General features: G+C 37.8%; 14 protein-coding genes and 1 pseudogene across 25 annotated transcripts; 10 read left to right on the forward strand and 5 right to left on the reverse strand.

Annotated features, from left to right (window-relative positions):
• The first annotated feature begins 2,750 nt into the window (after positions 1-2,750).
• Positions 2,751-6,291, forward strand: si:ch73-190f16.2 (SOSS complex subunit B1). 3 transcript variants are annotated; one of them, XM_027027978.2, is made up of 7 exons: positions 2,751-2,872; positions 3,296-3,449; positions 4,072-4,210; positions 4,361-4,432; positions 4,636-4,711; positions 4,802-4,859; positions 5,111-6,291. In XM_027027978.2, the coding sequence occupies exons 2-7, from the start codon at positions 3,371-3,373 to the stop codon at positions 5,254-5,256; spliced, it is 570 nt and encodes a 189-aa protein (XP_026883779.1). In that variant the 5' UTR covers positions 2,751-2,872; positions 3,296-3,370; the 3' UTR covers positions 5,257-6,291. The 3 variants fall into 3 exon arrangements, with proteins under 3 accessions (XP_026883779.1, XP_026883780.1, XP_026883781.1); XM_027027979.2 differs by having other exon boundaries at positions 3,328-3,449; XM_027027980.2 differs by having other exon boundaries at positions 2,751-2,865; positions 3,328-3,449.
• Positions 6,292-17,735: 11,444 nt separating this feature from the next.
• Positions 17,736-35,956, reverse strand: LOC113588687 (serine/threonine-protein phosphatase 6 regulatory ankyrin repeat subunit C). The gene is made up of 28 exons (XM_027027976.2): positions 35,815-35,956; positions 33,176-33,259; positions 32,828-32,906; positions 32,530-32,600; positions 32,229-32,429; positions 31,792-31,879; positions 31,041-31,183; positions 30,625-30,837; positions 29,572-29,650; positions 29,107-29,221; positions 27,568-27,650; positions 25,839-25,956; positions 25,615-25,683; positions 25,368-25,508; positions 25,078-25,137; positions 24,874-24,985; positions 24,317-24,388; positions 23,888-24,089; positions 21,935-22,022; positions 21,593-21,710; positions 21,128-21,347; positions 20,494-20,581; positions 20,329-20,412; positions 19,865-20,010; positions 19,674-19,756; positions 19,159-19,241; positions 18,966-19,057; positions 17,736-18,599 (listed from the first exon to the last, which is right to left on the reverse strand). Exons 1-28 carry the CDS (start codon positions 35,839-35,841, stop codon positions 18,355-18,357), a joined length of 3,204 nt encoding a protein of 1,067 aa, XP_026883777.1. The 5' UTR covers positions 35,842-35,956; the 3' UTR covers positions 17,736-18,354.
• A 512-nt stretch (positions 35,957-36,468) lies between these two features.
• On the forward strand, positions 36,469-39,784 carry LOC113588688 (coenzyme Q-binding protein COQ10 homolog A, mitochondrial-like). Its single transcript, XM_027027977.2, has 6 exons — positions 36,469-36,801; positions 36,907-37,042; positions 37,256-37,402; positions 37,775-37,967; positions 38,171-38,272; positions 38,504-39,784. Exons 2-6 carry the CDS (start codon positions 36,930-36,932, stop codon positions 38,669-38,671), a joined length of 723 nt encoding a protein of 240 aa, XP_026883778.1. The 5' UTR covers positions 36,469-36,801; positions 36,907-36,929; the 3' UTR covers positions 38,672-39,784.
• A 2,536-nt stretch (positions 39,785-42,320) lies between these two features.
• cnpy2 (canopy FGF signaling regulator 2) lies at positions 42,321-45,347 on the reverse strand. Its single transcript, XM_035520414.1, has 6 exons — positions 45,266-45,347; positions 44,994-45,113; positions 44,434-44,549; positions 44,123-44,320; positions 43,694-43,790; positions 42,321-43,395 (listed from the first exon to the last, which is right to left on the reverse strand). The coding sequence occupies exons 2-6, from the start codon at positions 45,088-45,090 to the stop codon at positions 43,352-43,354; spliced, it is 552 nt and encodes a 183-aa protein (XP_035376307.1). The 5' UTR covers positions 45,091-45,113; positions 45,266-45,347; the 3' UTR covers positions 42,321-43,351.
• A 1,048-nt stretch (positions 45,348-46,395) lies between these two features.
• On the forward strand, positions 46,396-53,882 carry LOC113588685 (LETM1 domain-containing protein 1-like). The gene is made up of 9 exons (XM_027027973.2): positions 46,396-46,663; positions 47,005-47,138; positions 47,717-47,832; positions 51,307-51,389; positions 51,631-51,817; positions 51,926-52,027; positions 52,216-52,368; positions 52,548-52,644; positions 52,784-53,882. The coding sequence occupies exons 1-9, from the start codon at positions 46,602-46,604 to the stop codon at positions 52,855-52,857; spliced, it is 1,008 nt and encodes a 335-aa protein (XP_026883774.1). The 5' UTR covers positions 46,396-46,601; the 3' UTR covers positions 52,858-53,882.
• Positions 53,883-54,040: 158 nt separating this feature from the next.
• Positions 54,041-56,421, forward strand: zgc:113184 (uncharacterized protein LOC553745 homolog). Of its 3 annotated transcripts, XM_027027974.2 has the most exons (5): positions 54,041-54,162; positions 54,639-54,762; positions 54,893-55,036; positions 55,123-55,340; positions 55,862-56,421. In XM_027027974.2, exons 2-5 carry the CDS (start codon positions 54,651-54,653, stop codon positions 56,033-56,035), a joined length of 648 nt encoding a protein of 215 aa, XP_026883775.1. In that variant the 5' UTR covers positions 54,041-54,162; positions 54,639-54,650; the 3' UTR covers positions 56,036-56,421. The 3 variants fall into 3 exon arrangements, with proteins under 3 accessions (XP_026883775.1, XP_026883776.1, XP_035376104.1); XM_035520211.1 differs by having other exon boundaries at positions 54,046-54,762; XM_027027975.2 differs by lacking the exon at positions 54,893-55,036 and having other exon boundaries at positions 54,045-54,762.
• A 1,686-nt stretch (positions 56,422-58,107) lies between these two features.
• On the reverse strand, positions 58,108-67,256 carry nab2 (NGFI-A binding protein 2 (EGR1 binding protein 2)). Of its 3 annotated transcripts, none has more exons than XM_027027971.2 (7): positions 67,173-67,256; positions 63,519-64,448; positions 62,737-62,870; positions 62,353-62,416; positions 61,863-61,995; positions 61,416-61,601; positions 58,108-58,999 (listed from the first exon to the last, which is right to left on the reverse strand). In XM_027027971.2, the coding sequence occupies exons 2-7, from the start codon at positions 64,434-64,436 to the stop codon at positions 58,914-58,916; spliced, it is 1,521 nt and encodes a 506-aa protein (XP_026883772.2). In that variant the 5' UTR covers positions 64,437-64,448; positions 67,173-67,256; the 3' UTR covers positions 58,108-58,913. The 3 variants fall into 3 exon arrangements, with proteins under 3 accessions (XP_026883772.2, XP_026883771.2, XP_026883770.2); XM_027027970.2 differs by lacking the exon at positions 67,173-67,256 and adding an exon at positions 65,147-65,236; XM_027027969.2 differs by lacking the exon at positions 67,173-67,256 and having other exon boundaries at positions 63,519-65,662.
• Positions 67,257-67,285: 29 nt separating this feature from the next.
• dnajc14 (DnaJ (Hsp40) homolog, subfamily C, member 14) lies at positions 67,286-73,940 on the forward strand. 2 transcript variants are annotated; one of them, XM_027027968.2, is made up of 8 exons: positions 67,286-67,333; positions 68,989-70,437; positions 71,108-71,206; positions 71,594-71,700; positions 71,811-71,930; positions 72,258-72,418; positions 72,546-72,648; positions 73,415-73,940. In XM_027027968.2, the coding sequence occupies exons 2-8, from the start codon at positions 69,262-69,264 to the stop codon at positions 73,716-73,718; spliced, it is 2,070 nt and encodes a 689-aa protein (XP_026883769.2). In that variant the 5' UTR covers positions 67,286-67,333; positions 68,989-69,261; the 3' UTR covers positions 73,719-73,940. The 2 variants fall into 2 exon arrangements, with proteins under 2 accessions (XP_026883769.2, XP_026883768.2); XM_027027967.2 differs by lacking the exon at positions 67,286-67,333 and adding an exon at positions 68,191-68,320.
• A 3,945-nt stretch (positions 73,941-77,885) lies between these two features.
• On the reverse strand, positions 77,886-82,541 carry inpp1 (inositol polyphosphate-1-phosphatase). The gene is made up of 6 exons (XM_027027991.2): positions 82,267-82,541; positions 80,805-81,010; positions 80,639-80,699; positions 80,291-80,491; positions 79,882-80,056; positions 77,886-79,689 (listed from the first exon to the last, which is right to left on the reverse strand). Exons 2-6 carry the CDS (start codon positions 81,006-81,008, stop codon positions 79,188-79,190), a joined length of 1,143 nt encoding a protein of 380 aa, XP_026883792.2. The 5' UTR covers positions 81,009-81,010; positions 82,267-82,541; the 3' UTR covers positions 77,886-79,187.
• A 19,901-nt stretch (positions 82,542-102,442) lies between these two features.
• mcrs1 (microspherule protein 1) lies at positions 102,443-110,329 on the forward strand. 3 transcript variants are annotated; one of them, XM_027027992.2, is made up of 15 exons: positions 102,443-102,576; positions 102,905-103,024; positions 103,343-103,514; positions 104,127-104,265; positions 104,583-104,747; positions 105,014-105,123; positions 105,447-105,555; positions 105,796-105,934; positions 106,069-106,144; positions 106,542-106,570; positions 106,721-106,813; positions 106,979-107,061; positions 107,828-107,915; positions 108,135-108,262; positions 109,090-110,329. In XM_027027992.2, exons 2-15 carry the CDS (start codon positions 103,015-103,017, stop codon positions 109,225-109,227), a joined length of 1,479 nt encoding a protein of 492 aa, XP_026883793.1. In that variant the 5' UTR covers positions 102,443-102,576; positions 102,905-103,014; the 3' UTR covers positions 109,228-110,329. The 3 variants fall into 3 exon arrangements, with proteins under 3 accessions (XP_026883793.1, XP_026883795.1, XP_026883794.1); XM_027027994.2 differs by having other exon boundaries at positions 109,141-110,329; XM_027027993.2 differs by having other exon boundaries at positions 102,910-103,024.
• A 942-nt stretch (positions 110,330-111,271) lies between these two features.
• On the forward strand, positions 111,272-116,726 carry suox (sulfite oxidase). 2 transcript variants are annotated; one of them, XM_027027981.2, is made up of 4 exons: positions 111,272-111,380; positions 112,655-112,725; positions 113,085-113,280; positions 114,208-116,726. In XM_027027981.2, the coding sequence occupies exons 2-4, from the start codon at positions 112,667-112,669 to the stop codon at positions 115,672-115,674; spliced, it is 1,722 nt and encodes a 573-aa protein (XP_026883782.2). In that variant the 5' UTR covers positions 111,272-111,380; positions 112,655-112,666; the 3' UTR covers positions 115,675-116,726. The 2 variants fall into 2 exon arrangements, with proteins under 2 accessions (XP_026883782.2, XP_026883783.2); XM_027027982.2 differs by having other exon boundaries at positions 113,085-113,274.
• A 398-nt stretch (positions 116,727-117,124) lies between these two features.
• LOC113588694 (tubulin alpha-1B chain) lies at positions 117,125-121,497 on the reverse strand. Its single transcript, XM_027027987.2, has 4 exons — positions 121,360-121,497; positions 118,843-119,065; positions 118,585-118,733; positions 117,125-118,491 (listed from the first exon to the last, which is right to left on the reverse strand). Exons 1-4 carry the CDS (start codon positions 121,360-121,362, stop codon positions 117,511-117,513), a joined length of 1,356 nt encoding a protein of 451 aa, XP_026883788.1. The 5' UTR covers positions 121,363-121,497; the 3' UTR covers positions 117,125-117,510.
• Positions 121,498-122,906: 1,409 nt separating this feature from the next.
• On the forward strand, positions 122,907-125,529 carry LOC113588693 (tubulin alpha-1A chain-like). Of its 2 annotated transcripts, XM_027027986.2 has the most exons (4): positions 122,907-123,010; positions 123,747-123,969; positions 124,079-124,227; positions 124,324-125,529. In XM_027027986.2, the coding sequence occupies exons 1-4, from the start codon at positions 123,008-123,010 to the stop codon at positions 125,302-125,304; spliced, it is 1,356 nt and encodes a 451-aa protein (XP_026883787.1). In that variant the 5' UTR covers positions 122,907-123,007; the 3' UTR covers positions 125,305-125,529. The 2 variants fall into 2 exon arrangements, with proteins under 2 accessions (XP_026883787.1, XP_026883785.1); XM_027027984.2 differs by lacking the exon at positions 122,907-123,010 and having other exon boundaries at positions 123,735-123,969.
• Positions 125,530-125,570: 41 nt separating this feature from the next.
• On the forward strand, positions 125,571-128,962 carry LOC113588698 (annotated as a pseudogene).
• A 3,505-nt stretch (positions 128,963-132,467) lies between these two features.
• On the forward strand, positions 132,468-139,007 carry prph (peripherin). Its single transcript, XM_027027983.2, has 9 exons — positions 132,468-133,101; positions 135,627-135,687; positions 137,250-137,345; positions 137,571-137,735; positions 137,834-137,959; positions 138,075-138,295; positions 138,382-138,431; positions 138,574-138,647; positions 138,732-139,007. The coding sequence occupies exons 1-9, from the start codon at positions 132,578-132,580 to the stop codon at positions 138,825-138,827; spliced, it is 1,413 nt and encodes a 470-aa protein (XP_026883784.1). The 5' UTR covers positions 132,468-132,577; the 3' UTR covers positions 138,828-139,007.
• The last annotated feature ends 1,668 nt before the right edge of the window (positions 139,008-140,675 follow it).

The raw sequence follows: 140,675 nt of genomic DNA on the forward strand, positions 1-140,675 counted from the left end.
AACATACCCTTTGTTTTGTTTTACTTCTATGAAATTGTAATTTTTCTAGTGACATGATAATATGCCCCTTATAATTTCAAGTTCAAGTTCAAGTTCAAGTTTGGTTTATTTGTCACATACATAGTCATACACAGTACAACACGCAGTGAAATGGCGGAGAGTGCTCTGTCCAAACTGAGGAAGAGAACCAGGGGTGCATAGAGAAAAAAATATATATACAGATATACAGATATATATATATATATATATATATATATATATATATATATATATATATATATATATATATATATATATATTTTCTCTTAAATTTGTTATTATTATGGTGATTGTTGTTGGCCAAAGGAGGATGGGCCCCCCTTTGAGTCTTGGTTCCTTTCAAGGTTTCTTCCTCATGCTCTAGGATGTTTTTCCTTGCCATAGTCACCCTTGGCTTGGGAGAAGGGTTAAAGACACAAGAGCTCTAACAGAGAGTTTCAGGCAGAGGTTGAAGAGAGATGTACAGCATGAGGAAAATGTTTTTTGTGCACTGAAGCACGTGAATCTATTTTAGTAGACCCCAAAAATTAAATTATGAACATTGAAAATGAGTATAATAGGTCCCCAACCATAGGCCCACTTTTCCCTGGATACTCCGGTGCAGAAATTATGCCTCTTAATGTCAAAGTTAATAAGGAATAACAAGGATTAATCTTTGAAGAATAGTAAATAAATTGGGCTATTCTGACTTACCTTGATATCGAGCAAGTGGTATCCAGAAAAGTGAATAATGTTTATGCCACACTACAGGGGCCTATTCAATCAAAAGGGTTAAAAAAGGTTTTGTGAAAGGAAAGTGACACTTATTGAATGACCATCTGCTGAACAAGACACTATTCAGTAATTATGTTATAGCATCTGGAGGAATGCACTTTTACAGTTTCTTATACACCAAATTATGATTTTTCCCACAATTGGCACAAATAGCATAATCAATTATTTAATATTTATTTATCTGTAATATTTACTTATACTTATTTACTTATATTTATCTGTAATAGCTAGAGGAGTCAGATAAAGTGCTCATGACAGGTCTGTTAAGTAAGTTAAAAGGAATGGATAACTTTCTTTGAACACAGCCTATGTTCAAAATTTCTGATAAACATGCATGGTTTTAAAAAAAGGAAATTTTTAAGCTTTCTCTGTCATCAGGAATTAAATAAATGCTGGCCCCCTTTGTTAAAATGAGCAAAAACATTAATAAAAATAAGTAATACAGCCAATGATTCCTATTTTTCCACAAATGTTTGGAGAAATTGCTAATTATTCATTCAATAAAAATAATTCCTGCAAAACTTATTTTGTTTTTGGAATAGTTAATTCTGTCAAAAACAGAAAATTTGTTGGCTCCCTTGAATAATACTATAAATAAAACCAAGGGAATATGTGTTGTAGGGGAAAATGTTTCTTGATATTGCTTTTAGTGTCAAGGAACTTTATTGTTGTGTATGACATTTTCTGTTTCACCAGGGTATAAATATGAGGTAACACAGAGGTAAAATTTCTTTTTCATCCATCAACATGGGTAAAACCTGAAAGATCTCAGCTCAAATGGCCAAAAAAGCTGTTTAGCTGCATAGATTGGAGAATGTCTACAATAAAATCGGTCAACGGTTGAAAATTTACAGTAAGCACAATCATGGCCATAGTAAAGAAGTTTCAAAGGCATGGAACAGTTGGACATTTGCCAGAAGAGGATGTATTATCATATCGCACCCCCCCCAACTCACTCACACACACACACACACACACACACACACACACACACACACACACACACACACACACACACACACACACACATCTAAGAGCATGCTAAGAGTAGCAAAGAGAAGCCCAAAGTTCAGTTTCTCAATTGCAAAATTTTGTTGCATCTTGGGGTTTCACTGTTTCAAAATCAACACTGAGCTGCCATCACCATGACCAGAAGCTTTTTGGATGTGTTCCATGAAAGAATCCCTTCCTGAGGCTAAGACACAAATCCCAGCATCTGAACTTTGCTGGAATCACTGGAATTGCAACTGACATCCTGTGTTGTAGTCAGATGAGACAAAATTTGAGCGATCTGGCCATGCACACCATCATGTTTGCCAAAAAAGGAAACAAAATACAAAAAAAAAAAGACACCTCATACCCAATATGGTGGTGGCTCTTTGATACTTTGGCATGGTTTTGCTGCCAGTGATACAGGGGCTCTTGTTAAGGTCAGTGGCATAATGAATTCCATTCAATACCAAAACATTTTCACTGTAAATCTGGTTGCCTCTACCAGAAGGCTGATACTGGGCTGTGTCTGGGTCTTCCATAAAGACAATGACCCAAAGCACATGTCAAAATCAACAAAGACATGGTTGCATGTTATGTTACTCCATGTCATGTTATTCCATGTATATTGACCGTTAAGTCACTGTGGGAAAATGACTGACAACATTGTCACATATATTTTTCCTTCTTGGAGAATGAAGAATAATGGTGCAGTACTTAATTGAAGATTTCCTCTTAAAATAATTAAATATGTAATTATATATGACGAAACAAAGTACACTTTAAAACCATAAAGTCTAATGTCGACTTTTGTCTATTTTTGTCCTGCTTTCCAATATTTCTGTTTAACTTACGTGTTAATAAAAACGTGCCGTTATCTGAGTTCTCTTTTCTTACATTTCAAACGCCGTGTACATTTGAACGTAGCCTTAAAACGTCAGCGCGTACGTAAAAACAAACGCAAATCAGTATTTAGCAGGATACTGTTAGCTAGCTAATATAGTTTGTTAGCAAGCTCTTCAACTAACGACAGCTCGCCTAATTAAATATAACTCGTGCGAGGTAACAGGTCAGACATCATTGGTAAACTGAGAAGTTAGTTTGCAGCGTATGTTTACAAGTCTAGTTAAATCGTTCATTAGTATGCTAACAGGTAGTCCACCAAGTAATTGCTGTTAACCTCATTCACTTTGCAGGCTAGCTTGCTAGTAGGATAGCTAGCTTATCTAGCAAACAACTTTCTTTAACGAGACACCTTGGTTGATTTTTAGTTCTAGATTGTGCATGGCATTCTAACATCGTAGAATAAGCAGTCTTGTTCACTAGTTAAGGCAGTGCAAGATATGTCTAAGCATTTCGCTTGCTAGCTAGCTAGATAGGGTAGGTAGTCAAGGCAGATGCAAAACAAACCGCCTTACCCACAGGAAGCTAAGATTAGTTAGCTAGTAAGCCATGGTGTCCTAATGTTGTGCGGTTGATATCCTTTGTACAGCTTACCTATCTGATAAGTTTGTTCTGTGGAAGGGAATTTCAATGAAGAGTACTGTGGAATTATAATACACTGATCATGACAACTGAGACATACGTCAAGGACATCAAGCCTGGGCTCAAGAATTTAAACGTCATCTTTATCGTACTGGAAACAGGTGTCCTCGAATCACGGTTTTATTATACATTTATTCATAAAATATTATTGGACGCAAAGACAGGTGTTAATGTATTTTGAAGTAGGATTGCAGGGTATGGATAACGCAATATACTGCACTTAAATTACATTTGCGAAACAGTGTGCCTTACAACACATTAAACGTTGATGAGCTATAATTATAGCCTGTATGATTTGGACTAAAATTATTTACCGTTACATTTGTGCATCATGTGAATGCCTTAATTCACCAAACACCTACAGAACATTAATTTGGAAACTGGTAAGGATGTTTAGCACATATAAAATGATCAGCATACTGACCTAGCTAATATATATCACTAAAGCCAATATAGCGATTAACAGTATTGCAAAGCCGTTTTGCAGTTCTCTCATAAATGCATAAAATGCTTGAAATGGATTGTAACAATGATATATTATTACATTATAATACTACTAACAGATTAATTTGAGCCACTTTCAACTGTTGTTTAGTAATGAGTCAGGTGGATTAAGGCATCATCAGATAATTGATGTCCTTTCAGTTTACAGTGCTCACCCTTTGACTAATTCATGAAAGCAAATTAATTTGCTGGTTGTGCCTTTCACTATTAATTTTACAGGTAGGGTTACAAAAACCAAGGACGGGCATGAAGTGCGTACCTGCAAAGTTGCCGACAAGACCGGCAGCATTAGCATATCAGTATGGGATGAGGTGGGGGGGCTCATCCAGACCGGCGACATCATCAGACTTACCAAAGGGTGAGACTCTTCAGGGTGCTCTGGTTGGAGAGTGCTAGATTTCAGAATGCAGATTTAATTAACTAAATATTTCAGTGATGTATTGTGTAATTCAGTTTTTAGTATTACTCTGCCCCAGTGAAGAATTTTTGTATTTTTGTGTGCTTCTAGGTATGCTTCAGTTTTCAAAGGTTGTCTCACTTTGTATACAGGGAGAGGTGGCGAACTACAGAAGATTGGAGAGTCAGTATTGCAGTATTGTTCTTCTAATGAAATTTGATACAGTTGAGGACTATAGACAAGAGTGTGCTATGTTTAAAAAAATAAATAAATTATATAAAATTGAATACTTTCAAAGCTCAGATCTAACTGAATCACCATTTGCTTTAATTTTTAAAAGGTAGGGATTGACGTACCCAATTTTGTGCTTTTTTTTTTTTTTTTAGATTCTGCATGGTGTACTCTGAAGTGCCAAATTTTAGTGAGCCAAACCCAGAATATTTGGCCCTGATGAACAAGACGGTATTTTTTATTTTTTTCCTTTAAACATGACAATGAACAGCATGTTGGTACGAAACTCATAATAAATAAATCTGCCTATATCATCTTTAGGGGCTCAGTGACCAAGGAAACAGCATGAGCAGCAACAGCAATGGTTCATCTACTCCTAGTAAGTTTTTATTTTTCATTTTTGCTGGAATTCAAAAGCATTTAAAAACAGCAATGTGCATGACAAGTACAAATCTTATTAATTCTTAAAATCTGCTTTGTCCAGTTGATAAAAGGCAACAATAAAATGTCATTTCACATACTTCAAAAATACAATTAAGTGTCAAAGGGCCTTCTGATTATGATGACTCAAACTATGAACTGATACAACACTCTGAGACTAATTACTGTTTATATTGTACTATTTTCAAGGTAATGATGCCACCAATGGAAATGGAGTAAATTCTCAAACTGCCACCCCCACTGGTGTGCAGCAGGGTGGCAGAGCAAGTAGCAGCAGGGCAGCAGGTGGCACCGTGAGCAATGGGAAGGAGACACGGCGTTCAGCCAAAAGATAATCGCAGCTACCCAACACACTAGATATTCTTTTGAAAAACCACATGGTTCATTGCCTGTCTTGTTGACATTAATTATTGGCATGTAATGTTACAGTGCCCTGTAATCTTGACTTGAACAAACTTGGTAAATGTGTGCCCTGCAAAAATGATTTGGAGCAAGTCAAATATAAATGGGTTATTTCAAATTTTTAACATTTGTAACAGTTGAAGGGCTGTAATTATTGATATTTTAAAAGCCATAATACTAGTCTTTCCTATTTGAAATTAACATGCATCCAAACCATAAATTTGTGAGTAGTCTGAAAGAACCTTATACTTTCATGCTCTGTTCAGGATTAGGGTAGCTTTTTTTTTTTTTTTTTGCTGTAGATTTTTATTGAAGTGTTTTATTGAGCAGGGAGGGGCAATGTTATTAGAAAACTAATTGTCTTTTCTAGTTTCAGAATGTGTGTTTGTTTAAACTTTACCAAGTGACGGTAGGTGCAACTGGCGTTTTCATCTGAAATGTTCAGTCACATAAGATAATAAAAGGGCAAGGGAATACTTTGTACTAAACATACAAACTTAAGTCTAATCTGCAAAACATGGTGATAGTTTTGCTGATGCTAATGTATATTTTTCATTTATATTTTCACCTTTCACACATAAATGAAAAAATATTCTGTATACTTTATGTTAATGTTAGAATAATACTTTGTCACAGCAAGGTCTGCAGGAATGTGTGATGACTTTTTAAGCTGTTTGTCCATGTGTGTGCTCATAATTACACTTCATTGGATATATTGTAATATGATGAAAAATTAATCTTTACTGGTACAACTACATTTTTTAAGCAATAATTTCAGATGAGTTTAAGAAAGACATGCATCCTTTTGTTATACATTAAAGTTAAGAATTGAATTTAGTAGGACACTTGAGACTGTACTGTACCCACAGTTACTCTGCACTGTCCCCATCCCTCAGGGCAAACATGCTTTTTCCCCTGTGTGTGTGTGTGTGGGAGAGAAAGAACAGATGTAGAATTGGAATTTTTCACCCAGGGTTATTTGTACCTTTTTTGTCTAAGACTACATTCACCTATATACACTTCATGGACACTGAGAGGTGAGGCATGAAGACCAACAAAATAAGAATTTTCACACATTTTAAGCAATAGCTCTTTATTTAAACCAATAATAAGCAACAATACATAAGGACATACAGACTGCTGCTTATGTTATAAAACCGAATGCAAATGCCATGTTTAATAAGCTGTTTTGTCCTTTAATCACAGCAGGTTAATATAAATGTATTTAGTTTTTTTCCTCTGAAATCACATTTTAGTTTTTGCACATATATTTAACATTGTGTCAATCATTCACCAGACTCGCTGATCACACAAAGAAGTGTTTCCAAAGATATCACTGTCACAAAAAGGTCCAGAAGGCTTTATAAGAAATTATTTTATGTTTGCGTTAGAGCTTGTGAATGTGGAAGAAAAAAAAAAAAGGTTTCCCAAATTTCTTTGATAATACCAAATTTAACAAATGGAGGATGAATTGTGATTTCCACTGATTTTGCACTATTTCTTGTCATGGTGCTGTATGTGCAATAAGGTTTTAAATTTAAAAAAAAAAAAATTATATATAGATTCTCTAAGTGTATGTGTGCCCACTACGTCCATGTATACATCACCTAAAAGTGATTGAAATTCATGCAGGAATTTCTTGTAGCAGCAATGCCCCCTTTCAAATCAAGCGCAATTTATGACACTGTCATGTCCTCATGCACAAGAGGCAACAGTACATTTTGGTGATCGAATGAGGTTTTTTTTTTTTTTTTTTTTAGTTCTAAGAGAGGAGTTTCTCTTTCTATTTTTTATAACTAGGGTTGGGTACAATTAGGGTTAACCCATAACTGGTCCAGCAAAATTGTGACTGACATGACAAAAAAAAAAAACCTAACTATGTATCATTATCTAACTTACTAGCTGAACACTTGAAAAGAGCACAGGGGGTGCACACACTGAGGTCTGATTGTTCACCCAGACATTTGTCAAAAACATAAGGCTGCTTTCAACACAGTCATTCCAAAACATGAGTGCACAAAGTCCTATAAACTGAGTAAATTACTGAGTAGCAGTAGTAAAAACAATTGCAGAGATCTCAAAATAGCTTTGTGAATTCACAGGCATGATCAAATACTACACTTGCCAAGTATTGCATCTACTGTTAATGCCAAGGAAATCCATTTGTACATATGTGGACAAATTTGGTGAAACAATGCTTCATTTCTTTTGAAGTGTGCTAAAATTAAAACCAATTGTCTCATGTATACCTGCATGCCTTTGGTATGTCGGAGTAAAGCCAAGAAAGTGTGTAAAGAGAAATTATTGCTTATTCTGCAAAGATATTCTGAAATGGCCTGGACAGATTTGTTGGTACCACTGTAGGAGATTATAAAACCTCGATCATAGTAATATTTCCAACTAGGTATTTTCTTTAATCATCATCACATCTTAAATCTTATGATCAATCATTCAGTTTATTTAAACTGAAGGAAATCAAACAAAAGCCTGTTAAAAGTAAATGCTATAAAGAACATCTCCAAGCAACTTGGTGTTCCTGTGACTAGAGTTACAAATATTATAAGGATGTTTAAGGTCCATGGGACTCTAGCCAACCTTCCTGGATGGGGTCGCAAGAGGAAAATTGGCCCCAGATTGAATAGAAGGATAGTGTGAATAGTATTAGTCAAAGAGACCAGGAGAACTTATAAATAAACACAAGCTGAACTCCCTTGGTCATGGTACATCAGTACCATGTATGATCACACCATCTGTCACTTTTTTCCATGGGCTCCATGGAAGAAGACCTAGGACACTACACTGCTGAAAGAAAAACAAAAAGCCAAACTGGAATTTGCTAAAATGTATACCATCAAGTCACAATGGTTCTTGGAGAATGTCCTTTGGACAGATGAGACAAAACTGGAGTTTTTTGGCAAGTCACATTAGCACTATGATCATAAAAGGAAAAAACAAAGCTTTCAAAGAAAAGAAAACCATAGCTACTGTAAAATATGGAGGATTTGCTGCATCTGGCAAGGAGTACTTTGAATATGTACAGGGCACAATGAAATCTCAAGACTAAACAAGGTACTCTGGAGCAAAACATACTTCTGAAAAAACAGCTAAAAGCACCTAAGAATGGCCAAGATCAGAACATTGGATCTGAATCCTATTGCACATCTATGGAAATAGTTGAAACATGCAGTCTAGAGAAGGTACCCTTCAAACCTGACAAAGCTGGAGGTGTTTGCTCAGGAAGGTTGGGTCAAACTACATGTTGACAAGTGCAGACATCTTATTGAGAACTATACTTGGCGAATGCCTCTAAAGGATGTACAACATCCTTAATGGTCCCATCATTTTTCTCCATGCCATTTTCCTTTTTCACATTTAATATTCTTTAGGATCAAAATTCAAAATCAAATTCAGGTTTTTATTAAATATGGAATAAACGATGGAAACCCATTGATTGATGGAAACCCATTGTTTCAAGTTGTTTCAGAGAAAATTGTGGGTTTATTTATTTATTTATTTATTTTTGGAAGTGTTCCAACAATTTTGTCCTCATCTATATGTGGCAATAGCATAATGAAAAATGCAAGGCACAAAAAAAACAATCCATAACAAACATCCATTTGATGCAGTTACATGTGTACATTTGGAAATGAGGATTAGCAAGAAATGCAAGACTTCCTTAAAACAAGATTTACTGCAATTTTGTAAGAAGAAAGTATATACACAATCTAAGGGTCCAAATGTCTTTTTTTTTTTTTTTAAGGAACTTTTGTTAAATGTCCTTCTTTGCCTAGGATCCCTTGATTAATAGGCACTGTCTGCAGTCCACAGGGACATCTGAGTAAACTTTGATGTATACCCTAAAGGTTTTCTAAGTAAAAATGAGATTGTTATTCAACTACGCCTTTTCAACAAGTGAAATTTGATCCTCACAGATCTTGGAAATAAGATCTGAATTAGTAAACAAAAATGTTCACACAGACCCAATAAAAGACAATTTTCCATTAGCATTTAAAATAGAAGAACCAGAAAAGTACTAATGAATTAACATATAGTACTTATAAGCATAGGCAATTCCTAGCATTTAGAAAAATATTAATGGAAGTCACCTTTTTTTTTTCTTTTTTTTTTTGCAGTTTACCTTATAGAAGCCCCTTCCTTAGAGAAACACTCATTTCCAAAGCTAAAATTGTTCAAATAGGACCCAGTTAAATTCCAACATTCACCAAAACATCAATGAGAAGTGTCTTTACTTCAATCCAGATTAAGGAAGCAAATAGCACAAGCATAGATCAGCCTCTATGGCCTTATACATTTCAAGAGGTATTTTTTATATTTTATTTATATTTGTACATTGAAGCGCATATGGTTTAAGTTCCTTTGGCTAAAACCATTTGTTTGGGAATACACTCCCTCTTGTACATATTGTTGGTTTACCAATGACATTGTACGTTTTAGTTTTGCAGTTTGTTGCCAAGGGATGTAGATGTGCAGTGATCTAATGGTCTAAGTTAACAGGAGAACTTTCTTCTTCCATCACTTCTGAACAGTGTAACTGGTGCAATTTTGTCATATCAGGCTGGGCAATGCACAAATTTTAGCATTTTCCCCTCCTCTTTATTTGTGTGCTACACTGATGATACTACTATTCATGCCACATGTTTGACAATCAGTTTAATCTGGCCAACTATCTCATCACACTGCACAGTCTGGATCCAAGGGAATGTACCTCTGATTATGAGAACAGCACTTTCAGTCAATAGAGGCCAAGTCAAACAGTAAAATGCAAAAATAGTATTTAGTCAATATCACCCATTTTATCTGCAACAAACCCCTTAAAATTATCATTATCATAACCTACTGGTGTTAGTGACATAAATACACAAAAAAGCAACCATAGCAAAAATAAGCCCCTTTGATTTTGCATTTGCATTTAGAGGAAATTTAAAACCACTGTTCAATGTGTTCATTGTATCATTTACATGACCAAATGTTATTCTAAGAAGGCCTTAGATGGCAGAATATAAATGATCCACACCTACATATTTAGCATCTTAGTTTTCTCTCAGAAATTAAGTAATCAATTTTAACCTGTACTTCACATTGAGTCAAACTAAAAGGTTTGTTATAGTACAAGACCTAATTAAACAAACATTCTCAATAATACAGCACCTATACTACCATCTTAACCAGCAGTGGTCATCCAAATGAGAAGAGTCATGTTATATTCTTTTGCAAGGAACAATTTTAGCTTTTTATTATCATGCTCCTTTAGAACATTTACTGGGGTTTTGGTCTTATATGATTCCATGTGTCTATGTAATTAAAACTGTTGGAGATTTTCCCTTCTGCCCTTTCTGGAATACTGACATAAATGAGGCTACACAGCACTCTTGTCAAAGCTGAATATCTTGACATTGAATTCTTAAAGTGAAGTCATACATGTAATACATGTATTACATGTAATCTGGTTGAAGCCATTTATTTTTAAGTGTGGCACAGAGATGCAATTTCACTACAAGACCAACAGCAAAACAATTTAAGTCTGGACTATCAACGGATTACCAGCTAGTTCATCACAATATCAGGCATGAAATATTAACAGTGTATGTGAAAGTATGCAAAATTACGTTTTTGTAGATGACTGGGCAATAAGGAAGGAAAAGTGTCTTTCATCACAATATCAGGCATGAAATATTAACAGTGTATGTGAAAGTATGCAAAATTACGTTTTTGTAGATGACTGGGCAATAAGGAAGGAAAAGTGTCTTACACTGATTAGGATAGATAGATAGATAGATAGATAGATAGATAGATAGATAGATAGATAGATAGATAGATAGATAGATAGATAGATAGATAGATAGATAGATAGATAGATAGATAGATAGATAGATAGATAGATAGATAGATAGATAGATAGATAGATAGATAATCTGTGTGTGTGTGTGTGTGTGTGTGTGTGTACGAATGAATGCACGTTCAAGTATCCTTCAACCACTATGTAATCTTTATAAATAATCCACAAATTGAAATTTCCATTTGGGGACATATTTCTCCAAACCTACGTGCAGCAAAAACATTAGTGATCTATAACTTAAGTAGATAAATGTTCTATGGCTGAGGTAACAACTTGGTTATATGCATACGGAAACCAATATTCTTTGGATTTATGCTTGTGGATATTTCATTAAAGTATGACCTGCCAGTGATTTTCATGATGATAAAAAACAGAATAATTTTAATTAAAAATGACTTGAAATCCTTTACCCAAATATACTTCAAGCTTCAAAAGACGTTTCACAAATAAAACACATCAGTTGAAAGAACTTGTATGTACAGATTCCAAAACCCCAATATTCCTTTATTTGCCAAAGCATCTATTACTTCCATATACGTTTTATTTCAAAGCAAAAGTTATGCTGCATAACAATAAATGCACAAGGTCCATTTGAACAACAAAATGCACTCATCGCTACAAATAACAAAATGCCTGCCCTTCAATGATGAGGTAAAGGTTGGTGTGCTTACAGCTAATCAAGTGAAGCACTTGAAAATTATAAGCTCTATGAACCTCTGACACAAAAATACAGGACCAGCCAAAGGATGTATCCATTCACACTTAAAAGCAAATTTATATCATGTTAAGATTCCAGGTTACCTGAAGGACTTTTAATGAAAGATTTTTATTTGAATAAAATAAGATTTAGTGTTTAGTGTTTAATACATAAACATAAACTGTGTCATTATACATTAGATGCAGAACTGGAACTAGAACAGCATTAAGAGACCTGACATAAGCATGCATTTATTTAATATATTTGAGGAAAACATCCTTAATTCTGGACTCGTGTAATGAACTGAATTAGTATGGACAGGACATGCACTTTCTAGTTTCTATTGTATTTGGAAATTAATAAGCAGACAGGGCAGCAAGATCCTCTGTCCATGGCACAAACCTTGGTTTTTCTTTGCACAGTAACAACTACAGCCTCTGGATTTCTTTTGCCACCATGTGTTAAAAAAAACAACTGTTAAATGTCCAACAAGTGCATTACAGGAAAGCACAGGTAGGTAAACTGAAATGGCAAGACAACTCTAAAGCCACAGCATAACCAGAAATACCAAATAACTGGACAGCTCACCTCATATATTTTAAATTGTTCTAATTTTAATATATGTTATGTATATAAGAAAGTTCTACACAGGCATTTAGATTTTTTATAAGCCATGTCTCATGAAAGCATACATTATGTATAGCAGAAGTTCATTTTATGTCCTAAAAGCCAGTCCTTAGTAGTTTTCCCTCACATCAGGTGATCTAAGACTTCCATTGGAACTATCCTTATAGAAAAGGACATTTTGTAATCCTTCTGGCAAAATGCTTTTTTTCTCCTCCTATTACAGAACAACTCTAACCCATGATACACTTCTAGAATGGGATCTAATGAGTACAATCATTCAGAACCATGCAGTTGATAGAACACCACAAAAACTGACCAAAGGTGAATCTGCACATCATACCTAAATCTTCCAGCCACAATCATTACAGTGAACAGTCACACAGTAAACCTATCACCTGTAATTGTCAAGTAGAGCTGTACCTTTAAGGCATATTCCAGGGATTTACTCTAAAATAGAAAATGAGACTTCTATTGCCTTAAACTAATTCTTCAAGTAAAAGAGGGACAGAAATGTCCATGGAGGTAAGTGGGATACTTCCCAAAATAATATGCTGTGGACAGCATCAATCCTGTTACTTACAAATGACAATCCTGACAATGAAACCTTTTAAAATCAAGTACTAAATGGATACATGATAATTTATAATCTTTATCCTATTTGCCAAATCTCAGTAATCTAAATGTACATTGGCATATATTCTATATCAGATGCATTTTAATTTATGAATTTATTTACTTTTAATTGTAGATTTAATTCTCAGTCCTTTCCACGAAGGGTCACTGAGAAACGACTGAGCTACATTTCACCGTCATCCTTGTGTCCTCCCTTTAAAATAATCTTCCTGACAAACAAAAACTACAGAACATTTAATGTCTCCTTCATAACAACCAATTGGCTGGCAAGTTATCCCTTTGACTACTTAAGTGCTCCAAAGCTCTATAACTTGCATTTAACAGAATGCTGACTGCTACTATATTGTGCAATTTTACTAACTGCTATTTTAACAAACTAGCCCAGCTGCCATATTGCTATTTTCACCATCAGCCTACTGTTTGTATTTTGCATACTTCATACAATCACATGCTATTCCAGAGAAAATAATAAATCATTAATTCATTCATTCCTTTTCAGCTTGTTAATGACCTTACCCTCTGCAAATAATTTATTCTGTAAATGTTTCAAGAAATACTGGGAACCCCAAAACCATTTAAGCCACTCCAGGGTGTTAAACAATTTAGACATGACCTTTAGCTCATGGTAAATGCCCAAATATTGGACTACCTTTGCATAAAAGGTTGAACTGTAGTGTTAAAAGGTTGAAGCAGTACAAGGGTCTGGCCTTTACTGTTTAGTCCCCTTTACAGTTTTCACCCAGTGGCTCTACTTGGACTGCATAATGAAAGACTAGCTCTACTGAGCAAACAGTACACAGATTCATATGGCACTTGCAGGTCTTGGTAATGCATGGGGTGTCATTAAGGTCAACCATTTTTGACATGCAAGTGTTTGTACACACACACACACACACACACACACACACACACACACACACACACACACACACACACACACACACACACACTTCCCCCACTTATGGGCAAGAGTTGAGACAGGACACACAAAATACAGAGAATGACAGAAATTAACTGTGAAAGATAACTATAAGGCATTCCCAAAAGCTAATAAACATTTACATTGACCAATAGAGAAGCAGATCTCCTAGGCACTAGAGGAGGCTGTATGTGCAGCCTTTCACCTCTTGCACATGCATTTTAGAACTACAAAACAACAACAAAAAACATCTCCACTTTCAAATACATAACACCCTGCAATGGTTTAAATGATGAGGACTGACAAGAATAAACACACAAAACAAACATCTACAAAAAGGGACTATGATCATGAAAGTCAGGCTTGATCTAGTATTCAAACTATAATGGATGTTTCTGTATACCCCCACCCCACAGTACAGTGCAATTTCAGCTAAAATTCGGTTGAATATTAAAATTTATTTATTTTTATCTGCAAATTTACTTATGAATATGGCTCAGTGGAGATGCCTGTAAATCAACATCGACCTATGAATTTGAAGGCTCTCCATTGCTATAATTTGCTCCTTGCTCCTTTTGGCAACTCATTAAAAGGCAGTGCAAATAGAGTTTTCAGTTTGAAGTGTGTTTTGTGCTACTCACATCTGCACAATGAGGTGTGAGCTTCACTGCTACCCTTAACTGATCCCAAAAGGGAGATTCATTCCCTCTTCATTTACTATTAGTAATAAACACAGATGAGCACGCAGAAACACACACACACACACACACACACACAATTATGAAAACAGATTAAGATCCACCTTTTCTGTAGCCTCAATGTTACAACCCCAAACGATAAAACTACAACAGCAACATGTATGCACACACACACACACACACACACACACACACACACACTATTAAAGGTACAAAAGTGCGTATTCATAAATAAGTGCTTTGGGTCAGTGTAAAGAGGAACTTTTGTCTCAATTTTAAAAAAAAATGTATTGCCCATCTACAGTACAGGGCACTTATTATTCCACAGTCTTGTTTTTTTCATCTCTATTCTTTAGATCAGCACATTCTTGCTTCTCAGGTAACAGTCACTGTCTATGCATATATACATCAGCATGGGGACAGCACCTGCAATGCCATATTTTATCATATGCCTGCCCTTGGCTTGTCATATTTGGACCTATAGACAGTTATCACAGTTCTCAGGAAATGTCCAAAAATCAAAATGAAATCCAACTCAAATGTAGTCCACAAGAGCAATGGCATGCTCCGCAAATGTTTTCCATTTGACAAAAAAAAAGTTCCAATAAATATCCTCTCTTGAACTTCTTAAATTATAATGTTATTGAATGGCTTGTTCAGCATCAGTTTATACCCATACTCTGACATCATATAAAAAGGGCTTATGAAAAAAAACATAAGCAAAGTAGTCCAGGTAGCTTAATACAATCAACTTTTCAGCATGTTAGCGCAAATGTGAGGAACAGAAGGGACATTGTCTCAGGCATTAGCCATTTCCACATTCAGTAAAGGGATGCTGACTATTTTCTAAAAGCTTCAAAATTTCAGTATTGTGGGTAACAGGTACTGGCCACAAAAGGGTGCAATATATGCTTTTTTATTCCTTAAATCATTTTTTTGTAGGTTTGCTCCAACTTTTTTTTCCTAGGTCCTCTCTTGTCCCTGTTTAACTGGAGCCGTCAGGAAATCTATATCTTAAATTCAAAGCTGTTAAAAGTATTAGACTTGTTGACTCTCGTTGCAGAGCCCCCCCCCCAAAAAAATTAAAAACCAAAGAAAAAAAACAAAAACAAATGTGAAACCTCAAATCGGTACTAGTGCTTGATTTTTTTTTTTAATATTCCTATTGTGAATTTGTAGCTGAGGTATAATGACCTGAATATATGCAAGTACATAAACAAAAAGCTGTTCCTCAAAGACACTAAAGAGAAGCTGCTTTTGAAGAAAAACAAACAAAGAAACAAAACAAACAAACAACAACAAACCAACCAACCAATCAAAAAACAAATCAGGCAGTGGTTGGGTCTTTGAGAAGCCCTTTGTAAATTGGTATTATACTTTGCAGGACCATTACTGAAGAACAATGCTGTCTGTCCTTCCCTTTCCTTTACATGAGAGGTAATAGCCAAAGCACACATACTAATCATGAGAAAATATATATAGCATACTTAAAGCTTTGTTTTTTAAATTAAAAGCCCTTAAAATACTGATTGTCAGGTTTTTTTTTAGTTTTTTTTTTAAAAGACATAAAAAGCCAAATTGGGGAAAAGTAATACCTGTGAATATATACTTTTCCACATACATATGTCTCTTAGCAGAACTATTGGGAGAGGTTAAAAAAAGAAAGAAAGTGTTATATATTGTAATTACTACAAAAGTATTAGCAGAACATCTGTGCCACATCAAATGCCAGGGAATTAGGTGTTTTTCACATATGGATAAACAGGTTATTTCAAGTATCTTTCCGAAAAATACTGTAGAATGCCTAAAGCAGATTAAATAAACCTTACATTAAAAATAAATTAAATCTATGTAAGCACGAAATAATTTAACAAGTCATGGTGTTTCTTCCTGACTGGTAAGATTTCATGATCAACTGTTCGGATATCTTCATGATGCCACATTAAAAATGGTCACAGACTCCCTCTAAACTGATGACACACACAACTACAATATACCCCTAACAGGGTCAACTGGATACAGCTATCCAAGCACACAAAGAGACCATTTAGGTGTTGGAGCTCAGTAGCTATGATACATTCCTGAAAGGAGTCTTGTTAATCTGCCTGATTCATAACCAAAGATTTAACTGACCACTGGGCCCACATAATCTTTAAAATAGATGATGTTCATAAAACCTACTGCTCATTAGTTTAAAAATTGAAAGAGAATAGATCTACCCTCAATACCTAAAATAATGTCTGAGAATCCTAACAAGCACTTGCTGAGAGCCTTAAAAATGTGTTTGACTGCTCAAGACACATTATAGATGCAGCCCTCTGAAGAGGTTAGAGCAAAAAAAATGAAAAATATTAACCAACCTGCCATTTTGGAATCAGGGACCTATAAGTGAATGAATGATTTCTGCAATATACAAACATTATACTAGGACAAACCCTGCCCTCTGAGAAAACATTCATATTTTATATTTAGGGCAACTACAGAACCTCTTCTTGCAAAGCAAAGTCAAGGTAATCTGTAATAACTTGAAGGTGGTGTGGTTATTGCTCTCATCAAAAGAAACCAAAACACACAGAAATAAAGACCCGCTTACAAGAAAAAAAAAGCAGCATTACCATAGCAGCTCTCATGAAACAATCATTTCAACTGTTTTTTGATAGGAAAAAAAAAACAAAAAAACAAACACTTATGCAAGCCTTGGCATTAAAATATTTCAGCAAACATGTCTTATCTAAATAAATACATTTTAAATTAATCTCAACCTAATTATGTAACAACAATCTAGTATGTGTGCTTTGATGTTTTCCCTCATTTTACACAAAAATACAATAGTTCAGTAAAAGAACTCATTTCTTTTCTTTTGTGTAGGGAAGAAACAGGTGGTAAGAGGATGTGGGAGACTGGAATGGGGATTAAATCCTCAATGTTACTGTAGTCAGACTAATACAGGCACAATACTGTAAGACACCTGGAAGCATCCAGAGAATTAACCAAATAATTTATGTTTGAGAAACAAACACAAACAGCAAGTAAACAAACACCACACAGTCTTTAAGGTGTTCCGTTTGTAGTAATGTGCAGACAACCCTCATTATTTTCAGCAAAAGAAAGTGGGATTGCTGTGATGAAACAGGATGGTGGTTCGGGGCTGATACATCAATTCCATGTACAGTCAATTCTATGTAAAGGTTTTTCCCTAAAACAGCTGTATTATAGATGCTCTTTGTGTGTAATTTTTTTAAGATATCAAATCTTCTCAAAGGACATTTTGGATTTGAAGGAAACTTAGGAAATATGTCATCATTCTGTTGAGGTGTAGCGGGGACAATAATTGCATATACAACAGGTTTGACTGCACAGTTAAGGAAAATTTAGACAGCACTTATGCATGCGTGTGTGCACACAAAATCTCATACGCACACGCACACAGACACACACACACACAAACAAGTACATTCCTGCCCTTATATAGAGAGTACTGGGTTAAATAAGTGTTAGGCAGATGTAGTTAGAAACGGTACCGGGTTGAACAGTACGGAAAAGGGAATCAGCACATTGTGGTTAGGGGTAGGATGCTGAGGATGCATGTGTGTTTATTTCTCACTCAGTTAGGCAGCTGTCCAGCCCTACAGTGGCGTGACGTTCCTTGGAATAGCTGTGCCGTAAGCTGCCATTGGGCAAAGGATGATGAGTGGCAACAATGCCACAGTGCTTTAACAAACTGAGGCTGTAGTTGGTACCAGCAGTGGGGTCTTTGGGAGGAAAAGGCTTCATAGTTGAGAGGATGAGTGCCAGGCAGTCCGCCACATCTTTATTTGGTGCACACGCCAAAGCCGGGGTGTGACCTAAAGAAAGATTCAATTTATGTGCCAATTCAGACCAATTTCACTATGAACTGATAGTAGGTACAAGATCATTTATAAAGTTAATTAACTGATTAGTAATAAACCAAAAAGATTGTGTGTAAATAAAGAACAGGAAATGCCTCAACAGACAACTTTGATGTACCTCGTGACAGAAAACCTGGGAGAAATAACAAGGCTTTTCTTTTATCAGTCAGTTAATTTCACCTAGGAGCTTATGAAGAAAAAACACTGCTATACCATTTTTCTAAATTTCTGGAAGGTATTTAAGAACTGCAACAGAGCAATTCTGGTTAAAACCTTTTAAACAGAGAAAAATAATTTTTTAGGTCAAGATAAGGAACTCACCTTCCTCATCGACAGCCAGTACTGTGGCGCCTCGACTTAAGAGCACCTCCACCACAGTGGCAAGGCCATTTCGTGCGGCAATATGCAGGGGCCTTGCAATAGAGAGCAATGAACAAATTTAATCAATAAATATAAAATAGCCAAACTAGAACAGCCAGAAAAATGACAGGACAAAGTATTCATGAAACCTTACATTTGTAGAGCATTGTTTGTTGCATTGATGAGGGAAGGGTCATCAATCTCAGCCAAAATCAGTAGGGCACACATTTCATGGCTCTGGAATATTAAAAGAGAAGTTACATCATTATTTATGTTACAGATATGCATGCTGCAGCTAGAGGGTGGCCTTCTCCATAACCCAAATCCAAGTCCTCAAAGGATTAGAAACAGACTTTACAGTCAGCAGTTAGATGGCTAAATGGCTTCTGCTCGAGTTGACAATTTGTTCATAAATGCAATGCAGCGAAATGACTACTTCATACCTGGGTGACACCTATTCACATGACATTTATGCACTTTAGGAGGGATTATTCTCTGTGTATATGTTTTTCTCAATTAATTTCTGTCTGTTTTAGTGTGACTAACTGTCAGTGCCAGTTAACTATAAATTCCCATAGTTCAGACATTAGGGTAGATGGCTCTTTTAAAGGCAACATTGCTAAAAAATTAATGTAACCATGCTGTGGTACAAGGAAATGGGCACATTACTCGACTACAGGCCAAGTGTAGTGCTGTGTTGTTGTTGTTGTCCAGCAGTGATGGGTCTGCTTTGGCCTGATGAAGCAGGATCTCTGCAAAACAGATGTCACCCAGAAGCATGAGACCAGGTCCTGTAATGGGGAGGTCCTGCCACATGTGAAAATGAACAAGAATATATGGAATATGTAATAGGTACACACCGACAGCAGATGTCTGCCCGTTTTCTGCAGCCACCATCAGTGCAGAGCGGCCTGAAGAATCAACACAGTTTACCTCTGAACCCCAGACCAATGCTAGCTGCAACCCAGACACTTTCTCTGCATGAGCAGCTGCATGTAGGGGAGTCCTTTGAACAAAGTGCACAGAAAAACAATCACCACACATATCTAGAAAAGATTTTATAGTAAAAGCAATAAATCCTGAGCCAAATAAATCAGAGCCTCTTGTTACATTTACTGAACAATGAGTGACAGGAAGTGACTGAAAACCCATCTTAATGGTGAAATTCATCATTCCTCAATTATGACTTTTTTATACGACACAATTTGAATTAAAATGAATTATTGCTTCTCTGAAATTTTTCAGCATACATTAGCAGTAGAGTTTTTCCAACACAAGAAAAAAAATTAACAGTTGCACAGGCTGAAGGAAAAAACACCCTCACCTTCCTTTGGCATCTCTGAGGTTAATAATCTTGGTGCCCATTGTTTCCACCAGCAGTTCAGCAGCTGCGTCGTGACCATTCATTCTGCAGGGGAGTACAGGTTTGTTTTGCTTTAATGTCTGTCCCTCTTTGTGGAACTGCTCTAAACAGATGCAACATACTCACAATGCACAGTGCAGTGGAGTGAAGGGATTTCCTTCCTGGATACTTAATGGTTTGTGTTCAAGTAAAACTTCTAAACAGTCCTTGTGCCCTAAGAAGAATGTTCAGAAAATACAAGGTAGAAAATTTTGCAAGAAAATAGAAAAAAACTTACAAAAAATACTACAATAAAAGTTATAATAATATTGTGTATTAATTGTCATTATTATACAATTTATATTAATTAATAATAAGAATGCATTCGGCACAAATCCGGCATTACATTTTTGTTCAAAAGTTATCCTACCAGTTGAGTCACTGAGTTAAACAGCTATTAAAAGGACAGCACGAGACAACTGTCAAACAGCCTAGTGCGACACGCAACGAATATGCTAAGTAAATGGAAGTGTGAAATAAAAGAAAATGTATATGTATTAGATATACTACAGTATCACATATTACAGTGCAATTCAAAATAAATTAATTGTAAATATATGAGCTTTGCAGATTCCAGCAGACATCAAAGTTTGTTCTTTTTTCTGTCATTAAATTCCTCATTAAATCTAATATAGTTAAATTTAATGTTTGAAGGTGATATCAATGCCATTATGTTAATGAAACTGTTTGAACTGACAGCAGAAACTGCACCCCTCCTCACCATGGTAGGCTGCCCAGTGAGCAGGTGTGTAGCTCCTGTAATCCAGCAGGGAGTCCAGAGGGTCATCCTGCACAGCCACCTGCAATAGGAGCCGCAGGCTCTCGAAGTGTCCACCGGTGGCAGCAGAATGCAGCGGGCTCCAGCCGTGGGTGTCCCTGCACAGGGCAGAGGCGCCGTGCTCCAGCAGGGCCGACACACACTCCTCACTGCCCATTGCCGCCTTCGCCAGGGTCAGGACAGAGAACAGAGCAGCCCAGCGCAGAGTCACATGGAGAGGAACATAACACGAGGAAGAAGAAAATGTACGCATTCATACGCAAGCACTGGTGGAAGGACTGATACACATTAAACAGTACATTTCACAGGTTTTTTACAGTCTGCTATGTTGAACACAGCTACACCAAAAGAAATTTCACCTTGGGAACAAATCATCAGCTGGACAGCACCCCCCCCAGCCATGCTCACCGATCTGTGCAGGGCAGTGCGACTCTGCCTGTCCCCTGTGTCAGGCTTAGCCCCCCTCTCAAGAAGCATGTGGACACAGTCCACGTGACTGCCCAGGGTGGCCAACATCAGCGGAGTCCTACACAACACACACCAGCAAGCCTGACAAACTAGCTCAAAATAATCACAAATTGAAATTAACAGCAGAAACATTTCAGACTTTAAATTAAATTCAGAATGCTAATTTTATATTTAGTCAATTTTTTTTAAATAAAAACTGGCCAAAACAGAAAGATGACCAGTTGTAGGATGAATGGTACTTGAAAAGGGGAACAATTTCTAACTGGCAACCATGACACTTACTGGCCCTGTACATCTGCCAGGTCGATGAGGTCAGCTTTTTCAGCACGACTCATCAGCATGTACAAGCAGTCCGTGTGGCCACTGGCAGCTACAAGAGGGAAACATCCAAGAATAAACACGTTAGGGATGTTATTAATGGTAACGCCTCTAATGGTAAGCAGGGTTACACAGACATAGCCATCTGTATAAAGAAGAAATTCTTCTCTTGAAAACAGATTTCTAAAGTAAACATTTGTAGAAAGCGACATTTAGCAGACTTTTAATACTATTTTAATACTATTAGGATAGTGAAATTACAGCTGCTTGTGTACAAGGAAGACAGTGCAATCTGACTAACAAAAGATGAATACATGGAAGGGCAGAGTGTATAAACAATGGAAGAACAGAGCTTTAAGAGAGTAAAATGAAGCATAATCTGTAGCATTTGTTGCACATCCCTTGCACACAGTAATGGCCTTTCATATCAGGCATGACAGTATGAAGACGGTTTCAAAAATAAAAGCAAGTAAACTGGATGTGAACAGAAAATAATTAAAATCAAAATCAAGCATAGAAATCCTTCATAATGAAAAGTCTGGAAAAACACCCACACACCCATCTGCTGGGTTTATTTGGCAGCAGTTAAGGTGGCTGCCTACAATAAGGAGCAGTGAAGCACTGAAATGATAAAAGCAGTCAAACAAAAGCCTGTGGAGAAAACGATACCATAATGGTATAGGAGATAAATGCGAAAGGAATGAGACAAGTATCCTGGATGTCTCCACTCTTGGGTGGAGCAATAAGACATTGAAGTCTAGTAAGGAACTAATGATGGAGAAGCAGAAGCGTAAACAGACGTGGATATAAATTCTTATGCATTTAGTGGATTACCAAAATGGCAGTTTGGGGCAAATATCTATGAAATTTCGGCTTCGTTCAATCATTTGTTATTTTCATATCAGAACCGATGAAATGCAAAAGCAAGATATGTCACTTCAGAAGAGTTTAAATTAATAGCCATTTTCAGCCTCAAGGCTAAGGGGTTATCTAATCTGGAAACGTCTCTAAAAGAAGATGGTAGTCCCTGTTGGGCAATTATTTCTGTGCACGCTTGCAGCACATGGAAGGGCTTGTGTAGTGATGGCTGAGGGCAGTGACCACATTTGTCCTTGAACCTGGGTCCTCCAGGTTACAAATGTGTACTCTGACCATCAGGTATAGTGGGTAGCAATGTTAACTCTCTCATAGAAAACTGGGGTGCAATCCCCAAATGTACCATGTCAGCAAGACTGATAGCGCTGACATTTGCCTACCCCTGTAACATGACTGAAATTGTAAGTCGCTCTGGATAAGATATGTAAGTGACTGACACATCGTAGCGATGCCGTTGAACACGTTCTCTCACACGCACCCACACACACACACACACACACACCCACCAATACCAACACACTGTTCTTGTCTACAACATGCTATCATAGTTCAATAGGAATGTGAATTTTTCCCCATACAGCTTCTCTAAAAGAAGCAGGCTGGTCTCATTCCTGTGTGTAATTTGCATTCCCCATAGTGTGACTAACTCAGTCTGACAGTAGTGAGTTTAGCATAGCAAGTTGCCAACTTGCTGACAACTTGGAGCTTAACATTTCAGGTGGAAGTCATGGCTGTGAAATTTGACTCTGCATTACGTTCACACATAGGTTAATGCGGTTTCTCCATATGACTGCATGCAAGAACCGTCTCATGTGTACTGTGACAGTTCAGGATGAATACACGTACCATTACACCTCTATCTAGAAATGGATCAGATTACAACAAATATGAACTAATAATTTAATGCGTACAGCTATACACCTCTACTGTCTGTATGCATGACATCAAACCAGAATCCAAATAAATAAATTAATACATAATGCTTTCTACAACCTAGATGTTACAGTGGTCATATGAAAGGCCTGCAGTCTAAGGTGGTACCTGCGACATGGAGGGGTGTCCACTTGCGAGCCCGCTCCTTGAGGAAGCAAGAGGCACCGTGAGCCAGGAGCACCTCCACGCAGGAAGCATGACCTCTCTGGGCAGCCAGATAAAGCGCTGTGCGCCCACCACTGTCCCTGCCGTCCAGACTCACCAGAGTCTCAGCCAGCACCCGCAGAGCTTCACAGTGACCATTATATGCCTGGGGGAGATGGAGAAGGGGAGAGAGGATTGGGGGGGAGGGGGGGAAGGAAGGCGAGAGAGAGACTTCAAACCTCAAAATCTGGCATCAGCGGACAACTTTATTCTCCATTCTTGAATATTAACTAATATCTGAAGATTTGTCTACGATGTTAATCTCTATTCATAAGTCACACAGTATATATAGAGTGTTTTCTTTGAATGTACAGAGATGCTTTACATACTCACAGCCAAGTGTAAAGGGCTCAGAGGAAAACTGCTCTCCACATCTCCCAAACAGTTGAAGGACATTTCTAAGAGCTGGCAATAAAAGCAATTCATATAAAGTGTCCCCTTATAAAAGCAAAGGTATACCTATTAAGCCACCTTGAGCACTGCAGCCAAAATCCTGTATACTGGTAAAAGAAACTGATACCACTATTATTTTTCAATAGTGCTACATTGATACATAGTCAATGATTTAAAAAAATAACATTTTTTGCAATGAATATGCATATGCACCAACTTGTTTTTTGCGCATTTGTTGTCTACCACATGCTACTTGCGCAGTATGTACAAAAAGCTTCTGCTCACATAGGAGAGCTGAACATGATTATTTTTGTGAACATGTTTGCTTACATCCTCTCTCTCACTTTCTCTCTCCCTTTTACACACACACTGTTGCATGAATATACATTAATTCCATACTGAACAAGGGAATCATATAATTCAAATGTCAGGTATGATCATTTCAACCCAAAACAGGGGATGTTAAGCTTGAGAGAGCCCAACACATTCAAACCTACCAGTTCCAAGTTCTGCTTGTTGCCATAGGCAGCTGCATAGTGAACAGGGCTGAATCCTTTGCTGTTGCGCAGGCCTGGGTCAGCCCCGTTATCCAGCAGATACTCCAGACATCTGGGCAGAAAGGCAGCAGACGGCACATGAGATCCAGCACAACTGCAATGTGCTACAAGAATGATTTTAGCAGCAGCAAAAACTGTACTTACAGCAGACCTTCCTTATCTCGCTCATTGCTCTGGCGGTTGCCAAAGTGGTGACAGTCCAATCTGAAACAAAGTTGAATTCATAAAAGACACGCAACAAAATCCAGCACTCTATCATCTGCCAATTACAACTCGCTGTGTAATCCGATATTTGGCTGATCATCATTTTAATCAGTTTTACCCTGCAACAAATTTCTGCAAATTACCGCAGAAGCATGGCAACTACAGAATTGATGCTTTCCCTGCCCAGCTGAAGCTGAAGGCGAGCGTCTGAGCGGGTGGGAATACCATACCTGCGGAAGGTCTGGGATGCAGCAGCGTAGTGCAGGGGGCTGCACCCCTTCAGGTCCAGCTCGTTGACCTCGGGTCCGGCACTCACAAGGGCCACCATGCATTGGAAGTTTCCATTTGCTGCTGCATAGTGCAGGGGTGCCCTGAACATTGGGGAAGGAGTGGTGGGAAAGAGCTGATGAGCAACACCAAGCCACAGCATTGAGTGCTAAAAAGAACAAAATCCCTACAAATGAGCAAATAACTTACCTTCCCAGCTTATCCTTTTTCATCAGATCTGCACCACTGCTCAACAGCAAGTTAAGACATTCCACATTTCTGCCAAGAAAAAAGTCAACAGACTATCAGTCAAATGTGTAACCATCAAAGTCTTTAGAATTCTTAAACATCCCAAGTTGTGTTTTTAACTTCCTTTAACCTAAACACATTCAGGATGTGTGCAATCCAGGCATGTCTGGCTCCAGGCATCTTACCCTCCAGAGGCGGCAGCGTGCAGGCAGGTCCTCCCCAGGCTATCTGGGGTGTTTATGTCAAACCCAGCAGACAGCACATGTTCCTTACTCAAAGATGACACAATGCTGTAAAGCTGACCTACAATGGGCAGTACAAAAGCCATTTACTTCAGAGGTAAGTAAATTAAAGTACATTATCAAGACTTAAAAAAGAAAAATAATAAGGATAGAAAACAATCGGGAGTGTATCAGCTGCTAACAGAAGGGTTTCAACGGATTCAATATGTCACCTTTCAGCATTCATACAAATAAATAAATAAAAATCCACTACTGCATTATTTTAAAGAAATAAATGTACTTTCAATTAGTGCATTCTCTAAGAAACTGCCCAGTAGCAATTTTGTTTGTACTAATCTAGGCACTTTGGTGCTAACAAAAGGTGTACTGCTCTTAGAGATGTCATAGCACAACAGAAAAAGGCACAGATGCATACACATTTACCGTCAATGAAATCCAGATTCAATTAATATGCACATTTTATTTAACCACCCAAGCCCTACACATGTCCATCTTGTTCCATTAGAAACCACTGTAATAGCAATACAAAAAAACACTGAAGCCTAACATGTTTGACTTGGATGGGTAGTCGGTGATTTAACAAGGCCAACTGGCAAACATTTCAGAACAGGAAGGTTACTTCTCAACAATATCCACACATCAAGTTAACAAGCCAATAACTAGTTAGCAAGGGACCAAGTAGCTAGTTATTTCCAAGCATGATGCAGGCTTCACTCTCCAGGGTTCAGAACAATAAGTGATTTTGTTCTGAACTTTGCAGTGTGCATAAATTATAAAATTGGGAATGTGGCCACAAACCAGACACATGGTGTGGATCTGATTTTAATCATGAGCAAGTCATGGTGTAAAATATTGCAATCCAGTTTATTATGCGAAATTCAACACATTTGGTGGACTGAAAATGTAAGAGTTTGCTGTTGTAAACAAATCCCAATAAAACTGGTGCTAGATAAACATGTCTGTGCATGTAGTTTACATGCAATCATTTTTGCAGTTTTTACTTAGCTACAATCTCCTGTAATTTGCATGGTTTTCATTTGCATACTGGAACATAACAAGGTCTTACAATTTATGATGCAAGACTTGCCTGTCACATATACAATACTAACTGAGATTTTCAAATGAGCTTTGATCTTAAAAGAACATAAAAGCCACGAAGGACCAATTTATACAATAAAATGATTTCTCCCAATGGATTTAATCATTATAAAAAATGTTTGGCAAAGTTCAGGGGGGCATTAAGAAGCAAGAATGCACTAATAGAAATAACAACCAACCTGGAAGAACTCAGAGGAATATAGTAGTGGATGACAAAAGAATACTTCCTACCAAACCAATTGACAATCATAAAGAGAATACACCAACATAACCTTAGAAGCTGTACCAGAAAGAAACTTTGAGCCTTAAAACCTTAAGACTCAAGAACCAAAAGGTACTTAAAAATTTATTTTTGGTCACATGAGATAAGGACCAACATGCATAGAGTACTGGGAAAATGAGGATGTCATCCTCAAAGTAAAATTGTACTTTAACCTTGTAGTCATGGTTTTATTGAAACAATGTGCTGGCAAACAAAATCAAAATAATAAAAACAGTATTGCCATCTAATAATGTATGAACTGCACTGTATAAGTGGAAAACAGATTATTTCTGTTAATAATATAAACATTACCTGAGGAGAGTAACTTTCGACAACAGTCTGAAAACCCGTAAAGCACCGCCAAGTGCAATGGAAACATCCCATGAATCCCTTGCCTAAGAAGAGGAAGGGGAGGGAGGGAAGCAAATGTGGAAAAGTAAAGGATCCTGTTTCTGGAATTTAAAAAAGGTACATTGAGATAAAGTCAAAGAGAAAAAGGTTGCAGTTTGTTGCAGGGGCATTGTTAGACCTGATTTAGGGGGGGGTTACAGTCCTCCCTTAAATGTTCTTTAGCACCCCCCAAATAAGCAATCCATTAGTTTAAATCGACAGGTCTGATTTATTCAACCATGTTTTTGTTGTCCAAAATTATCTGAAATGAAATCACATTTACATGCTAGTGAAAATACCATTAAGCTAGCAGAGGAAGCCTGATGACTGATGAACAAATGTTAATTTGTTACTCAAAAAGCAAAGTAAAAACTTCTGCATTACACAATTCAACATTTTGGGCCGGTACTAATGGATAGTTTGTTATTTTTCATTTTTGCTATTCTCTTGGAGGGCTTAGACACATTCACAAATCTCTATTGATGCCTCTGCCATTGACTAATCGCTCTCTCTGCATTGCTTTGCCAAAATCTCAACCAGTTGGTCTCACATTATGTCTGTCAGTGCATGTTCCTGAACACTGTGTAACTTCAACACAAAAGCAAAGAAAATACGTAATGTGATGTCTATTACTAATGTCTATTACAAATGTCCGAAATGAAATTGACACATGAACCCTGATGACTGATGAACAAATGCTAATGTAACATTAATGCAAAAGTTATTTTTTTATTTGCCTTTTAGTAAACAATGCAGTATTAGGGGGCATTTTTCATTTTTGCAATTCTCCTGGGGGGATTAAGCCGCCCCTCACCTATTCATATACTTCTAGTGACACCCCTGGTTCATGGTAAAGTAAGGTCCTTGGTAATCACAAGAAAACCACATGATTTAACCCAGCAATTATCAAAGTTATTTTTTAATTAAAGGTTTACCAAACTATGAATATTCCAGAGGGCTCAGAATCAAACAAAAGCAACTGAACAATATCATCCAGTATTTATTTAGTTTGTTCTAATAGTAAGGATAGGGTTGATGAGGGGGGGGGGGGTATATTTTATTTAAAAAATAATAATAATCATATATAAATATTAGCCAAAAAAGAAGCATGTTCCACAATAGTGCATTTATTAAAGCTTCACTGTACATCATCTCAAGACTTTCTAAACCCCAATACCTCTTCCCATTGCTACAATCATGGATCTGTTTAAAAAGAAAGAGAACTGCTGAAGGCTAGTTGGAACTTGACTAATCAACTGAACATGTAATTAACAAATCCCTTGGTTATCAAAGCAACTGCATTTACTGTGCTATTTATGAGTTTTATATTCCAACAGTAATATTTTTACGCTTTTCAGATACATTAAAAAAGTCAGACATTGCCAAGCTGACTGCTAGAGGTTGTCGGTCAGTTTACCAAGGTTACCTGCTGGCAGCCAGGTCAGGTTGTGCAGGGCTTACCTGGCTGTGTCAGCACCATTAGTCATCAGAGTGCTGATGAGCAGTTCGTGGCCATGCCTAGCAGCAATATGAAGAGGAGTATTGCCGTATTTATCCACACAGTCTATCTCCCCACCTTAAAGAGATCAGTAAGAAGGCAACTGAAATAAGGGAGATTTCAAAAGCTCACCTTGTTCGTAGATGTGCACGTGTTGGAAAGCGCTAAATTCAGACGATTTCTCTAATTTAGCATCGTTAAATCATTATTTTTGATTAAACAAACACGCCTTGAGGTTTAGAAATGTTCTTAAACTGCCAAGGTGGCAGTTTTATTAATGGATGCATACATTTCGTCCTCTGTTTTAAAATTATTTTTAAAAGATATTGCAATTTGCTGGAAACCATGAAATAAAAAAATCGAGTTACAAAAACAAACAATACCAAAAAAAATTAATGGAAAAGTGCATTTAGATAAATGTGATGTACCATTTTGAATAAGGATCTGGGAACGGGTGAAGCGCCCATGAATGGCTGCCATGTGCAATGGGCTCTTCCCTTCTTTATTCTGAAGCGAGAAAAATAAAGGATCAAGCTATTTTAGATAATCCAAAAAAATTTTTTTTTTAATTTTCCAGTTAAAGCACTGGAAGAAAAACCTGTAGTTTGAACAAGCATAATCTGATTAGGACAAGTGAAATACCAATCAAGCACTACCTTTACTAACTGTGCACATGATTTGGAATATTATTTCATTTCATAAAAGAATTTCAAACATTTACAGGCCACTTGAACATCAATGGGCTATACCATTGGCTGTCAACTATAAGATGATATACTTTATTTAAAAAAGCTACTGAGAAAAATAGCCATAAAATACGTTGTCAGCAAAGGACTTTAGAGACATTACTGCTAATGTGTGTAGTATGTAAAATATTAACAATATAAATAAATCAGTTGATTAAGTTAGTGTATCAAACACTATCACCGAGTGGAAATATTGTAAATAATTACATAATAATAAATAAGTTTAATGCAAAATATGATAGAAAACATCACTAGAAATTGGTACCAAATATATCAAATGTGATGCATCTTAATTTAATAAGGATTACTGTATGTTATAATTTTGAAACATCTACTTCTTTAAATATAAACTTCCTCCTACAAATTCAGAAGTACTTTGCTTGCTCAGGTGTTGAAGGTCCAAAACACACACATAGTCAAACATTTTCAACCAGCCCTACATACCTCTTGTAACATTGTAACATCATATTCAAATAAATTATATTGATCTTAATAATAAGAGTATGTACGTTTTTACATAATTTTACTCAAATTGATCAAATTTATTATAAAAAGGAAGTGAAAGACTGAGATGAAATATAAAAAAAAAAAAAAAAGTTAGATGTTGCAACATAACCCCATCTAAACCAAGCAACTGAAAAAAAATACATTTTAAAAATCTAAATAAAACCTTTTAAAAGCAACCATTTTAAAATAGTCAAATTCATGTCATTTGACCTAGTGGATCTTACTGACCTGCATGTTGACATCTGCACCATTGTTGACTAGCAGCTCAAGACAAAGGGCCCCATTGGTGGAGACAGCAGCCAGATGCAGGGGTGTGCAGCCTCGTAGGTTGGGCTGGTTCACATTGGCGCCACGGTTCACCAACTCATTGGCTACAGCCTCCTGCCCGTTGTAACAGGCCATGTGCAGGGAAGTGTTCCCGAAGGCATTTGGTTCATCAATCTGATTGAGGAAAACCAGGAAAAGCAAAGATGATTAGTTGTGAGTACATATTTAATAGAGAAGACGGATCTGCTTCACTTCTGCTGTAGTTCCAACTTTCGAATGTTTCAGCTGGCGTCTTACAGAATTCACACTTGGACTAAGGACCCTCAGCTGCAATAAATAAACTTTTTAAAAAGTTGTTTTAGGCATTGTTGCCTCACCTCTGCTCCAAGTCGAAGAAGGTACTTGACTATGTCAATGTGCCCACTAATAGCAGCTACATGCAGAGGAGTGTAACCCCGCTTATCCCTGCAGGCCACGTCAGCGTTGCGAGACACCAAGAGCTTCACAATCTCCAAATGCCCTGGTCAGACAGAAAACCCAATACGATTAAAATAAGGCCACATGTGTTGAAGTTAAATTTGCATGAAAGGATTGGTTGTCACAGTTTTCTGTAATAAGACTCAAAATGAAAAACCAACTACTGTGTAGTTTGAACAACATGGTTCAAACATTGACTTTCCGCTGACACATTGATCGCACTTCTCTAGTGATCAATTATTCATCGCTATATCACACAATTAATCCTAAAGGCCCTAAAGCAGCAGATATTAACCCAGTTCTCAGAATCCCCATCCAGGTGCATAGGTTTTCCACTTAAGGATTAACCAACAAGAAGATCTTGATATGTTGTTACTCCAAAGTAACAAATAAGGCATTTATGACAAATTTATGTGAAAAGGTTGTGCTTAATGGTGCGTTTTTACAAACATGTAAACATGTAAACATGTTTGTAAAAACGCACCATTAAGCACAACCTTTTCACATAAATTTGTCAGTTCACTTACTAAGGACATCAACACAAATGTATATGTATGCATTATTATTACACAATACTGAAATAATTTATTTTTTGAGCTCATGGTAATTGGTTAGTTCATAACCCAAATGGAAAACCAAGAACGGCTTTACCGAGATAAGCAGCCCAGTGAATAGCCTTCCGGTCCTTTTTGTCACTGGCGCTCAGGTTTGCTCCTTTGTTCAGAAGCAAGGTCACCATCTGAGAAAGGGGGGCATATTTTTGCTGTTAAGATTTTATGTACTGTACCAGAACTACAACTAAAATTGGAAATACAACTGAGTCTCAAACTTGGGTTAAAAGTATGCAATACACTTACAGGCAGCTTTCCAAGTTTAGTTTGTAGTAAAACTGCTTTTTCATGGGGTTTCATTAGAAATGTAGATGCTACAAATATTTTAGCCAGAGTAAGATGAAGGAAATCATGCCTCATTGCTGTATACCAGCAACAAACCTCAAAATGATGGAGTAAGCTAACAAATAAGAACAAATCATATACCTTCTCATTCTATTCAGTAATTTGAACTCATTACATTTCATATGGGATTACCTCTGTGTGTCCACTGTAGGCTGCATGGTGCAAGGCTGTTCTACCATTCCTGTCTGCAACATTCAGACTGCTCAACAGGGGCATGAGAGCCTCAGCACACCTCGTGGCCCGGTTAGAGGCAGCCACGTGCAGCGGTGTCTGCCAGAGCCTGTCCCGGGCATTGACCTCTGCACCCTGCCTCAGCAGCAAGCCCACTGCCTTCTGAGAGTGCAGAGCAAGAGAATGAAGTGAATAACAGGAAAAAGATTGCACAGCGTAGGGAAACTACAGGTAAATGAGAAAGGGGGAAAAAACTACTTACTTCATTCCTCGAGGCAGCTGCCCGATGCAGGGGAGTGAGCCATGCTTGGTCCTTAGCAGTAACACTAGCACCTTAGAAGGAACAGAAATGGCTAAAGTCCTTTTTTTTTTTGGCCGGGGCGGGCTACTAACAGATTTGAGCACATTTTGAGGTGTCAAATTTGGAGTTACATTTTTTAAACTTATGTTTTAGAATAACTTTAATGTTAACAGCCCAGTTTAATAAAGTTTCATCATGTTACTCTAAAGCAATTTTGGCTCAGACAGTCAAGGAAGCATATATGCAACTCTACTCATACCCGATTTGATGAGGAGGTCCATGATGCGAACATCACCCAAACAAGCAGCTGCATGCAAAGGGGTACGCCGTTCTTGGTCCTGCAATAACCATCAGCCATCATTCCACATCGTAGTCAGGCGCTCATATTTCTTTAACACCACCAATGTTCAGGGGTTTTGAGAGACAGTCAGTTGTTGCAAATTAAATTTTCACAGGGATTATGAAAAAGGCATGAAAATCTTCACACTAAAAGCTGGCCCTGTTAAAGTGGAATAGATGTGCTCCCCTCCTAGTGACTGCTTCAGTGATTAAAAAGAACTACTGAACAATTTAGCTATTAGGTGGTATAACTGTACACTACACTTACCAGTACATTGACTTCATCTTTCTTGTGCAATAAAAACTTTACCTCTTCTGCATTTCGGCTGAATATTGCCTGGACTAGAGGTGGCTGTAAGAGAAAATGAGCTTTTTCAAATGTATAATACTTGTGCAAAATTTTGAATTTTTTTTTTGCAACAGCAGAGTGTCAACATGTATGTTTTATTAAGTATATTTATCTGTGACATATTAGTATCACCAATATGTTACAAAAATATTGTCACAATTTCTGTCTGCAATGAATTTGAGATGGTTATTCGTTAATAAACCAATGTAAAAAATATGTAACCAAACAAGAGGAAAGAGCATATGAAAACTGATGGGCTATAGGCTAAATCTGCAACTTATACACCTATAAAGGTGCACATACAGGGGAGGCATTTCTAATAAAGTGGGTGGTAAGAGTATAGAATTAATTATGCATCAGATAATGGTTGGTGCCTGTGACCTGACAACCCACTACTATTAACTAATACAAACACGCTACCTCAGAGGTCATATTTCAATTAGCTCAAATTATAAGTGGAACTACAAGAATATATCTATTGAATATATATATTGAATTTCCAAGATACTAAATATGCAAAGGACTAATGAAGACATAGCAAACAGATAAATACCAAATATGAGATTTCTTCTTAGAGTGAAAAAAGCTATGATCACAAACTAAAACACTAAGTTTCATTTCTTGGATCCCGCCTGTCAGAAAAGTCTGTTGGATCCACTGAGATCTAGTGGAAGTTCTCATATGGAGTCAGAAACAACAGGTGCAGCAAGATCTGCTAGCTTTTACTGCCAGCAGTGCCCCAAAGACTGAGCTCCTTTTAATTTCAGTTTTTCTGTCTGTAAACATTTTTGGGCTTATAATTTATATAGGAACCTTTTTATTTAACAGCTTTTATATCCAGTCATTAAAGTAATATTAAATATTAAACAAAAATAGTAAACAAATATATTTGTTTAAAGAATATTTAAGTATCAGTGTTGCTGTGGTACATATCAGCTGGTTGGTCGCAGTTGATGGTCTGTTATAGTCCAGCAGCCTTTCAGGTACTTCACTTGGTCTTGGTGCCCAGCTTAGCTATGATCTTCAGGTCAGCAGCTCTGGTGTTGAGCTTTGGTTCATTGGGTCTTGGTTCCTAATTTGGAGGTGTGAAGATGATAATGATGATGACGCCATCGTCGTCATCTCCCCTCTAACCTGTCGTCCTGGCTCCCCCTTGCCGTAACATGTGTTGCACCTCATCAATCTCTACTTGTGACAGCAGTTGCTGCTTGCGGATGTTGGAAAACTGAGCTAAGGCTACTAGTTGTTTCAGTGTTAGTCTAGATGTGAGGTTTTGAAGCATCCATAGTTCCCACATCCTCTGCATATACTCTCTCGCACTGGGGTTGCTTGTACTGATTGTGCTTAGGGCCTCAAATAATAACTATCCCACTCAAATGTTGACGCTAGCAGGTAATAAGGAATGCACTGCCAGTAACAGCTGGCCTTACTAAGCAATTATAAAAGCCATCTTCCCTTTTTGGTAAAGGAGGGGACAGAAATTGATGATCCAGCTCCACCCACAGACCTCAATCCAGAATAAATTTCATGAATACAGAACAAAATCATGTAATGCAATTTTGTAATTACAGAAACACTTTACAGGACCTATAATGCTAAATAGCAGTTGCAGTAGTGACAGAAAGGTCATCATGAAAACTGAGCTGAGCTGAAGGGGGTGCTTGAGCTGAAATTATACCCAATACAGGAAATGGTTTATGTGCGAGATTCATGTGAAGCCTTACAAGCAAGGCAAAGAAGTCACATTCTTTCAGGATAGAACTGCACAGTAGCTAGGTCTCCGTCTTCTAATGCTAAGGCATTATACACAAAACGTTCTCAGCAAAACTAAAACTGTCTGTTTTTTGTGATACATTTCCTTATTGGGGACTTAATAGCCTAACTCTGGCTAACTTATTTAACAAATTCAGAGTATCCTGATCACAAACTTATTTCTTATAAAGAAGGTTAGTTAGGTAGCCTGATGGGGCTCGGTTAGCAAACACTAACTGTCTGACAGGGCTTATTGCAAATAAATCATGCTAATCATTCTAACGTTAGCTTATGTTCCAGGTTTGCACATCAAACGTCAATTCCATGCAGTCATCTAGCTAAAACATTCCTCCAACAGAAAACTATTTTTGATGCGACAAATTAAAGTTATCTAAAATTACATGTTATCTAGTTACCTAGCTACCTAGATAGCCAGGATAGATTAGCCAATCGTTCCGCTATCGTTAGTTAGCGAACCTCTAGCTAGCATCCTCTAAAGCTTGCTAGGTACCTAGCCAGCTAGCTACGTAATGTTAGCTAGTTGGCTAGCTACCTATAAAGTCGTTATATTGCTAACCCTACGCAAACTAAAATGTATTCGTGGTTTGCGTACACAAACAACTAGCGTTATAACAACGTGTGGCATGTTTCAAATGACATCGAGGACTGAAAAATGCAACCTAATTCACGACCTAGCAGCTGCTAGTTAGCTAACTAGTTAGGTAGCCAAAGGCCGAACCCGCCCCATTTAATAAAGAAAGCACTGGTATTAAAGAAAAATTTGCGGCTCAAAATCTCGAGATTACCTGGTCTGTTATGCTTAGTATTCCCATCTCCCCAAATCAGTCAGGGCGAAGCTCCTTCATCAGGCCATAGAAGAGTGAGGTAATGATATTATTTTTGTTTGATTTGTGATAATTAGTCAAGGAAAGGCTAACTTCATGTCCATGTACGCTCGCCGTTGTTTATTGCTCTGACTAACGGAACAGATAGACAGTATCCACCTACAGGATCGGCGGCACTACAACACCAACTCAGTTGAAATAATAGTGACATCTCGCGGTTTATTCGGAGACGATGTGAAAACTACACTCAGCAATCATTTTATTAGAGACGTCTAGCTACGTTGTATCTAGGCTTACTTGCTTGGTCTAGCATTATATTATTTTATGTGCGTACAATTACAACCCATCTGCTAGCATGGACATTACATGTCACAGTAGTGCGCCGCTCAATACCAGAAACTGACCACCACTCGTGAAGGACTTGCCAAATATACAATCTTTACTGTTAAAAGGTAAAGAACAGTGTGAATGGAATCCATAAAGAATTCCAGAATTAATATATAATTCATATGACATTCATATGGCGTAAGGATTATCAATCGGGTTGCACACTGGCAATGTTTCTATTAATAAATATAGTACGTAACGATGGTGGGAGGAGACATGTGAGTTCGCTGTGAACCGCATGTGTTCTTGGTGTTCTAGTAAATTTTGGAGTCAACCTCATTTCGTTAATATGCTTGTAGTGCATGTTACCAACCTTCCTGGATAAACAACCGTTGAGTTTGACGGGACGTTCGTGTGAAAACACCAACCATTTTAACAGTTAGCACATAGCTAGGTAATTCCGTGCTAGTTCGTTAGCAAGCCCGCTAGCTTGTTAGCATTCACTAGCTCTAGCTATGTAATTTTATTTCTATTTCACATGGCGATTGCACTCGATGACTGTGGCATTGTAGTCGTTGGACATTTTCCGCGATTTAAAACTAAGTCCTGGTGTTTTTAATGGTAATTTATCCTTTATTTTTGTTGTAATAACAAGATTACTACTAATTGAAGGACACTATAACTGTTCTGTCGGTAACATTCTATGGACTTTTTGTTCTTGAAAAGTGGAGGTTTGGATCAGATCTTAAATGGCGTTGTCGATGAGCATGCACCGTTTATCTAAATGCCTCGGAACTGTTACATTTCGTTATCTTCCTCCAAACCCACTCTTTTCCAGAGGTCGACTGGAGCGGCCAATTGGGTGAGCAAATGCATAAACTTATTTCAGGTGACTAAAGTACGCTTGCAAGAGTTGCAACATGTCTTCTCTGGTACGACATGCCATGAAATAACTAATTTTGCCTGTCCGGGTATAATGGTTGGGGCAGTCAGATACGTTTAACGGTGTTGCACTACTTTTGATTTTAAAGTCTACATTTTATCTTCATGACCATATTTTGCATCGTGTTCATAGATACCTTGCAGTATGGCGAGTCCTGATGGCAAAAAGCCCAAAGGGACCATGCTGTCGGAACCAGACAGCAACATGTACACCACCAGCTCGGTACTTCATCAGTCTGGGTAACAAGAGAAAGCAGTATTCTGAACGACGCATCATAGGGTATGGTAGCAATTAGGATCCATCAAAGCCCAGAAATGTTTCAGTTCAAAAACAATCCTGATTGTACCTTGAAATTGGCACATTGTTTTAGAACAGTACTGTAAGAGGATAATTATGTTGCCATTTTAAGTGGATACAATATTTGTTTTCCCCAATAGATTTTCATGATTCTGACTCATCACTGTCTTCTATTACAGTTAATGTAGATTTAGTTACAGTCAGGTCTGTCTGGATATAGATCTGGTAATTATATTGTAACACACACAGTATACACTAGTATTAGCTTTTCTGATTGTCTTAAGGTGCAGTGGTGTGATTTAATGCTGAACAGAATAGATAAATGAGGCTACTCTTAATGCTTTCTTTCACCAGGTATTCCATGCAGGAAATGTACGACGTTGTAGCGAATATAGATGATTATAATTACTTCGTTCCATGGTGCAAAAAATCCCAGACAATACTGAAGAGAGCAGGCTATGCCAAAGCTCAGCTGGAGATTGGTTTTCCGCCAGTGGTGGAGAGGTATACCTCCATGATCACAAATGTTCGTCCTCACCTTGTGAAGGTAAGTGCCAGCAAACACTTCACTTATTTGTTTGAGTAATTGTATAAAGATGCTCTGAATTAATTACTTGGACAGCGTTAGATGAGAGTGGAGCACATTGTGTACTGTATGCATCACTGAAGTGTCACTCATGGCAGAATGGAGAAGAGAGATGGAAGTCGTTCCCTTAAGCAAGCTTTAAGCTGTCATATTTATGTTTTTAGGCTGTGTGCTCAGATGGAAAACTTTTCAACCATTTGGAGACAATATGGCGTTTCAGCCCTGGTATCCCTGGTTATCCACGGACGTGCACGGTTGATTTCTCTGTAAGTGTTTAACTTCAGATATGACCACTTCCTTCAGCTGCCCATAGTTGACCACTGTATCCATACAGATGTAGCAGTGGCTTAGGCTGGGATTCCATGCCAGGAACAAAATGCAGTGAAGACATTCTAAACACTATGCCACTTGCATACTGTGATCATTCAGAAGTCTCTTTTCAAATTCCTTCAACTCTGATTCTTTTTTTCTTTCTTTCTCACCCCTCGTATCCTTAGATATCTTTCGAGTTCCGCTCTTTTCTGCACTCCCAACTGGCCAGAATGTTCTTTGATGAGGTTGTTAAGCAGATGGTAGCTGCCTTTGAGAATCGTGCAGGTGAACTCTATGGCCCGGAGACTCACATCCCTAGAGAACTCATGTTCCATGAAGTACATCAGACGTGAACCTCCAGCACAGCATTGTTCATATTCTTAAGTTTAACCTTATTTGGCTATCACCTTGCTCTGTCACCTTTTGTGATAAGCAGGTCATAAGCAGTATTGACAAGGAGAGAAGAGCTATTTTGACACTATGTTTTTCATTTTATTACCTCTGTTGTGACTCTTATTCAACTTGACAAAACTCCCAAGAAATCAGATATTTATATTTTTAGTCACTATTTGTTGCTGAACCATTCATTGAATGAGGACTGTTTGGACATATGTACATTTGCCTCATATGTTGAGTATCTCTGATGCTTTTATGCTTATGAATGCTGAGGACACCAAGCTTGAGCTAAATAAGCATTAGGCATTGCTTAGGGTAATCAGCTTTTCCAAAATATTAAGATATAAGTCTTAATTTCTTTCCAGTTAAAATGTAGCATGGGTGTTTTTGTCCATAATGAATGGATGAGATTGTCTTATTGAAACTGGGTGAAAAAAAATGGGCGAGCCTTCTATGAAAAGTACAAGAATTACTATATTTCATATGCTATTGTGGATTATTCATAGACCAAGATATTTACACTGTGACCTGCTATAATTACTGTAAAGTGCAATATGTTCACAAGGTGTGTGTGTGTGTGTGTGTGTGTGTGTGTGTGTGTGTGTGTGTGTGTTTGCAAAATAAGAAGATACACTGGAGTTCATGTATTTCAAAAACTGACTAAAAAAATATGTGGAAGAGGTTCATTAACTTGAGAAGTCACCCTTCTGAGACTTTATGATTTGTCATCTGCAAAATACTTACTGTAAATGATGGATTCACATAATATTGTATGCTTTTTGAGCTACTTGGAATGCTTCTCTATAAAAGGACCTTGGTTTTGAAAAGCAGATTCTTAAATATGTTCTGTATGTCTGCATTTTAACAAACTGAAGCACAAAAGGATTCTGTTATAGTACCACTGTTCCAGAATTCAGTTATTCAAGTATTACATTTTAAGATATTCTGTGCCACGTTAATTGGATGGACAACCTACCAAACATGGAATAATTTTCCTTGTTTTTTTTATATACATTGGTGTTTTATAAGTTGCTACTCTGTGAATGAATAAGTGAATTGTTAGAATAAAATGGCAGTTATATTAAGACGGACAGATCTCTTCCTTTGCATGTGTCACTATGAAACAGTTAACATCTCCACATGTGTAAATTAATATGATAATGTGCCTAATCACAGTAGAGAACACAGCTAAATATGGAACTGCCTGCAGTAAATTGCATTTGGACAATATAATTTCATGTTTCATAATTTTGCTATTATTTGATGATCATGTACAATTTAATGGGTGGCATTTAAGAAAATGTGTAGAGCCAAAGTGTTGATCAACTAAACTATTATTTAGCCAAGAACTGCAATAGCACTGAGTATAACTATAAAACAAAAGCTACAACATACCACTTACAGATGCAATGGATATTCACATCATATGTCTCTCATGCTTCACTTTTAATACCCTTTAAGCTCTTTAAATACCAGTGGTATAGGACTAAATTATCCAATGTCGGATCAGATGGGCAGGATTTGAGTATGTCAACCTGGCAGACAATAGGATAATAATAAAAAGAAAGCAATAAACTAGGGCCAGAAATATTTTGAGCCTGTTCAAAGCCTTCTGCACAAATATGCTGTAAAACAACCAAATATGCTCACTTGACAGAATAAGACAAACCCAGTTTAACTTCCAGGTTTAGGGATGCAATCCAACAGGGTATGACTGTCTAGTCATTGTTCCCAGAGAGATAAAAACAAATAACACATCATAAATCAAAAATGGAGATGGTTTATGGTGTTTCACAGATTGAAGACTAATCTGTTCTAGGGCCTTTGCTTGCTTCTTTAGATATGCTACCGCTAGGTGACATTATACGTAAACACTGCTAAAATATCATTTGAGGTGCACTTCAAGTATGACAATTTCGTTGAAGATTAATTCACCCCACATCCGTACTGACTACATTTTCTTGTGCCGGTCTACACCCATGTCCATAATACAGAGCTGATTTGAACCGAGACAGCTTCTCTGCCTTAGCAGACATGCACTGGAGCATACCGGTGTTATGTACAAAGCCCAAGATGCTACAAAAGAATGCATTCATAAACGGTTAATATTTACGTTTCTTGTAAAGAATACAGTACAGCGTAGACAAAATCTATAGGGGACAGTGGGGTAAGATGAGCCGTTTGATGGGCACACTACACGACTTTCAAAGTCGTCAGATCGCTATACTGTTCACACTACACAACTCACTATTTTGTAATCGGGAATCTTGTAGTCGTTGTGTTTGCACATTTATTGGCGGCAGGGAATAACACACTACAAAAGGTTTCACCATCCCGCGAGTCGGCCTGGCATCCAAACTATGTTTTGTCACGAAAATATACGGGAGAAATAACACGGAGAATGACGCAATACCATACGTGAGCTGGATAAAATCTAGCGAGTTAGATCTTTCCTCCCCCAGGTTTCCCCTCACTCCATATATTGAGTTCTCATATTGGTTCCGTATTGACATAGCGCTCACTACCAGTCATATGTTCGCAGCACTTTTCCACACAGTGGGATTTGGACTCGCCGACAGGTCCAGTTATGTAGCATCTCGCATGGTGCCTATGAACAATTCACACGTAGCGAGCGAATGCCGATTTACCGATATGGAGCTTTTCGCGGCGACCTCCATAATCTGTCGGCGAGTGCAAATCTGTGTAGTGCAACAATCATGTAGTGTAAACACGGCATAAATCCAACCAAAAGAATATGTATGCAACACGCGTTCGGTCGATTGAAACCTTAGCAGTGTAACTAACAAAATATGGGGTCCTCAAAAAAGTTGTTTTGTGGCTTAACTTGCCCCGTGTTAGGCATAGGCTGTTTTAGCTGATAGGGTAAATTGAGCCATCAAAGAAAAGTTATTATTGTATTAACCAGATTTTAAAGTATAATTCCAAACATTGTTATTAATAATTAAATCCCGCATTGTACTAATAGTATTGCTGTTCATGAAATAAATATAAAATTACTAATTTGTCTACAGTTCTGAAAGCTGATGATGATAAATTTAATGAAACTTTTTTTTTTGATAATCATTTACCGATTTTCACTTTCAGTGTAGCTTCCCAACTGTATGTTTGATATAATGGCATATTTGCTATAATGGCAACATTTTGAGCCCAATTTTAAAAAAAAATTAGGCCTACTTGGTTATGACAGCAATCAATTAGTGTTGCTCCCTAGGGATGTGGAACCCCTATGTTTTTCAGCTGTTCAGATGAAACACCTAAAATATGAAATGTCAGTTCATTGTTAGGATGCAATACCAATTAAAAGACCAAATATCTTAACTTCATGTAAATCTGAGGGGTTTAGATGGAGCACTGATTCAATTTATCCCCAAGGCTCTGGCTCAGTTTACCCTACAGCCATTTTGGAAAAAGTGTTTAATCTAGCAGCCCATAGGTACACTTCTGAGAATTCAATCATATTAACAGTGCTAGTTATTGATATAATTGTTTATACTGAGAGAAATTACGTTTGATGCAAGATGTGATTATACCTGATATCACTCTGTACAGCTTGTAACAATGTTTGATCATTGAAAAAGTCCTGAATACACAAAATGTATAGTTTATTACACTAAAAAGGCAGAAGAAATGAAGAAAATTGATCAATTCAGGAAGACCATTACAAGTCACTGGAATTGAAAACATGTTCATCTTAAAATATGTGCTAGATATAAAATTTACAAGTAAGAGAAGGTCAATGTTGGAATTTTAACAGGAATTGTATCCTTATTTGAAGAAAAGTGACAAATTCAGACAGGAACGAGTGTTACAAATATTAAGCAACAAAAAGTTACAGAAAGTAAACAGACATTTATCAGTTAACATCTTTCTATGTGATGTGTACATGGAAAGTGATCAATCTGACCATCAGAAAGAAAGAAATATGGTATTACCCTTAGGACGGATAGGTGATTTTCTATGTGGCTCTTGCAGCCACTCAAAAAAAAAAAAAAAAAAAAAAACAAGTAAAAAGTAAACAGTGGGGAAGGTCACAAACAATACTCTAGGCAGTTTTTCAAAATGAACAATGCATACAGTTGTCAACACTGTGAACAGGAATACAAGTTAGATTTCATTTCTGTGTTTCACTGTGGATGAACAAACAAGCAGAAAAATGAGCAGTGTGTCCATAGCACCCAAGGCTTGCTAAAACCAAATTCAGAGAACAGTCAGTCAATCTGTACACAACACATAACCAGAACAAGATTTTTTTTTAATGCACATCTAAAATAAGCAATGATCTGTTGCCAATAGCTTTTAAATTCAATTACATCCTAAATTATGCAATGAAATGAGGCCATTTCAGTATGCAATCGAACCTGAAAAGGTTAGGGCCCCATTTTCCAAAAGCATCAATGTTAAGATCATCTTATGGATCAGAAAGGTTCAGTCTGATACTCACTCTACCATTTAACAATGATCTTTATGCTACAATACTTTTGGAAAACCTGGCTCTGATCAGATTACTTGTTAACTAGTGGCCCCAGACAGTCACTACATGACAAACTTGGATTTGGAGTGAGATTACTGATCCTCTGCTATATCTTTCCATATTAGATAATGTTGTGATGTTATTGTTATAGTTCATCATGAGGTATCTTCAGTGCATGATCACAAAGATCTGTAAGCAGAATTTAAGTTATTTAGACTGTATATTTAAACAATGTGTAAGCTATTAATGTACAATATTTAAGCATTAAAAAACATGGTTCTTTCAAGATCATAATGCTGTTTGTACAACTATCAAAGTAAACTTCCTAAACTTTCCCAAAAGCCTAATATAAAGTAAATAATCAACATTCAAATATATATATAATTGAATGTTACTTTCATCCAAAGGCAATTATTATAAAGAATATAAGGAAAAAGTGCATATTAAAAGACTACAAATGTATTCAAATGTGGATTTAATGCAATACCTGTTCTCTTGCTGCAGAGCTTGTCTTTAACATTGTCTGTCTCATGAGCAAAGAATTCAATTATTTCATCCTCGTTCTGCTCAACAATTGTTTCACACTGTAGGAGCGGGGGGGGGGGGGGGGGGGGGGGGGGGGGGGGAGACTATACTTCAGTTCTATACCAGTACTTCAATTCTGCCAAATTGCTTGTGTTGATGCCTTTCAAATTTGTATCTGCTTTTGAACTGTGACTTTCTCGGTCAATAATTATGACCAAAATATAAATGTCATCAATAGCAGAAATGCTTTTCAATTATTTAAACTCAAGCATGGAATACATCCAATATACATAACTACATTTACTATCACTTTGTTTTAGATTTTATAGATAAAAAAAATCTAGATTTTAATGCAAAACCCAGTATGAAAGTAAAGGAAAATAATTCTTACAGCAAACTTTAAATTGGCGCTGACTCTCGAGTCCAAGGTCACATCGGAGAGGTCCATGGCTGTGCCATCGTGTGACGTGTGTCGCATGTAGATCTTGCGATTAGTCGTCGAATCCACATGCTCCCCGTAATCCTTCATCTTCTCACACACCTCTTCCATCACTTCAAGTAGATGGCCCTCAGAACGGGCTAAAGGAACCTGACCCACAAATGGGAGATGTATATAAAAAATGGGGGGGGGGGGAGCTATAGAAAAAAACTATAAACTGCATCATAGCGATAGCACAAATAAAATAAAATAAAATTTCGTACCTCTTTCACAGACTGGCTTCCATCAGGATTTATCCTGAATGATCCCGTTTGGATCATTTTTTTAGGATCTACCTGAGATATGGCCCATTCCATTTCATCAACTAATGCTCTGCAAGCTGGAATAAGTGTAAACAGTGGGCATACATCATCAAATGTAGTCTTTCCCCCAAAACAGTACAAATGTACACTATTTAAGCCTTTACATCTAGTACATTTACTGTGGTAGTATACGGATAGACAAAACGAAAAATAGCCCATCGTTTAGCTGATACCTTTATCCATGGCAACTTACAATTTTGAGCAACTGAGGGTTAAGGGCCTTGCTCAAGGAGCAAGTGTCACAATGTGGCAGTGCTCAGGCCTGAACTGGCAACCTTCTGATTACTAGTCGAGTACCTTAACCACTGAGCTACCACTATCCCACTACCTTTCTAACTGTGAACCTCAATTAACCCAAATGATTGTGCAAAGAAGCAGAGCAGTGCGTATAAGGGAAATAAACACATGTGTATGAACATTTTTAGAGATTCTGACCAGTTTAATTCAAACACTGACAATACCTCCACACTTGATATCTTGACTCTGCCTTCGTCCTTGTACTAATACGTTAAAAGCCAACATTCCACAGAGAAAGATGATATACTGTTGATTCGCCATCTCTCCTCTTGGCTCAGGAAAACCTAAAAAGAAATGCTTCAACTTCAAACTGTAATAATTTCCTGCAAGCGGTTTTAGCTAACCTATCTAACCAAGTTTTCTGAATAATAGAAACCAGAAATGTAATACTAAAAATATATTTTTAAGAGATCCTACAAAACATCTAAACACGCACCTTTGGCTATGTAATTTTCAGCCACCGCTACAAAGAAATGTCTACTCCACGCTATTCCATAGCAATAGATGAAATTGATGACGTTTACAACTGACTGCTTCCCGGGGACGTCCGAATATTTGCCTGATTCTCCAAAGGACCCCTTGTGATCTAGACTATTGTCTAGATATCTACTTAAATAGAAAAATAGTGCTCTAAATATGTTATTTATATATATTTATTTATATAGTAAATATGTATAATATTACGTTAAGAGCAGTATTAATTGTAACTTTATTTTACCCATTTTCTCTTTTTGTTGTTAATTATTTTTCATTTAATACATCAGGTGAATGCGCATGCTTACTATTCAGATGCCAAAAAAAAAGGATAACTAATTTATACAAATTACACTTACGGGTAAATTTGAGAATAGTTTATTTGCAGTGCTTATGTTCGTCTCTTCGTGTAAATTTCTATGTGAATATTTATGTGTCACGTTAGTGAATTACCGAATTCCCAGAACAGCTAGCTAGCCATTTTACCATTCTTACGATAGGGGACGTTCGGTACCAAGGCATCGAAGCTCGTATCACTATTGCAAACATAGATTACAAAGAACACTGATTCGACACAGTGTACCGAAGCGTGTATCAAAATTACCATTACCACGTGTCTACTGACGGTTGAAGCTTCAAACGTCACCGAAACACTGGGTGGGTGTGGGATTGTTCTATAATTTGCAGACTACAATGAGGGTGTAATATGCCCAGATATCTTTTACTACAAAATTGGAAATATAGAAAATATGGAAGCAAAAAGGGGGAAGAAAGGTTCCAAAGTTTCGGAATATGTCAACCCGTTGACTCCCAGTATAATTTGCCACATTTTAATGTATTACATTTTCACATAGAAAGGGAAACTATTTTAAACACTCAATTGCAGAACGTTAATGGCTAAACGTCATTACTGATCATCATCAGATCTTTTTTTATGAAATTTGAAAACGGTGGAGTGTTGTAGAGTTTGTTGAGATGTGCAGTTTTGAACCTATGACCGTTATAATTTCGGACAACCACCAGGTGTCACTGTTGTAATGATCGTCTTTCAATACTCCAATGCTCAGGATCTTTTACCAGCACAATCAGGAAGAAGCTCTTCACAAGGCATCGTCTGCCCATCACTAATTTCTGGCTTTTCATAAGCAATAGCTGTTTTGCAGGCACTTGATAGAAGAGTTTGCGCAACACAGGTTGAAATTTGTGTTGCTCGAACATCTGCAAGGATTTTAACTCGAATATGCACTTTTGCACCGTCAAACGTCAGTGAAGGGTTTTAATATTTGTGCTCATTTATCATGCTTCGACTCTGTAAGCACGCTGTTTTTATGTATGGAAGATGGACCAACTTCACATTAAGGTACCTACCTGTATAATTTTGCACTAAAACATGCCAGAGAACGATACCCCACACATAAGCTGACTAGCTAGCTAAGCTGTTTCAGTAACATTATCTGGCGAAGCCGGTTTGACGTTAAACTGGATTCGGTGATTTTCGATGTAATATACTTAGCGTTAGTCCTTAGATATGGCCAATAGGATAAGCACATAGTTAACTTCAGATGACACTGTAATTACAATTAAATTTTATGTGAACATGCAGAACCTAAAACCTTGCAAACGTCATAGCAGCAACCGTCAGCAATATGACACTGGCCTTTTCCATAACATAATGCATATATATTTTGTCTTGCACCTAAGGATATTTTCCACTAGCTGTTACTCAACGTCTCCAGCTAGGCTGGGTATACTGAAGAGAGTAACTGAGAAGTATGAGCGAGTATTGGAACAACGATTCCCTCGGTTTTACGTCTTATACCACACCCTAATGAGAGGTATGTATATCCTGATCTACTAGAATTGATTCCTATATACCTGTGCAATTTGATATTACATGCCTGCCGCTTGAAGTCGTTAGCACTTGTCACATAAATAAAATAGGACTGTGAGGAGGGGTGCGGGTGCGGGTGGAGTTCACTGACTCAGAAAAAAGATAAGAATTTTTTATTAATCCTGCAGCTGGAAAATTTGCAATGTGACAGCAGCAAAGGGGATGGTATAATAGCCTCAGAAGCACTGAATGTAAACACAATTGTTTGTATATAAATAAGATTTAAAAATGGAACAGTAGGTGAAAATAAAAATAGATATTATACATATTATTGCAAAGCATCTACACTATCACTATTGGAGTTTGGTGTATCTACACATAGTTGTAAACATAAAGACAATGACTGCACATAGTTAGATGATCAGTTTTAGTGTTCTTGGTATTTGTGGTTGTACTGAGAGCAGTCTTAAAAAGTGAAGGAAAGACCTATGGTATCCTTTACACACCGCATGTGAATCAGTATAACAGCAGTACAGCAGATATGTGAGTTGTCCTTAATGTTTTGAACACAATTTGTTTTAGGATTTCAGCTCCTATTTGAAGATGTAAAAGAAATTAGAAGGATACGGAGGAACATCTGTAGGAACAGCATCCATTACAGACAGCTCCCATACCGAGAAATGGAGAGGCTAATTTTGGTAAGGCTGTGTCTTCAAAATATTTCACATCAGAACCTCTATAAACAATGGGCCAGATTCATAGAACTTGATGTTATCCACTCTGCACCATGCAAAATGTGCTTCATGGTATTTAATTTTAAAGCTGCCTTGGAGATACAGTATCTGACTTTTTTTTCACCCTAGGAGAATAGATCAAAGGGAGAGTAGTAGCAGTTAAAAACCTTTTTCATAAAACTGTTAATCTATTAATTGTATATACATTGTACAAGTTGAGGTTTGTTTGTTATAGCTGCAGGAAGACCCATGAACATTACAGTAGTTGTAAAGTAAAAAAAGCATGGCTCAATTTCTTAAATCATAATCATACAGATGGATGTATGATTGAGAGAGGGTCTCTCTCATGCTATATTCCTTAAATGAGAGAATGCAGTTTTAGTAATATTAGTATGTGGTTTAAAAGTTAAATCATATGCAGGCAATCCACAATTATAAATGAGGACGTATGTTACCATTTTGCTCCTTGCTTTTAATGTCGCATTAAATCTAGCAGTATGTTTTATGAATTTGGCCCAGTGTGTCACTAATAATACACTGTTTAAAAAAAAACAAAAACAAAAAAAAAAACTAACAAATATGATTACAAATTGGTTTATGAGCTGAATGAGTCTGTTGGAGGAGGCACAGTAAAACTGAGGTAGTCTTTACTGGGATTTTACTGCATAAACTGCACCTCTGAGTTGGGGCATTATTGTCAGTGGGTCCTGAGAACAAGCTGAAAACTTGGCTATTATAGTGAACCCATCCAGCAAAATATAAGCCTTAAAGGTGCCATAGTTGACATAGCTGAATAAGTAGAGTTCAGTACATGGAACAGATGTACCGTGAACTTCAAATGCTGTTGTGTACTCCTTCAAATTCAGGCCAATTCCAAAATCCTAAACTGTTACGTAATTCTTGACTGATTCATATTTATGCAGCCAAAATTTGCATACACCTAACATGCAAAACTTATACAGTTCTGCAAGTATTGTGAAAAACAAAATGACAATGGACCACCAACACTGAAAATGGCAGACTGTTCAGAACTGTAACTTTACAGGCTGTGAAGGGGATGTAGGCAATTTTTATTATGTTTGAAGTTTTTGAAAATTGCCTCTGTCGCATCCTGCTATAATCAAAACATTTAAAAGCTTATATGTTTTGTCCTGTGGACATTTTTGTCGAATATCATTGGATACATTTAATTACGAGGTCATCAGTGATCCGAAGTATGAATACACCTGCATGTGAACTAATGCTACTGTGCACTGAATTGATGTAATTAGACTGGCAGCATGTTAATAAATAAATAACACCCAAACCACTATGCTTTACCAGTGTAGTAGTCGAGTGATATAAAGTTCGATTTGAATAGCAGTTTTTATATTATAATGCTGGAATAGTGTATAATTGTTGTAATATTAGTATTGAAATTGTGTTAGGATAATTGAAATAGTATAGTTACATTAATATTGAAATTGTAGTGAACATGATTCTTTTCCAGCTGTAAGTTATTTAAATTGTATTACTATAGTTTTTTTTCACTTCTAGGTTATTTCCATTATTAGGTTTTCACACTAGCCACATTTTTCGTTTAACTAGTTTGTAAAGTTGTTATATTTAGCTATATATATATATATATATATATATATATATATATATATATATATATATATATATATATATATATATATATATATATAAATCATATACATACACACACGCTGTATTTATGCCTGCCTGTGTGTATTATAATTGTATAGTGCATTTTTTACAATGCCATTACATATTTCCATATACAGAATGAAATCAGAAAAAAGGGCTTTCCCTGGTAATGCAGGTTATGATGTAGTTATGTCATCAGCTGATACCAAAATGATAGAACTTTCCCTTCTGCTCATAGAAGCTGACATGACTTCAGTAGTGTACTGAGTAGACTTCTGCTGACAGTGATGTATGATGCATGACTTCAGTGTTCTTCTGAGCAGGCTTTGTTCAGCGATTGACACTAAATAGAGTGGCACTTCCAACCTTATTGGCATCACAACCACAACCTGTAATTATCTAGCTTAGCCATGCTGTGAGATTTTTATCCATTTTTTGTCAGTTGATGCCATATCATCTTAAGATGAGTTTCATAGTGAGCTAGCTAACAAGTTTAATTTACATTGTCATTGTTGAAAATGAAACCAAGTATCTAGTAAGTGCCAAATAATTAGTATGGCTAAATAAATAGTGCCAACTGTCTCTCATTCAAAGAAGTAACCTGTGTTGTCATATAAATATACAATATAAGATGTATCTTTTTTTCTTTGTCAGATTAATTTCTAATTTATATTTCAACAAGACATAATACAGAAGCTTACCTATATCGGCTGCTTAGAGGTATCAATACTATATCCATACCTAGGGTAACTTGCTGAGTTTAATGTTAGCTTCTCCACTACTGAAGTGGACAAAATTATCGATCTTTTAAAATGAGTTTTGTTTTAAAACTGAAATATCCTCTGGAGGCTCAACCATGTAGGGTTGAATGCCTAAACAAGCTTTGGTTCATCTCTCACAGTATTAGTAATTTATTTTAATATTATTATTCATGAGCCCACCAAAAAGCCTCTGACTTCAGTGTCGCCTGGTTCCAGTGCTATGTTGCAAATGAATGCATTCTTGTTAACAGCGCAGTCAGAGGACCCTGCCTGTCCGCATTGCTAAGTCACACCACCTCTGTGTTACGGCACTGAAACACAGCAATATGATTGACATGGAGGTTCAAAATCTCAGTCTTTATCCCAGACTTGGAAATCTTCTGAAAAGAACCCAGGCCTTTTTTGGAAAAGTAAAGTAAGTACACTGTTTAGATGAAAGCATGTTGAGATGCTCTGAAGTAGTGTATCTGTGCCACTGAATTCAAATAAATAGCTGCAGAGTCATGTACTGTTTGTTCTAAGGTTTGGATCTAAGGTTTCTATGTGGTTTACACATTGACATTTATTGAAGGCGCAGAGAGTCACTGGTAATGAATCAGTATATGATTTCCATTTGCAGTAGTAATAACTCAGTTGTTATGTTGTTTCATTATTGGTCTTTTGATCAATGTCAATATTGTGCGGAAAAGAAAAGTGGGGGGGGATATATATATATACGCGCGCACACACACACACACACACACACACACACACACACACACACACACACACACAACTGACAAGGGATTTCCACTGTGAGGTGAAGTCAGGAGTGTTCAAATTCACATTTTAATTCACAATTCACAATTGCTGAATAAACCATATCCAATATATCCATTTAATGTGCCATCTCACCTATCAGCAAATTTTTCAGCCTGCTATGAGAAACATGAGGAGCAGTTTGACATGGGCGTTAGTCCTGAAACTCCCTGCTTGACACTTTCAAGGTCATATTAATTTAGACTTTCTCTTCCTTTCTGTCCTATAGTTTCGAAGGGACATGATAAAAGCCATTCCACTTGCTGTGATCTCTTTGCCTCCATTTGGCATTTGTTTGGTGTTCATCCTAATGTGAGTTTGTATGATTTGGGTAAAACATTTTATATTTCATATACACTATACTTGGTTGCAAATAACTTCTGATGGCAGTTTTACTAATAGTTTAATACTGACTAATAGTTTGTACTTATATCAGAAGGGGTCATTTTCCCTTGATTCCCTTTGTTTAGTTTATAAAAAGTGTCCATTTTTAACCGTGATTTCTGTTGAAGTGTGATGTTAGGGGAAGTGGCCTTTTTCTTATCTTCTTCAGGTGCCTTTTTCCACGGCAGCTGCTGTTTCAACACTTCTGGTCTCCACAGCAGCAAAGGAAGTTCCAGATGATTTCCCATCTAAAGCGCTCTGAACACCAGGCACAGATTCTGAGAAACATTGCCAGCACAGCTCCACATGTCAGCAACTGGTCCCAACGTACTTTGCTCCAGAACCTGTGTGCCAAGGTGCCGTTTCCATGGATGTGTTTAAAATAGTTTTGCAGGGTGGTGTACTGGCAAGGAAAACTGAAGCATCTGCAAATGTCATTGTAGTGACTGCTGTACGCCCCGCAGGTTCAGAGTGGGGCACACCCAGATGTTTCTGAACTCCATGCTGTACGTGAGGTCTTCTCTGGTCCTCTGCTGAGAATGCAGTCATTAAAACCAAGTCACTTGGTCAGTGTCAGTGCCTTCTACAAACAAATATGTTTGCCTGTATATATGTATAAGTGTATGTATACATTGTGCCTGTATATATGTATGTGTATGTATACATTGTGCCAGTGTACCTTCTTTACCCCCCCCCCCCCTTTTTCCCCTTTTTACATCCTCTCCTTTGATTTTTCCTGTTCCCTTTCATCCAGAGATCACTGGGCTCTCAGACCCCTAGAATTGTGTGGTTGCCCAGTTTCCTGGTGCGCAGGCGTCTCACCAAGGAGGCCCTGGACCTGCTGTATCTGGACAGTGCTTTAAACTGTCTAGGCCTAAAACAGCTAACTGATGAAGAAATGAGACGGGTTAGAAATTCTTCGTCATATTTTTCATAAAAAAAAATAAAATAAAAAACATCCTGACTTGGTGCATGTACTTTTATTGATGCCATTGTTTTCAATTCAATGTTTAATTTGTTAATTTGAGAGGCTTCGGGGTCTTATTTTGACTTTGTTCTTTGATGTTCTGCTTCCCTAACCACTAGGCCTGTGATTTTCGAGGGCTGTATTCCAGTCATCTTAGTTCCAGCCAGTGTAGAGAGTGGCTTCATCAGTGGTTGCAGTTCTCATCACAAGTCAACAGTAAGCCGGAATCTGAACCAAAGGAAAATGCCCGCCATTACGCTGTGTTTCAAATATACAAGGAAAATCCTTTACTGCTGCTTTTTCCATTTGTTTCATAATCTGACCTTTCTGATTTTTTTTTCCCCTTGTTCCTCAGAATCAGAAATTTCACTGTTGCTGCACAGCATAACAGTGCTCACTCTCAACTACCCTGAGTCCCAAAGTAAATGAAAAATTGCTGCTCAACAATCAGATCACCTTCCTCCTGTTTGCAGAAGGGTTTCATTTAAATAATTGATTCACTTCTGCTATAGTTTACACACCAGACACACTTCCTTTTTACATTCCATTAGTGAATGCATTTAAATTTTGTTTTATCTGCATTATGGACCAAATCCTAAACTTACCAGTTATGATCAGTAATAATCTCTTGAATATTTATTTTTTGTTTCCATTATGTTTGAAAGGACTGTGAAAATGTTAAATCACTCTTGCACATATGAACCGTATGCGTGCACAGTAGCTGTAGCTTAAAAAGCTACTTGTGCAAGCTGTCTCAAGTAATTCACTGCCGTTTTCTTTATTAAAGCCAAGTCTATCAAGGACATATAATGTGTGGGTCTTTGTATTTAGAAATGGACTAAAAGTAGGAACATCAAATATTTTATGTACAGCCATTTTCTAAGATATACATGTTTCCATGTATCTGTTTACTAATGTTCTTAGTTCAAACCTAAATTGTGTGTGTGTGTGTGTGTTTAAATGCTCAATATCCTTGCAATTGGACTTTTTTAAATCATACGTGTATTTTAATATTTCATTATTCGGTTGTACATAGTTCTTTGCCACAAATCTGTTTACTTCTGGTTCTTTAAAAAAAAGAGCTTGCTGTCTCTCATTGCATAGCTGCTTTCCTTGTTCAGACGATGATTTAATTACTGTTTGACATATTACCATTTTTAGTTATTCTCAGATTACTTCTGTTTAAGGTCTTTTGATTAGTTATTTTTATGTTAAACTGTTCAAATTTTAATATGCATGTTCGAGTTAATTGGAATAGTATTATTATCTAGTCCGGATATGTTGTGTGCTAATTAAATAAATGTATGCCGTAAGGGGTTAGAAAAGGTCAATTACTAATCTTGTCAGTAATCCTCTGATTAAATTGGACCGTAATGATACAGTTGTACAAAAATTTATAGCTACTTGTTTTTTAATTTAGATAACAGCATAAGTAAATATCCTACACCTACGTTTCATATCAGCACCTTTTAAGATGTGACTAACACAAGCTATTAAAGCTACATCCACCGAAAAATTGAAAGAGGCTATTTGGATTACATTTCTAATGCTCCACCACCAGCCGCAAACACACTTCCCTGCTGTGTGGGTGCTACGTGATCCAACGGACGATACAGTAGGCCTGTGGCTTTAGTTCCTGATTCCAGTTGTTTGAGTCTGCGACGGCTGAGAAGAAACTCAAGTTAAAGAGTTACGTTTTTGAATTATGTAGTAGGACATGAGCGCTTGAGTTTGGTATGTACGTAACAGCTTCGTGTTTTACTGTTTTTCTTTACCACGGCTGAAAATTCGGATCTAATCTTCACCGCATTCAGTGTAGTCTTCACGAGTTTGGAATGGTTTATGCTCATAGCTTCTCAGAGAACATTTAACGCTAAAGCGGTTAGTACAGTTTAAAGGTTTTAAACTACGAGCAACTACTGTTAGACCATTTTCTAAATAAAATGTTTGGGTCGGTTAGGTTTGGTTCTATTCTCAGGTGTAGCCCATTTTAAGTACTTTGTAGTGTAAAAACAAAACATCTGACAACCGCTAGTGATTTAACATCGCGGGATTCGAGCTTCCCTTTTTAGTTTGCTCTTTCGTTTGCCGTCTGAACCAGCCAAATGACTCGAGTGACACGAGCAGCAAGCTGCTAACCTGTAGCAATCGCTGAGCAGCAACTTGTAGTACACTGGGAAATAAATACATACAGATATAAATAAAAACAGATCTGGAGCGAGATGGAGGAAGCGTACACAGCCTTGTATCAGGAATTCCTCCGTCTGCAATCCCTATGTCTAAAACAAGCTGCAATGCTGCGACATCTTACCGAGGCACTGAGAAGACAGCAAGGTACTCCCTTGTCCCCGCCACACCACTGATTTTAATAGTGTTATGTTTACCTAATTTATAGATTTGTTATAGTTTCAACCTATCACAATCCATTTAAATTTAGTTTAATGCCAAGATGGTTTGCCCTCAGGTTCAGCCCCTGTTTCGAATGGGGAACTTGATGGCTTAGTTTCTAACCCACTTAAGTGCACACATGATGTGTTGGAGACAGTCGCCTTCCCTGAGCATCAGACCAAATCATCTCAAATACAGAACACTCTACAACACCCCAGAGGTATAGCAGTCATATACAAAGGGGAACAAATTGCAGCCCCATTCATTTTGTATCACACTATCCCCACAGTGCTTAATTCTGCTCAGGTTTGGCTTCAGATGATTCTGAGATAACAGCTGTTGCTGGAGGAATTGATAGATTGCAGTTTGACCCTATGTGGGGAGAAGTAAGACAAGACAGCCATGATGAAGCAACTTCTGTGGGTTTTCCAAGACAACAAGGGTCATCAGAGGCCAGTATCACTGATGAGTTAAGACAGGTTGAGCAGCATTGGCACAGCAGTGAAGCAGCTAAACAGCAAAGGGTAAGTAGTTAACCGTTTCTCTTGTGTTTGCTTTATTTCACTTCCTTATATATATATATATATATATGCTATTTTAGCCTAATTCTGTTTTTTGAAATGTAATGATGTGTACCTTTGGTTTAATGTCCTTATGTCTGTTGTCCTGTGAATCATGTCTGGAAATTTTGTCTTTTAAACATCTGGAAAAAAAAAATGTATTCAACATTTAGTTTATATATATATATATATATATATATATATATATATATATATATATATATATATTTTTTTTTTTTTTTTTTTTTGTTCGTCATTCCTGCCTAAGACTTGAAAATTAACTGCTCTTCCTGATTCTTGTGCATTTGCAGCAATGCTAATGAACACCACAAACCCATTACAAGTTCCCATAAGATTATATAGCAAAAATATTGCTATATTTCTATTGCCATTAAGTATGCTGCAGCATCAGGTTTTCATGTTTATCAGGATTTCATACGGGACATTTCCATGTGCTTAATCCTGTGATGTTTTGTGTGTTTCAGAGACCATGGTCCTCCTCATTCCTGAACAGTGAGTTACTGAGCCAAGCAGGGGGTCTGCTGATGTCAAGGGTCACATTGCAATCCCAGGTGTGTGAATTCTGCCACGCCGTGTTCCCTGGACACACCACAACAAGGGGAGAGTTCCTTCGCCACCTTAATACCCACGTCCCCTGAATGGAAATGGTGTCTTCGGAATTATTAGCAACCTCTACTAGCAACTATTTGGCAGTAACTGCAGCTGACTTTTATAGTGCTTTGTGTCAAGATGGTTAATGATTCATATATTGCTTACATATGTAAAATTTGTTTTGAATCAGCAGTGTAAAGTATAATTGAACTGTATGTATAACATTTAATGTTTACTGAATTTATTGAATGTTTAATTTATTGATCACAATCAAATGTATTAATTTAAAATGCTAAAAAATCAGTATTCTAGTTCAATGGTATCTTGAACTCTAACCTACTGTACTGGTAAGGATATATTTTAGAGTAAATGAGGACAAAGTCTTTTTGTAAGTTGCTCTGGATAAGATACATAAATGTAAAAATAGAGTTGACTCATTGGAGGTGTATTCATTTTTTTTGGCATGAAGTAGTGAATGTTTAAATGCAACTAAACCACATAATTAACTGTCAAAAATAGTGTATTGAAGGTGATGTTAAATCAATGAGCAGTACTTTTTCATCTAAATGCACTTAAACTAGATGTCAAGTGTACAAAAACAATTTGAGGAAAAAGTTCTTTACAAAAATATATAAAGATGATATCTGAGATGATATCTTTATAAGTAGATACACAGGCTCAACAGTAATCAAGATGGACACATCAATATGTCATCCTGTGCTTTACTGCTGTTGGAAAGTGCAAGGTCTTTTTTTTATAGGCAATCTATATGTGTACTTATAGAACTGAGGTCAAAGTGTTTTTCCTACCTTTTCATATTTTCGTCCAGAAATAATTGGGATTGTAGATTAATAGGTCTGATCTTATGCTTGAAATAGTATGTTTCAAATCGAGCGCAGAATTGGCGGATTAACGTTTTGTTTGAAGGCCCGTTGAGTAAAAACAAAAGAAACCTATGTCAACTGGTACGAAGCACAGCGCGATTAATACGCTAAAGTTTCCCACTAGAGGGCAGTAACGCACTACAAACTCGCATAAGATTATATTGTAAAGGTATTTCTATTCATGAATCGGTGAATTAAAACAGAGTAAATTGAACGTAGATGGTACAACCTAAAATCGAAGTTGTTAAGTTTTTGTTTGTTTGTTTTTTGTGTGTGTGGGCAAATTGCACGTATGTCGAAGAGGTAAATCCTGATAGCAAAAACAGAAGGGACTCCATGCAGCCCCCAGGAAAGGCTTCTGTTACATGCAGCATCCAGATGACATGCTATGGTCTTGCATAAAGGATCGCTGTATTGTATGTGTACATTATAAAAATCTATATAAGCTTAAACAAATTTTAATAACTGATATTTAGATCTACGAGGAAGCAAAAATACCGCAGGCCTAATATCACTTATGCAGTTATGCATGGTCATAATAAAGCCTGAATTGTCATGTTCTAGCCACCCGAATATTAATAGTGATAATCATGACTAATGGTGGGCCTATAATAAAAATACTAGATTCATTAATATAATAGCTTCAATCATATATTTATATTATGCACAAAACATTACACTGCCCATTAACAACAGTCTTTCATAGCGTTGGCATTATAATGGAAAGATGAAAGCATAATTACATATTATGTGGAACGACATTAACATCCTCTTGCCCGTGTAACTTTATCATTGTCGTGACGTTATTACAGCCACCCAGTCTACTCTCGGGCGCTTGGCAGCGCTCGCTATATTTAGCTCTGCATCTCCCGGTGAAGCGAGCGAGCGCTGGCTCCAAGAGAGCGCGTCGGTGACGTCGAGGTCGATCAGGTGTGAATCACTGGCATCATCTGTTCGGGATAACCGAATGAAAATGGAAGAAAACACCTGTGGTGGACGTGGGCGGTGGAGCAGTGTGCGAGAAGTGAAAAAGAGGCTGGCAATTTGATAATCTGAAAAATACGCAGACAAAATTTTACACCCAAAACTACTCCATCGGGGGAAAAGTACGGCAGTAGCGTTTTAGAATTCACAGGCCTACCACAGCTAATTTACGTTCAACATATGAAATCATACTGCAGTTACGCATATTTGATTACAATATTGTGTAATCTACATAAGGAATACAAATAAACTCAAGAAACAATAAAATACCATTTATTGAGAATAATAAAAAATAAATTATCTGCTGACAGTATGCTAACAATGATTTCTGTTATGCTGGGGGGAGGGCGTAAGGTCGTACAATCTACTGCATAAAAACGCATAGCCAGATAAACAAATCAGGAACAAATAAGTATTTAAATCTAAATGGGCTTTTACCATTAAATTTGAAAGATAAAATGATATGCCCTATGCATTATCCCATATATGTATAAGAAGTGATGTATACGCTAAGTATATTAGTGTTAAAATCATGTTTTTTTTAACATCCACAATTCCACTTCGTTAAACAGTACTTAGAATCTAGGCAAAAGTGGGCTACTTTTACCATATTACAGTCTAATTCAACACAGTCACTCAAAATTAGCACCGTGTACTGTTATTTACTGTTTTCTGTCATTTACATTAAGTGCCAATCAAGGGACTAAAACAAATCTATGGTTATTGGTTGTTGTTACCGGTGTGAGGGCAACAAAAGTATGCAGTGTATTTACACATGTTCTCTTGGCCTCTTCCTCTGTGCAGTAAGATTTACACCATACATCTTCAGCCATTCACTGAATCTAAATATAAGAGCAGTCTAACACAGGTTCTCTGACGTTCTAATTAGCTGAGGAAATGCACACAGTCGGATGTAGCAGGGCTTACAGTTCTGTTTGCAATCACTTTTGGTCACAACAAATCTTGGGAAAGTGGGTGTGAAAACCTCCAGAGGGTTCCATTCATCTGAGACCTGAGTTGAGCACCATGGCTAATTCTAGTTTCCGCTGGATTCCCGTTATGGGTCATCTTTGGTGCTTGCAGGACTGCTGCTCCTGTGGGAGATGCTCACGCCTCTTCTTTCTGGCACTTTACCCTCCAACTCTGGGAGTAAAACAAGACATCATTATTAGGCTTTTAGGTCATTCTAATATAACTAATCTTTAGTAGATGTTGCATCCATTTGCCATGGCACAAATGATGTAAAGCTTAAATGATAACAGAAAAAAAAGGCTCTTATACAAGAGATAAGGAACAATTCAACCTTCAAAATCAGGATGTTTTGAAAATCTTTTTTTTCCCCTTTCTTTCCAGGCTTTTGAGGTTAAGACACATATGTTGCATATTTTTCCTACACCAGAAGTGACATCACCTTTGGTTGTTTCCCTTCATTTTGAATAAGTTCTAATTATGTTATCCATCCAGGATTCATCGCAGACTATCAACGTCAAACAATTTGCTATTAAAATAGAACTGACAAGCACACTTATTAGGACTCTCAGCAGTTTGTTAATCTCACACTCATTGTGCCTAGCATCATACCAGTGTGAAATATTGATTCATCTAAAGTGATTCAAAATCAGGAGGGGGGAGGCAGCATAGTCAGTGAATACTAATCTTTTGAAGCAATTTCAACATTTTCAGCATGTTTCTATCTTATATCTTTTTTTTATAGAGACAAATTTCTTTGATTACTATTACTTGCATATTGACTGTTCTCTTAACATATTTATCAATAACCTATGAAGAACAAACCACATAAGTTAACATGATACAAAGCACAATGTGAAAGAAGGTGATATGAAGCCTTAGAGGGGCAATAAGGAACATTTTGGCTTGTTGTTTGAAAGTCTCATATTACTGGCTATTGGTAAGATTGCTTAAGGGACTATACTAAAGAAACATATTTTCCCATGTGCACTCATAATGTAAGGAAGAAGCAGTGTTGGGTCTCATGCAATTTAGACAACATGCCAAACAGCTGGGGGAGTAGACTAGGGTGCTGAGGTTGAACACTGCCTTAAAGTGACTCATCAGATTAATGGCCCAAAATTCTTATAGTGCATATACATGTAAAAGCTGAACTACAATACAAATTACTGGTTACGATTCCCATAGTTGGCATTTTGACAAATATTCAAACTTTCAATAAGGTCAAATGCCAACTTGTGTATTTCTAACATGTAACATCCTTGTAACATCCAACACTAACTGAAAAATGTTCCATTTGGGTCTGACAGTCTGGCAGGGGACCCACATGCTAAACGAAATTATTGCTAAACAAACAAACAAAATTATATAATCTAAATATACTCTTTATTTCCTCATAATATAACATATTGTCTGTATTTGCATGAGTTTTTCTTTAATTAATCAAACAGTCATGGCAAAATGTGAGAGAGAATATATTATTGTCAGTCAGGCTTTCTGAGAGCAATCACAGTAAGCACCAAATACTCCTCACTTAGGTTCACACGAAAGTTAGACAAAAGGCAAAAGAGTGAAGGAGGAAGAGGGAGAGAGGTAGGATGAGTGACAGCTGCCTGAAATGTGATGCTCAGTTTTGCTTTCATGTTTAAGTGACTGTGAGAGAACATGCGAGTAAGAGATATGGTGGTACGTAAGGACAAAAGCAAGCAAACTTGAAGATGATTTACCGGGCTAACTTTTCTCTCTCTCTCTCTCTCTCTCTCTCTCTCTCTCTCTCTCTCTCTCTCTCTCTCTCTCTCTCTCTCTCTCTCTCCCTCTCTCTCATTAAGTAGAGAGAGAGAGAGAGAGAGAAATAAAAGAGACTGCACCCTTTCCCTGCCCACTCGTTTTATTTTTATTCTGTCTTTCTATGAGTCAATGCGACGCCCTTCTCACTCCCTCCCACTCGTTCGCCCCCACACTCTCTCAATCCATCCATCCCGCCCTCCACTCACACATTTTCATAAGCTTTGACGTCAGAGAGGGGAGGGGAGTGGGGGGGCTCCAATTTACCACCCCCACAGTGCTTCCTGTGGCCCCATCCACCCATACATCTTTTTTTTTCTCTCTCCCTCCCTCTGTCGCTTCCTCTCTTGCACTATCCCCCATGGTGACAACCTATTACGAAGACGTTTGCTTCTGAAAGGACTTTACAAAACTACAGTTCTATTGTGAGAATGAGAACCCCACTGTCACTCCTCTCTCATCTGCCAGAATGGATATAGGGTATCTTATTATTCCTGGAGATTTGCTTTACATAAACCAGCTATACTGATCACACGCTGAGTCAGGGAATAGCTTATTTGGTATACAATAAGCATTCTTCTCATCAAACTTGCTGCCATACCTTTAATTTCTCACTTAGTGGGGCCTGCCTTTGTTTCCCCTTTGCCTGTGTTGCCTCTATCTACTTCAATCAGTACAATGATTGATCAGATTACATTTTCCAAATGGACCTACTTTTTTTTTTTTTCAAAATCACTACCTACCATCCTTCTTTATTTTATTTGTGAACCAAGTTAGGCTAGTAAAACAGAATTCTAGTATTCACCTGAAGTCTGTCTCTTCTCTGACCCTAGGCTGACTTTGCCCACGTGGTCACGTGACACCATTCTAGCCAAACGCAGGCCCTCATCCATGAGCGTTTGTTGCATGAGCTGGCGACTCCAGTTGACAGGGCCAATGGTGTCCGTGAGGGGGCGGGGGGATGAGGAAGGGTGCAACTGTGGGCCTACATCTATCAAGACAGACACAGTTAGACAAACATGGCGCTTAACCCATCAGAGCAGGTCAGTGGTACATGATTACTCTTCACCACACCAAACAGTGGTACTACATAGCCTGACAATAGCTGTGGTATTTACAGCAAAAGCAACATATAATGCAAGACACTGACATATGAGGGTGCGGTGTTACATACTGTTTTCTTTAATGACACAATAATGAGATATTTACTCCATTCCATTCAACATGATTCTAATGCTTTTTTTTTTTTTACCTTGGCTTAAACTGTCGAGACTTTCTCCTGACAGGCTGTCATCGTCTGCAGCTACTGACCTCAGGCTTCCGTGGGTTATTGCATCAGAGGCTTTAGTTCCACGAACGGGATTAATGCTGTCTGAATCTGTGATCTGAACAGATGATGCTTATGAGATGCCATTGTACTCACTGGCATCCAGCCAGTTCATTTAAAAGGGCTTCAACTTCAGGTGCCAAATTGTTGTCAAATTTATTAAATTAAAACTCTGTGTTCTCTGTTCCCCCCATCAAGTTATTGTTATTATTCAGGCAGGGGTAACGTAGATATAAACTGAATGGAATTCCCCTTTTGTATGTAATGGGCACTGTGTCTCTTATCAAGTCCCATATGTAAAATAAGAGAATTAACCAAGTGGTCTGTTCTGTCTTCTGAAACAGAGCTCTTCCATTTCTTTTGTAGTTAAATCTTTTTTTTCTTTTGCTTTACATAGAATACAATGCATACTAACCTCAAGTTTGATTCGTTTTGAAGCAGTACTGTCAGTAGAAGCAATACAATCCTCAGGGTTGGTCCTAACATGACAGGACAAGAAAACAAATGGTTTACAACATTCAGATAAATGGTTCCTGAGTCAAAAAGGTCTTTGTTGATAAATTCCAAAGCAGACAGAGGTTTGTTCAAGCACTCACAGGGGCATGATAGCACACAGATTTATGCAGAATATTACATCTTAGATAATGAAAAAGGGAGAAACATGGATATCCAAAAAACACAACAATCAATAAGTGCAACACATTAATTGTCCGGAATGTATTATTTTATCACATTTATCAAATTATTAAGGTTTTTTTTTTCCCTTTTTTCTGCAATGTTTGAATAGTATTGTCCTGACCTGCTCTGTTTAAGCGTGGAGGTGTAGGCACATTCTCTCGCAACCTGCCGGGCCAGTGAGAACAGTTCAACTCGTCTTAACAATAGTGCATTGTCACGGATACAGAACTGTGCAGCTGCTTCATTGATGATCATCTAAGCAGCAAGATAAAAGTAGGGCAATTAAGCAGTTCGGTTCAATACCCTTTGCATCTGTCCATAAGAATAACAATATTGAGGTATTAACATAAAATTGCATGTGTAAGAAAACCTCCAAAACCTGAACCTGCTGTTGAGATTTCAAGTAATTTTGGATTATTTCTATTGCTTAGTTTGTTGTGAAATGTTAAACAAAACATAAAGGGCAGCTGATTTTTCTCAAGAAATAAAAACTGATGAAAATTTACTTTGTATAACAGCAGTAATATATACAGGTAATTCATTAAGCATAAATAGATTATAACAAACAGCAATGAATCATTACTTAAGTCAATGGTTGAACTTACTACAGACGCTCATGATGTTTTTAACACAGCTTTTCTACCCCAACCTTGTCAAGTTCATAAAAATGTTGTGAACAAACAACTGGACAGCATGTGTTCATAACAAGACCGAGGTTTGCCTACCCTGTATATATCTGTATATCCTGTATACCTCTGCAAGACACTGTGACATCCCAGCTCTACTCTCATGGGTCCTATGAGATTGCTGCATCATATGTCACACTGGTGGAGCTGAAACGTACGAGCCAGCAAAGTGACACACAGGTGGCAGTTTCCTCTCCACTCATCTCTTTCAGCTTACCTCATGATGTGTGAGCTGTTTGCCCTCCCTCCTCTTGGAGTCGAAACGGCCATAGATCAGGCTGTACTTGCGGATCTCTTCCTCTTTGCTCTTATCATGTGGTTCCAGGTTGAAGATGTGCCCAACTGTTTTGGCCATCTTCTTGTTCAGCCGGAGCAGGGTCTTGACCTCGCCCGGATCAGCCTGCGACATGGTCCGGAGCAACCGCTCCACGCTCTCACCCACTGCCCTCACCGTCTCTGTGTCCAGCTGGCCACCGGGCCAGGGGGAAGCTGTGGCAGTTGAGGAGGAAGATGACGAGGAAGAGGTGGGTGGCGTCGAAGGCCCCATGGGGCGGGAGTGAACCGTGAGTGGTAGAGGAGGACTAGGCTGCTCCTCGTCAGCAGCAGTGCCCCCATCAGGGTCTGGGCTGAGCCAGTGAGGCTCCATAGGTGACAGTTTGTCCCTGTACAGGTGATCTGGAGGAATGGGTGAGGCCTGAGAACAAGGGCTTCTGGGACTGCCGTTGTCTCGCAACGGTGTGAGGCAAGCACCCTGCTCTTCCCTATCACAAGGAGACCCTGGTTGGCCATTGCTTAAAGACTTTCTCGATCCCATGCAAGTGGTTCCTCCTGCACTGCTGTCTATCTTAAATAGCGGGATGCCACCAGGTGCCACATTGGTGGCCAGGGGCTGGCTAAAGACAGCCGGGTTGGCAGCCCAGTCCCGCAGGGCCTTCTGCAAACGACGCACATGCAGGGGCTTCGTTGCCATGCCAACCAGGGCCATGATCTCCAGGAATTCTTCCTCGCCTGCCTCGCACAACTGTTGCACATCATCGCCGCCCTGCTGGATGAACGTGTCGTAGTACATCAGCAGGTTGGCCCTCTGCAAAACCCGGTACAGCTGCAACTCGCCCAGCGTCCGTGGCAGTGACATCCTAGGCTGTGACTGGATGGCAGTCCCGGCCATGAGAACAGACCATAAGCAGTAGCAAAAATAGCGGTAACAGATCAAATTGCAAAAACAAACAAAAAGTCAAGTAAATGCCATCCCAATGACAACCTGATCTGACAAAGAAGCAGAGAGGAGTGGCATTATGTAAAAAGAATAAGATTCATCAAGAGTCACATTATAATGCTTAATATGATTCATCATTATTGGCCACTTTTAAGACTTTTATGCATGAAAATATTGGAGAGTCATTTTCCAATACGCAGATTAACCCTAAATCTGGACAAAACAGATTTCCAATAGTGATTCACCACTGGCACTCTAATTCAAGACAAGCCATGTCTTATCTGATTTTGATTTATATTCTTGTACGAGTGAATGATTCCTGTAAAGATTAAGACTAGCCTACGTTTTTTTTTCCAGTGTAATATTAAATGTAGACTAATAAATAGCGGTTTACACCTGAATTTGTGATCTGTCGAAATATATTACCAGTAGTTGTCGCTAGTTAAAACTAGAATTGAGGGTTAGGATTGGGTTATTCAGAGGGTAGGCTAACAATCCGGTGCATAATAAGCCGAAACGGTATAACAGTAGGTGAAGTTTAGGACTTCATGTCGAGCTAAAATAATGCATTCTGGCTTGGACTTAAACCTTTTAAGTTTGAACTATAGACTGGTGGTTACTCTACTTACCCCGTGGGACTCCTAAAACGAATTCAGGACAGGCAAACACGCTTGAATTTTGAGGCGGTTCCAACAGGCTAGTGCCCCGTTGCAGTTCCGTTCGTAGATCTGTTAGCGTTATTCGGCTGTTTCTTGCGGACTAAGAAAGCCCACTTTAAAAGTGCCCGACTCCTAAGCGTCACAATAGGCTTGTCTATATAGGCTGTTTATATAAAACCTTAAATTTCATTTCCGTTGTTTCTTTTTATGAAAAGCGAATGTGTCCACCCTACAAATAGGTTAACCGTCCCTACTAAATCGTACACTGTGCGACTTAAACATATCCTATTTATAGAAATCCACTTTAACGTAGACAGAGAAAAAAGTCTTGTTTTCCAGCGTCCAAGTGCCTGCTCGCCTGGCTTTGCTGGCAGTTGCTGTATTGTTAATGACAGTCTTTTTGCTGGCTGTGTGGGCGCGAGAAATCTGTGGGCGGATTGCGGCACGCCATCTGACCGAAAAAGAGCTTTCCTCTCCCGGTTAAGGCGGCTCTGAATTGGGGGTGTGGATGGGGTTTCACTGCGTTGTTTTCATTAGATTTCGATTAATTTCCGCCCATTTCCCTTGCAAATATAGACTACAGTACACACTAATAGTTTACTAGACTAAAATCAACCGACACTGTCTTATGCCTCAGCATAAACGCAGTTACGAATTCTTTATTTAACACTCCATCCTCATACACATTTCTAGCCTACTTGATAATCTGTATATGTAAACTATTCAATATTACAGCAGAGATGAATGAGCGCTGCTGCGCGAACCCGTAGAACGCCGTAGTTATCGCTGAGGAACGCCTCTGTGGGAGGTAAGTAGTTGAGTTCTTTCCGACTGGTAAGATTCCATGTGTGACGCAGGTTTAACTGGTGGGATTCCCCCGATGATGCAAATCTGGTCTGAGGACAATAGATAGCCTGTGCATGTGCAGAACACGATGCAGCGAAGAATGTTTTATTGTTTGTTTTTTGTTGTTGTTGTTGTTGCTTTTTTAACTAGTTTGAGGTTGGCTGGCACCATAAAGTGCTAGTTCTACCGATAAAAGCAAGCTGCGAAAATGTATATGGCAGTAAATGGTGAATTTGCAGATTGACTACACGCGTGTGCGTCCACCAACTTAGACTGAAGGAATGTAAACCCGAACGGTACCATACCAGTTTGTCTGGCTGTTTATTGACAATTGGTGTTCATCATGTTAATTTTTGAGGGATATCAGACGACACCAACAGTGCTGTGAAAAAGTATATGGCACCATTGTGACAGATTTTCTGTGGTGTTAATTTAAATGATATTTTGGCTTCAAATAACACAGTATTATGTAAATGAAAAAAATAAGACTTTATGAAAATGAATTAGGCCTATTTCAATACAATTAGGCAGCCACAAAGGCTATAGCCCACCCTGTGTGAAAAGATACTGATGCCTACTAATCTGGGCCCCATTTCCCAAAAGCTTTATAGTGTTAAAATCGTCATAAATGAGCGTGTATTCAGTACAATACTTATTCTATCATTTAACAATGTTTTTTCTGTTACACTGCTTTTGGGAAACACAACCCAAGCCTTTTGTGTGATCTAATTTAACAGCTCTTCTATAGCCACATTAGTTGATTATTAGACTTCACTGGCATTTACTCTGAACTTTTTATTTTTACCACCAAAAGTAGCAAACAATATTTATGAAAGTGATTTCTATAAAGTGCAGCTCACATAAGATGAAAGATCAAATTGCTTTGTAACTCTCAACCAGTTTATCTTCCATAGAGCGGGTCAACCATATGGAGGCAGCCATGTTTAAAATAGATTTTGTACAGAATCTCTGAAACATCCAGGTCGCTAGATGTCAGTATAAAAGCTCTTTCATAATATAAAGAATAGTTGGAAAAATTACTTATTTGCTCCTTTAACTGCTAAAACAACTGAAATGTCTCCAATTCTAAAGCCATTTCTAAAGTAAACCAAGTATTTTTTTAAGCAAATATGAGCTAACTTTATCTCACCTGTTTCACATCTTCACTTGTCTCTGAAGGTACAGCTGGGGACGATGTAGGGATAGAGATGACAAACAGTACCACAAGGTCAGTCCATCATGCCCTTATGTGATAGGAATCATGAAAAAACTGACAGAAACAGAAAAAATGCATGCTTGGATGCTGAGTGGGTAAGCAAATGGTGTTCATCAAAACTTGGTCTCCGTTGCGCCACCACACAAGATCCACAATATTGGAATGTCTAAAATGACACAAATTATAATCTTCTTTAGGATGATGGTTAGATATAAGATAACTCACATTATCCTACCTAAACACATAAAAATGAAACAGAGCAAAAACTGCACACTTGGTATGTTGACAGTTATCTCGACTAGATGTTGATTTTTCTGACTTTAATCTGTTGCTGCTAATGTTTTAAACACATTTCTTTGCTATTACAGTGTACAGGTATTTGGTATTTTTTCTGCAAATATTAGTGCTAATAATATTACATACGGCCCACAGACACGCATGGCTTGACAGTTACGCTCATTTAAGCCACCGATACTATCTTCATAGCTTACTTATGATTTTGTTTTCAGCGTATGAAAGAGACAATGCACCTTTCATTTTTCGTAAATATGCATTCTTTCCTAGCCTACATTCTATGTTAAAAATGAACAGGTTGCCTTTTCATATTGTAATGTTCACTGAAGAATTTGATATTTATCCTGTTTATTGACATTTTGACTGGAAGACCTATGATTACAGAGACTTTGGAGTTTTTTGTTGTTTGTTAGTTTGTTTGTTTTGTAAGATCTATCAGTTTAAGTAAAGTCATATATTAAAGGGTGTAACTTGTTTATCAGTATATCAAGATCGTTATGTGGGTGCTTTTTACATACCTGATAGAGGATTCTAAGATCCTTTCCCGAGCCTCGATACTGTTTTCAAGCTAAAGTACTATAAGGAAGGGGTTAAATTTTACAGCGGAAACAACGCTTCAGTCATCTGCCCTCGGAAGTGAATAGTAATAAGAGAAATAACAAGGACAGCGACGACAGATAGTTAGCTTCATGGCTAAGTATAAAGTTTGTTTGACTAAATGAGAAAATCTGCAGAAGAGGATTTCACAACATATTTGCAATACTGATGGTTTAGAACTGTGTTAAAACGTAAGTTTCACGTCTCCAAATGACCGTTAAAGACTCTCTTGCTCCCTCTGAATGATAGCTGTTTGGCTAACTGGTAACCGAAAGCAGTGTCGTCTAAAGCTGAGTGACAGTGTCTTATCTGCTGCAAATATTAGCTTTCTGTCTAGCCAATAATGAGTGCATTTAGATAAGCTATTCCTTCATATGTTGACCAATCATGCGCATTTGTTCACGAACAGAGGGCTAGCTACCTAACCTAGCTATCTTTGAATGTTAAAAATGGTCCACTAATCATCCATCAGCATTTTAAAAGCGAACTAGCAAGCTAGCATGGGTAACCTGCACAATAATTAGTCAGTAATTGACTGCTTAATAATCAGTCAGTAATTAGTTTTTCATTTTTTAATAACTGCTCAAAAACTCTTGGCAAGCTGAGTACTATTGAACCTTATAGTATTCTGGCCAGTTTTGCAAGACAGTAAGCAACTTTTCAAACATTTCTTAACAGAACTTGAACACGTCATCTTGAAATTTGTGGCCAAAAATTTAGTGTAACATGGGCTAAATGGTAAACAGAGCTTTGACCATGCTGACCTCAAACGATCCGATCTGAAAATGGTCACCGAGGAGCTAGTTTCAGCTGGCTTTTTATTAGCTGGACTGACAGCTACATTCTCTCCTATCCACAGGTTTCATGGCACAGCGTTTCCAAACTCGGCGGCTTGGCCTTGAACTGTAATGGCCGGGATACGTGACCACTTTCCAAGGCATCATGCCTGCGTTTTATTGTGTATTTAGGACACTGTTCAGCACCAAATGTGCCACTGTGCCAACCTGAGCCTGACTCATTTGTCCTCTTGAACATTTCCAAGTGCACCTTACAAGTAGTGATGGAACGCTGAGCCTCCTCTGTTTAAACAGAAAGGGAGTTGATTTCCGGCTTTTTGAACAGGGTGGACATCATGGCAGGACAGTGGGATCCAGTAGAGATCAGCACTAGAATTTCTCCTGATGATGCATTAGTACATGACCAAATATATCAAGCGACTGGCTATGAAACTCTTTCCTCCTCCTCTCTGCTCAATCATTCTGAGGAAAAGGAAAGTGGTACACAAGCATCTCAGAAGGTGCTGGACAGTCTTAACTCTGGACACCACAGCGCAGTTCAGCAGGAAGACTGCGGTTACATGGATGCAGGGGAGGATGTGGAGAAAGGTGAAGTAGGTGGACATACAAGGACGTACAGCGGGACAGATCAGCTGGGGGCCGATGAAGATAGTCGGTTTAATGAAATTGATGAGGAGGAAGGAGAAGAGAGTTGCAGAAATGGAGCTGGGAAGGAGGCAGATTCCAGCGGGGAGTCAGCGTCTCGTTTTGCATCAGTGAGGAAAGGAAAATCCAGAAAAAGTGGTTCAAGCTCAGGGCCAGGTGACCAGTGTTCATCATGGACTTCTCCATCCTTTTCTTATAAATCCTGCCTGTCCTCTGGGGCGAGCAGGCACAAGCAGGTCCGGCGCCGGAACCACCACCATCACAATCAGGGTCGCTTACGGAGGCAAAATGGCTTCCAGCTGATGATGGGCTTTAGAGATTTCATAGCGGAGTCTATCAGTTCTTGGAGTATATCTTGTATCCGTATGGTGGTGGACCTCATTGTGTCTTTGACTCACCACTGTGGGGTTGCTGTGGAATCAGGAGCGTTTGCACTTTACATCTTTGGCTCCCATTTGTTCTTCAAGATCACAGATGTTCCTGGCATGAAACAGGATTTAAGACGACTGGTGGACTGGACTTGGTGTTCAATTGCGACTTTCATACTTTGGGTCACCAAGGCCACAAGCCTGGCCCAACGAGCCCTTCTTTCGAGTTATGCCTTCCTAAGAGTAACAGTGTGCTTGGGCACCCGATTGATTAAGTGTGTCTTGGAAAGGGTGGGTGGAGAAAGAGGCAGGCAGTGGTGGCTCGCCCTTCAGAAGTGCTGGGCTTGGAAAAAAGGGGTCACACTTGTCGGAAGGATTAGAGGACGGTTCTGGAAACGCAGCTTCACAGATGACATGCCAAATCCAGAGTCCCCATACAGGGGGACGGAGAGGTATCAGCCTGGACAAGAGCTTGAGAGACTGCTGGCATTAGCACAGGTACTTGTCCTAGTTGTTCCAGTGAATTGCTTCCACTTTGTTATGAATCATTTAGTTTAGACAGTAGGCCTGGTGTTTTTGCCTTACACAATACACTGATATGTTACAAGTATATTAACTATAAAAAATAATAGTACTGTGTGGTGGATATTTGAAAGAAAAGTTATTATTGCCATCTTGGGAAATAAATAGCCCTTTTTTGAAGTCTGATAATTCCCCTAATGCCATTAATGTCTTTAAAAATTGCAATATGTTATACACCATTCTTAGCTGTAGTATCAGGTTGTTTCAAAAAAATTTGGGTAAAAACAGCATATTGTTTTGCTCTATATTTAAATGTGTGGCAAGGGAATAGGCTATATCTAATTGCACATAGCACTGAGACTTGTAGTGAGAACTCGTGTCCAAAGTGTTCTGTGGTTTCTTGTGACTCAATGCTGAGGAGACCAAGTATGATGATGTGTGTTATGACCTATTGTATAAATCATGAAAATGCACTGTTTTGACCTCGTGCCTTATCATGCTGTTATGCACATGACTGCAGTATACACTGTAGCTCTTTTTTTTCAAATGCTACAGCAGGACCTAAGGGACTTCATGATGATGGTTTTTTTTTTTCAACTTTTAAATGAATGAGTGACATTTTAAATGAAGAGCTTTGTGTTTACAGATCCCTGAAGAGGAGCTTGACCCATTCAATGTTCTGGGTGTGAATACGCAAGCCACAGAGTCTGAATTGAAGAGGGCCTATAGACAGCTGGCTGTACAGGTAAACCTTTCTGTCTGTGAGGTGCATTTATTATTTTCATTTATTGCTTTCTTGCAAGTTATGCTGTTGTAATGCTGATCTAATTAGTATTACAGAATTTGCTGACTTCTGACAAACTGAAGCCCAGCGTGGCACTGCAATGGCACAGACTGCAGCCAAGCCTCTCTCCACTTAACCTACTGTTTCTGTGTGTTGTGTGCATAAATTAATTGACAGGTCCAGTTGGACCACCTCCTTACTGGTTAATGCAGTTGGACTTTGTTGAAATTTGTAGTTGTTAATGTGTGTGTGTGTGAGAGATTTTACACTCATCATCAGGATTCTTTAGAGTGAAATTAATTACAGTGTTGTGTGAGACATCAGTCAATGTGTTTTACTGACTTTCAGGTTCACCCAGACAAGAACAAGCACCCCCGTGCCGGCGAGGCTTTCAAAGTTCTCAGAGCTGCGTGGGACATCGTCAGTAACCCAGAGACAAGGCGGGAGTATGAACTGTGAGCGGGCTTGGCCAATAGCACTCCATCCTTCCTGCGAGGAGGATTTGGTGTTTTGAAAAGGTCATGATCACAAAGCCACAATTCTGTGTTTCCTCTCACTTAAACAGGAAACGGATGGCAGCGACGGAGCTCTCCCGATCGATGAACGAATTCCTGGCGAAGTTGCAGGATGACCTAAAGGAGGCCATGAACACCATGATGTGCACCAAATGCGAGGGCAAGCACAAGTACGCATAGCGAGTGTGAGGCCTCCCCATATTGCAGGCATTTGCTAATGGCAACAGCAAATGGTGCACTTTCATCCTATGAATATTTTATTGTTCTTTTAAAGGAGCACTTCACTAATATTTTTACATTACCAGAAATATTATGCTGTTGTAATGCTGATCTAATTAGTATTACAGGATTTGCTAACTTCTGAGAAACTGAAGTGATAGCTCTTTAGAACGCTTGAAGCAGCTTTAACACGTATTTCAGTGGTTGCCAGCCTGTCTTTACACCTTTGGATAAAGTCTTGCTTGAAACTCTTATTTTCCCTTCCCACTGTGCTGCAGGCGCTTTGAGATGGACCGTGAATCCCATGAGGCTCGTTTCTGTGGCGAGTGCAATAAGCGACACAGTGCTGAGGAGGGAGACCTGTGGGCGGAGTCAAGTATGCTGGGACTACGCATCACTTACTTTGCCTTCATGGACGGCAAAGTCTACGACATTACCGGTATTTCACTTCACACGTGTCTGATGGCTGCTTTGCGGTTTGACTTCTAGATTATGCTTTCTTGCTTGCTCTTGCCCTGAAGTGTGCTGTTTTATGGTCAAATATATTGATCTTTGATTCTGTGCAGAGTGGGCAGGTTGCCAGCGGATTGGCATATCACCCGACACGCATCGTGTGCCATACCACATCTCTTTTGGTTCCAAAAGTAACAGCAGCACCAACCGCCATAGGTAACAGCCCTTTATATATTTCTGCAATTCATGATGCATGGATTATGGGTAAATATTAATGTTTATGGTTAAATATGGTTAAATTAAATGGTCAGAAATATGGTTAAAAGTGCAATGTTTACCTGTGTGTGCCTGTCACATATTGGAAACCCATGGGTGTATAGATTTGATTTTCATATTTTTACAGAGGTTGTGTGCAATATACTTGTTTCTAGCATTGACATATTGTTTCATTGTGTAGTATATAGGTTTTGTGAGTTTATTGGCTCATTCATATCCTCTAGGAATGTGTATCTTAACACAGTGTTACTGTTTGTGTTAAGATACACCCTAGTGTTTAATCTTAGCTAGTAGCCAATTCTAAAAATGGATAGAACATATTGCATTTTATTTTACTCCCATGTCAATTTAGTAATAAGGACTATAAAATACAGGACATTTGGTATAGATTTGATTGGATTTTTGCCTTACTAACAAATATCATGGGTGCTTCATTCTAAATAATTTTTATCTGTGAAAAAAATTTAAAATATGTTTTCACCCAGTCCTCATAACTTTCTTTTCAGTAATGTTTTATATCTGGTACCTCCTATCAGTCTTTTATGAGATATAAGATATTATTATATCTGAATTATATTGCTTACTTATATTCTGGGAGTGTCAGGCAAGAAATTTGTTTATACTAGAGAAATGTCATTACACCTATAACATAGAAACTGAACATGCGTGACTGTGCTGAATATATTTGATGCCTCATGTCTCCCAGATCCACCTCAGACCATCCAGGTGCAGGTTCATCAGCAGACCTGCAGGACCTCTTCAACCGCATCTTCCAGGGAGGAGCTTCCGCTGATTCCTGTGCCAATGGCGGGTTCTTCCACTCAGGAACTCCTCCCCATCACCCCTCAGGGGCCAGTACAGGGACTGGTGGGCTCTTTTCTGGACCCCCTCCCCAGACAGGCTTCTTTTCCCCTCCTGCGGGGCAGCGGGGAGAACCCAGTGAATGTTGGGGCGAAGGCGGAAAGCCCCCTCGCCGGCGGAAGAAGGCCCGTAAACCCTTTCAGCGCTGAGCAGCGGTGTGGTACGTTATGGTGGGTAGGACAGAGATGGACCATGGCAGGCGCCGCCACAGATTTCTCCTGGGCTCGGCAGACCTGTGCACATGCACAAGGATGAAGTGGATTCACCTCAGAAGAATGCCTCAGTGCTGGTATATTGACTCTTCTCTGTGCCAACAGGAACAAAAAAAAAATTATACTTTTTTTCCTTTTTTTTTTTTTTTTTTTTTAAAAGAGAAGATGGTTGGCAAAGAAAATGAAAGATGTAGTTTTTGAAGTCCTTTTTTATGTTTATCTGTAAAAACACTGCTTGTCCATGACACTCAGTTCACAAGTTTATCATGTGAAAAGATTTGGAAAAGTAATTAATTTTCCTTTCTCTCTCTCTCTCACACACACACACACACACACACACACACACACACACACACACACACACACACACACACACACACAAATACATACATACATACATACATACACATTTTATATATATATATATATATATATTATATGTATGTATATATATATGTGTATATATATATGTATATATAATATATATATATATGTATATATATGTATATGTATATATATGTGTGTATATATATATATATATATATATATATATATATATATATATATATATATATATATATATATGTTTTGGTTTTTTTTGTCATGCACAATTCAGTGATTGGCATGGTTTTTGGGTTTTGTTTTGTTTTTTTTTTGATGAAGTTTGCATTTTTTGCCATTCTTTGTAGAATTTTTGCATCAGTGTTTTATGACTCTCCTATTGACCATGAATACACCTCAGGGATGACCACGGTGCAGTCACTCTGCAAGGGCAGAGACAGATTGATAACTGCAAGAGTCAGTTCAGAATTTTAAATATCAATGGAATTCAAACAGAGTGCAATAATGATAGTCCACAGCCTTCCTGAATATGGTCAGGAGGAATGCCACTCTGTTACTCAACAAAAACCCACAGCAGTTCTGTTTGGATTACACTTGAATGGATTTCAAATTACTTTTAAGGGGCTTGGTCAGTGTTTGCATAGTTTAAAACAGACATCATATGTGATGTGAATATAACTGTCTCTGTATGACAACTGCTTATTAGCTGAACTGAATGAACTCTACATTAATACTTTATTAAATTAAGCACTTTTAGGAAGAGACATCTTGATAACGGGGATGTCTGAAGAGTCCACAAAATGAAATGGCCTAAATTGTTTTGTTGATTTAAAGACATAGCTAAGTAGCAACTGATTCTGAAATACACATAGTCACAGTTTATAAGGTTTTTTTTTTTTAATTACTGTATTTTAAAGTTGTTCCGATCCAGTGAAAACTGCATTTTAGCCAAACTAAAATGCCTGTTTTTCAAAAATGTCATGGCACAATTATCCTTCTAAGGTCATTATCTAAGAATCATGTCAAACACGCTAGCAGTTGACTTGGTCTTAATACTGATGCTTTCTTTTGGGAAACTATCTAAATTGCTGTTTGTTTGTTTGTTTGTTTTTTATACACACATTGATTAGCTTTAAGTGACTAAGCAGTTCCACTGTTAATCATATAGTCCATGATACCTCTCTAAGCCAAGTTCGGGGGGGGGGGGGGGGGGGGGTTGTTTTGGGGGGGTTTTGGCTCTTCATTGTTATTTCTTCTAAGAATGTGAAACATCCATGTTTGGAAGATTAGTCATAATTGTTTTTTAATTTGGAATTTACAGTTATGTCAGTACAGAAGAGATGTAGCAGGCATGCAAAAAATAGCTTATATATTAATGATAGAATTTATCAGAGTAAGTGAAGAGGGAGAAAAATGTGCAATGCCCATTTTCCTTTTGTAATGTCCTAACACTGGGTGAGAATGTCAAATCTGTTACAGAGAGACAGCCTTAACCCTCTAAATAAAAGAGTGACTAGGTTCTAAGACAACATTTTGGATGTAAAGTTTATTGAATTGGATCTCATATTTGTTTGCGTTGCATCCAGCTGGATTACATTATGGAGTCTGGATCATTTTGTTTGTTTTGGGGGCTTTTTTTGGGGGGGGGGTGCTTCTTTTTTGTGGTTTTGTTTTTGGGTTGCGCTTAATTTTATCATTGGTAAGATACTGAGTGTTTGTAATGCATTTTTACATTTGCTTTTAAAAATTTGATTACAATTGCATTGTTAAATTTGACAACAAGTTTATAAAAATTTGGATGGCAGCACCTAAAAATTGACTGGCTCTCAAGGGGAAGACCATCTCAGAAGAACGTGATGCAAAGTGAATTCAAATGTATATGCAAAAAATTTATATGACTGAAATCTCAGACAATCATTAGAATGGTGCAGGACACTGATGGCAAATTTTGAAGGTATATCCACCATATCCCCCATAATTAATTGCTTTTTTTTTTCTTTCCATTTTTTCTTATTAAACATTTCACATAACAATATGTAGTTTTAAGTCTCTTTTAATAAATACAGTTCACTGGATTATTTTAATATCAAGTTATACAGTGCAACTTCTGAATTCCCATTATGTTTCATGTCTGACACCAACTTTCAAAGATATAGCCACCATCATGCTTAACTAATTTCATCAAGAAATAATATTTCTATAAATGATTATAGAGTACCTTCCCTTTGTCCATGTCAAAAATGAAAAAGCCTTATATTTCATGAATTTTGTTTTTCAAAAGATTATCTGTAACTTATGTAACATTTTATGCTCATAAACGGTTGAAGAACTAGTTCGATATTTCAGATTTGCTGTCTTTCTAGAATCCCAGTCTGTGATGTATTCTGATTGTTTTTGTTTGTTTGTTTCATTTTAAACATTTGCAGCAGCATTATTTAAAACTGCCAAATGTAAAGCCTGCAAATGCTGCCTGTTGTGTTTGTTGCACAACAGTTAAGATTTACATTAATTATGAATTATAAATATGTTGTGTTATTGCATTTAAGCATGATGTAATCAGCAAGACATTGTGGGCCTGGTTGTCATTCTTTCAGGCAATATCTGAAAAGTCTGGTAAGTGAAAGGACTGGTAAATTTGTGCAGTCAAGTTCACTTACTAGGCAATTGAAATAGAGTTTTAAGACCACTTGAAACTCCGTTTGCTGTGCTGCCTTCTATGTCCGCATTTCTCCTGTGCCATCTTGGTTTGTCTTGATAGGCGATGATTGCTACACTTTCTGTCATCCTCAAGGAATCTAAATAAACCAAGGTAAGGCTAGCATAAATTTCCAAATGTGAAAAGGGTATGAATAACATAGAATTGATAAAGCCACAAACTGTATCCAAGATGATGTCAGTTAAGTGCACAGTACAAATACTACACAGAACAGGAAATTGCCCTATATCACCATGTCTGATCTTAAGTGCTATGCACTAAAAAGAGGAGTCTAAGGACTGGAAGACAAGAAACCCAATCCTATGTCAGGTCTATCTTGCATCCAACAAATAAGACTAGCTATATACTGAAACACATGGCTGCCCACCCTAGTCCTATAAGATCTTCAACTGTTTGCAGATACATGAATATGATCTCTATGCTAATGCACCATCCTCAGGTGTTGAAGGATAGTCACAAAACTACTCTTCTGAAAACAGCAAGAATCATTATAGATTTAATGTTTATGGTAAGGGTGTAACAGTGTTGTAACATTAAAGAAGGGGAGAAAAAACATCACAACCATTTCCAAATAAAGAATCTGCTGCATTTCTTATGTGGATGATGTGTCCACACCCACCTTATCACACACCTGAAATTTATTGTTGGTTGTCGGGCACTGTAGGTGTTAGCATAAGTGTTCAAGTTCTTGCTCATGTTTATGTTAATGTGGTTGTTTCTCGTTCATCGTTTAAATCACGCTACACTGATTGTTGTGTAAGTGCCATATCGTTAATCGTACATGTTTTGTGTAAATAAATGTCTGTCTGCATCGAGAGACATTTGTGCATCCTGCTCTTTGCCCTGTGGCACTTGGTCCCTCACAACATGGTTCCAACAAAGACATTCGGGAAACAAATGTTAACATAGTCTTGTGCACAAATTCAACATAAGAACCCAAGAAGCTCTTGTGATTTTTGGCAATTAATTTGTTCTATTGCTCTTACACATAAACCATACCTATGTTGTAAAACATACCTCCAAACCTTATCCCCCCCCCCCCCCCAATTTATTTTTGCTGAATAATTCCATTTTATCCAAACTGAACAAAATTCTTACAAAAACATTTATCAGTGCAATCTTGCTGCTCTGAACATGGGGCTTCAGTTGGTTTAAGAAAAACCTTTTTCAGTTGGGTCACATATCTGAAATTCCCAGTGATCCCATTTATGTTCCATTTTAATTACACTCTATTACACTACAAGGCAAATGTTATACAATTGCTGTAAACTAAAATACAGTGTAATCGATGTATTACAGTACTACAGCTGAACTACACTACTTGCATAAAGTTTTCATGCTCTGGCAATAGTTTGCTCCCAATGTTTTTGAACCTGAAGGTCATGTATATTAACACTGACAGAATGGATTTCATCTTATAGCAAACATATAATATATGTCATATACTCTAGCCCATATAATGTATGAAAGACAGCTGATTTTGATATAGAAAAAGATATATACACATTTCATCTGATCTGACTGATCTATGATTTACTGCCAATAAACCAAAGTGCAAGAGGCCTTTTTGTCCCTCTGATCTCTTCATCCAGTTATTGCCCTTTTTGCAACTGATTTAACTGAGAGGAAATAGATGTCAGCAGCAGCATTTTTGCTCTATACTAAACACTAATTTACTTTATATGATCTTAACAACTGAATTGCAGCCACTGTTTTTGGCACTCAGAGCATACCAAACCGGTCCTAGACCACATTAATATGAAGAAGATGAAAAACCAAAAAAAAAGGAAAAACGTTTTTGAAACATTTTAAAGTTCCATTGCATATATCTAGATCTGACAAATTAGTACGCCTTTAATTTTAACATCAAGAAGATATCTTTCATATGCCATCAAAATTGTAGAAGACATACAATATATAACATTGCATACAGACTCCAATTCTTTTTTACTCTTTGTGCACTCTCAATTCAAATGTATGTCATAATAATGTAAGTACTGTAATGTAAATAAAGGGCAGGTAGGATTTAAACCCACAATGGGAGCAACTACAGACTAGCTATCGCCAAGTGATTTATCTGCCCTGGAATTATTTCAAAGGCATTTTGCAATATAACATTTGTTTTCATAAAATATTAAGTATTTCTGTGATAGCTTTTTTGGCATTGCATTTGTTTTACATACATGTAATAGTCTATGCCTTTTGGATTTGTGTAAACAAACCACCTATGGATTATTTACACATAAAGAACAACACCTGTTCATTTATAAAAGAATAAATCATACTAATCTTTAAGATAAAGATCCTAAGATCTCACCTGACTGCATAGCTGAAAAAAAAAAAATCCCTCAGATTTTCCCAACAAGTGCACCCACAACACTATCAATAACTGTGGAGTCTATGTATGCCACCAATCCACCTTGGTTTGCCCACCTCTCTACGCCCAGGCAACCAGCATGGGGATTATGATAGGTCAGTTCTGCTGTGTGGCCCTTCTTTCCATCACTTATGGCAGAGAGACACTGGGCTAGGTCAGAGACTCCTCCTCCGAGAGACCTTAGTAGGGCGTGGGGAGCACAAGAGTCCCATTTAAACGTACTGCCCTCAGAGAGCACGTAAACATCCATAAGGCCTTGGATGACACACAGGATCTTGTAACCAGCTCCAGAGGCATACATTAAGCGGCCATTGCAAAGTGGCGCAAGGGCATCTTTGACTTCTTGCCTCTCACTGGAGCTTAGGACCACCGCAAGGTACTTGTTCTTTTTCCCAAGAGACCGCATGGGATGTGTGAAGGAGCAAGCATTGACAGTACCATATGAAACTCCCCAGAAGTGTTTGCCCTTCCACCTAAAATGAAGAAAAGAGGGAACAATGCACAAGACCTTTTACATTTCAGATGTGGATTTAAATGTAATAAACACTGACAGTCCTGATTTTGATGTCAACAATTGGGAACACTGCTATTACTACCAAGGAAGAGGTTTACATTTTACTCTGCCATGATGAAGAAACTATTTCATGTTATTAAAGGACTCTTACCCCTTGCCTGTCAAGTCTTTTTGACTAAAGGGTTGATTTATGACACCCATTACTGGTTGTCCAGTGGCCCGCATGTATACCCCAATCAGCACTAGTGCACAAGGAAGACCTGAGGGGCAAAATCCATCTTCTGACACTTCCTCTTCCTTACCCTCAATATACTGGCTGGTAGCATCTGCACAAAAAGAACATTAAGTGCACATTTACTAGATCCTAGAATTTATACTTTAAAGTGAGAGTACATATGATAAAATCGTATTTATATTTCATAAATCATAAAAAAATACACTGCAGATTTCACAACCAGCTTCACAGCTTCAAACCTCATTTACCCATCCATCCTATTAGGAACTGTATTATATATATAATATACTGCATTATACTGTTATTAAAACAGATCATTGTGTACCAATAGGATCAATCCAGATGCCCACATCTGCTGGGCTGATAGGGACCTGCAAGGATTCTGCAGCCTCGTCTTTGAGCTGCAAATCTTGGTGGATGGCTCTGGTCAGGAGGGATGCAGCTGTCTGGTCACCGTCCAGGACCTTGGCCAACAAAGCTGCCGTATCTTCTTCCTTGTTGCATACCGTAACAGTCACACTCTCTCCTTAAAGAAAAAAGAACCACGCAAGACACCCAAGTATGAAATGATGTGAGCTTTACTAATGACAACTGTTAGAATGTGCAAAACATTATTTAGAAAGCTACTTGTGGGCACTGTTGAGTGCAATTCAAGCATTGTGCAAACACTCACCAAGTCCATTTTCAAACTTGTTTGATTCCTCTCCATGAATAAAGCCAGACAACTCTGGGAACTAATACACAAGTGTACAGCTATAAGCAGTCAGGAAAATACATGGTGACATGATAATTTTGCCCAACTGACAAATGTAAAATACATGAAGTGTTTGTTCAGGGACCTGTGCGCAAACATCATGCCGGATCATTTCTTGTATCACAACGTCGGCAAGTGTCTTAAAGTCCTGCACAAACTTCTTGTTTTTGTCAACTCCGGTCTTCTCCTGTACCAGAAGCTCAAAGAGTGGTGCCTCCTGCCTGCACACTCTGGCCACATTAGCTGCCTTTTCAGACACGTTTAGGAGCAGATGCAGCAACTGTGCCATGACTGTGAAAATCACAAGAAAGATAAATATGACCCACCAGGGTATGTAAATGTTTCAAGTTTCAAGTTTGGTTTATTTGTCACGTATAGTCATACATGGTATAACTCGCAGTGAAATGTGTTAGGAATAATAAATATAATAACCTGACGTGTTTGGTTTCGTTTTTTGCAAAGTGAGTATATTCAGCAATGACTGATCACTAAGTTGACATGTACTGCAAAATTAAATTACCATAATATTGAAAATAAAGCTTTCAGAAATACTGTATTGGCCTTTACTATTCAAATTCTACATTATATATGGAATGTTTATTAAAAGTATTATTTTATTAACTAAGTATTACTTCCATTTTAATGTTCAGTAAATATGCATACATTTGGTGAAAGAGACTTTGTCTTCTTTAGGCATTAAAATGATTGAAACTGTATAAAGAATAGTGGAAATCTTCTACTGAGATGTAAATTACAGCATCCACTGTAGCATGCACTTGCTTGTATGTTTTTTTTTTGTTTTTTTTTTGTTTTTTTTTGCAATTTAAAGCTTTCGGAAGCATGATATTTAAAAACCACCCCTTGGTGTGAATGGCCAATAATGAGATCAGGCCTTGAAAATATCAAGAACGAAAATATCACATAATCTAGAACACCCACTCAGAAATAATGTACTATGAAGTCAAGAATCCAAATGAGATATAAAAATGTTAACACAGTTATACAAAAGAAGTCTGCTGGGATATCACTGATACGTATGGAGAAAGCAGACCTGGAACAATACCACAGGCGTACAAGAAAGGCACAGGAAAGCGGAGACTGTATTTAACTTGTCTTATTTTTCATGCTTCAATTTGCCCAATTCTTTCATTTGAAATTAGTATCCTGAATGAAATCACGTTTAAATTTGAATTTTCCCTGAAACAGATTCTATCTCGAAAAACCTTTAATCTTTCAGATAAAAAGAAGCCTAGCAGAGCCTAATCTATATACAAATAATATGCAAATATATTTGCAAAGCACACAATTTGTTTTGAATGAGATGACTCGGTGATGGCTACACAGCCATTTCTGCTAGTGCCAATTTTTTGTATAATCACAGACTAATGATCGAAATGATCGTGCATTCACTCTACATAATAACAATACCTAAGACGCACTCATACCCATCTTTAGAGTTAACTCATTACACAGAACAACAGATCAACCGATAATAATGTACGGGTAGGTTTAAAGATGGCAAATGAGTTCAGGAAAGCTCTTATTACCTTAAAATAAAGTTCGTCCTCCTGATCTGCTTTCGATTAATGTCCTTGGATTCTTCACAACAGTCATTCGATGTCTGCGCTTCCTGTAACACCCCTGCTGATTCGATTGGACTTATCGAGGAAAACCAGTCGATTTGTAATGAAACAACTACATTCTCTTTAAACACAGAACATCAACTTTCCTAATTGGACGTCAATATTACTGAGCTTCGGCCTTGTTTGAATCATAACAGAAATTAGCATTCGAGTGAATTGTTCCCATGAAACACGTAGGCAAAAAGGCGGGGCTTCGCCTACGCGTACTGGCGCCTGCTGGTAGCATAATGTAGTACCAGAGGGTGTAGCTCACTGAAGTGAATGAAATGAAAATGAAATGAAAAAGCTTTCGTTTTAGATACACAAAGTATCTGCTGTGCTACAGTAGCCTAAAACATCTCATTTTTACATTTTCTAATATCTCGTAATAACGACATTCTGATCATTCTGGGGAATTCATTTTTTCATTTGTTTACTAGCAATTTAAAACGCCCAAAACATGCATGCATGACGATGAGCTTATGAAAAATATAACTTTATTAGGAACCCTTATCATGCACTTACTATCATTATATACTCTATGTAAAGTATATAATTAGTATATACTGTATACTGCATACTGGTCCGCGTAGTAGTATACCGTATAGTCTCCAGTATACGACAAACGCAAACCATACTACAGGGTCACACAAACATATGAAGGGTCGTCATAATTGCATGACAGGACACAGTACAACAAGAAGCTATCCTCTGGTCGTGTACTGGAATATTTGGCTGGAGTAGTCCGTCATCCGGGTGCTTTTTGCATACTAGAAAAATTTATTTTTTTCGCATATTGCATACAGCATGCTATTTGTGGCCTAGTCAATACACAAGTAGTATGTAGAAGGCTATTTTGAACACAGCCTACTTTAACAGGCTTGTTAATATTGTAGATGCATTATATCCCTTTGTTCAGTGACAGTAAGTGATCGGTTGTCATATTATTTGCAATTGTCATCTACCCTCCACCCCCTTCACCTCTGGTCAGTTGTTACAGGACCACCTCTGACTGGATACTACGTCAGTGGTAGCCCACTACAAACACACCAGAGACTCAACAGAGTTTGTGGTGTGTTAGTGGGTGTTGTGCTGGTATGTCAGGAACAGCAGTGTTGCTGGATGCTTTACAAGCATCTGTGTCACCGCTGAGCTGAGTCGTCCACCATCCAAAAATACCCAGCCAACAGTGGTCCCACAGTCAGAAAATGACTATTGATGAAGAGTTGGTGGATGGCTAACACAAATTGGGCATTACAGTAGATCTCTAACTGTACCCCTGGCTGGATGTTTTGGAGAAAAGACCACTTTCAGCTCAGCAGTGACACAAAATGAAGACAGTAATCATCCTCATGTTTCGGCAGAACATTGTTGTAGCTTGAAAAGCCAGTGATATCAGTTGTAGGAATTTCTCTGTAATTTAAAGTAGAGGAAGGATAAAAGTGAGGATAAATGTGTATTCAGATTATTTAGATTTTCTTCATGAATAGATACTTGTAAACAGAATATTATAATTCTGATTTTTATAAATGTTATACACTAGATATTCATTTATGATGTTGTAGATGTTATGGTAGTAGCATTCAGTAGGTGTCTGCAGGTTCTAAATAATACTTATAAATAAGCACAGACACTTTCCTTACCAAGCCTGAAATAAATAGAATCATGCAATAGTACTCTCTCTCAAACCGACTCCAGGTCAGCATAACCAATAATGGCAAGGCAACAGCTGGCACAAATCTTTTTTAAATGTGATCAAAATGTGATCTAAATTCTGCCCTCCCCTATAGACTACATTTAAAAAATGTCAGCATCCTTTGCCATGAGTTCTCTAGGGCAGTTGCAAGTTGTTCTATGTTTCTTCCCTATGATATGCTATAGGGTATGATATGCTACACAAAGACATGGTCATGGCAGAAAAAAAAATGTTTTCAAGAAAGAATTATATTTAGTCTGCAGGGAGGTCCATGCATTGGGGAAATATAGTGAACACAAAAGTGAACAGGAAAGACTTCCTGTATGAGGACCTGGTGGGGTATGGCTTAGCAGAGAGGAGCTGGGTGCTGACTCATTCCTGGACCTAGACCTTATCATATAATTCCACAGCCCTTATCCTACCAAACTGGCTCCTCATCACCCTGGCCGCCCCTGCCTGTGGTGGTCTGAGCGGAGGGTGCTCTCATGTACAGGCTAACACCCAGCCCTTCACAAGGCAGTGCCATCATACACACCCACAGCTGCACCATTGCCAGCCTCAGATTATTATATACACATCATCATTCCCCTTCCCCTGAATACTGCATATCTTACATCATATTCACTGGTCACTAATTACTCACAGGACAGGATTTAAACCCACAGGTATCGCCAATCCTTTCTTCACATTAGTCTGCACACTAATCTAATGCTAGCCCTGTGTCCTGGTTTATAATTCTTATTTATGCTGTTCCTTTTCTTTTATTTGCTTTGTTTTTTTCATGTTTTCTTACCTCTGCATGATTTAATTTTTGCTGTCAATAAATCACCATTTATTCCAATTGCGCATGCATTAATCTCCTGCCTACTTCAAGATGTCACAGAGTATAATTAAATGAGCAGGACCATATAGTTTATCTGTGCTCTATCTATGTTTTTTTTTTACAGTAAATTTCATACATGTTAACATGTTAATTATCTATATAGAACTATATAGCTAGAACTATATAGCTAATTACTATATAGCTAAAATCATATTGAAGAAAAGCAAATGTTTTATGTATTAATTAAGGGAAACATGTAACAAAGGTCCTAGAATTGAGTTTTTTGGAACTCTGCAAATACTAAAAAGTACTTGCAGATGAAAGCCAGAAAGGTGAACACCATTTTGCAATTAGTCAAGTAGTTGTATAGGCACACTGTATAGACATACAGAGATATAGGTGAACCAAGGCAGACAGTACCCCAAGTCCCTGTTTATGATTATTTCAAACATGGGAGGTCTAAATTCAGTCTTATATGAAGCCCAAAAATCAGACTGCACTTTGCATTATGATAATATGTTTTGAGATAATCATTTAACTTAATTTTTTTTCAGCTAGATCCTGTTCCTACTTCTGTTATTAAGGAATGTGCAACAGAAATAGTCATATTAGCTCTGTTCCTGCTAGTCTTAAAATTGTTAAAAGTGCTACTCTAAAAGGTTTTTAAATAACTATATGCCACTCTCCAATATTTCATTTTTAGCTAAGCTGCTAGAAAGAATTGTAGCTTCAAAGCTAGTGTCTCACCCGGAAACTAATGATACAATAGGTTTCTGACCTATGTGTAGCACAGAAACTGCTCTGAGTCACAAATGACCTCGCTGCTGATTCAGAAACTGTTAGTATACTGATGCTATTTAATCTCAATTCTTCCATTAATACTTTATCAATGGTGTATTACTTTCTCAATTGCAGAATATTGGAATCACTGGATCTGCCCTTTCTTGGGTCACTTCCTATCTCATTGACAGATGACAGTACATATTCATGCAAAATTATAAATCCCTTACTGTGTACAGGTATACCACAGGTTTGAGTTATTCGCCCACTAATCTTCACTGTATACAAGAAGCCACCTGTTCATTTAATATGTCAGCATGGATTAAATTTCCACTTCTATGCAGATGATATCTAGAGCTACTGTACGTAATGATTAATCTTAGTGAGACCCGTCTACCATCCTGTATATCTGACTACGTCCATGACAACAGGTAATAGATAAGTTTTTTTGGTTTTTTTTACTTTATATTAGTGAAATAGAGTTGCTTTTACTTGGCACTAAAGCTTGGGCATCTAGTTTATCTGGCTTTGGTATAGATATTGGCAGAACAGTAGTAAAACCCACTGCTAATATTTACAATCTTGGAGTTATTGTTAAGTCCACACTCTCCTTTAATACACACAACAGTTAAATAGTTGTGACATCATTCTTCAATCTTCACAACTCTCCATGTCTTGCTGTCATCCCTCCAGCATGCCACCCAAGTAAATGCAGAAACACTCACACATTAATTTGTAACATCTACTGTAATATTGCTTTATCCAGATTCCCTGCGCATTCCCTTAATAGGATACAGTATGTACAGAATACAGATGCTAGGATCCTTACTCACACTAGGAAAGGAGATCAGATCAACCCAATTCTTCAGTTTCTTCATTATGTAGCTGTCTGTTTACTTTTTATTTACTTTTATTTTTAATTACCTGTAGATTTTTACACAACATCTTGTAACATATACTCAACAAATCTAGGCCTTTTGCAAGTCCATAGCAAACTGGACACTATGGATGGTTGATCATTGAGAATGGTTGCTCCTAATCTATGGAATTCAATAATTTTTTGGGAATGCCTCCATGCTATCCTCATTTAATACCCTGCTACAGACTCATCATTTTTCACTATGCTATTGGTGCTCCAGTGTTTAAATGTAATGTGTCATGTATCTGTTATTATTGTCTGTTGTTATTATTTGTGTTCATTGTGTTTGTTCTATGAATGGAAAGTAATTTTGAGCGTGGGATATGCGCTACATAAAAGTGATGATGATAATGAAATGCAAAAGAAAGAATTTTGGGTTGTACAAAAGTCAGAATGAATGCCAACTGTGTGAAGACTAACAAAGACTAATGAATATTACATCAAAATGCATTATTGTAAAATGCATTTATTTGTTTAACTGATATACACTCTTCAGTTAGAAACAATCCTTTGAATTTTTTTTTATTAAAGTAGAATAATAAAAATGTGCTTGGCTCAGTTTTGCCATTGAAAAAAAAAAAGAAATTTAGTGCATATGCTAACCTACACAACCTGCATATCCACAAAGTCACAATCTTGAATCATGAGAATCCTCCTGACCATTCTTTCTCTAAAACCCAAGACACAATAATGATCATTTACCCACTGTAGTCTGACAAACTGCACAATATGTTTCTACTTTGTCTCTGAAGGCGAGTCCTTATGGTGGCCCTAAATGTCACAACACAACAAAACAACAACAAAGCAAAGCAAACAAATGACAAGAACATGAAAACTAGTTATAGGCAACTGATTTTGTTTTCAAAACACATTATTAATTAAAAAAAGGAGCCACTCACATTTAGTAGGTTAATCAGACCACAAATATGTACAGAAATAGGGTGACTCAATCAAGTGATCTGCATCAAGATAGGACACATGGGTGAACACATCAGACTTGACAATGGTGCAGTTTCTTCCAATCTAGAATCAATATTGCATGTCATTCATAATAGTTGTATACATATTACTATGACTGTCATTCCATATAGTTGTATACATATTACTAACTAACTAAATAAATGGATGGATAAATTAATAAATAAATAAAAACCCAGCTGAGAGCCTTAAAATCCACCTACTCTCATCTATATTCTAATCAGATGGACGACACAAGTCATCGCAACCTATTGTAAACAGCAGGGGTACTCCAGCTTCTCACTCTGCATGGATGGAGCTTAAGAAATGACAAATGCTCAACAGCAATATATTTAATTCATGGTTCATGATAAAACTATTTGTGGCTTATGATATCAGATTTTTGACCTCCTTCATTTTTAATACATTCTTCAGTAAGTTAATTAAGACATACAGTAAATTCCTTTCTTTAAGTACTCAAAAAAACCACAATGCACTGCAAATAAACTGCTGCACCACTGCAAAAATGTCTATCACCATGACAACATAAGCAATACAAATGTACTGAAAGATTCATAAAACTCTTCAATTAAAAAAATGTGTGTTCTACATGTCTACAAATATTAAATAGCTCACATTTTCTGGATAAGTCAAGTCAAATTTATTTATGTAGCACTTTTTACAACAGATGTTGTCACAAAGCAGCTTTACAGATGTCCAGGTCTAAGCCCCTAGTGAGCAAGCCAAGGGCAAATGGGGCAAGGAAAAACTCCCATGAGGAAGAGACGTTGAGAGGAACCAAGACTCAAAGAGGCATCTTCCTCTTGTCGGTCACCACAATTGTAACAATATAGTCAATAAGGAGCAGAATAAATAGTGAAAGAGAAAAACAAATAAATAATAATACAATTAAAAAACAAGCAATTAATGTCTAAGTCCTAGACTGGTCCCTATGGTATGCATGTGTCCGAAACACGTCCTGCATGAGAACGTCCATCAAGGGCAACAGAGAAGTAGTTGGCTGCAGTGGAGTCATGGTGCTCTACAGCAAATGAAATTAGGGGGTGGTGGGAGTAGCCATGGCAGCTGAGATGGGTTGAGGCTTAGCAACATCATGACATCAGGGGTAGGTGTACCTTGGCAGAAAGAGAGAATAGATTATTAGGCATTTCCAGGTACGTGGGTGTGTAAATTAGGGAGCTATAATGTGTAAAGACTCCAACAGATCTGGGTATGGCAGCATAGTTAAAAGGATAGAGCCAGAAGGAACTAGAGGGTTTTAGAGCACTAGGAGTTCTCTAAGGTACTGTGGGGCAAGACCATTCAGTGCTTTGTAGGTCATTAGAAGTATTTTATAATCAATATGAAATTTTACTTGGAGCCAGTGTAAAGTACTATAGCTAAGATAGGAGTGATGTGATCAAATTTTCTAGTTCTAGTAAGAACTCTGGCTGATAGCAAGGCATTACAGTAGTCCAATCTTGAAGTGATAAATGCATGGACTAGCTTTTCTGCATCATGTGAGGAGAGTATGTTCCTAATCTTTGTAATGGTCCTGAGGTGGAGAAAGGTGGTCCTAGAAATATTATATACATGAGCTTCGAACAAGAGACTGGCATCTATAATTACTCCAAGATCTTTAACTGTTAGTGAAGATGTGATTGGGAGACCATTGAGGTTCACTGAGTAATTAGAGAGAGAGGACCTAGCTCTCTCTAGACCTAATAGAAACACCTCTGTTTTTTCAGGATCCAGTACCTGACATCCTTTATGCATTCTTCAATAACACTAATCTGATAGATAGCCTCTGGTTGGGTAAGACATATAGCTGAGTATCATCAGTGTAGCAGTCGAAAGTAGCACAGTATTATGTATAATGTCACCTAGAGGTAGCATATATAAAGAAAAAAGCAGAGGCCCTAAAACAGATCCTTGTGCGACACCATAGCTAACCATGTTGTATGCTGAGAAATCAACATTTATATTAACAGATTGGTAGTGACCAGCTATATAAGATTTAAACCATGAAAGGGGTATTCCCCTACTACCAACAACATTTTTGAATCTATCTAGTAAAATGTTGTGAATTATATATGCTATATATACTGCACTCAGATCAAAAAATATAAACAAAGAGACATAACCCTCGTCAGAAGCCAACAACAGGTCATTAACTACTTTAATCAGTGTACTATGATGAAGCCTCAACCCTGACTGAAAGACTTCATATAGCTGCTGAGCTACAGCTTTTTCTATGATCTTGGAAATAAAATGGAAGGTTTGAGATCAGCATGTAGTTTGACAGCTGACATGGGCTGAGGTTAGATTTTTTGGTCTGATTTCTGATCATTTGAATGATTTAGGTAAAAGACAAGTAAAATCAATGCCATCAATCACACTGTGAATTTGAAGGGCAGCTGTGAAAACTAAGAACAAAGAGCATGCTAGGAAGTTATAGATAAAGTTTTAAACATACACAAGATAGGAAAAGGCTACAACATAATATTCAAGTGTTTGGATATCTCAGGGAGTACTGATCAATTGTAGGGAAATGGAAGCTGCATCACACTTCTTAGACAATACCGTCCCTCAAAACCCAAAATCAAATCAGTGTAATTGTATATGTGACAGAAAGAAATGGTAAAAATAAAAAGAAACAATCTCAATGTAGAAAACTAGTAGGAATCTAATCCAACAGATTTAAAGATGTTATTGCAACAAAATGTGGTTCTATCAAGTACTAATGGAAGCAACATTTTTCAGTGTTTGATTCCAAGATCTTCTGACAAACAATGACAAAAAAATCACTTCAACAGCATAAAGGTTTGCAATAAAAATTTTAATTCAAATAAATCTGATGACTTTTCAGATGGTTGAACACACTCTGGCCTCCTACCAGAGGCCACTCTTCTGTACTGAGATTGATGTTGTCATTCCTGCAATCTAATTGGGCCACTCCTCCAGTGCAGGGGTCATAGCGCCAAGAGGATCACTGGGAGAACTTTTGTGTTAGAACTCTACATTCTCTCTATTTCTTGTTTTCATCCTTCATAGTTTTCCAACTTTTCATATTCCTTACTTTGGATGTGTCTCTTACTCAGGATTGCCAAATCTATTACCATTGCTGTTTTTGGCATATTATTTACTATCACTATGTCTGATTATGTTATCATTATTTGCTGGTTTGGCTGGATAAGGAGTTCCCACAGGATGTTAGCTTTATTGTTTTCAACCACTCCTAACTCCTTGCCATGTTGGGATGAGCCTAGGTGTTAATCACTCTCAAAATGCAGTGAGTGCTGTAAACATCTAATTCTCTAATTCAAAGCCTTATAGCTTTGCCAATTCTCTGTCAGTGTTCCAAGTGTTAGAAACTTGTTCAAAGTGACCAACACTTCAGGTTCAATCTCCTCTAAGTTACCCTCTGCCCTCCGTCCTCTGTAGCTGAATCAATCCTGGGAAGTCAAGAGACACTGACACCAGGGTAGCGAATCAAGAGAGTTCCACTTTATTGAGGAAAGCATAGAGTATATATCTGTCCTATATCTACTATCTAATCTACAGGATGGTGGGAAAAAGTGAGGCATGTTCTAAGGGTCTACGTAGAAAGGAAAGAAGCAAGGCTAGTAAAGATTAGATGTTTAGATGCATGACCGAGCCACGAGCTGTTCTCGTGCAAGCCGTGAGCCACTCCTGTGCATAGAGAGAAACAGGGAGAGAAAAAGAGAAAGGGAGAGGTAAAGGAGACAAGAAGAAGGAGCAGATGACCTCGTGTGACCAGCTCGCGGTCAAGCCGTCTTGTCATGGTCGATAAGAAGAGACCTTGCTATGGGTACCTAAAGACAGAAAGGCCCCAGTGTCTAACACCAAGTATTTGTTAGTGAAGTGCTCAGGAATATGCTTCACCAGTTCGTCATCGTCTACACCAGCCGTGGATGTCCATGGACATTCTGATCCATTCAGTGAACCTGAAGAAGCTTGTCTTTCACATCAGGGTAGTATTAGCGAGACCTCAAGAGCACTGATTGTTTCTCAAAGTTCACCAGCTTCTACTGGAGCTTAATCCATGGCATCAGGTCTTTTTTAAAGATGTGCTGAGTTTTAATCATATAGCTCAATAAATTGGTTTAAATGGTCTATTTTTTGAATATTAAATTGTTTACTGGTAGTCTTCAAATAAAAAATTATGTTCTGTGAAGTTGAGGCTTCCATTTCAAGTAAGTTCGCAAAAAACAAAACAACAAATCTCACAGAACCATTTCCCAGTCACTGTATTGTCAAGATCATCTTAAATGAGAGTATGTTCAGTGTAATACTCATTCTACCACTGAAAGACAATCTTTGCTTTACAATGCTTTTGGGAAACCCAGCCCTCTGCTTTATTTGAAAGAGTCATTGTTTATGGCACACTGGCTCTGGGCAACAATACCTCGGGCCACGAAGGGGCGGCCTCTCTGGAATTCTGAGTCTCTCCATCCTACCCCCCAGCCTCCCTGTGCGTCATCCACCTGTCCCAGCAGCTCCTCAATGTTTTATTAATCTCTGTGCATTTTTTTTTATTTGTTCCCTCTTGGATTTGTACTCTGGATTTGTTTGCTACTCTGCACGCCTCCAACCTCCTGGTTGGTTGCTCAAGGTCATGTTTAGCTTGTTCAGTTGTAACAGTTTACATTTGACAGAGTTAAACCTGCACCGAGGGTTTCTTTTTTCTATATAAACACAAGACACCTCTACATAAACACAATACATAAAAAAGAAAAGAATGGGGCATTTACTGTGCCAAAGGAAGTTTTAATATCTGAATTGAGCTAAAATGATGCAGCATGACCTTTACTTTAAATGTGCAAAATATGCATAAGAGAATATTTAATATTACCTCATGCACCCGTAAAATTGGGTTTATTTTTAGAAATGTATGTATTCTGGATTCATATTACTGCAGTGTGGGTCCAGATGTATTATTAGTATTATTAAATGTGGCAAAATAAATAAAATATTGTATTTAACAAAAACGGGGGAATTATTTTCTAATGCTCAGAGGTCTACATAAAATCCAGCAGTAAAAATATCAATAGTAAAAATGTATATTCACTATAAAATGTGATACCCATGTACTGTCATTCTCATTTCCACAATATTATCTGAATTAGAAATTTGTTTGAGAATTAAACATAAAGGTGTTTAAAGGTGACACATCAAACAGATTTTTATGCCCACCTTTATGGAATTTGGCTGACACTTTTATCCAAAGAAATTTACAATTATGACTGAACACAACTTAAGTAACTAAGAGTTAAGGGCCTTGCTCAGGGACCCAACAGTGGTGGGGCTTGAACTGGCAAAGTTCTGATTACTGATCAAGCAATTACCTCAACCACTGAGCTACCACCGTCCTATACAACACCAGGTACCAATCACAGAAACTTCAGGATCTGAAGGAGAACCTCTCTTCATCTCAAGCTATAATACACATAGACTGCAGCAAAAAATAAATATAGTAAATAATGTAAATATTCCTATTCCAATGAAGTGCACAACAAAAATCCTTTTTTTGTCACATCCAAACCTGGCTGTCAGTTAACCTTACTGAGGTATGAGCATGAAAAACATCTCAGATAATCTAATTACAGCTTTGTATTGCCGTTACCAAAAAAAAAAAAGAAGAGATGCTTGGGTTTTTGGGAAGGTTACACACAAATAAGTATAATTTAATAAAATTGCATTTGCTCATATTATGTTTTTTTTAATTTTTATTTTGTTAAACAAATAAACAAACCCAAAACATTTAAATAAGGTTCAGAATGTGGGTGCCACTAATATGAAAAGTACCAGATCTTGCTCCTGTAGGATCTGGCATAAACTAAACGATGCTTGGCATGCTTTCAGTTGTTTTTTATCCAGAAATATACATTTTATAACCTTGCCTAGGTCATGGACATCTGAATTATCATTGCCATTTCTCATATGCTTGTCTGCCATTCTTTTCAAAGTCCCCCCAACACCAACACCACAAAGAAAATTATCTGAATTGTCTCACCTCAAGGTTTGTCTGAAATAAAATTCTATGTTCCTCCTTTCAGGCTTTGTCCTGTCAGCTCCCTGCTGAAAAGAAAAAAAAATCCTTTTCTGTCTATCTTGAGTATTTTTGTGCAGATTATTTAGTGTGTCTTTTCACACAGTGTATCTCTTTTTCTTTTTTTTTTGTACCTTTTCACTTTGGTACTGGTTACATTTGTCACCCAGGGAGAAGAATTTCACTTTGGCTGTTAGATTATTAGTGAACCTGTTAGTTGGACATCCACTGAAGGCGCAGAGATTGTAAATCTCTAGAAGATAGCAACATTTTGTTGAGAATCCTACGGTTTTCTGTGCAGATGCCTGCAGCCTATATTTTCTCGCAATCGAACACATGAACAAGCCAATTTGCCCTCTTTGGCTGTCTTATTTGTCTGCATAAATATGATGAGCCTATAATTGCAAAAGTTGAGAAAGGAATTAAATCGCCATATCGTCCAAACTTTAATTACTTTTTAAAAGGAATTCCTCCAGGAGACACAGATAGAATGGGCCAGATTCCCTGTGAATAAAAATCTCAACATTTGCTTCTTTCATATTGCAAGCAAACATGGACTTCAGCTTCTTTCTAATGTCATCTTAATGTTATCTGAAAAACAGTTCATGTCCACATTACCTTCCAATATGAAATAAGATAACATGGGCGTTAGCATCTTTCTAGCTTATGACATGAGCTGCTAGCTATAGAGGCCCATGTGTTTTACATTGAAATTGTTAGATGGCAGTGTTAAGTTCAAGAAGGAAGATCATATTACTGCTTTAACTGGTATATAAGGAACTATGGCCCAATCCCATTTCACCCCATGCCCCTACCACTTAGCTTCCGTCTTTGGACATTCATGCAAGGGAGTAGGGTGCATCAATTCTTGCTAGAATATAGGGGTAGTGCAAAGGTTAGGACTATATGGCTCTCCAAACGGAGGTTTTTCAGAGGCTCCAAATGGAGTATTAAAGGAAATTTCTCAAAATGCCTTGTGATCCATGGCCAAATGGATGCAAAAACAACCAAAGAAGTATTTTTTGCACTAAAAAGATAGCAAAATTATGATAGTAACATGGTCCTTTTCATAACAAGCATAAAAAACACTAGTAGTATGATAATGTCTTGGTAGCTAGCTAATGTGTCATTATTATTTCTGCTTTGTGCATGACAATCCTGCATTTTGACATATTTTCAAGTCAAATTCCTCCCATTTGACAGAATCTGGTAATGAATCAGTGTTCTTTTCTATTTAGTGAATGAGGAATGTGCGAAATTTAAGTTGTGAATAACAACCGCTGACAACTGCAAAAAGATACCTTAAGCCTACACATGAGAGATCACCATAGCTGAGGATACTGGAAATATCTGGCAAAAATTCATCAAGTCTATGGTTTATGTAAAAGCCATTGAGGACTACTGATGATGTATTGGATTCTTGAAGGGAAAATGCCTCACTCTTCCTCATCATCCTGTAAATTTAGATTGTAGATATAGGACACATATATACTCTGTGCTTTCCTCAGTAAAGTGGAACTCTCTTGATTCACTACCCTGGTGTCAGTGTCTCCCCAGATCCGGCTACAGAGGATGGTAACTTAGAGGAGATCGAACCAGAAGTACTGGTCACTTTGAAACAGTTTCTAACAGTTCCATTTTGTAGGGGAAATTTCAACCAACACCCCTCCGTTCCAAGAGGCAAGGGGACACTCAAAACAAGGGGTAGAGGTCAAAATAACAAAAAGGATTGAGCCTATATCTGCCATAATGTGTTAACGTACACTAAACGTGCAGTTTTTTAAAATGTAATTAAAGTTTAAAACATAAGCTGTATAAGGACTTTGTGATAAAGGAGGGTTTTTCTGACTTGGTCATATACTCTGCATTGTCATAGTATGTTCCCCTTTTCACTGATCATGTGATATGGCCAGCCACATGCAGTGCGAGTTTACTGTTGACTATGTGAATGTTGACGATGTACCCCTGGGCCGGTCATTTTCTTGTTCAGGTTAATGTAAGCTGTTCATGTTCATGTTAGTTGTTAGCACAGAATGCAATTTCTAGTAACTGTTGTCATTTATCCTTTACATCATGCTGCACCACCTTGTTATGTGTGAATTCCATATTGTTTATCCTTTGTGTCTTGTGTGAATAAATGTCTGTCTACATCGAAAGAGGTCTGTGTGTCCTGCTCCTTGCCCTGCTGCACTCGGGCAGACACATGCATGACTTTGTTAGTTCTATTATTTTGGTGTGAGGAGATGTGGCATTAGTAATATATTTGTATCTTTGTCAGTTCTGTTATCTTGGCGCCAGGAGATGTGGTATTACTAATGTATTTGTATCTTTGTCAGTTCTGTTATCTTGGAGCTAGATGTGCTATTACTAATGCATTTGTATGTTTGTCAGTTGTGTTATCTTGGAGCTGCAAGATATGGTATTACTAATGCATTTTTAAATTTGTCAGTTCTGTTATCTTAGAGCTAGAAGATATGGTATTACTAATGCATTTGTATATTTTGACGGTATTTGTCAGTTTTTTTTGTTACCTTTATGATGCCTTTTGGAGCTTTTCCGTGTTTAACATATGTATTTTCATTCATTTTTTCTTTGCCTAAAACAAAACATGGAACATGGAGTATACAATTTCCCCTCCCTATATTTAGCTGTTAGCCATTAAATAAGCATTCTACATTACATCCCATAAATCCTATTCATATCATTTGTAGCACAACTGTACCATTCACAATGCTTTGTAAAAACGTTAGCTTGATAGTTTCAAGATGGTGCAAGCCTCCTTTCTGCATGCTTATTATTAAGGATGTGTACACTTATTCAAAATGAGACCTTAGCATATATCCTCTAACTATCTACTATCTTGGCCTTGAAGATCTTGGTTGCTGATGCATCTGCATCTTTTTGCTACCTTTTCTCCAGATTGAATTTGGAAGGTTCATGAGATCGTCTTTGTCTTTCCACAGCACTGATAGCCATTACAGATCTACCAGTGAATAACTTGTTCATACTATTTGTGTTACATTATTTCACTCATATAAACACAGTAAAAAGGAGTAATGGATGGTATTTTAGTACAAGCAAAAAAATCAGTTCAGTCCAGTAAAATGACTGCCACCATCCACAATAACAAAATTATTGTCAACAGCATTTAACTTCTATTATTTAACTTGAAAGGCATTGCTTTTACTGGGAAAATAAGGTGGTGTGACAGAGACGAAAACAGAATTCATTGACAAAGATAAATATTTTAATGTAAATTAATATAACATATTATGTTATATTAATGTTATGTGAATGGGAAAACAGATATACATTTAAGCAATGTAAAAATCTGATGTCAACTTATGTTCAGGGATATCTGAAATGTAATTTCCTTGACTGCAGATATGTAAAAATTAATATATGCTTATATATGAAGCCTGTAAGCTTGTAATGATAGCCAGCTAACTGTATGTTACCATAGCATAGTTAGTATAGTGACAAAGCATGTTTTTATAATAGTAAGAATAGGGATTTTTATTTCACTGATGATTCTTTTATAGGCTGTCTGGTTTGATGATTTCCAGTCCAGTTGTTCAAACATCTTTATAACCAAATGCAATTGTCATGGTTAGCCAGTCATTCAGAAGGAAGGACACACCCACTCCTGCTAGGGCTTGCACTACATACCTGCCTCGTTCCTGATCCCCTGCCTACTAATCACCTTCACCTGTCCCTTGTTCTCTCCCTCTACTTAAACCCACAGGTCCTGAGAAAGTGCTGCCCATTGGTGGAATGTCAGACTGCTCACTTCCGCCATGTACAATGCAGAGTGTTGGAACAAGAATTATATTTGTTGTAGCTTTGTCACATTATAATGGAGAACAAATAGCAATTTGGCTCGACCTTGCCTCTCGTTTCCTCTGTGCCGCCAGTGTCACAGCAATACATACATTTTGCATCAAATATATTTTAATTTAGCATTTTAAATAAAATAATGAAGCATGGATTTACAACAAAAATGACAATGATTAACAGTTCACTTTGGTATAGTTCCACCCCATGCTCTAATATTAGTGTAAAATATGCAGCAGTAGGCTAATCATTTTTATCTAAAGGGGTCAACTGTGGGCTTTTAATGATAAACATGACTGGGCTATTTATGGGCATTTTGGACACTGCAGGAAGCTCAGGGGGCTGTTCGCTGCTGTTGATCAGATCACAAACTCAGACATTGTTATGATTGGCCCCTCCTAGGTGTCTGTCACCTTGGCAACCCTTTCTAATATCCTTGTTTACTTCCTGTGTTTTTCATGTTCTTCCTTGTTATGGTTTCATTCTTTAGTTTCATTTTCTCCCCCATCATTTGTTTCACTTATGTCTTGTTTAGTTCTCATTAACCCATGTATTTAAACCCTGTGTTTGGTCAGTCTTGTGGCTGGTCATTATTCTGTTTGCACTGCCTGTTGTAATTACAGCTTGTTGTGTTATAGTCTGTTCTCTGGTGTGTATTTCATTGTTCTCTTCTCATTTATGTCTAGTATTCATGTTGGTTATCTGTTTTGGACTAATTATTTGACCCTGAACAGTGAATATGACCCTGATTTTGGATTTGATAAATCTTAATAAATCTCGCTCCTCTCAGCGTTTGTGTCCATCCCCCATTCAATCCATGTTACAGACATGAACTTCAGGGATTTCTTTCTCCTTGCTGCAATGACAACCTTAACTTCTCATGACCCTCTCATGCTGGAACTTTCATTTGAAAAAGTTCCTAGATCTTATACAATTAAATACAGAGATCCAATGTTCAGATCCAATTCCTTGTAAGCCGATAACTTACTTGAACAAAGGTGGAATGTTATTGAAAAAAAAATTTCAGAGAAACTCGCATGACCTTACTCATCAAAGCTCCAGTGTTTTTGATCTTCCTAAAACTCACCTTTACTCCCTCTTCACTAATGTGTTTCATTGATACAAACCATACACGTGGCCTGGACAGTTTATGGAAGAAATCAATAAATATCTGCCTAATTAATTTGAATTTAAATGTATTTATTTTAATGTGCTTTATATTTCAAAAGATCTTTAATGTAGAACCGCAGGGATGAGATGGTTAATTTTGACACCATTGCTGCTTACTTTAACTGAGGGATATGTCATCATCTGCAGTGCTAAAAAAAAACCAAATGAAAGTCTTGTAATGGCCATCCTGTCACTACACAACTGTGAATGCCTGGAGAATCTTGTCAAGCATCCTATGAAACATGGGACTTTTAAAGTCATCAATATACAAATAGTATACAATATACAAACTGCTGTGTGGTACACAGGGTTTCCAGAGAAACAGGACAGAGGTCCTTTATCAGTTGTGTAAGCAAAAACAGGTTTTTGGAATGTTTTGTAAAAAAAAAAAAAAAACCTTGAAAAATTACAAGAAGCTCTGGTTTATAAAAGGTTCCACTGTGCTGCTTCGGCTAAGCATTTCCATGCAGCACGTTTTCAAGAATCAGTCAGAATGCCTTTTATAAAACATTAAACTGTTTTAAAATTAAACAGATATTAAAACATTTTAATTAAAGACAATTTAATTAGATATTAAAAATTAGATTAAAAAAATATTATGCCTGATGATTTTTAGATCATATGTGAGGTTACACAAGAATAATGTACATGTTTGAGAATGTATTAGCTAGTGTAAAGAACTTATAATTGGTGGGGAGGTTCTTGTGCTAATATTCTGATCAGACTATATATTTCCCTTCTTATAACATTTTGTCTGACTGGCTACAAACTTTATTATCTGATGCTTACTTATGTTCTTGCTGGTGTCTGAGGGAATGGAATATTCTATGTAACCGGAAGTATCCTTTTCCTACTTATGGACTGATATGTGCTACATGTATCATTCTTCTGGACTATAACAGGTTTTGTAGGCTACACAGAGTTTGTGGTAAGTGTTTAGTTGGTCAGAGGATTTAGGTGAAGATAATTTATGATGGCATCCTAGTATACTCCAGCAGGGGGGGCCTAAAGAGCAACTCTCCTTGCAAGGGACCAAGGGGCCAAGGGGCCAACTGGCTGTTTGTGTGTGTATGTGTGTGTGTGTGTGTGGGTGTGGGTGTGTGTGTGTGTGTGTGTGTGTGTGTGTGTGTGTGAGAGAGAGTCTGTGTTTGTGACTCTCAGTTTGCCTCTAGAGAATAATGAGACAAAAAAATGAGTTGAATTTTAAGATGACAAAATGTGAAAAGGTTTGAAAACCTTTTGTGTGAACTGTATGTACCTTGATGTGTTTGTTGGGACCAGGAAGGTCTATATCATTGTAGAAGTCCAAAGCCAGGCTAGCTAGTCCACACAAGACAAAAAAGGTACATGAATCTCCACCAGCCCCTTGCCCATACCCCACAAGTCCAAAATGGGCTGGAGCTGACATGACGAGCCACAATTTTCATGTCTCATTAAATGAAAAGATAGCCTGTATAGGAAAGTTCATTCAGTCATTTACTATATTTAAAATAACATTCTGAATTGTGACTTGTAATATCATCTAATGTCCTGCATTATACTAATACAACATTTATGTAAATACAAATCTCAAGCAGGTAATTAGAAATACATATAAAGATATTTTAAGAAACATATGACATTTTTGGAATTTGATTGATCTGAAGGTCTTCTAGGAAAGTATCCTCACCCTCTTAGGTGATATCCTCTCCTTCCTTTTCACTCATTTCCTTCATATGTGTGGTTTTCACACACTTTTTGATGTTGTATTGGTATAATAGGGCTGTGGGGCTGGGTAAAGCCTTAGACACCGAGGAGGTCAGCATGAAAATGTCAAATTCTAAAAGAATTACACAGAGTCAGGTTTTTTAGGTAGACTCCAGACTTTGACTGGCGTGTTACTTGTTCTTAATCACAATGTCATTTAATACTATGTATAAACTGATCCAGTGTAACTGGTTAATAAGAACTTTTTAAAATAAAATTTTATAAATTTAAACCATATATTCTGGACTCACATATTCTGTAAGGGAATATTTTTTGCATTGCATTTGAGATATGGATTTCTGCAAAGGTTGCAGAGTAAAATAATTTGTACTACCTCTAAAGTTTTGGCCAAGAAATGCTACTATGTCGAAAGCTTTGTGTTATCAGTCTTTTCCCCAGAAACAATCTTTAAGAAGGAAAGAATGTAAACTTATGAATGTTTATTACATACTAATTTACTGATTGCTTTGCATTGGAAGAATGCAACCTGTTGGATAAGTGTCTTCATGTTTAGCAATGGAGGGACATATCTACACAATTAAGTGTAGACATTATATTTTTTCTAAGCTTTTCTAAACTTTCTTGAAAAAAATAGTTTGTTGTATTAGTGTATGTGTTTGTAATCTCACCCCCTAGCCTCCATTAGACAGTGGTGGCATTGCAAATGGATTTTTTTGTTTGTTTGTTTGATCTTGTGTTATGTGTCTCTTTATTTTTGTTTGAGCCACAGCTATCTGAGGTGATTTGGTTTGAGCCATGCCTATCTCAGGTGATGTGTGATGTGGCCACACCACATGGGTTTTATTATGCTATTATGTTGTGCTTTACGTAAGCCCTGTTATGCTTCTATGACTTTGTTGGCCAAATATTATGTTAGCTTTCTTTAATTCTTGTTGCTATGTTTTTTTTATGTTCAGTTTCATTTTGTTACTTTCATTAAACCTTTTAGTTGGAACTTGCATTTTCTTCCCTTTCTTTTTCCTGCATGTTCTACGTGCATGAAATATTTCCCAGTAACCCACATGCTGGGAATGTTGAATAATGCTTTCATAACCAAGTAGGCCTAATTTTTGTTCAGAAATTAGGCTAAAGGGTTTGCCATTATATCAAACATACAACTGGAAGTCTACACTGAAAGTCAAAAACAAATACTGTGTGAATTTTCCTCAAAAGAATAAAAGTTTCATTCAATGTAAGACTGCCATGTCTATTTCTGTACTAGAGACTTGGCAAACCATATTCAGGTTTTAATAGTTTCTTTAAATGTCATTCATTAATTACAGCCCTCAATGTCTGGTCAGAAGCTTTGGCTGTTTTACTAGTTAAGGTTAACTTTGTATATCCTCCCTAAAACCGCTTTATGGTGTCCACTAAAAGGGTAGGACATGGTTTGTCTTATCCTTAAAGATTCTGGAATCATGTTTTGAAATCAGTTTGTTCTGCCCGGTTCAGGTGAGATAGTGATCTGTGCACTAGCTCCATGGTTGACTGCCAGTATACTCTAAATACTCACAGGGAACAAATATACTGTGTTTGCGCATGATATATATGTAACAGTATGTTAAGTTACTGGGCAGTTCTTCCAGAATGCTTAAATTCTGTGCAATTTAGGACTTCTCTAAAATATATTGATTGAAAATAAAAATAAAGCTAATTTGTTTATATTATCTTCTACATATCTACATAGTAGGGCCAATGGTTTACCACCACATTTGTCAGTAGAATAGCTGACAATAGTAACCGAAGGCTTAATATCTGACCACACTTTGCCTTGTAGCCTAATCACAGACTGTGTACACAGGCAATAAGGCTATAAGTCTATCTGGCTAGCTATGTAAGTTATAGATTTGGCTTACCAGTGAGCTCTTAAGTTTTATCTGCAAGAAGTTACTCATAGAACAACGAATGAACTAATGTAGTTACTGTGTCTGATACAGAGCTGATAACGTGCGTGCAGCAAAGAAACCCGCCATCCTCTGGTTTTCTATTTGCAGACCTTTTTCCACGTGAAACCTTGCGAACGAAATTCTTTCTACTAGATGGCGTAATATCATGGTCCGCAAACGTCTATCTTAAGTTACTTCCTGCGTTACCCGGATATGTTTCACTTCGTGTCTGCGCTATGTTGCTAAGCTTGTTATAAGACCATATTTAAATGTGTTTTTATAATATTGTAATGAAAAGGGAAATTATTTTAAAAACGAACATCAGGCTAAAATAAAATCATTCTGACAAAGGTAAAAAAAATCTGTAATTCCTGTTTCGTTGAAATAGCTATCTAGCTGGCCAATGTTTTGTTCTTGTTTAGACAAAGGTTGAGAGTAAACTTATCCTGTCCTAGCTGGCTGGTAGTTAGCTTATTAGTATATCTTAAATGTATACCTCACCAGATGTATAGCAAGCTCTCTCCGTAGTAACTTGAATATGTAACGGTTTTAACCTCGTGCATCCTGTGATCTTATATATTGGTTATTTTAAGCATCGTTTTTCAGTCGAAGCTACTTAGCCTGCTACCTAGCTTTTACTTTCTAACGATACCTTGCCCTGTGTTTCCAAACTTGAAAGGGTAGATAGCTAGCGTTACCTAGCTAGCTGATGCAGTATCAACGTTATCTGAAATCTCCGCGGTGGAAGCAATGCTTGATGGACATTAGAACACGACGATAAACGAAGCCATGGATAGAGGTAAGACGAGATGTCCACGACAGTTTTAAAATGACATATTTTAAGGAGAACTAAATTGCCGTTTCTGTACTACGGCCACATACACCTGGAGTGTTTCCAGTGTTTAAACCTTGTTTTGGCCCCAGGCAGTTTATGTAATTAATTAACCTTTAGGGCAAATGTTAAATCTCGATTAGTTTTATTAACATTATTCGAAAGAAGGGCAACTGAGCATTTTAAGAAGCACTTATTCTGGTTATGTCATATAAACAATGAAGGATGCGTTATCCTCATTTCCAACCACTAATGCTGTTTGACAACTACTTCATCTATGTACAGATATTAAGACAGATGTTGGCACTGCAGTGGTTGGAGGGTCAACTGTTGGAGGTATAGCAACACAGAACAGATCTGAAGATGAGGAGACCACAGGTGTGAAGGATGTGAAAAGAACAGTGGCTCAAGCCTTCATCGGAGGTGGTCTGGTTCCCAAAAGGAGAAGTTCTTCTAGGTGTGACCTCTTTTGAAGTGCATATTTAGGGAATACCATATTTGCTGAGTTGCCAGTTTATTAGGAACACCAACTATATAGCTATGCCACTGAACTGCATATGCGTTTCCAGTCCAACCAGATGTACTCATAAGTTAACTGACTAAAGGTGCCTTGTCTGCATATTTCATTTGCCATATTTCCAGCCTACCATTTTTTTGTAAGTGATCTGTTTAAAAGAACATTTTGGGGAGGAGGGAGATGGGGGTGCAGATGGGGGCTTACTGAGTGTATAATGGTGCCAGGAATGGCACTGTTAATTATATAATGTGAAGAGAAGGTGTACCCAATAAAGTGATCATTCAGTACACGTTAGTGAGTCTGGTTACTGGAAGAGATGTGCGCATTTACATGATTTCTTCAAATGTATTAATTCAGTTCTAGTTTATGTACGGTTGAAAATAAAGGATATTTAGAAAAACAGTTTAATTGACATAAAACAAAAGTGTGAGTTCACCTTAACTGAAGTTGCTTGGTTATGTGTTATTGAGGTTGTCAAGCAGAGAGATTTGTTTTTAATTTGTTTAAACCTTATCCCAGTGGAAAATATCAATTATATTTTTGTTCTTATAGGTCAATTAAGAGAAAGAAATTTGATGATGAACTTGTTGAGAGCAGCCTGGCTAAGTCATCCAGCAGGGTAAAGGGCCCTCCACTAATTGAGCCAGTTCGATGTACTGGCACTGAGCCATCGTCCAATGAGAAAAAGAAGGTAATAAATATTCATCACTTCAAATATGGGGTTTTTCATGAATCTTTAATATTGCCATGCATCATCTCTTCACCTTATTGAGCTGTAATAGTGGAAGTCCTCATAAGACCTAAAGAAAACAACAGCCATGTATGTTTGCTAAACAGAACTATTGGCACAAAACTGGATGTTTATCTCATATATGTTTTACTTTGTATGTGGTCACTGAATTGCTCTATTAATAAAGCCTAATTATCCTGTGTTTTTTGTATGTTTATTTGTAAACAAGTTACTATTAAAAATACATTTGTGCATGTTCTGTGTTCTTCATGTTCCAGGTTTCAAAATCTAGCACCTCCTTAACTCCACCTCTCACCATGGTAATCACACCATCTCCAATTACTAAAAGAGTGAAGAAAAGCAAGCAACCTCTGCAAATCACTAAAGATCTTGGACGTTGGAAACCCACTGATGACCTGCTCTTAATTAATGCAGTGCTCCAGGTTATAATCTCTTAATACCCTTTTTTGTAAGATAACAAGACATTAAATGTTTCATTATTATCTTATTAGTATTGCCTGTACAAGTTGATAGAAAAGTGCTGGATGAATACACAATATTCAGCACTAACTTTTTAAAGAAATTAAATACACAATTAATAGATTTCTTTTGTAAATAATCACTTTTTGTATTGGATTAATGACTACTGTTGTGGCAATTGCAAAGTACACATGCACCACATATTCACGTCTTGTGTTACTGTGTTCAGACGACTGATCTCACGTCTGTGCATTTGGGAGTGAAGTTCAGCTGCCGCTTCACCCTTAGGGAGATTCAGGAACGGTGGTATGCTCTGCTCTATGACCCCGTTATATCAAAGTGAGTGGTTTTATCAGAGCTTTTATGTGAAATACCTGCTTGCTTCAGTAGACGTTGTCTCTTAAAATGTCCCACTTTTATACATGCTTCACTCTATTCCCTTTTTGACTAAATCTCTATGTTAATTATTATTTTTGTTCTGGTGATCGATTTAAATTTGCTCAGTGTGCACAGAAAATTAGGAAGTCAGAAAGCTTCTTGTATTGTACAGACCCTCAGTTTGCTTGGTTTCGGTTGTGGTGACTGCATTTCTTAGCTGGCATGGTATTTGCTTGCAATGCTGTTGTTTTTTTGTTTTTTTGTTTTTTCCTTTGTAATCACAGGCTGGCTTGGCAGGCCATGAGACAACTCCACCCAGAGGCTATCGCTGCAATACAGAGTAAAGCTCTATTTAGCCAAGCAGAAGAGGCTCTGCTGGCTAAGATTAGCTCCGTGAGTCAGCAGGTTTTAAGATCTTTGAAAATGTTTGCATTCACAAAGAGTAAAAAATGCTTCACATGTATTTGAATTCAGCTTCTCATGTCAAGTCACATACCATCTTTTCTCGTTTCCTATTGCTTTGTTCATTTTCCCTACATTTCAGTCATGACACATTTTTAGTTTGCTTGTGGCAATACTGGGTTTGGTCATTAAGTACTTAAGTTTTTCCTGTTTATGAATAACTTTGAGTAGAGCAGTCAACCAAAACTGGAGGTGTTCCAGGAATTGCTGAGCAAGCACCCCAGTATCTTTTACCCGTCTCGCACAGCTAAGAGCTTGCTGGTGCATTGGCAACTGCTCAAACAGTACTACTTACTGGATGATCAAAGCGGTGAGCTACTTTTTCCTCTGCACTAAAACTAACTAGATAAATGAATCAGTAAAAACCATTGAAATGAAAACTACCTTTGAAAATTCTATGGTGTTAAAATTAATTGAGCACACAATTGTATATTTCTCTTCCAGTCCAACCACTCCCGAAAGCAGACCAGGTTCTTAACTTCTCGGATGCAGAGCAGATGGTTGATGATGCCAAGCTAAAGTATTAACTTAAACCAATTTGTTCTGAAAACTGAATTTGTTTTTGCTTAAATTCTGTATCCATCGAAATACACTTATTTAGCTTTAATTAATGCCTGATACATTTGAGTCATCTTTTCATTCCTTTTTGCAGATCAGCATCTGATGATTGTGTAATAAAAATTAATTACCCAGTGAAATTAAACCATTTACAACATCAGAATTTGCACTTCAACTAAACATTTTGTGGTTAGTTGCATTTCAGTAGCTGTTCAGTACATACAAGGAACTGTTTTTTTTATTCTTCTTACAAGAATAACTGTGGTTAAATTTGTCTTAAAACAATTTGTACAGAATATTTAGTGTTCTGTGAATGACAGATCTGCAGTGCTTATACTGACTAAACCTATATGTTTTAGGGACAGCAGGGACGAGATCCTGGAGCATGGTGAGTTGTACTGCCATTCATTGGTTTGTTTCCCACCTGTTTTGCATTATTACAAAAGCAACTAGCTATATGTTGTTTCCTGTTTCTTTTGTTCACTCACGCAACTCTTTTTAAACTTGCTGTCATCAACTCTCCACTTTCGCTTTGTAGAGTTGATGGTTGCAGACAGACATCAGAAAAGAGAGATCAGGCAGCTAGAACAGGAACTTCCTCGCTGGCAGGTCCTAGTGGACAGCATCACAGGTCAGCGTCATAGTGCCCTGTTTGGGCTTGCTGAGGTCAATTGCACTCTTCATTTAGGTACAATCAAAGCAGGTTTTATGATTTGTTTAGATACTGAATGTGGCTACAGTGGAAACCAAGGCATTAGATGTACCTTGCTTTTATGGGTTCATGATTTCTTTGCAGGCATGAACTCCCCAGACTTTGATAACCAGACATTGGCAGCATTAAGAGGCCGCATGGTCCGATACCTCATGAGGTCTAGAGAGGTGAGCTGTATGCTCTATTCATTATGTTAGAAATGTGTAGTAGTTTTTTAGGGTTATTTATTTTTAATGTATATAATTTCACTGTACTTTCTATGATGTCTAACAGCACTAAGCCTAGGGCAGTGGTAGCTCAGTGATTAAGGTACTTGACTAGTAATCAGAAGGTTGCTAGTTCAAACACCACCACTGCCAAGTTGTCATTGTTGGGCCCCTGAGCAAGGCCCTTAACCCTCAGTTACTCAAGTTGTTTTCAGTCAGAATTGTAAGTCGCTTTGGGTAAATGTAAAATAAATGATAAACAAAGATAAATCATTGTCATGTTGTATAAGATGTAACAAATAGAGGTGAAATGTAGAAAAGATTGTACGGTTCTGAGTTTGTTATAACTTATGACTGCATGGCAGACAACACCTGAACATTTGATGCAGTAACTACCATAACACAAAGCTCGGCATTCCCTTGTTAACTCATTAAATAACTAGGATTTTATGGGAAATGTTTATGTTGTTAATACATGTACATGATTTTTTTTTTTTTCTATGAAGTTGTAAAAAATGTTATTGGTATAAATTATAAATTTCTTTTTTACCCAGCATTTATTTAAATTTATGCAAATACCGTTTTAACTTTTACTGTGTCTTTTTGTTTTATTTTTATTTTTTATCTGTTTTGTTTTCATCATTGAGTTGATCCATCTGAATAAAGGATGTTTACATTTGCCTATTGAGCCTATGACGACTACAAATAAATGTCTGCTCCCTCATAGATCACTCTTGGCCGTGCCACCAGAGACAAACAGATAGATGTGGATCTGTCTTTAGAGGGACCAGCATGGAAAATTTCCAGACAGCAGGGTATATATTTAAAATAAATGGTTCTGCTACACATCACATTATTTCTTTGTATGCACAAAGCGGAGATCATTTAGATTTTCTGGTTGACTTTTTATTTGTTTGTTTGTTTGCTGGAGTTCACCTCAGCTCTTTTAATTGAATGCCAAAACAGATTATGGCCTTTTTAAGATAATTCTTGAATCATCTTTATTATTGGTGATCTTTTTCTTTTGACTGTAGGAATCATCAAACTGAAAAACAATGGTGATTTCTTTATTGCAAATGAGGGCCGAAGACCAATCTACATTGATGGCAGACCCGTTCTCTCTGGTAACAAGTGGAAGCTTAACAACAACTCTGTGATGGAGGTAAGTAGGGAATTGTGTTTGCGAAGGCACCTGCTATAAAATAACTACAGTATGAAGACCTATTCGAACAGGATTGGTTTTACATGGGAACGTGGGGTAATGTAATTATTACCGGTGTTTCACAGTGATTTTAGTCTTGTCCGAAAGCTCCGTGTCGTCTGTCACTTTTACATTTTTACAGACTACCTGTTCCCACATCAGTAAAGATTCCAGCGCCTTTTAACTTTTGTAAAAGAAGCCATAAAAATATCCTCAGTTTATAGTAATCCCATGCGAATCGACGTGTGTAATATTGTAATATCCTGTAGGTAAGGAGCTTTTTCACAGTTTTTCTCAAATATGGAGGCGCTCATGGAGGCATTTATTTTCATAACGCATAGCACAGATACTTTGAGTCGTTCAAGTGTGTGCCAAAACTCAGGTGTTGTACAATGCTTCTGGCAGCTTTAGTTAAGTCATTGTGTAGCATAGCCTATAGCCTATAGCCTACAGCCTACATACGTGTTGGCCTGGTAATTTTCAAACTTAAATTATTATTACTAAAGTTGGTTTTAAATATATTATCCTCTCCTTTTTTGGAGGTGGAAAAAATATGGAAATTGAATATATACTCCCATCTCAGTCATTTAAGATGAGATTTCTTATCCGATGAAAATTGGTCATAAATTTTATGGACATCCTGTAGTAAAATTAAATTACCCCCCCTACCCATGTAAAACCTATGTTGTCCAAATAGGGCTTAAGACTCTGAAGAACAAAAAGATAGTGAACAAAATTTTGAAGGTTAACTTTATCACAAAACAGAAACCTTGGCAGGTTTTTTTCAGGTCAGGAGAACAAAGAGATCAGCACTTGGCATCTCTCTCACTTTTATCCAGATTGCAGGTCTTCGTTTTGTGTTCCTCATCAACCAGGAGCTGATCTCTCTCATCAAAGCAGAAACGGCCAAGATGAACCAGCAGTAATTTGCAGAATTTCATCTGTCTGAAGACTCAGAAAGCAAAAATGCCTAGGACATTCAACGGGCAGTCTGCTCAGGATCCATGCAGTGCATCTCCAGGCAGGAGCACTTAGATTGTTGTATAGAAAAAATCAGACACAGAGTTCATTTATAACAAGAACTCGAGGGCCTTTGAGCGCAACGTAAAAAAATTTATCCAATTCCACATTGTATGATTCATATACAGTAAGAAGCTTTTCCAGACCTATTTGAATGGGGGTGTTTTGAATAAGGCCAAACAGTACTTGAGTTCACAATATAGTAAAAGTGAAACTATGCCAGGAAGTGCACCAGCATATTGCAGAGCCTATATGTGATATAGTAAAGCTATGTAAAATAGATTGAAAAAAACTTTTGTTTTGCTGGACAATGTTGTTCTCTATCAAGTGCAAAATATGTCAAACCAAAATGCAGATATATGTATAAAGCTGCAATTGGGATAAAACCATAGCGCAAAAACACTTCAATGAAACAGTTAAAGTACCAGTCAGATGTTTGAGAGTATGTACTCACTGAAAATTGCTTGGTTTATAATTGCCATTGTTGGAAAATGTTACTTGTGCTGCACTAAACAAGGTTTAACACAGGAGTGTCAAAGGACTGTCAGTTGTGTCCAAACCATGTGTTCAGTTTAATTGAAATTTACAGGATTTCTATTTTTACTTAACAACTAACTTAAAAAATACTTAATTGTATGCTTATATTTAAAAAGTCATAAGCTGCCAACACAATTATTATATCTTACATAGTTTGAGTGATATATGTGGTTACAAACAGATGTACGCAAACCTGTGATCGGTATACTGGTCAAGATAAAATGCCTGAAAATCTTGTTTACATCTTAAACACTGAATGCACCATTTTGTTCCTTTAATTAGGTCATCTCTTCAAGCAGCATTATAAAATGTTACAGACTGCTCAGAGACCAACTACAACTTTGACAGAGCTATAGGCAGTTATGAATGATATCCTTTCAGTGTGCATGTGACAGTATCTCTCAAACTAATTGGCATATCTGGCCTGTAAAAGAATAAAGGTAATCCCTTATGTCAAGTGAAAGGATTTCACTAAGGAACTTCATGTATGTCTAAGTGCACTGATGAGGTCAAGATTGGATTGTGACCTATATTGGCTTTAAGGGGTTTACATATTGAGAACATGTCAGTGAAGGATTTTAGTCACCCAGGTCATTGTATTTGTCTAGTAGTATGTGTTGTGGTATAATCTTTGCTATGTGTCCAACAATTGAAAGATTTAGGATAAGTAGTGGAGAACTCATTGTTGCAAGATAGCACAAAACATTATTTTTGGATTGGAAACTAAGACTATAGAGATTATTTTGACCATTTGTGTGTGTGTGTGGGGGGGGGGAAATATAAATATATATATATATATATATATATAATATTCCTTTTAAATTATATTCAGTATTAAGTAATTGACTGCAGATTGCTGACCCTTAAAATGTTATGTTCTGTATTTTTTTAAACCAATATGGAGTATGAAGTCATAGTGATGTGATTTGTGATATTTAAGTTAACTACTCATACTGTACTTATTAGGAAAATAGGTGTAGTCATTTGTTTTATTCTGTTTGAAGCAATTTGAGGTAGTGGGTGGCATATGGCAGAATGTGCCTACCTGAACAAACAATTGGTTCCACTTGTTTAATCAGGTGTTCTCAGTCTTCAATTAATTATAAACAATCAGGTGAGGAATTCAGGGTTGAGAATGTATACCCTTTTAAAAGGTAGAGTGGCATACCTCCGATTTTAAAATCTCATGCACATGAACCTCTTTAACTTATTTGCCTACTGATAAAGTAAAAATAAGCTCTCGAATACTTTGCACTCATAGACGGCATCATACACGAACACCGAATTAGCAATAAAACAGCGGGCTATGCTTCACTTTAGTGGTCTAGATGCTGAATGCGCAAGCACAGGATGGCCTCCGATTGCGTTGCGTAAATAGCGTTTTTTTCAGGACGCTGACGTCAGAGCCCTACTCCCAACGAGCGCTTCCACGGCTGGTTGGTGTTCCAGAAATGGCGTCGTGCTCAGTATCGAGCAAACAGGACACGTGAAACGGAATAGTAGATCGTCGTTTACAGCGCAAGTGAGTAACAGTTTTGTTTTTTTTAGTGTGTAATCGGAGTTAAATCAGTAGTATGCTGATGGCTAGAAATTCTTAACCGCGCTCTGTCAAGTTTGAAAGCCCTTTTGCTGCGTAACGTTACTCTAGCGTGTATCCGATGTTTACATTTATTTTAATTGATGTTAAAATAACGTAGTAACGCAAAATCGAAGTTATTTGTTGGCGTTAGCTACTAAGGGCAACACTAAGGGTGTTACCACACACTTTTCTGGTTTTTCAAACAGTTTGTAAGTCATTCTTGTGTAGGATAGCTACCAAACAATGTTAAGAGCTGGTTGGTGTAGCCAGTCTGTGCATGTGGAACTGACTGATGCCTTGGCTCGCGGAAAATTGCTCAATAAGAAAAATGTATTTATTTTAAATAACATCCTGTCAGACAAGTTCGCGATAGCAATTTGTATCTTAACTTTCCAAAGTAGTAAAGACGTGTTTAACTCCGTTGACGTGGATAAACTCGTACGTCTTTGTACATTAGCTAAGTGTACAGTTAACTAGGTTGGTCTTTGGACATGTAGCTAGCTAGGGTACTTGGGACGTAACAGCTTTTATCTACGACAGGTGGGTACCATAAAATGACCTTCGCATTGACAAATCGGTCCACTTTTTTGCACCGAAAAGAAATGCCTGCCCACAGAAGGGGTGTTTTAACAGTTTACTGTGGGTTCCCAAGGTCGCATTCCCGCGTCGGATGTATGACACGGAACGTAAATATTTGTCTCGTCAAGTAATTTTTTCCGAAATGTAATATTTTCTAGTATTTACCCCAGCATTTACTCGTTGGCTTGTTTTATAAAGGGACAAACTGGATTTCCCAGCTAAGTCGGGTAACGGGGCTTTTTTAAATTTATTTAATTTTTTTTTCTTACGCGAAGACTGACTGTTTTGTAGCTAGCTATTCTACCTCTTGAGGCATTGTCTAAGCATTTGTTTCCAAGTGTCGTCTTTATCTGGAACATCGTGTGTTTTTATATATATATATATATATATATATAACAAATTAAACATTCCACCAAGTTGACTCCTTGGTGCTTATAGTAACATAACCACATAATACAATATACAGTTGGATTAAGTGGACAAGTTGGCGTTACTGGCCTAAATGACAGCATTATTTATACACTCCTCTGAAACGTCCAACTGCTGTAGTTTCAACACTATCTGGTTACTTATGTTTTTGATAAATAAGATGAACCAAGTGTGGTTAGTTCTTTTCTGCCCCATTATCCTTTTTACAGGTCACTAATGCAATGCACCGTCTCAGACATTGCAGAGGCCTTGCCTGTGTGTTCAGTCCCAGTGCACAAAGGTATGTCATCTGTCAGCAGTTAAGTTGTAACACCGTAAAAACATTTTAATGTCTCAGGTCATCACGTGATTTGTTTGATTAAATTGTTTTGTAAAGGGTTGCTTCGTTAATCAGTTACTTAGGCCTGTCATCTGGCATTCTTGAATGCTTTAGTGACCATGCTCAACACGTGATGTCTAACTTGAGTTGATTATTTCATGTTATTGGCTTCATCTTTGCTCTCAATCTACTTGTTGCATGCAGAAGTATTTTCTACTTCACCCCCAACAGTATGCTTTAGGAGCATGAAGTGTTAGACTTTATCGACATCCTTTATATACACGTTCTTTGTTGCTGTCATTGCTGTCAATTTCTCTTAGTGCCCTGAAGCTGAAGAACAACATTCCTCTGGCATCATGTTCAGGACTTGTTTCTTACTGCTGGGGGAGCCGGAGTAGCCACCAGGGGCAGAGCAGCTACTACTACAGCTCCTGGCGGCCAAGGCTCCGATATGTACTGATGAGCCTGGTGGCTGGTACTGGAGCTGTAGTAGCATATGGTCTTCATCAGGTGAAGGTGATTTTTAGCTAAATGTATTCAATTTAAAGCTGCAAGCAACATCAAATAACCCTCAAAATGAGTTATTTCCCCTAAAGATGATGTATGGTGCATCTACACTATTGAATTGTAGCCAAAAGCTGTGTGTAAATGCTAGAGCTGTTTCTCTGGCCTTTATATTGCTCTAAAGGGAGTGGTTGAAAAGATGATGATGAGGTTTATTTTCCCCCCAGTAACAGCAGGAAGATCCTTTTTATCTCCAAAAATTGTGCAAGATGGACAGCAATGGAGTAACTGTAATAGGCTGGCAGTAATTTAAATGAGACTTCAAACTAAGTAAACGGGGACAACCAGTGTGCCACAATCTTGTTCCCCGTTGTAGTTATTCACTTTTATCCACTGAGCAGGTATTATGGCTTACAAATGAACAGATTAATAAGGGTTCTGTTTGTGTAAGACAGCCCTTGCTAAATATGAATGCCTAGGTGGTGGCTGTCTTTTGCACTGCAAATGCACACAAATGGTTTTTGTCCTTACACTTGTTCATCAAGTTAGGTTGAGACTCTTGGCCTTTCAGTTTTTCTTTGTACATTTTATCGCTGTGCTTTACTTTGTGCATGGTTTTATAAGTTGCTCTGAGATTGGTAGATGACTACTAGGTGTTAATGTAAACCCTGTCCATGCTGAGGCCAGGATGCCAAATGCTCTTGATGGTAGGATGCAAAAATATGCATCTGTTACTCCTGCGCTGGTATACTTTATCCCCCAAATGGCACACTTATGCTTGACTTCTTATCTTGTATAGACGTCCTACTTCTTTCATCCATGGCTGCATTGTCTCTGGACAGTTTTTAAACATTTTGTGAAACTTAATCTGAAGAGCTTCCTTCTTAATTGTAAGTCACTGAATCATGACTCATCATGTCTTTTGATTTCACACACTAGTCTGAGCGGGCAGCTGCTGCAGTGCCTCAGACAGTCTCCCTGCCTGTCTACACCCAGGAAGAGGTTATGAAACATTGCTCCCTGGACAAGGGCATATGGGTCACCTACAATGGCGATGTCTATGACATCACTGACTTTGTGGCTATACATCCTGGAGGTAACAGAATCCTGCTGGCTGCAGGCGGTGCTTTAGAACCCTTTTGGTCACTGTATGCTGTACACAGACAGGAGCATGTTCAGGAAATTCTGTCAGGATACAAGGTGGGTGTTCTTCAAGCAGAGGACTGCAAGAAGCAGGAGGCTGCTAATCTTGTAGACCCTTATTCCACTGACCCACCTCGCCACCCTGCTCTCATTGTCAACAGCTTGAAACCTTTCAATGCTGAACCACCTCCTGGCCTTCTTACAGACAGCTATATAACCCCCTCTGCACTCTTCTTCACACGCAACCATTTGCCTGTTCCCCAGGTGGATCCTAACAAGTACAGGCTGAAGATAGAGGGCCTCCCTAGTGGTACTATGTCCTTGACCTTAAACACACTTAAATCTAATTTTCCTAAATACACGGTCATTGCAACTATCCAGTGTGCAGGGAACCGTCGATCTGACATGAGCAAAGTTAAGCCAGTTAAAGGGCTAAACTGGGGTTTTGCAGCTATAGGCAATGCTACTTGGTCAGGGGCACGTCTACGGGATGTCTTGTACCACTGTGGCTTTGGACCTGAGGTGGCAGCTAAGGCTAGGCATGTGCAGTTTGAAGGCTTGGACTGTGATGTGACCGGTATGCCATATGGAGTGTCCATCCCACTGAACAAGGCATTGAGCGAAGAGGGAGATGTCCTTCTGGCTTATGAAATGAATGGTGAGGAACTGCCAGCAGACCATGGCTACCCTGTGCGCGTGATTGTGCCTGGAGTTGCTGGAGCACGGAATGTCAAATGGCTGGGCAAGGTAGTCATCAGCGAGGTAGAGAGCGAGTGTCACTGGCAGCAGAATGATTACAAGGGTTTCTCCCCGGGCACCAACTGGGACACGGTGGACTACAAATCTGCGCCAGCCATCCAGGAGCTTCCTGTTCAGTCAGCCATCACCCAGCCGGTGGACGGGTCCTTGGTGGACCGGCGCATGGAAGAAGTGAATGTGAAAGGTTATGCTTGGAGTGGTGGAGGGAGGGAGGTGGTGCGGGTGGATGTCTCTGTGGATGGTGGCAAGACATGGCATGTGGCTAAGCTCCGGGACAACGGGGAAGATGAATTTCCTGCCCCGTCACCACAGCCTGGGCGAGCATGGGCCTGGAAGCTCTGGGAGATAGCAATCCCTCTGCCAGAGGGAGCAGAGGTGCTGGAGGTTGTATGCAAGGCTGTTGACAGTAGTTACAATACACAGCCAGACTCTGTACCACCTATTTGGAACTTGAGGGGAGTGCTTTGTAATGCTTGGCATCGAGTAAAGGTGAAGGTAAATTGAGGGTTTGGGAGGAAAGGAACAAATACCCAGTGAAGGAAACATTTATTGAAAGAGAAACCATGTATGTGTGAAGCATGGGTTCATTTGATTTGACAAATGTCTAGGAATGCTAACATGAGCTTAAGTTAGAACTGCTTAAGAGGATTCTCGTACCCGATACCCACACCTGAGGGTAGCCAGTCATGTGATCAACAAAGTCTTCAGTTTCCAAAAAAACCAGGAGACTTGAGTTTGTGCTGTTGAATGAAAGAATTCCTCTGATTTGCAAGCAGCATTACATCCATCTCTAAATGATTTGCAGAAATGCTCAACTTGCCAAGCAGGATTAATGAATGAATTGATTTTAGTGAAAACTAAAGTTTTTTTTATAGAGGCTGAATTGGATATCTTTGCAGAAGGTAGCTGTTTATGCTGAGAAGCAAATGAAAATTAGGAACCCCAGGATTCTAATTCTTTTAATCATTTAGGGGTAATATTCCTTTGGTGTTTCAGAACTTGACTAAATGTAAAAAAGGAAGGGGGGAAAAAAGCAGAACAGCTGAATATATGAATGAGTTCATGAATACCCAGGATCATGAATCCTTCATCTCTTGATCCTTTCATGTTGGAATGGAACATTAGCATGGAAATATCAAGCACTGGGGTATTTCAAATTTTACATTTTATTTTGAAAGAAATTTAAAATTTACTTATTTTGAAATGTTTTTAAACAATTTTAGCCTGTTGTCCATGTCTCAGTAAAATTCTCAATTTTACCATGTTTTGCTGTAGCAGTTTACGAAAGTTGCTAATATTTAACATGGTACATGACTGACAATGTTTACATGTCTGAAATTTGTGCCTAGGCTTGGTGGGAATGTTTGCCAGATATCAGTCTGTGTTGATATATACGCAAGCGTGCGCACACAATCCATTTCAGGTCATATGGGTGATTTGGATTTTTTTTTTTTTCTGTGGAAATTACTGCATTTTAGATAACTCATGCTGTAGTGCTATAGGCCATTTGCTGTAATTGAAAAAGATTTTCTAATAAATCATTTGCTTTAAGTTAATCAGGTTTAACCTCTCAAATGTTTTGCATCATCTTAAAATTGTTCAACAGGTGGCAGCTAGATTCAGATCAGACTTTTGACAAAAAAATCATGAAGCTTCCATTAAATCTGCAGAGTAACTGGAGGCAGTCAGGTTTTAACAGTGGATTTCTACATGTAGTTTGAGAAACAGAATAATTTTTAAACTGATTAGACTGTCGCCACCATTTAGAATTGCAAGATCATAACTAGTGGGCTTGAGGTGGTAAGTCAATTTGCACATATGTAACCAGGTAACATTTAAAATATAGCTGCTATGGTAGTGTTGCAGATTAATTCAAAGCTTGCCAAACCTCCATACCCTAATTGCTGAATAAAAGTAGTTATATTTTGAAAGATTTTACTGACTAATTTTGCATAAAGTCAGCAGACAGTTTCCCTTAGTAATTTATTGCATATCAGTCAAAATCAGAGTGGAAAGAAGTTTAGTGAGGGTTCTTTCTCAGAAATAGCAACATTAACATTTTGGTTGGAAAAATGACATTCCTTCAACACATCAAAATCATTTAACCAGATTTCAACACGCACTGAATGTAGACATCAAATTGTGAGTGCAAGAACCATCTCTACGTTACTGAAACGTGATAAGCATGCTTCAGACTGACTTAAAAGAAAGACTTAATCTTAATTGAGCTGTTCTGTTGACACCTGACCTGCTATTTCATCATCATACTAGAAGCAGACAAACTGAAGTATACTCAGTCACTTCTAAAATGGAGAGGCAAATTTTAGCAATTTTTGAAGTCTAATACTCTTCTCCTTCCTCCTCTCCTTCTCCCTCAATAGAATCAACACCAACCTCCTCATAATCCTTCTCCAAGGCAGCCATATCCTCTCTGGCCTCAGAGAACTCTCCCTCCTCCATACCCTCTCCTACATACCAGTGCACAAAGGCACGCTTGGCATACATTAAATCAAACTTGTGGTCCAGCCTGGCCCAAGCCTCTGCAATGGCTGTGGTGTTGCTAAGCATGCACACAGCTCTCTGCACCTTGGCTAGGTCACCACCAGGCACCACTGTTGGAGGCTGGTAGTTGATACCGACCTTGAAACCAGTTGGGCACCAGTCCACAAACTGGATGGTACGCTTGGTCTTAATGGTGGCAATGGCAGCATTGACGTCTTTTGGTACGACGTCACCACGGTACAGCAAGCAGCAAGCCATGTACTTGCCATGACGTGGGTCACATTTCACCATCTGATTTGCTGGCTCAAAGCAAGCATTAGTGATTTCAGCCACTGAGAGCTGCTCATGGTAAGCCTTCTCAGCTGAGATTACTGGAGCATACGTGGCCAGTGGGAAGTGGATACGAGGGTAGGGAACCAAGTTGGTCTGGAACTCGGTCAAATCAACATTCAGGGCACCATCAAATCGGAGAGAGGCTGTGATGGAGGACACAATCTGGCTGATCAGCCTGTTAAGGTTGGTGTAGGTAGGACGCTCGATATCGAGGTTCCTACGGCAAATGTCATAGATGGCTTCATTATCGACCATGAAAGCACAGTCCGAGTGCTCAAGGGTGGTGTGGGTTGTCAGGATGGAGTTGTAAGGCTCCACAACAGCAGTGGACACCTGAGGAGCTGGGTAGATCGAGAACTCCAGCTTTGACTTCTTTCCGTAGTCAACCGAGAGACGCTCCATCAGCAAGGAAGTGAAACCAGAACCTGTTCCACCTCCAAAGCTGTGGAAGACCAGGAAGCCTTGAAGACCAGTGCACTGATCAGCCTATGAAAGGAATCCAATGAAAAAAATAACAGTTAGTGTAAACTATATGTTGTTAAACAGAAATAGCCTGATGTTAAATGTATAGCTTCTCACTAGTTTGCGGATCCTGTCAAGAACCAGGTCAATGATTTCTTTGCCGATAGTGTAATGCCCACGTGCGTAGTTGTTGGCAGCATCTTCCTTTCCAGTGATTAGCTGCTCAGGGTGAAATAGCTGACGGTAAGTGCCAGTGCGGACCTCATCTGAGAGACAGGAAAGACAGGAGTATGAAACGACAGATTTTAGCTGTGGTCACTAACCTGGTTGACGGACAAAGAATAACAATAATAAAAAGAATAGACAATTGCTTACCAATTACAGTAGGCTCCAGATCCACAAACACTGCCCTGGGTACATGCTTGCCAGCGCCTGTCTCACTGAAAAAGGTGTTGAAGGAGTCGTCACCTCCACCAATGGTCTTGTCGCTAGGCATCTGTCCATCTGGCTGAATACCGTGCTCAAGGCAGTACAGCTCCCAGCAAGCATTACCAATCTGGACACCAGCCTGACCCACGTGGATGGAGATACACTCACGCTGGGGGGGGAATATTTATTTATGTTGGTTACATAGGATTACCAATGAAAAGTACAATCAATTTCATATTGTGCACACCTACTTAGATCTTTCATCACTTTATGCAGTTTTCTACAAATTCATCAGGAACTGAGAAAATATTTATCAAAAAGTTTGGTACTTTTTGGAAGTCAAAACCCCTCCCAAAAACATTAATATCTAATACATAATGACCCATTTTAACATGTTAAGGCCCTTCCACTTCACAGCATGGGTTACAATTAGTAGCGAGATTTAACTCTTTGCTGCCTGGAATACCTTATGATGCTACATTCATGTGCATGTGCTGAATGCACACAGATTAGGAAATGTTTATCACACTCTTCCATGTTTATTCTTTTTTATACAAGTATTTCAGTTAAAATGGACTGACATGTTAATGATTGTTAAATATCATTGCATTTTTAATGCAAGTCTGGATCCATTACAGGGATGGTCAATTCGACCGTGACCATAGAGTTTAGAGTCTCAAAAATACATTCTAAATATACTTTTCTAATATTAAATCTCTTTAAAGTTATTAAATGACTAGTGTCGAAATGACTAGTAACCAAGTCAGCACATTTAAGGGTTAGCTCCCGTTGGCATAAGTAAAGTAAGTCTAGCATTGGAAGCGCATGCTAGGCAACAGTAAGGACCTCCGAAACTGTTGTAGAGGGCTGGTCTAGCGCCGATCACGCCACGTACAGTACCCCCACCCCCACCCCCCGGCAACTCCCTTTCCGTTCTCCTCCCTAAACTCAGTCTCTGACTCCACCCGTCTGTAAGCAAATGGATTCGCATATTTACTGCGACAATTCCGCTATGCTGTTGCCTAGCGACAGGATTTCGTGGAGTTCCAATTTTAAAAATTATTATTAGTTACATTTATTCAGCGCCTTTCTTTAGTCAGATATCACACTCACACAGCTGATGAAAATGAAATAAATAAATAGATATAAATATAATAATATAATAAATATATATATAGCGAGAGAGAGAGAGAGAGAGAGAGAGAAAGAGCGATAGAGAGATAGAGTTACGTGCAACGATCAACATTTAAAAAAAACAGGAGCGTTTAAATATATATGCGTGATGTTATCACAAGTAGGCCTTAAGGCTGTAGCTATCCGCAGGGTGGATGCACGAGACAAAGGGTGCTCAATGCCCATGCTACCCCCATCATCTGGACAGCTCGATTTATCGTTCTTGATTTATCAACCCTTTATTCTAAACAATACCACTATACATTACTTGCTGTTGTCACAAATGCTAATCGCCTGAGCACACCATTTGCTACCAATCCCAAGAAAGCCACACTGGCTCGTTATTTAATTGAACTAATGCACGAACGAATCAATAGATTAATTATTGAAATTGCCATAGACATGTCTAAACGCTAGCCTGTTTTAACGATTCACTGTACGTTAAGTGTGGCTCCATCGAAAGAAACTATAATAAAAATGTAGGTCAGATTTTTAGCCTTTGAAAGATTTTCGATGGCAGGATTAGAATAAATTAATGCATCTAGCGTTAGTTATCTTTGTCACAGCAAAACTGAAATACTGTCTTTATCTATTAAGACAGCATATAAAAAGCTATACGATGTTGAAACAGAGAATTCTATAAAGTACAAAGAACCATAAAGGCGGTATAAGTAGACAGAGCTGACCACGAGGTCTGAGCGTAGACGGTGCAACGTAGTTTATGGTGTAGCTACATTGAACGTTGTACATCCATATCGTATATGATATGCAATTTAAGTTATTTTAAAAGTCGTTTGGCAGAGAGAAGTTATTTTCAGACAAAAGTGGAAGGGAGCTGTTACAAGAAACGCGTGTGCATTTTGCCTTCGTGAATAATCTACCTTCATTCAACTCCCCCATTCAATCACTCTCGACGGATAAGAACATGGCTGCAAATACGATTAGACAATGGAACAGTAACACGCAGAACTGTCGCTGATATTATACCTTAATCCTTCTAAAGATGCTGTAGCTTTTTGCACATGGTTTAGGCTATAACGACTACACGCCCGTTCCTGCGTCCGCCAAAAATGACGAGCATCAGTTTACCAAAGCCTATAACTAAGGCAGTCAATGGCCTACTTTTGTTTTAAAAAATGTGGAAACCACGTAAAATTGTGGACCACAGCGTAATTTTTCCGGTTATGAGCTTGTATATTGTAAACCAATTTTTTATAATTTTGTGACCATTATTCTGAGGCTTATTAAAAAGCATAGCCTAGGTGTTAACAGTCTATGCATATTACTTACCATGTTTAGACGCTTTAAAAGTTAACTGCTGAGAAATCGGTTAAAGATTACTCGAAGCCTGTTTCACTGCAGTACAATTCGTTACCTTCGTCGACAGCTAAGAGTCGATGTAGTAACTGCTTACTGTCAGAGTGGCGCACCGCTTTATAAAGACTGGTGGTGCACTGGGGGTTGGTCTCATGAATATATTAGTCCGAGCAGCCACGGAGGCCTGTATGCTGTAAAATCATTGTAAATCAGCACATTCTTGTTTCTTTATGTATGCCGCCAAATGCATGTGTAGGACATACTGGCCTAAACATAATCCAAATAAAAATAATCAACCATAGGGTCTACAGTGAAAATGAATATCTTAAAAAATCTGCATGATCAAATCCCATTCTCCTGCATAACTGCATTCGATTGCTGCTACAATTAACTCTTTTTAGAACTAAAGGACAAAGGGCAGATTTGGGGAATTCATTGTAAATTGTATTTTAAACCCTGCAATTCTGTCAATCCACTTAATTCGTTACGCCTCAACTAATTTATTAAGGAAAAATAGTATTGGCTAAGATAAGATAGTGTTGACTTGAGTTTCTTCAAGTTATGAAAAACGCATCACAATATATTAGAAATATTATCAATTTAATCTCACAGTATAGATAATCTTAAAGTTACAAACAGTTACAATCATTTGGGAAAGCCATATTTTAGATATGAAATCACAGGTTACAGTTCTATAGCCATTTTGTTAGTAATCTATTGTTGAGTGGTAATTTGATTTGAACAAAAGGTTCCAGGGAAAAGTTCATTAGGAATTGATGAACAATATAGTCACGTGGTGCACTGCAGCTGGATGACGTCAGTGTGCTGCGGAGAAATATTAAACAATGAAGGGCGGTGGCTTGTTGGGCGGCAGGGAAGGGATGCTTCTGCTGCGGAGACAGGCAAGTGCTAAGTGATGGTGAGATATTTAAACATACAGAAAATGTCCTCGATGAGTAACGCATGACATGCTTATCTATTCCAAATGTTATTTTAAAGGATGTCTCCGTAAAAATGTCTGTCAAAACGGAAATGATGCTGAATGAGAATGTGCACACGCACGCATACTTACTCACACACACACACACACACACACACACACACAAAAATGTGTATTTTCGCTTGCAGAATCATGTAGGTATGAGTGGCATGACAATAAAGCGTTCATCATTTTAAGCAGTTGTCTCACTCAATAATAGCCTAACTCATGAAAATAACTTGATCATTCAATGATTATTACAGTTTTTGTAAAAACCTTTCTTGAGGCTCAAATAGTGAACCCTTCAACGGAAAAGAAATATGATGCAGATAACATATTACGTTAAACAAAAACACACATTGACCTTAGGAAAACCGACATTATCTTTATACATGTTGTACGAAAGCTTTAATCATGAAAGTAGCATCTATAATAGATTTTAGCATATTAAATTCACTGCACCAAGGCCGGTTTTACGACGCTGAAAAGGGGACACGCCCTTCTCACGGTCCTCGCGCTTGCTTACTGAGCGCAGCGCCTCCCTTTTCCTTCTGCAGTGCTCGCGCACGCTCCGTTGTCTAACTGAGACAAGTAGGTTAGTGTGCATCTCTTCAACGCCGACATCTCCAGAAAAAGAGCAAAATGGTGAGCCAGAGCATTTATTGTTTCAAACGTTTTATTTATTATTAATGGACTTTTCTTTTATTAATGTGCAATGTGTGCAGATGTGTAATTATACGTGGGGTCAAATGGTTTGACTTATGAACATTTTAGAAGTACTTTGATTTTTTTTTGCCATCAGCATCGGGGCGGTTGCCGGAATGAGAAAAAAACGCGCCACTGCATGCGTTATTGTTTTTCGCCACAACGGATCTGAATATAATACTTTGGTCAAAATATAGACAGTAAATAAATCCGATCTGTATATTCCAGCGCGGATAATTAATCAGAATATGCTTTGATTAGCTATTGTGGTATAAAACATAAAACACATACCATTCCGTAATGTCACCAATATATCTCTGACTTGTGCATTGATTGCTGCTACTTTAAGAAATATCTCTTCAAAAATGTATTATTCGTAAAGCACGTTGTCAGATCCTCACAGAATAAAATGTAGGCTCGTGTCTAGGCTGAGCCAGGAGCTGGCTCTCTCTAAATATGGAAATCTTAAATAAGACACAGATATTTGTTTTTTATTGCTGTTATAGTGATAAAAAAAAAAAACAATGTTGAGATTAATTTGACCACATTATTCTGAATTTTGTTTGAAAAATATAAAATAACAAAAGGATTTTTTTTTAAAGATGCACAAATGACACTGACTAAGCTGTTTTGCATTTTGTAATGTGGAAGTTACTTAACTGTTATGTCTCCACAGCGTGAGTGTATCTCCATCCACGTGGGCCAGGCTGGTGTCCAGATTGGTAATGCCTGCTGGGAGCTGTACTGCCTTGAGCACGGCATTCAGCCGGATGGACAGATGCCTAGTGACAAGACCATTGGTGGAGGTGATGACTCCTTCAACACCTTTTTCAGTGAGACAGGCGCTGGCAAGCATGTACCCAGGGCAGTGTTTGTGGATCTGGAGCCTACTGTAATTGGTAAGCAATTGTCTATTCTTTTTATTATTGTTATTCTTTGTCCGTCAACCAGGTTAGTGCCCACAGCTAAAATCTGTTGTTTCATACTCCTGTCTTTCCTGTCTCTCAGATGAGGTCCGCACTGGCACTTACCGTCAGCTATTTCACCCTGAGCAGCTAATCACTGGAAAGGAAGATGCTGCCAACAACTACGCACGTGGGCATTACACCATCGGCAAAGAAATCATTGACCTGGTTCTTGACAGGATCCGCAAACTGGTGAGAAACTATAAATTTAATATAAGACACTTTGTGTTTATCAACATATAATAGTTTACATTAACTCTCTATTTTTGCATTGCTTACTTTTCATAGGCTGATCAGTGCACTGGTCTCCAGGGCTTCCTGGTCTTCCACAGCTTTGGAGGTGGAACTGGATCTGGTTTCACTTCCTTGCTGATGGAGCGTCTATCTGTTGATTATGGGAAGAAGTCAAAGCTTGAATTCTCCATCTACCCAGCTCCTCAGGTGTCCACCGCTGTGGTGGAGCCCTACAACTCTATCCTGACAACCCACACCACCCTTGAGCACTCGGACTGTGCTTTCATGGTCGATAATGAAGCCATCTACGACATTTGCCGTAGGAACCTCGATATCGAGCGTCCTACCTATACGAACCTTAACAGGCTGATCGGCCAGATTGTATCCTCCATCACAGCCTCTCTCCGATTTGATGGTGCCCTGAATGTTGATTTGACCGAGTTCCAGACCAACTTGGTTCCCTACCCTCGTATCCACTTCCCACTGGCCACATATGCTCCAGTAATCTCAGCTGAGAAGGCTTACCATGAGCAGCTCTCAGTGGCTGAAATCACTAATGCTTGCTTTGAGCCATCTAATCAGATGGTGAAATGTGACCCACGTCATGGCAAGTACATGGCTTGCTGCTTGCTGTACCGTGGTGACGTTGTACCAAAAGACGTCAATGCTGCCATTGCCACCATTAAGACCAAGCGTACCATCCAGTTTGTGGACTGGTGCCCAACTGGTTTCAAGGTCGGTATCAACTACCAGCCTCCAACAGTGGTGCCTGGTGGTGACCTAGCCAAGGTGCAGAGAGCTGTGTGCATGCTTAGCAACACCACAGCCATTGCAGAGGCTTGGGCCAGGCTGGACCACAAGTTTGATTTAATGTATGCCAAGCGTGCCTTTGTGCACTGGTATGTAGGAGAGGGTATGGAGGAGGGAGAGTTCTCTGAGGCCAGAGAAGATATGGCTGCCCTGGAGAAGGATTATGAGGAGGTTGGTGTTGATTCTATTGAGGGAGAAGGAGAGGAGGAAGGAGAAGAGTATTAGATTTCAAAAATTGCTAAAATTTGCCTCTCCATTTTAGAAATGACTGAGTATACTTCAGTTTGACTGCTTCTAGCATGATGATGAAGTAGCAGATCAGGTGTCACCAGAACAGCTCACGTTAGGGTCAGTGTACTCCAGAAATCTTTACACAAGTTATTGTTATTACTCCACTTTTGTGTAAAACTCCAGTTTTTGGTATGAAAGCTAAATAAATCCTTCAAAATAGTTTGTTGTTTTGCATTATTTACTTACTCATCGTGTCTCTAATGGCCCTGATCACAGTCAGTTTCATAAAGAATTATTATCTTTTAATTACAAATATAATGCCTTTTTGCACTTACATAATAACATTTAATGCAGGACTGTCAGGTATTCCCTTTTTAGGGAGCACAGAAACAAGCCTAAATGGAAAAACACCTCAAAGAGTTTAGAATTCTAATGCTATACCTAATTATTAAGAACATATATACGTATATGCATATACAGATGACACACACATCTAAGAAGGTGCATTTCCTTGCAGCAGAGTTTTCTATGGGCTACACAGACATAAAAAAGACTTTTGTGCCCCCTAAAGGTGCCATCCATCTTTTTCCTGTCAATGGTCACAACCATTAGAAATAATTTCCCGGTGAAGATGTTATTCATAATTTACAGTTACATGATTACTGGGGGCAAGGGGTGAGAAATTTCTTTATAAACCTTTTCAACATTTTAAGATGTGCCATGTGCTGCGTTTGCATCACAATCTTATGACACAATGAATTATCAATAAAGCGAACAACAACAACAACATCAACAACAAAACCTGAGGGGGAGCATGCCCCTTCACGTTCTATTGCATAATGCCTCTAATCTAGTGAATTTTGCCTTCTTGGCAAGTAATTAAGTGTTAAGCTTCTATCCTGATAGTTAATATTTTGAAAAATATATACATTTTGGCTGGAATTTCAAATGGAACAAACATTTTTACAATTCCAAAAACAAAGCTACAGTACTAAAATGTCTTTATTATTACTGTTATTGATCATTCCGATTATTAATGTGAGATAACGTGAGCAATTTCTCTAAAATGTAACAATCTCAAAATAGCTATATTAGCCTCGTAAATATTGGTTTATTCACAAGAAGGTTAGACCTACATTCTACACTCTTAAAAATATAGGTGCCAACTGCAACCAAAAAGGGTTCACTGGAATGCCATAAAAGAACCATTTTTGATTGCATAAAGAACTTCTACATTTATCTGATGGTTTTCTCCAAAGCAACTTGCAATTATGTCTGAATACAACTTGAGGGTTAAGGACTTTGCTCAGGGGCCCAACAGTGACAACTTGTCAGTGGTGGGGCTTGAACTGGCAACCTTCCAATTACGATGTGAGTACGACAACCACTGAGCTACCAATGCCCTTTTATCAAGCTTCTTAAAAGAACTCTTAAAGGTTCTTCAGAGCATCTTTTCGAACGTTTCTTTGTAGAACATTTAGTTAAAATATTATTCATGGATCCATAACTGTTTGCTCCAAGAACCAATACCACATAGTTCTTCAGAAGTGCATGGTTCTTCAACAGCAAACATAAACCTAAATGTACTGGAACTACTGGAGTAACCAGACTATGCTGCGAGCAAATTCCAGACATGCTGCTTATTATTAATACTCAGGGACTTTAACAGAATTCAACAAATTAAAGTTTGCTTTACATGTATCATTGCAACTTCATCAAGCCACTGGCATACTTGGGTGACTGTCCACATCTGTGTCACATCTGCAAAGCAAATAAGAGATATAACTATTAAATTGTTCTTTGGCACATACTTAGGAACATGCTGCATCTGTACAATAAGCTACAGATAAAGGGATATTCTGAAAGATGCCACAAATATTTGTTTTTTTATTGCTATTATAGTGATATTTGATTTATATACAGCGCTGCTTTGGTACAGAACAAAAAAACAATGTTCAGATTAATTTGACCACATTATTCTGAATATTGTTGGGAAAATATAAAACAACAAAAGGAATATTAGATTAGTGATTTTTACTCATTCAGTTTTTTTAAAAAGAAGCACATATGACAATGACTAAGCTGTTTTGCATTTTGTAATGTGGAAGTTACTTAACTGTTATGTCTCCACAGCATTAGTGTATCTCCATCCACCTGGGCCAGGCTGGTGTCCAGATTGGTAATGCCTGCTGGGAGCTGTGCTGCCTTGAACATAGCATTCAGCCAGATGGACAGACGCCTAGTGACAAGACCATTAGTGGAGGTGATGACTCCTTCAACACCTTTTTCAGTGAGACAGGAGTCGACAAGCATGTACCCAGGGCAGTATTTGTGGATTTGGAGCCCACTGTGATTCGTAAGAAATCGTCTATTCTTTTTATTATTGTTATTCTTTGTATGTCAACCAGGTTAGTGACCACAGCTAAAATATGTTGTTTCCTCCTCCTGTCTTTCCTATCTCTTAGATGAGGTCCGTACTGACACTTACCATCAGGTATTCCACCCTGAGCAGCTGATCATTGGAAAGGAAGATGCTGCCAACATTACACCATCTGCATTACACCATCGGCAAAGAAATCATTGACCTGGTTCTTGATAGGATCCGCAAACTCGTGAGAAGCTATACATTTAACATCAGGCTATTTCTGTTTAACAACATATAATTTACACTAACTAGGCTGATCAGTGCACTCGTCTTCAAGGCTTCTGGGTCTTCCACAGCTTTGGAGGTGGAACAGGTTCTGGTTTCACTTACTTGCTGATGGAGCATCTCTTGGTTGACTACAGAAAGAAGTCAAAACTGGAGTTCTCGATCTACCCAGTTCCTCAGGTGTCCACTGCTGTTGTGGAGCCCTACAACTCCATCCTGACAACCCACACCACACTTGAGCACTCAGACTGTGCTTTCATGGTTGATAATGAAGCCATCTATGACATTTGCCATAGGAACCTCGATATCGAGCGTCCTACCTACACCAACCTTAACAGGCTGATCAACCAGATTGTGTCCTCCATCACAGCCTCTCTCCGATTTGATGGTGCCCTGAATGTTGATTTGACTGAGTTCCAGACCAACTTGGTTCCCTACCCTCGTGTCCACTTCCCACTGGCCACGTATGCCCCAGTAATCTTATTTGAGAAGGCTTACCATGAGCAGCTCTCAATGGCTGAAATCACTAATGCTTGATTTGAACCATCAAATCAGATAGTGAAATGTGACCCACGTCATGGCAAGTACATGGCTTGTTGCTTGCTGTACCGTGGTGAAGTTGTACAAAAAGATGTCAAAGCTGCTATTGCTGCCATTAAGACCAAGCGTACTATCCAGTTTGAGAACTGGTGCCCAACTGATTTCAAGGTCAGTATCAACTACCAGCCTCCCACTGTAGTGCCTGGCAGTGACCTAACAAAGCGCCAGAGAGCTGTGTGCATGCATAGCAACACCACAGCCATTGCAGAGGCTTGGGCCAGGCTGGACCACAAGTTTGACTTAATGTATTCCAAGCCTGCCTTTGTGCATTGGTATGTAGGAGAGGATATGGAGGAGGGAGAGTTCTCTGAGGCCACAGAGAATATGGCTGCCCTGGAGAAGGATTATGAGGCGGTTGGTGCAAATAGTACTGAAGGAGAAGATGAAGGAGGAGCGTACTAGGTATATACACACAGAATACACATAGAATAAAGTCTCAAATGTATTATTAAAATATTTGTAGATCCATGTTAGGTACATGTATTTGTGGTAATTAAAATTTATATCATACACACATTTTGTTTGTAACTATTTGCTTGGAATATGTTTATTTGGAGCAGGCAATGAGTAAGTTTGGTATTATCAAAAATGATCAAACGTTCTCCTGTTTTTCATATAGTGAAAGTACTTCAGGGGGACAAATAAAAAATATTACATGTGCTGGACTTTTGTCATGCACACTGGTAAATATTAAATGTATAAGTATTTCACAAGGCACATACATGATAACTACAAATAGTGGTTCTAAGGTAAAAAGATGTGTGTCAATTTTCAGACAAAATAAACCATGCATAATATACCATTAACCAATTCTTATCCCTACAACACAAGGAAAGAAAAGTAGACCAGTGTGTGTTGCACTTACACATGCTTTTAATTATAATACTGTGTCAGCCCGCATACATTGCCAATTATGATTATGAAATATAATATTATGATATTCTGTATTTCTTTTACTCTCTGTCAAATAACCACATCATCAACATAGTCAATTATTTGTGCACTTCTAAGGGAAATTTTATTTTTAGAGGAGTTTTTATGACTGTGAAGTGTGGAATTTCATTACATTCAAATAATACTGTGTACATAACTGTTATAATTATATTGATTGTTATGTGAACAGGAAGGAAAAAAACCCATCTGAATTATTTATGTTGGCTGAGTATGTCTGTCAGTAGTTTGAGTACCAGTGCCATTTTATATTCTTCACTGTTGGCACTGAATCCCTGGTTGCAACTTCTTGCTAAACAAAAGGCAAGTGAGAGACAATAACACCAGCAAATGATATTTCACTTCTCAAAAAAACTAAAAGAGAAAAATGTCTAAAAGAGATTTATTTCATTTAAACAGAATGGGGTTTTCAATAACACGACATTTCATTACCAGAAAGCCCATGTAATAAGTAAAAATAGTTATACAATCTAATTAAATTTGATTTCTTTCTCTGTGATGAGTTTTTCTTCTTTTTCTTTCATCGGCCTCCTTCATACAGAATTAAGGAAGTGGTGAAAACAAAAGTAAAAGTTTTATAGTTCTTTTATCTTATGTGGGTATGACATTGTTTGAAAGAGGAAAGTCAGACTTAGGGTTATAGTTTCACATGAGTGAATCACAATAATCCATTTAGCATATGATTAGTAACTGCATGGCCACTGCTACTATTAAACTATTTTATGTCATTAAAAAATAATTTTAAATGTTTCCCTGTGGTGCTATTTACTGTCACATTACACAAATAATCTAATCATCCTCAAAAAGTTTAAAAAGGCTTTTAGTAATCCATAAATTGGTGGTTTTCTTGGCAATGTAAAAATTAAGCAAAATATGTGGGTGGGACAGTGGGTGAAATGTGCAGTTGTTTTCTGACATAAAATGCTGAAAGAAATATAACATCATACAACCTGCAACCATGTGGAAATATAGTGAAAAACACAAAAAGAAATGCAGTTTATGGGGCATAATTGTATAGAATAGAGGAGCTAGGAAGAGAAATGGAGGAGAAGAAGCTCGTTTTCAGCACAGCAGGTTGATTAGATTATGGTGCAAAGCCACACAGGAAACTAATTATTCCATACAGCATACCATGGCCAGCAAAGAACAGTGCAGTATAGCAACCATAAATGAAATCAGTGCTAAAATAAAGGTATAGGAGAATAAAAATAAAAAAAGCACAGTTGTGCCAGCAGTCGTGCCAAACTAGAAACTTTTGAGAAGTACCTTTAGAAAATGAAAAGGATGAAGTGCGAATGAGGTGGAGAGTTGGTCTTATAGCTGTGCACAGTTAGTATTGCATCACCCTAAAAACCTGATATTCAATTGATCTGTAAAAAACCTTGGCAGTCATCAGCCACTTACTTACACACGTAGTATACCCATATGATCTGTACTCTTGGAAATTCCTTGGAGATATATGCAGATTAAATAAATTAGGGTTTTTAAAAAAGAACTCTAACAAAACTCTTTGTATTGCTTTTTAAAGTATAACAGCAGACAGAGGAAGTCTAACAATATTATAACAGCTGTATTACTAAATGGTGTTCCTTTTTATTTGGTGCATCAGAAAGAAATCTGAACCTTACCACAGCTTCATACCAGAATGATGTGCAGGAGATGTAAATAACCTTAAGCAATACAACTTCTTTTTAAAATTGTAGTCAATTACTTTATAAAAACATTAGCAAATAGGTTTTTTCATGTTATAGGAAAAATATGCGGTTGTTTCAGACTCAGCATCGGCAAACATGTCTGTTATTCAAAAATGAGCCTCTCTTTTCTGCAATCTTGCATGCAAATGAGAAAGAATATACAAAACACCAAATTTTTCTTTCTTGCTGTACAGTTCAGACTATGGCGTAATGTAAATTATATTTACAGGAAATGTTCATATTGTTCCTCATATCCTGCTGTGTTATCCCTTCTCCTTGTTTCACAATCAAATGGAACATGTCTGCATTAGCTAAATGCTTAATGGACAGGGACATGAGAAATATACACTTGTAATGCCAAGCAACATATCACTAATGGTTGTTTGTCTTAGTAGTAAATTATTATTATATGAATAAACAGTTAATTGGCTCCTACAACTGGGACCATTGATGAATAATTTTCTTAAAGATAGCATACAGAATAAAAAATCAGTGTACTGTTCAACAGCTGTAACTGGGATAAATATTATAATCGTAATTACTCAAATAGTAATAAAGTGGTTATAATATTCGACTTATTAGTATAATAATATTCGTCTGGTGCAGCAAACCTCACCCTTTGCAGTAAAAATGAGATTAGAACAGACACTGGATATGGCACACAGTCTGGTGCTCAGGAGTAGAACTGCAGAGTCATGCCTTATTCTGAGTCTGCCTTCAAGAACATCAATACCTTCTCTTATTACATGAAGATAGGGAATGGAGAAAGATTATATATGTGTGTATATATATATATATATATATATATATATATATATATATATATATATATGGGATGAATTGTCAACAGTGAGATATATAAAGTACTTTTCTTATATATGATGAATTATTAACAGTGAGATCACAGAATCTATTGAAGAGAATCTATTGTGTACAAAAGTGGGAATCTGTACAGCCTGAAGAAGGCAGCTGGGTGGGGACGTGTTTGGATATTATGCCTTAATGCAGGGGACAGTTAGGATGCCTGCCAAGGGAGGGGCAAAGCTGGGGTGGGGGTCAATGGAGGAGAAGAGAAAGAGAGAAGGAAGAGAGCATTAAACAGAGAGATGAAGGCTGTAGGTGGGAGTGGCCAAGGCCATGTGGAAGAATGATTGATGGTTAATGGTAGGAGAAACCTACCAGAGCCTGAGACATTTAGTGTAGGGGAGGAGAGATGTGAGTATAAAAGCCCTTGCGCACCTTATTTGGAGGTCCTGTTGCTTCACCTCCTGCTGCTCAGCTTCAACCACTGCCAGTAAAGCTCCCAAAAGAAAGAGCCCTATCAGGGAGAAAAAGAAGACAGTGTGATCAAGAATCCTATCTGAATCCAAATATGAGTCACTCCTCAGTCCGCACTTCCTACAACCGCACCTTTGCTGGACCTTCCTCCGTAACCTACTCCCCCTTCTCGTCCCGTATGCCAACTCTGGGCAACCGCTATTTCAGCTCTGCGCCGCCCTCCTCATCTACGCGCTCAGTGGGCTACCGGCTACGCTCCGCCACGCCCGCCCCCCGCTTGTCCTACGACAAGGTGGACTTCTCTTTAGCCGAAGCGATCAACCAGGAGTTCCTTGCCACCCGCAGCAATGAGAAGCAAGAGCTGCAGGAGCTCAATGACCGCTTCGCCAGCTTCATCGAGAAGGTGCGCTATCTGGAGCAGCAGAACGCTGGCCTCCACATGGAGCTCAATCAGTACAAGGGCAAGCAACAGCACGGGCAGCCCAACCGAGCCAGCGAACTCTGCCAGCAGGAGCTGAGGGAGCTACGCAGGCAGATGGAGCAGATTGGGAAAGAGCGCGATCAGATCCAGGTGGAGAGGGACAACCTGGCTGAGGATCTTGCCTTGATCAAGCAGAGGTGCGTCCGACAGGGAGTCATGGGAAGGGCTGGGATCCATGGGAGGGGAGGTCTTTGAATACATAAAGGATTAGACTGAGAAATTGTTGTGTTTCTTATAATTGTAATTAATTAATGAAATAATTTACATTTTTCATAAACTATAGAACTGTTACAGATTTAACACAATCTAACTATGTCTTCACAAAATGATAAGTAATAATACATAACATAAATAATACTCTGGATGGCTAAAAGGCTGTTTTAAACATTCTTAGAAGTGTAATCTAACCTAAATGTTCTGGCCAAAGCTTAAAATCAAAAGTTAAATTGTCCTCAGAAACTGTTAGGGCCAAATAAACTATCTATCTATATAAATAAATAGGTTTACAAAGTTGAGACCTACAGGAGCAAAAAAAAAAATGTAGTTTAAAAGTTTTTAATTAATAGTGAAATAAAAAGAAATATGATAAAGGACTAGACTCCAGTTTTCAGACTTGTAGGGTGTGGTGACAGGAATTATATATGGTTCTGATGGTTTTGTTTTATCTATAGTTATTACCACCAACTCACTTCCACTCTTGCACACAAGTGTGTTCTCTTACCAAACACACACATATACAAAACCCAGCAATGTATGGATCTCAAAAAAGAATTTTCACTTAGGCTAAATCTAAAATCTGTTGATGGGGTGGGTGTGGCCCTGGTGGAAAGGGCAGAGACAAAGAGTCTGCAGCCTGGATCAGCCCACTCTGCTGCAGCTGGTAATTGTTCTCCAGGGTCAGGAGTGTAGGATGCAGGGGCTCAATCTTGATATCACAAGTGCAAACACTCCTCTACACTGACTCACTCCCTAGTTTAATGTCAATGCAATACAGGATACACTGTAACATCCTAATCAGTGACAAACACTGTGATTTTGATTGCAAATATGTAAATCTATTTATTGTGTTCTGCATCTACTAAATAATGTCATTGTATAGAAGCCAAATATTTATTTCACCACAAGCAGTAAATGGGTACTTCTTTTATAGTTACAGCATCATGAAATTGTACACTAATTAAAACATATATTTCCATTAAAAATACAGGGAAAAAACACTAAATATCCCAAATGGAATAAGAAATGATCGGGGGACCTTTGATGCCCTCAAATTTCCTCCCCATTTTATTGACACAATTGCAAATTAATTTATGTTAAGACTTAAACCTAATGTATTATTGAATATATCCAGCAGGACTGAGTGGCAGAGGTTGGGGGTGGGGGTATGGGAGTGGAGAGTGAGAGAATGATTAAGACATGCAGGGCAACAAAGAGATGTAAGAAAAATCAATGTAGATTGATGCAGAAGGTTCCATTACAGGTGTTTGTTGTCTTTGGTATGTGGGTGCCAGGTACCCTTTTAACGAATGCAGAATTCCAATTAAATAAAATATAAGCCCAACCACAGCCCAGACATATTCTTGCACACATGAGCCACGCCCTTCTTCCATATCAGTATCTTAAGCAGTCTTGGCCACAGCTGAAAATAACAGAAATTATAACATCATAACTACACCATATGTCTGTTAAAAACTTGACCATAGAAACATAGGATCCCTTAGATAGCATCCCTTAAAAAGGACTATGGATATGATACTGAGTTATTTTTAAACCTGCCCCCTTTTCCATCAAAAAGGTTTCACTTAAAAAAAGAAAGGAAAATAAAAAGGAAAGAAAAGTAAAAGAAAGGTAATATAATTCCCTCTGTGTTGTGCGTAGCTTGACTAGGCTGCCTAGTTAACATTTTAGATCAAATGGGGCAGATGTTATCATAGCCACTAGAAAATATTACATGGCATGATTCAATTGCTAAATTCATTTATAACCTGTGTTTTGTGTATGTCCTCCAAAGGATAGCTAGTTTAATGCATTAGCTGAGGGGATGGCTTGACCTGCTATTTTCTGTCTTAGCCTAAATCCTTTTATGCAACACATTAGCTAATTGATCTTCAGGCTCCCTGCCAGCTGGTGCCCCATTAGTTACAGCACGTAGACCTATGAGAGCAAGCCAGACGTGTATTGACTAGAGACTCCTTCTAAGAGCGCCACACAAGAAAGCCTGGTGTCACAGTCAGCTCAGGACTACCTTTGCATTTGCTAATGTAAACAAGGACAAATTTGATTATTCTGTAGGTTAGTCGGTAAATTGCTCTCCATAATACTGCGTAAATGAAACAATGTTTTTAATCTGCATACACTGCATATTCTATGCCTTCTGCAAACATACTAAATATCCTAAGATGAATAACAAAAATAAGAAAAAATAGGGTATATAATAAGACTATTTATGGGTATTTTTTATTTCATCCAACCAGATTTAACATACTTTTATCCATTAAAAAATACAGATTAGGTAAAATTAAGTATAGTGATAAAATAATCTAGATGTAAATCTAGGTATTTTCATAAGTAAATCATACATTACTCTTGTACTTATCAAGTATGGTGTCAGAGACCTTTTGAAACAAACTGAGATTTTTGTGAACTTCCTGTATGTGTGCAGGTTAGATGAAGAGGCTCAGAAAAGGCAGGATGCTGAGAACCAACTGATCCTGTTTCGAAAGGTGATGACAAACACACACACACACACACACACACACACACACACACTCTTTCTCTCTCTCTCTCACCTCTGAGTAAGTACAAGTATATTAATTGTTATATTTTTACCAGTGTTAAGTATTTTCGTTACACCATTAGACATTGCTGGTTTGTTCTAATAATACTGAACTAAATAACTTTTTTTTTTTTTTCAAGTAACATAACGCTCAAGGCAACGCCTTCTTTAACTTGGGAGAAGACAGTTGAATTATTAACAACTTCCAACTGATTAGTAGTGCAAACTTGGGAATACACCTCAAAGTGCAGGCTATAGCCTTCATGTGTCTTTGATTTCCAGTTCTTCTAATGACAACTTGATGCAATTGTTTTGCAAAGAAAAAGTCCAAAACTATGGGCTAAGAACGAGATTCACTTTTAATAGGTTCGTTCTCGTGGCGGTGATCCCCATTATATCCAATTATATCATATCATATATCATAGATGGGATCATGTCATATATCATATATCAAAGATGGGATCATATATGGGGCGCTTGATCTGTTACTGGCTGGCTCTGTTCAGCGATTGCGCCGAGTAACTTGAGGTTATACAGCCTAACGTCATGGCATCAAAAGGTTTTCCTTATGGAAAATAGAAAACCTTTTTATGCCATGACGTTAGGCTCTATAACCTCTAGCTACTCATTTATTAATTTTTTTAATTTTTAATTTTTTTTTTAATGTAACTGAGTAATATACGATTTAAATATGTTTAACAAATGTTTAATACACAGGATTATTGGAAGAAACCTGGCTTCTACGAGGAATCTGCACTGCTTTCTTTCTTGATTCTAAGCAGATGTAATTGCAGTGGACAACAATCACTAAAGCAATTATAATCTTGATTTTACATCAGTTAACATCAGTTTCCTTTGTTTTGAGTCACTTGTCAATGACCATTCTTCGGTAGATGCCCTCTATTCTTTCTGATCAATCTTGCCTAACACTATACAGAAACTTGACTGTCATTATACAGAAAAATTATATAGTGGTCATTATACAAAAAATGAAAGAACAACACTTTCAGCTGGCATAACAATGCTAAACAAACATAAATAACAGAAAGTAGATAAACACATGCATTCATAAATCTGTAGTTCTGAAAGGTATGTACTTTAAATTTTTGGAGTGTTAAAATGCGGCAAAAATAGATCTCAAGTTTTACTTTAGGAAATAGACACTATATAGCTAAACAATGTATACTTATTAGGCATGTTGGATATTATTTGAAAACAGAAATTAAAATTTGCAGTCTTTGGAAAGGGAGAAATTAGGTTGATAAAGAGGTTAACAGTGTAAATACATGAACAAGTTAATATAATCAAAATTATACCTACTTTTGTACCTTGCTTGTGGAGGTATCAAAACAAATGTTAGTCTATGACAAACAGCTGTATTTAGAAGCATACAGATGTTATTGCAATCAGCCCTACCTGAAATGTTTTTACACATATGGGTTTCTCACCACAGCATTGATAAATGAATGTTTAGAACAAATCTAAACATTCATTCCCATCTACCTGCAGGATGTGGATGATGCCACTCTTGTCCGCCTGGAGCTGGAGAGAAAGATTGAATCTCTGATGGATGAGATTGAATTCCTCAAGAAGCTGCACGATGAAGTAAGTTGTAGGCCAAAAGAACTCTAATGTGATACTTTACAGCTTCTATATGACCAAATGGAGAGTATGGTGTAAATATTATTTGCTCAGTGTCATAAATGTAAAGGTAATTGAGGGTTCTTCTGGCCTAATACCCCACTGGCATATTTTTCCTTGTCTTACAAGAAGTAGTAGAGTCTTGGAAGAACCATAAAGAATGAACTTTCTCATAAACTATACAAACAGGAAATCCAGGATGTGCAGGTGAGCATTGAAACCCAGCAGATGAAGATGGAAGTGGAGGCCACGGTTCGGCCCGACTTGACTGCAGCCCTGAGGGACATTAGGGCCCAGTATGAAAGCATTGCAACCAAAAACATGCAGGAGTCAGAGGAATGGTATAAATCCAAGGTGAAGGGATATAACACACATGGAAAATATACACCCAATGGAAAATATACACATACTATTTGCAGAAAGATCATTATGTTTTCTCTTCTCCTCTACAGTTTGCCGACCTGACAGACTCAGCAAAGCGCAATGCTGAGGCAATGAGGCAGGCCAAGCAAGAAGCCAATGAATTTAGGAGGCAGATCCAGGGCCTCAACTGTGAGATTGATGCCCTTAAGAGCACGGTGCGCTTATTTCAGTCATGAGAAGCTTCTAGGAGTACATGAGGTCAGTCAAGGTGGTCACAGAAAGTACTGAGAAATGCCCATGCTCACAGTTGCATATGTGTGTGTCACACAGAACGAGGCACTGCTGAGGCAGATGAGGGAAATGGAGGACCAGTTTGGCTTAGAAGCTGGCAACTACCAGGACAGCATTGCTCGTCTGGAAGAAGAGATCCGCCACCTGAAGGATGAAATGTCTCGTCACCTGAGGGAATATCAGGACTTGCTCAATGTCAAGATGGCTCTGGATATTGAGATTGCTACATATAGGAAGTTACTGGAAGGAGAGGAGAGCAGGTATAGATGTTACTTTCACCAGTCCCTGTCCACAAATAAGTCATTGTGTCGTATTTTGAGCCTGAGGTGCTCTGATGTTCTTTCAGAATATCTGTTCCCATCTTGAACGTAACATCTATGGGTCTGCGTAATGGCGGTAAGTATGGTGGTGGTTTTGTAATTTCTTGCTGTCCTTCTACAACCTTAAGGTCACCAACATTATTGTAAAAGTTAAATTAAATTAGATGTACTATTGATATTGATAAAATATCCTGCCTCTTTTATTTGCCATTGTCTAGAGTATGACCAGCCTTCTGATGTTGGACATGGCAAGAAGGTGGTTATCAAAACTGTCGAGATACGTGATGGAGAGGCAAGTCACCTTGTAACATATTACAGTTTTTTATTATTCAGTTTTTATTATCAGATAAAATGATAACTTTTTTTTTCTGCATAGGTGGTAAAGGAGTCTAAGAAGGAGAGAGAAACACCTCGTGATTCCAAGGACACCCGCGACTCCCGCAATCAACATGAATCTGATAGGGATGAGTAAAGCAGGTGATGAACAACTGTTTGTTCCAGATTTTAGAATTTGGTATTGATTATTAGGTAGAATGAAGGGAAAAATTAGCAACAGATAATAAAATAAAAACATTAATTGCTGCTTATGTCCATCTACTACTTGCTACTGATATCCAGAAATTATCCAGAAATTAAATTATTGGCAAATGTTTCTATTTGTTTTGAATCAGTACTGTGAACCTGAATGGGTTACATTATTCGATGTTGAGCATCGAGAATTTTAATCAGCCAGTTTCATTATGCTATGGTGCTAACAACATGAACTAATCAGTCTTAAACTACAAAAATTATACCAGAGTCAGAGATTGTCGCAGACACATAAATTATTATGTAAAATTCCATAAATCATACACACTCAGCCCTGTTAATAGCTGATCACATACTGACTCAACAATTTTAGACAAAATAGACCAAATAAATCTAACTAGTCACCAATTGAGGCCTTTATTTACAGAAAAACTGTAAGACTTTTCTACACTGTTTTTTTTTAAAAATTTAATTAATCGATTTGGCTCTGCATCTGAAATTTATAACCCTAAAAAACAAACAAACAAACAAAAAACTTGTGATATAAGGACAGCATTCTCTTGAGCTACTCTTGAGATCTAGTCCACTTTCGTAACATTCAATCTCCGGTCACAGATACTGCCAGGTCATAATCCTTTATAGCTTTATGTTATAAATCACTATTTTGTGATTGTATCACTACTTTTGGATAGGGAGGCTAGCTACTTTTCTTGCTTCACAAGGTTTTGTGTGTTCATTGATGCTGGGCTTGTTAGAATTTCAATTATTGTGGTTATAAATGGAAAAGTAGAGGACTTCTGAATGAGGAAAAATACAGTGTAATTAAGGCATTGTATTTTCTGAAACATTACAAAAAACTAAATAAATGTAAAGTGAAAAATAATTAAATGAACTGGAACAAAAAAAACCTCTAATGGTCTTGTTTACTCCATGCTGTTGTAAAAAACAAACTTTAATCCTTTGAGACTAATAGGTCATTCAAAAGGTTTAATGGTGTAGCTAACTTCATGCTGAATTCAGTTAATAGCACTGACTATTTTTAAACTTCCAAAATTATTTTTAAAAATATTTTACTGTGTTTTAATGAACTGCAAAGCTCACCTCTTTAGAACTCCTCACTACAAAATGTTAGTTAAAAGGCTTTGGACAAACAGCTTTTCAAATGTTTTCAATAAGCAGATTTTTGCCACCATAAGATAAGCAATGTATCTGGTTAATACTCCTAAAATATGTTTAAATCATAAAAAGATTTAAAATAATTTCAGGGTATAGGTTTAGGCCTTGGCTTCAGAAATAAATATACATAGACATGCTAAATGGTTTATATGACAAACTGAGGTAGTTTTCCCTGTCAAAATGGATGGATGTACACTGAGACAATATATGATCACTGCAACATGTACTTAAACAAGAAGTAAATTAATACAGAGCCTTGGTAATACCTTTTAACAGAGAGAGAGAGAAAAGGGGACAGAATTGGGCAGTAAGAGTGTGAGTTCCATTTTTGTGCTGAGACAGTTATTTTCAAGGACAGAAAAAATGCCTTCAAAACATGATGGGGCCAGGGTGGTCAACCTAGTAACCAGGGAAGAATGTGAGAATAAAATATATAAAGGTCTGTGTGAACTTTTCAGAGAGCAGACCTTACTGACAATTATAGGCAATGACAATTAGAAAGCCTATAACCATATAATAAACTAATTGTACATGGAAAGGATTAGAACATATAAACTCTTACAAAATCAAATTCTCATATATAAATCCATCACCTAATCATTATGAACATACATGA

Source organism: Electrophorus electricus, chromosome 20 (genome assembly GCF_013358815.1).
Source record: "Electrophorus electricus isolate fEleEle1 chromosome 20, fEleEle1.pri, whole genome shotgun sequence".
Taxonomy (NCBI): Eukaryota; Metazoa; Chordata; class Actinopteri; order Gymnotiformes; family Gymnotidae; genus Electrophorus; species Electrophorus electricus.

Excerpts from the sequence above, each read along its gene's own strand:
- LOC113588687 (XM_027027976.2), bottom strand. The coding sequence starts at position 35,841 with ATGGGAATACTAAGCATAACAGACCAG. Across the intron at positions 31,880-32,228 it reads CCTACAGTGGACACACAGAG|ATGGTGACCTTGCTTCTGAA; the intron begins GTAATCCCATAT and ends CCCCTTTCTCAG. Across the intron at positions 29,222-29,571 it reads CCAGATCCTTATTCAAAATG|GTGGGGAGATAGACTGTGTG; the intron begins GTACATCACATT and ends GATCTCTTTAAG.
- LOC113588693 (XM_027027984.2), top strand. The coding sequence starts at position 123,735 with ATGTCTCCACAGCGTGAGTGTATCTCCATCCACGTGGGCCAGGCTGGT. Across the intron at positions 123,970-124,078 it reads TCTGGAGCCTACTGTAATTG|ATGAGGTCCGCACTGGCACT; the intron begins GTAAGCAATTGT and ends CCTGTCTCTCAG. Across the intron at positions 124,228-124,323 it reads TTGACAGGATCCGCAAACTG|GCTGATCAGTGCACTGGTCT; the intron begins GTGAGAAACTAT and ends TACTTTTCATAG.
- zgc:113184 (XM_027027974.2), top strand. The coding sequence starts at position 54,651 with ATGGAGGAAGCGTACACAGCCTTGTATCAGGAATTCCTCCGTCTGCAA. Across the intron at positions 54,763-54,892 it reads GGCACTGAGAAGACAGCAAG|GTTCAGCCCCTGTTTCGAAT; the intron begins GTACTCCCTTGT and ends GTTTGCCCTCAG. Across the intron at positions 55,341-55,861 it reads AAGCAGCTAAACAGCAAAGG|AGACCATGGTCCTCCTCATT; the intron begins GTAAGTAGTTAA and ends TGTGTGTTTCAG.
- prph (XM_027027983.2), top strand. The coding sequence starts at position 132,578 with ATGAGTCACTCCTCAGTCCGCACTTCCTACAACCGCACCTTTGCTGGA. Across the intron at positions 133,102-135,626 it reads CTTGCCTTGATCAAGCAGAG|GTTAGATGAAGAGGCTCAGA; the intron begins GTGCGTCCGACA and ends GTATGTGTGCAG. Across the intron at positions 138,296-138,381 it reads CTGGAAGGAGAGGAGAGCAG|AATATCTGTTCCCATCTTGA; the intron begins GTATAGATGTTA and ends ATGTTCTTTCAG.
- LOC113588694 (XM_027027987.2), bottom strand. Across the intron at positions 118,734-118,842 it reads TCTGGAGCCTACTGTAATTG|ATGAGGTCCGCACTGGCACT; the intron begins GTAAGCAATTGT and ends CCTGTCTCTCAG. Across the intron at positions 118,492-118,584 it reads TTGACAGGATCCGCAAACTA|GCTGATCAGTGCACTGGTCT; the intron begins GTGAGAAGCTAT and ends TTCCTTTCATAG.
- suox (XM_027027981.2), top strand. The coding sequence starts at position 112,667 with ATGCACCGTCTCAGACATTGCAGAGGCCTTGCCTGTGTGTTCAGTCCC. Across the intron at positions 112,726-113,084 it reads TTCAGTCCCAGTGCACAAAG|TGCCCTGAAGCTGAAGAACA; the intron begins GTATGTCATCTG and ends AATTTCTCTTAG. Across the intron at positions 113,281-114,207 it reads ATGGTCTTCATCAGGTGAAG|TCTGAGCGGGCAGCTGCTGC; the intron begins GTGATTTTTAGC and ends TTCACACACTAG.
- si:ch73-190f16.2 (XM_027027978.2), top strand. The coding sequence starts at position 3,371 with ATGACAACTGAGACATACGTCAAGGACATCAAGCCTGGGCTCAAGAAT. Across the intron at positions 4,211-4,360 it reads ATCATCAGACTTACCAAAGG|GTATGCTTCAGTTTTCAAAG; the intron begins GTGAGACTCTTC and ends GTGTGCTTCTAG. Across the intron at positions 4,860-5,110 it reads CAATGGTTCATCTACTCCTA|GTAATGATGCCACCAATGGA; the intron begins GTAAGTTTTTAT and ends ACTATTTTCAAG.
- cnpy2 (XM_035520414.1), bottom strand. The coding sequence starts at position 45,090 with ATGGCGAATCAACAGTATATCATCTTTCTCTGTGGAATGTTGGCTTTT. Across the intron at positions 43,791-44,122 it reads GCGCCAATTTAAAGTTTGCT|TGTGAAACAATTGTTGAGCA; the intron begins GTAAGAATTATT and ends CCGCTCCTACAG. Across the intron at positions 43,396-43,693 it reads GCTCTGCAGCAAGAGAACAG|ATCTTTGTGATCATGCACTG; the intron begins GTATTGCATTAA and ends TTCTGCTTACAG.
- inpp1 (XM_027027991.2), bottom strand. The coding sequence starts at position 81,008 with ATGGCACAGTTGCTGCATCTGCTCCTAAACGTGTCTGAAAAGGCAGCT. Across the intron at positions 80,492-80,638 it reads CAAGTTTGAAAATGGACTTG|GAGAGAGTGTGACTGTTACG; the intron begins GTGAGTGTTTGC and ends TTTTTCTTTAAG. Across the intron at positions 80,057-80,290 it reads CATCTGGATTGATCCTATTG|ATGCTACCAGCCAGTATATT; the intron begins GTACACAATGAT and ends CTTTTTGTGCAG.
- dnajc14 (XM_027027968.2), top strand. The coding sequence starts at position 69,262 with ATGGCAGGACAGTGGGATCCAGTAGAGATCAGCACTAGAATTTCTCCT. Across the intron at positions 70,438-71,107 it reads GACTGCTGGCATTAGCACAG|ATCCCTGAAGAGGAGCTTGA; the intron begins GTACTTGTCCTA and ends TTGTGTTTACAG. Across the intron at positions 71,701-71,810 it reads ACAAGGCGGGAGTATGAACT|GAAACGGATGGCAGCGACGG; the intron begins GTGAGCGGGCTT and ends TCACTTAAACAG.
- LOC113588685 (XM_027027973.2), top strand. The coding sequence starts at position 46,602 with ATGCTTCGACTCTGTAAGCACGCTGTTTTTATGTATGGAAGATGGACC. Across the intron at positions 51,390-51,630 it reads TGTTTGGTGTTCATCCTAAT|GTGCCTTTTTCCACGGCAGC; the intron begins GTGAGTTTGTAT and ends TATCTTCTTCAG. Across the intron at positions 52,028-52,215 it reads CATTAAAACCAAGTCACTTG|AGATCACTGGGCTCTCAGAC; the intron begins GTCAGTGTCAGT and ends CCTTTCATCCAG.
- LOC113588688 (XM_027027977.2), top strand. The coding sequence starts at position 36,930 with ATGGCGTTGTCGATGAGCATGCACCGTTTATCTAAATGCCTCGGAACT. Across the intron at positions 37,968-38,170 it reads TTCGTCCTCACCTTGTGAAG|GCTGTGTGCTCAGATGGAAA; the intron begins GTAAGTGCCAGC and ends TTATGTTTTTAG. Across the intron at positions 38,273-38,503 it reads CGTGCACGGTTGATTTCTCT|ATATCTTTCGAGTTCCGCTC; the intron begins GTAAGTGTTTAA and ends TCGTATCCTTAG.
- nab2 (XM_027027969.2), bottom strand. The coding sequence starts at position 64,469 with ATGGCCGGGACTGCCATCCAGTCACAGCCTAGGATGTCACTGCCACGG. Across the intron at positions 61,996-62,352 it reads CAAAACGAATCAAACTTGAG|ATCACAGATTCAGACAGCAT; the intron begins GTTAGTATGCAT and ends TCATCTGTTCAG. Across the intron at positions 61,602-61,862 it reads TCTCGACAGTTTAAGCCAAG|ATGTAGGCCCACAGTTGCAC; the intron begins GTAAAAAAAAAA and ends CTGTCTTGATAG.
- mcrs1 (XM_027027992.2), top strand. Across the intron at positions 104,266-104,582 it reads CGTCCAATGAGAAAAAGAAG|GTTTCAAAATCTAGCACCTC; the intron begins GTAATAAATATT and ends TTCATGTTCCAG. Across the intron at positions 106,571-106,720 it reads GGACGAGATCCTGGAGCATG|AGTTGATGGTTGCAGACAGA; the intron begins GTGAGTTGTACT and ends TTCGCTTTGTAG.